The sequence below is a fragment of the Pinus tabuliformis genome, chromosome X (genome assembly GCF_031772625.1).
Source record: "Pinus tabuliformis cultivar Carrire ecotype Pingquan chromosome X, CPIR1, whole genome shotgun sequence".
NCBI lineage: Eukaryota > Viridiplantae > Streptophyta > Pinopsida > Pinales > Pinaceae > Pinus > Pinus tabuliformis.
Genome location: NC_142308.1, coordinates 272,677,619 through 272,821,797, shown reverse-complemented (window position 1 = coordinate 272,821,797; position 144,179 = coordinate 272,677,619). Strand labels below are relative to the sequence as shown.

The window sequence follows — 144,179 nt, the reverse complement described above, 5'->3', positions numbered from 1 at the left end:
AAGGCAATGGCTTCTGTGACAAACTCTATAAGCTTGGGATCATCTTTATGCATCTCTTGCATAACCTGTAATTGATTCTATTTTTCAACCAAACTGTTTTGATATCCCAATTGCATCCGTTGAAAATATTGCTGTAACTTTTCTGACTTCTCCTCTGCTTCCCAGTTGGCACTGGCTTGCTGTAGCTGTTGCTGCAAAATCTGTATTTGTTCCTCTTTATCTTTCAGTAATTGTTGTACCTCGAATACTTTATCAATGGTCGCAAAAGCATAAGCTCCTGCGATCTGAGATAATTTAGTGAGATTTTCAGTAGGGTCAGTGGTAGGATCTCGCCAAAGGACATCCAACTGCTCTACCTTAGGTGAGAGCATGTTGTCCAATTTCCTTTTCTTTCTTTTCCTTCTTACCACTGCCTTATGCTATGGACTATAAAATACATCTAGAGGAGGAATCTCCTCTATTTTGAGCATGATTTCAGAAGATGGGGTAGTGGGAATATGCTCCATTTCTGGAGCATTGCTGACTGTTCCAATGACCATATCATTAATTGTCTGTACATTATTCTCAGGTGTCTTCGTGCTCTGCTCCTCAGTATTAATTAACTCATTGAATGTCTCCCATTCTTTATCTAGCTCAATTCTTACTGGTGGTGGCTGGATGATGAGAGGGGGGAGATTTACCTCTGAAGTAGTTAAGACCTGTTGTTCTAGGTGCTGTTTAGATTGGGCAGTATCTCTTACTGACCCTTCGCTTTTACTATGGTCACTCTTGGACCTTTTAGAGCATTCTGGTGATTCTCTCCCAGATTTAGATCTGGATTTATCTGTGCCTAAACTTCCACTTAGACTGATACTGGGAGTTGGTTCCCTTATTGGTTCTAAGCGTAACTTATCCAAAGGGATGTTAGCTAGTCTCCTTTCTCTATATAATTTGAATTCTTGAAATTTTGCAGGGGAAAATTGAATTTGGGCAAAGTTCAGAACTTCTTTCAGTGTGCTTTTCTGTTGAAAGGTATCATCAAAAAGATCATCTTCTCTGGAAAATACTTTTATTTTAACAGTAGTAGTGAAATTCTTAACGATATCATAGGGGTTGAATTGTCTTCTTGGAAATTTGAACAGTTGTAGACATAACATATTGTCTACTTCTTTGAATGCATGTCCTAAATCAAATAGTGAAAAGGCCCCACAGGCCACAGGAAATTGCAGCCAAATGGCCTTCTTTTTGTCCTTCAGCTCTTTGCTCATACCTCCCACCCCGCAGGTCTGGTAGGCAATCTCTCGCGCTAATAATTTATCAGGGACATATAAGGGTAGGACATGAGGGGAAGCAATGCTTCCAAATACTCTGACATAGGTGAAAAGTTCTTCTCCAAACCATCTTGCGACAGGGAGAATATCAACTTCTGCTTCGGGGGAAAACCTTGGAGCATCCCTGTTATATAACATTTTGTGCAGAGGTAACATGACTCCATGAAAATTTTTGTAAAAATGTGGAATAAACTTGGAATCCCATAATTCCTTATGATAAATGTGAATGGGCAAAGGATTCTGAGTAGTCCACTTCCAACCCATTAAATGAAACTTAGAAACATAACAGATTGTATCCATAACATAAGTAGCTAAATAGAAAGGAGGATAAATCCTCTAAGTAGTAGTTCTTTTGGACTGGTAGTTCCAAATAGTTGTAGCTAAATTATCATATAATATCTTAGCCCTGTTACACAAAAATATCGTCACCATGATTATTTGCAGTCAGTATGGGTCTATCATCACTTGTACTGTCCTCCTAAGCAAGTCTCAAACCTCAGCTCTTGAAGTCAAGCTTTGAAAATGAGAGAAAGACATTGAAAATCAACAAAGCTCTGGTTCCACAGTTTCTCTCACTGTTGCCTGCGGTCCCGAACCCCCTGTTCACAAAAACTGTGGACCTGCCCACTCTGTCCCTAAAGGAGTGGGTGTGGACCCCTGTGAAAGTCAAAAAGGCGCAAGTTTATTCTAAAAAACTCACTTTGGGTTAATTCTAGATGATTCTAGAAGGAATTTTGACGTGGATTGGTCGCTCTTAGGTGGTTCATGCATCCCAAAAGAGGAGTTAATCCCTTGATGAGAGGAGCTATCCCTTTGAAGGAGGGCTTTATCCCTTTGAAGGAGGACCTAGTAACTTCCCTCCATTGCACTATAAATTAAGGCATTGGGCTGGTTGCTAGGGAGGTTAGAAGTTGAACATTTTTTAGGGTAAATGCTGGTGGAATTGAGACTTCCTAGTTAAGCTTGAGAGGAGAGATCACATACCTTTTTGGCTTCATTGGGAAGAGAGTGAAACTTGTCAAAGTAGAGGAGACTTCTTGTTGGACCATGGGAGGAGCTTGTAGAGCATCAAGGCACAGGTTGTAAAGTTCTTCTTTGATTTGAATTAATACAATCAGATTCATTTTTCTCAACAATTTGTCTTATGTCATTTGTTTCATGAATTCCTTGATCAGCATGTTAAGTATGCTTTACGATATTGGCTTTTCAGGTGCTATTTAATTTGTTTGCTTGTTTGTGTTTGCGGATTCGCAATAAGGGAGCTCATTTAGATCAAAGGAGCGAGGCTTCCACAAACTTGCATTGGACCCAAGGTAGGCCTAAACACTTGTTTGCCTTTGTTTATAAATGCATATTTAGAGAAAGATAGTTTTTTATTGGCTTGCTTGTCACTAGATATCGTTAGATTCTAGGAAGGTCTATCTTGTCCGCAAGATCGACACATTCCATGTGACAAAATGGCGACTCCGCTGGGGACTTGATTTTTTCCTTGTTTTTATTTTGACATGAGAAACTGTGTTTTTGTTTCTGTTTTTGGCTTGTTGTGTGTGGAATTGGGTAGATTTAGTAGATCTAGGATTATTTTTTGTTTTTCATAACTTTGGGAGAGGACCGCACCCTTGGATTGGGACACAGTGTGGACCTATCCGCACTTTTGATTTTAGCACAGAGCGGTACCACACCTGTGTTAACTGTGGGCCTGCGGACCCTATCAAAATTTTGGAAAACCTAAGATTTTCTTTGTTAGTCAGCTTAGTTTTTGTTTAGATATTATTATCCCCTACCCAGACCTGCATATAACTTGTCAAAAGCTTTTCTTAGGTTAATTCCATTGGTGTTAGGGTTTTAGGTGAAATTCCTAGAAGTTTTGATTGTTGGGTTTGGTTTTCATTTTGGTCTTGTAGTAGCTCTGAGCTTAGAAGCTGTAGAAACCTCAGATCACCTTGGTTTTTACTAGCCTTCTTATGAGTCTGACCATTTGCAAAATCTACCTTTGTTGAGGAATCCACCTTGTGTTTTCTCTTTACGAAACTTCGAAAAAGCTTGTGTTAAAAGTTTGGATTTCATTTTTAGAAAAGAAAACAAAAATTGGTTGTTTTTTGACTGATTTGTGATTCTGGACAAATTAGTCCTTAGTTTTCTTGTAGCTAAGTAAAACATCCTTGAAAAAGACATCTTGTAATCTTTGACTTCAAATAGGCTTTTATAGTTTATAGATCTCAAGATTATTTATTTCCATAGTTTTGAGTGTTTTGTAAAAAAATAAAAAATCTCTTTTGGAAAAAGTTTGTTTTTGTAGTGTTTGAGTGTTTTGAAAGAAAAGGGAAATTTTTGTGAAAATAACTAGTTGTCTCGTTTTGAGTGCATTGGAAAAGACAAAAAGCTCTTCTTTTAATTTGTTTGTTAAGAAATATTTGTGTTTACAAGTATTTGCAATCTCAAACTCTTTCCTAGCTAGAAGTTCATTGAAGGGAAAAGATTGCTTAATCATCTTAAGTGCATTTTTTTTAGTGATTTCGAGTCGAGTCTTCACACCATGAGTTTCATCTCCACACCTCTTGACTTAAACAAAAACCAATAAAAATAACGCTTAAAGTGAAATCTATCTAGTAATATTTTTGTTTCTGGGGCTCTGATACACCAACATAGCTTAGGCTAGTGTCTTGGAGTAGGGAGTAATTAACTCTCCAAGACAGTAAAAAAAACAAGTAGCTGTATTTTGTGGTAGAAGAGAAATCCAATTGTTGCATTTATGCTCTGGGAAAGCTCCTCTTAAAGGAGAAGCACGAGATCATGTCTGAACCAATGTGGGAATCAATCCCTCCTCATTGGGAACGATGCCAGATATTCACGTATTAAAAACGGTAAACCTCGGATTAACCATTGTCAAGGAGCCTGGGGTTACTTGTTGGTAAACCTTGGATTATGTCAAGGAGCCTTCAAGGGGATTGAGCTTGTTACTCTGCCCTTGCGTGTGTATCGGATCGTAGATTGTTCCCCCAGGTATATTTGTTTCCGTTGGTAACCTTAGTGACCATATTCTATAGGATTCTTCCTTAGGTGACAGTGGTGGGAAGATCCCACTGTACCTGGAGCAGACGTCGGCTAGACTCACTTGGATTTTCTGGGGGTTCTCTTCACCTGAGACGGTTTAGTGGAGGAACTTGTGCCATTCTATTCATTAAGCAGGTTGCCAGGGTAACTGTTTTAACCGCCATTTCTGTATTGAACTCTGCGATGTTGGGCTTCATCACCAACTAGTGTTTTCAGTACGGAAAGTTACTGTTTGTGTGTGGTTTGATCTCCTAGATTCTTTAGGCATGTGATTCAAGTTTGTTTGGTTCTTTAGAGGCTTTAGGTGGTTTTCATTGAGATTTTACTTTGTTTGCATGTGAAGTAGTTAAATTTTTTTAATCGTGGCTGAATTACCGAGGAAGTCTTGTAGAATTCGGGGCCAACCTCCTGAGTTTTCACCGAGCCAGCCTGAAGGGTTAAGAGCCCTCGTAACTCCTAGAGACAGTAGAGTTGGGTCACCTAAAGAAGGAGAGTCTTCTTTGGTGGTACATCCTGATTTTCAAGCTTTAGTAGCAAATTATAATCCACAATCAGTGTCTGTTTCCGAAGTTACTGGTAGCTTTTCATCTACTAGTGATATAGGTGAGGAACCTGAAATATCCAAACCTGAAAGTGAATTTGCTACTACTCCAACATCGGGGTTTACCTCTCCAACTTCTAGTGGTTCTGGTTTACCCAAGGTAGAAAGAATAATTACCCAAAATCTTCCTTCTGGACTTATAGCTATCGAAGAACTTGCTACTCCGGAAGAAGAAGTAGGCATCCCTATTCCTAAAAATCAACCTGTTATTGAACTTAGGGAGCATGAATCAATTTTTTACAGTCCACCTAGGAGCAGTGCTTGGTATCTTTCATTGACTAATTTTTTGGAAAACCCAGGGTTAAGTTTTTCACCACCTCGTGTTCCTTATCACCCAACACCTAGACCTGTTACTATCCTCCTTTAAATATGTCAAGACAGTCGTCCATGTTTACTCAATCACCAGAATCCTTTTTGTACAGCGGTCCTTCTATTCCCTCTAGGTATCAATCACTTTTTGGTACTTTTGCGGGACCATCTCCTCAACCCATTGAACAAGGGTTATTAACTGGAAACAATGGTACTAAGTCATTGAGTGTAGAAGATATTCTCAGATGTTAGGTACTATTCCTAATCCTCAACCTCAAGGTGGCTAGTTACCGCCTGGGGGGCAGCCTCAAAATCCTCAATTATCGCCTGGGGGGCAACCTCAAGGTACCCAATTCGCTCCTGGGGGGCAACCTCAAGGACAATACATACCTACGGGACAGTACGTTCCTCAAGGTCAACCCTAGACTCAATATGTACCTCAAGGTCAACCCCAGTATCAATATGTACCTCAAGGTCAACTCCAGTATCAATACGTGCCTCAAGGGTATCAACCACAAGGTCAGTACTCGAACCAAGGTTTCTAACCACCCTTCGGTCAATCATATGTTCAAGGAACGAGAAATGTACCTTTGAATTATCAACCCTACCCTCAACCTGGTTATGGTCCTCAATATTCTCAACCTGTTATGGGTCCATACCCCGGAATGAACTTAGTGTGGGATCCATCGCAAACTCAACAGGTCTTGCAACCGAATGTACAGTTGTCATCTCAAACTGGACAACCCTTAGTTTTTGGTTCACCCCAGCAACCTGTCCAGTCTACTATTCAAACTTTTGTACCTTCGGTAGTTTCTCAGCCTGGGCCTAGTATGCCTCGTACTCCACCTCAAACGGCTGCTGCAACTGCTGCAACATCTGTTCAATCTACCCCACCTACTTCTGGAGTATCGACAGCTCCGGTTTCTACTGTTCCTGTATCTACTCCTCAGACATCTTTACCTCAGTCTGGATCCACAATTCAAACTTCGGTTCAGATGCCTGTAGGACAACCTGGTTCAAGTACGGTTGTCACAAGTCAACCACAATTTACTTATCAACCGTACCAAGGACAGTACCAATTCGGTCCTGCTGTGCAGCAGCCAGTCTATCAGTATCAACCGTACCCTGGGTACACATATCAACAACCTCAACAACCCCAGTACGGTCCGGTTAATCCTGGTTTTCCAGGAGAATACAATATCCCAAATGCAATTCCTATTCCTAGTTATCCTGGATATCCTCCTCCTGGGGCTGGTCTCATGACCCAGAGTTTTAGGGACCCTAATTGTCAGTTACCGTTTATCGCAACTTTGGACTTGCCTGACTTGTTGCGCCTAACGAACGATCCCCTTAACTATCTTCCTTTTTGGCCGCCAATGCCGAATAAGATGCCTAGTGATATTCCTAAGTTTGAAGGCAAATCAGGAGAGGACCCGTCGAACCATGTGATGACTTATCACCTCTGGTGTGCGTCTAACTCCATTTCAGATGATTCAATCCATCTAAGGCTTTTCCAGCGCACTCTAATTGGTCTTGCGGCCAAGTGGTACATTGAGTTACCGCGGGCCACTTTTTATAACTTTAGTTAGTTAGATACCTCGTTTTTAACTCATTTTCAGTTGCCAGTCAGATATGACAATGGCACAAAATTACTAACTTCATTAAAGCAGTTGACGTCCACTTACATCTCAGATCACATTCATGAATGGAGACGCCGACGGCGTTTAGTGAAGGTTTTTATTCCGGATCAGATCTTAGCTGAATGGTTTGTAAAATCTTTATTGCCAAAGATCACTGAGGATGTAGGTAAGGCCAGAGTCGTTACTGAGGAGCAAGTAATTGCTCAAGCACAGTACCTTGACTTGGTTTATACTTAGTCAGGTACATTACACGAGAAAATCCCTGATCTTCCTACACAAAATCAAATCACTGCAGCTCCTTCAGGGTCTCATGCCGCTGATGGTATGATTGGTACGGTTAACATCAAAAGTAAGAAGAAGTCATCCAAGAATTCTTATCCAATCATAACCTTGCCAGATTCCCTGACAGGAGATTCTTCCGTGGAGATTTCCGCCGATATTCATGTTGTAGAGTCATCTACAGCCAAATCAAAATCCGGTGGTAAGAAGAAAGGGAAGAAGAAAGAGAAGAAGAAAAATAAAACAGATAAAAATTCAAAAGAGAAACCAGAAAAAGCAGAATCAAATGATGAGAAACGCAAACCTCGTTATCCTTGTCTCATTTGTGACGAAGAGCATTTTACAAGAGACTGCCCTCATCATGCAGAGGTTGCGAAGATTGTCAAAGGTTCCCAAACGCCTGCTGTTTGAAGGATCCTTTTCCAAGTCAAGACAGTAAGATGATAGGTTCTTCCTCGAGTGCCAATGAAGAACCCATACTGATGATGTCCCATGTTAGGATTGCGACTCGATCACAGGATTATGGTAGTAAAATTCCTGTTGATGGTAAAGAAGCAGAATCTTCTCATTCTAACCCATCAACCTCAGCTCCCGGTTCCGATCCACTATAGATCGAGAAACCTAATCCAGACTTAGTAATCAAACCGCCTGCCAAGGGTATACTTCGAAAGTTAGCTTTTAATTCACATGCGAGAGCTACTCAGGACTATAACATTGTTGAGGATTTAACTGTTTCACCTTCAGCAATGTCGGCTTTGGAAGTGCTACAATCATGTTCAGCATAGAGTAAATTACTTTTGTCGGCTATAGGAGCTGTTGACGTTCAGGACTCGAACCTAATAATTTTCAATCTAGAAAATAGTACACCACGCTTACCTCATCAAATGGATTTCGAAATCCCAGTGATAGTCAAAAATAGGCCTATTCATAGAACTGTGATTGATGAGGGAGCTTCAACGTGTATTATGTCAATACAGTGTTGGAGATCGCTTGGTTTTCCTTCACTAAATCAATCCCCGACGATTCTAAAGGCCTTTGATGGCCATGGGTTTCATCCTTTTGGCATTCTACAGGATTTACCTATAGGGGTTGAAGGAAAAACTGTTAATCTAGATGTGGAGGTGGTTGATGCCCCTCTAGATTACAACCTTCTCTTGGGTCGTAGTTGGTCTTACGCTATGACAACTGTCGTTTCATCGGTCTTTCGGGTTATAAAGTTTCCTCATAATGGAAAGATCGTAACAATAGACCAGCTGGCTTACTTTTTGTCTGACCCGGCCTTTTCTGAGAGCATTCAGCATGTCGGTAAAACGACTATCCCATATAAGGATGTTGGAGTAGGACTAGTTAAAGATGTCGGTTTACTGGGAACTTTTCCTTTTCCTCCGATCAACACATCATATTCTTTTGCAACCATTCATATGATTTTGTCAGACACCATTGTTTATCATGATCCTTGGATCATACCTTCTGAACCTGAGATAGACTCATTTGGTGATGTTATGCCTTTGAGTCCATATGAAATTGCGTATCAGGCCGTGCAGTAGTTTTCCGACCCATCTTCAACCAAAAATGACTTAATGAATGTGGTCCATGAGGAATCATTTTTCACATCAAACTCGGATTCAACAACGTTTTCCGAACTTGTTCATTCTGATGAGAAAATTCGTGAAATCCTATGTGTAGATGATTTACCATGGGAAGATCTCCATCATAGATCTTCGTTCTTACCCAAGAATGATCGTTTTGAAAATGATTTTTCATCAATTTTTACGACTGAATATGTCAAGGAACCTCAGAATCCAATGAAAAATCCTGATTCAGAGTTAAATTTGGGAAACATTTCTCGAACTATTCCTATTGACATTTTGGTTAAGCCTGGAATTGTTGAAAGCATTCATATAGGTGCCTCGTGTACAGAAGATGAAATTCAAATATATAAGGCCCTATTTCAAGAATTCCGCGATGTGTTTGCCTGGTCATATGAGGAAATACCGGGAATTGACTCTGCAATTGTTGTTCATGAAATCAAGACTTACCCGGATGCTAAATCCATTTGGAAACGTTTGCATCAGATTCACCCAAGAAACGTTGCTGCTATTAAAGCAGAAGTTGAAAATTTACTCAAAGCAGGTTTCATTTATCCGATTTCGTTAACGGATTGGGTATAGAATATTGTTCCGGTTAACAAAAAGCAAGGGACAATAATAATATGTATCGATTATAGGGACATTAATCGAGCCTGTCCAAAGGACAATTACCCAACTCCCTATATAGATCAAATCATTGATGATTGTGCTGGCAGCGAAATATTCTCCTTCATGGATGGTTTTTCCGGATACAATCAAATCAATATTCTACCTGCCGATCAACCAAAAACAACTTTCATTTGTCCATGGGGGACATTTGCTTATTGCAAATTACCTTTTGGGCTCAAGAATGTTGGGGCAACTTTTCAAAGGGCCATGTCTTATGCGTTTCATGACATCAAGCACATTGTGCAACCCTATCTCGATGATTTCCCTGCTCATTCATTACATCGAGCTGATCATCTCATCCATTTACGAGAAATCTTTATGAGGTGTAGGAATTATCGGATTAGGTTGAATCCACACAAGTGTGTTTTCTGTATAGAAATGGGTCGATTGCTGGGGTTTGTTGTTTCGAAATCCGACATTCACGTCGATCTCTCGAAGGTTGAAGCTATTGTCAAATTGCCTCCTCCTTTGAGTCTTCGCCAACTCCAAAGTTTGCAAGGCAAAGCAAACTTTTTACAGCGATTCATTCCTAACTACGCCGAGGTTACAAAGGGTTTTACCCGGTTGTTGAAGTAGAATACTCCATTCTATTGGGATGAGATAGCTCAGAAATCTTTTGATGCACTAAAACACGCGTTGACCCATGCATCGTTATTGCATCCTCCCAACTACAACCAGGACTACTTCTTGTATCTTGCCACCTCTCATTCCACCATTGGAATGGTCTTAGTTCAGGAAGATGAATTCGGTACTAAACATGTGATATATTACCTTAGTCGAACTTTAAATCCAACTGAGCTAAAATACTCACATGTGGAGAAATTGGCATTGGCAGCTGTTCAAGTTGTCCAACGTTTTCGTCACTACATTTTACTACGTAAAACTACAGTAATTTCTTATTGCAACCCTATGATCTACATTTTGACCAAGCAATTGCTAGGGGGAAAGTACTCCAAATGGATTGTGATCCTACAGGAATTCGACTTGGAATTTGAAAAATCTAAGTCTAAGAAATCTTTAGTTTTTGCGGAGTTAATGTGTGACTTCCCGCGTGCTGACACGGAAACTGTGGCGGAGGAGCCCATTGCGGACGAATCCTTGTTTCTAATCAGCACTTTAGATCCGTGGTATGGGGATATCATCGTTTATCTCCAGACCCAATCCTTTCGGCCCGAAATTTCAAGGTCAGAACGTCGAAAAATACGATTCCAATCCCAACAATTCCGAATTATTGGAGATACTCTTTATTGCCGTGGGGCGGACTCTGTTTTTCGACGTTTTTTAACTCACGAGGAAGCTGAAAGGGTTCTAAATGACTGTCACTCTGGAGCATGTGGCGGTCATATGTCTGGGTATGCCACAGCCCAAAAGATATTGCGCGCTGGCTACTTTTGGCCGTCTTTGTTTAAAGATTGTATTAACGCGGTCCGAAAATGCCACAACTGCCAGTTTTTTGATCGAAAGATGCGCGCTCCACCTGCTCCTCTCCACCCTATAATTGTTGTTGGTCCTTTTGCCAAATGGGGCATCGATTTTATTACATGTAACCCTCACTCAGCTGGGGGCATGCGTATATCATCCTTGCGGTAGATTATTTTACCAAGTGGGCCGAGGCGATGCCTACATTTGAGGCAGACAATAAAACAACTGCAATTTTCGTGTTCAATCATATAATTGCTAGGTTTGGTGTTCCACAAGTGATTATTACTGATCATGGGCGTCATTTTCGAAACGTTATGATGACCGAACTTACAAGCCAGCTTGGCTTGCATCACAATAGCTCAACTCCTTATTATCCACAAGCTAATGGTCTGGTTGAATCCATCAACAAAGTTTTAGTCATCATGATCTGATGAATCATTGGGATTCATCGGTCGAATTGGCATAACATGCTATTTTCAGCGCTTTGGGCATATCGAACCTCAGTAAAAACGTCAACAGGGTTCACTCCTTTCTAACTAGTTTATGGTCTGGAAGCTGTGTTACCCATTGAATGTGAAATCCCGTCATTGCAAATGGCTGTCGAGTTACTTCTAGCCACTTTCGAAGAGGAAAAACGTGTGTTATACTTGGCTCAATTAGATGAGAATCGACATGATGCTGCATTGGCAATCGAAACTCACGCAAAACGTTAAAGCTCAATATGATCGAAATGTGACCCCTCGAAACTTTTCAGAAGGAGATCTAGTCTTATTGTACGATCAAGCTAATGATAAATTAGGCACTGGAAAATAGGTTCCTATGTGGCATGGTCCCTATGTTGTCAAGCGAAAGCTAGCAAAAGGGGCCTATGAATTGGTAGACTTTGACGGGGACTCTTTAGGTAAACCCAGAAATGGTCTTTACCTGAAGAGGTGTTATGCTTAACGAATGGGTATGGAGATTTTTTAGTTAAGATAGTTTTCTTTCTAGCTGGTGTGTTTTTAGTTTAAAATGTGTGCTTAGCTTAGAGAGTGTTTTTCGTAATTATTCCTGCTTATCTTGGTTTTACTCTTGATATTGCAGATGTCAATGCCTCTCCAAACATACATTGGTTTCGCTGATGGTGCTTGTCGTAATACACGGAACATTTCTTCCGCAACTTGGGTTATCTATTCACCCTCTGACGAGTTGGTATCTATGCATGAGGTAAGCCTCGGTCAAACAACGAACAACATTGCCGAGTATAGTGCAGTGATTGAGTTGTTATCTGAATCTATTTCATTTGGGATTCGGAGTTTGATAGTGAGGTTAGATTCTGAACTCGTTGTATTACAGCTTAATAGAGTGTATGCCATTAGAAATCCAGTGTTACTTAGATTATTTTTGAGAGTGCGTCTCTTGGAACGTGAATTTGATTATATTGAATATCAGCATATTCCAAGATCTTTAAATACATTAGAAGAAGCAATTGCTTCTCAAATGTTAAGCAGACATTTGCAATAATCATACATGTAAATTTAAAAGCATTCCATAACATGATTTACAAGATAAGCTGGTAATAGTGATATATATATAGGAGTGTGTCAAAATATACATCGTCCTCGATCATAGGTTAAAAAACACCTTATGATCAGCAAAAATAATAAGTACAAAAAGCAAAAATGTCATATGTGTCTACAATAGGCGATCATCCTATCACTAGTGATGATCTCGATAAGAAACCACGGTACGGGCCACCTTACAAAGGAACCTCCTAAAAGGTCCTGGGACCCCAATCACATAGCGCTATAGTCGACGAGGAATGTCATCTATGTTGGTCTCTGGAATGTCCCCTGTCAAGCGCTCTAGATGACTCTCCAACTCGGCCAAGGTCTCTGCTGATTCATCCTGTGGGGCTGGTGCCGCTGCAGCTGGTTTTTTCCTCTCGTAAGGCCAGAGAGCGGCTGGTCGCTGTGGACTCACATCTGCATTGAAACTTTTACTATCAGTTTTGGGACGACATAAAAACAAAAAAGATTTAAATAGGAAAATGTTGAAAATGATTTTACCTTAATCATCCCATTGCTCTCTTGGTGGAAGAGCCATGTCTAGGTCACTGCGAAAATCTACCCCAGCATAAAGGAAGTCCTGAATAGCAAAAACCTAGTTTTCCAACCAATGGAAATATTCAGGTTTGAATCGAACGACCTATGTCCCCTTGTCAGGATGACAGGCCATAACTGCAACCCATCGCATCAGTTTGGGCTCTCGAGGAAGCCCAACTCCAAGAGTAAGGTGCTGCGGGACCAACATTGGGACCCTCTCCAGACCAAAGCTCACAACCAAAGCCCCATAACCAAAGGTCTTCAATTGTCCGTTCTTGGCTCTGGTCAGTTGGCCTTTTACATTAGCCAACACAACATCGCACCAGTTGAAGATGGTGCCTCGAAAGCAGTCAACTACCATCCGCATCTGGGATCCGGTGGCAATATGTAGTGCGGCACTCCCACAAATTCTGGTAACAGTAAACGTGATCACCATGAGTTCAGGACGGGATATGGTTTTAATGTCTCTCCCTTTGCCTCTAGCCTGGTTGTTGCAGAACTCTAGTCGGAGGCTATCGACAGACTGGCCACCTGGCCTAGTCCCGAATAGAGTCAAGTCTTCGCCTCTCTTAGGAAAACCAGTCAAAAAGTATATGTCTATCGGCTCAATTTCGAGCTGGTGGCCACCAATGAAGAAGCACTAGTCCTGTATGCTCCACCTGTCCACCAGCCACTGCAAGAAGTCCACCTAGGCCCTCATGCCACGTATGGCCTAGAAGTGTACAAGCCGCATGCCTTCAATGCATCAATCGAAGGTTAGTGATTTAACGCGACAAGATCTACATGCTCATGCTCCCGTTCTCACCAATCTAGCATGATGTACACTCTACATCCAACAAAAAGGCAAATTAGAATGCAAGAAATTAAATTGTTTGGGTCAATTTTGAGAATTTTTGGGTTAAAAACCCTTGCTCCGGGGGCCGCACCCTCTCTATTAGAGACAGTGCGTGGGTCCGCACCTTGCCTTCATGGAAGGTGCAGACCCCTGACTTTTTCCCCATTGAGAAAAATTCGGGGTCCGTGGGCTACCAGTGTTATGCCTGCGGGCCCCCGCGCGCGGGTTTCTAGCCTAAAAACCCTCTAAAAATGAAATAAAAACCTAAAACACAAATTGAAACAGTTGAAATTGAAGAGTAGGATGATGTGGATTACCTGGAGAAGACGGCGTTCGATTCCGATGAATGGATTTTCCGCAATCTTCACGGGAAGTTTCTGAACAAAAGCACTATTTTCTCACCCAAATCTTCAACGGTAAAAATGAATTGATGAAAGCCCTTTTTATAAGTTTTTTGAATAAATGAATTGTAAATTTGTTTATGTTTCACTTTAGAAAGGTAACTTTTGCAGCATTTTTATCCATCTCAAACAGGTATGAGTAATGTTTGCAATTTTTGTTCAGGATAACGGATTGTTCAGGCGAAATCGATCATTTTCGACGAAAAAAACATTTAGAGTCACCTTTAAGCTCTTTTCTGACTCCTAAAACATAAAAAGATCGCCGAGTTTTTCTTTTTAAACTCGTTAAAGCGGAACTAAAAATACGGTCCACTTACAGCGCTTTTCTGACCGTAAAAACATGAAAAGATTGCCGGATTTTTATCATTTCAAATCTGATATTAGTTATAAAACGACGTGTCGTTGATCACTTTTTTACTTTTTCGGATCAGGGGCACTAACTACGAAAAGTACTCCTTGGTCGTAAAGATCAAGCAGTTCTCTCAAGTATTATTTTATACTTTTTCGGGCTTCGGAGACACAAATTTACGAAAAAGGTCAACCCTGGAGTCTTCTTAAGTTTTTTCAGACTTTCAAAAATTGAAAAACGCCGAGTTTCTCCTATACTGGACTCGTTAAAATTCCACAGTAAAGGACCTGTTCAATTACAAACAGGAATGAACCACTCCTTCTTAGGGTTCGAATTTAAACTAAGTTGAACTCATCCGAAGGATGAGCTTATAATCAAGCAAATGTTATCCTCCTCAAGCTTGTCAAAAATAAAGAGGTACTTGCCAGAAATGGTGGGGGAAAAGAGAGAAAAATGAGCCTGTTTGTCATATTTTGTAACCACTCTTGAACATGACACTTTTATTCACCTGGGTTGGGAAATCCTTTGCCTAACAGTTGATCAAACCACATTGAAAGTCTTCAGCCAGTTTCTGGGTATTAACTTTGGGTCAATTGTCACCAAACCATCTGTTGTGTCGTTATGTGTTCAAGAGGTCACTGCCAATAAAGCCATTCATCTGCAAAATATTTGTCATCCATCTTGACCATCCCTGAGTCAGTCCTTGCAACTAAATTTCTTCAACTTGATCTATGATTTCGTGTTGTGGGCTTGCCTACGACGGATCGCTTTCTATCGACTTCAGCTCATTATCTAGAAAGATGATCTAGAAATCGCCAGTACCTTGGAATCTGCATGCCTTAGTGGCAGGTTTCTCACCTTTGACGACAGGTTGCATCATTGACCTTCGATCAAAGGATTCCATGACATGTTTGACATCAACACATCTATTCACATCTCATGGATTGTACTAGGTACTTTGAGAGCCATTGACATCACTGGTGGTTTCTCTCACACTTGTTAATAGTTTACATCATTGACTGGTAATCAAGTGGTTTCTACCATGTTCGACTTCAACACATTCATTCGCATAGATAGAATCGTACTGTTTCGGGAAGTAGAAATGAAGACCCTGGATCTAGTTTCCGCAATCCAGGCTGCGAGGAATTTTGTATTCATTATATTGTGGACTATTCATAAACAGATGGCTGCATCCATACTATGTCTACATGAGTCTATACTTGTGACGTATTACAAGATCATTCCTATATCAGAGCAGTAGTTAGTTTTCTAAGTCAGTTTTGATCTGAGTATGGGAATGCCTACCTCAACGATGATATGATCTCATATATATACCTTGCATTGAATGTTTTTACAGGTTCTGACCGGGCTCTTCACAAGATGATCCTTGAAATGATAAAGTACTTCACTCTTCCTAAATGATAAATGAAATCCTAATCTACTACAGACTTCGCACTTTAGGGGGCAATCTGTTACACAAAAATATCGTCACCATGATTATTTGCAGTCAGTATGGGTCTATCATCACTTGTACTGTCCTCCTAAGCAAGTCTTAGACCTCAGCTCTTCAAGTCAAGCTTTGAAAATGAGAGAAAGACATTGAAAATCAACAAAGCTTTGGTTCCGCACTTTCTCTCACTGTTGCCTGTGGTCCCGCACCCCCTGTTCACAAAAACTGCGGACCTGCCCACTCTGTCCCTAAAGGAGTGGGTGCGGACCACTGTGAAAGTCAAAAAGGCGCAAGTTTATTCTAAAAAACTCACTTTGGTTTAATTCTAGATGATTCTAGAAGGAATTTTGATGTGGATTGGTCGCTCTTAGGTGGTTCATGCATCCCAAAAGAGAAGGAGTTAATCCCTTGATGAGAGGAGCTATCCCTTTGAAGGAGGGCTTTATCCCTTTGAAGGAGGACCTAGTAACTTCCCTCCATTGCACTATAAATTAAGGCATTGGGCTGGTTGCTAGGGAGGTTAGAAGCTGAACATTTTTTAGGGTAAATGCTGGTGGAATTGAGACTTCCTAGTTAAGCTTGAGAGGAGAGATCACATACCTTTTTGGCTTCATTGGGAAGAGAGTGAAACTTGTCAAAGTAGAGGAGACTTCTTGTTGGACCCTGGGAGGAGCTTGTACAACATCAAGGAACAGGTTGTAAAGTTCTTCTTTGATTTGAATTAATACAATCAGATTCATTTTTCTCAACAAATTGTCTTATGTCATTTGTTTCATGAAATCCTTGATCATCATGTTAAGTATGCTTTACGATATTGGCCTTTCAGGTGTTATTTAATTTGTTTGCTTGTTTGTGTTTGCAGATTCGCAACAAGGGAGCTCATTTGGATCAAAGGAGCGAGGCTTCCACAAACTTGCATTGGACCCAAGGTAGGCCTAAACACTTGTTTGCCTTTGTTTATAAATGCATATTTAGAGAAAGATAGTTTTTGATTGGCTTGCTTGTCACTAGATATCATTAGATTCTAGGAAGGTCTATCTTGTCCGCAAGATCGACACATTCCGTGTGACAAGCCGAATCCACAATAATACCATTAGTGGCTGCATCTACCAGTGGTAGCCATTCAGATGAAAACTTGTTGACGTCGGGCTTTCCAAAAAGTCTACAGAGCATAGCAGTAGCAAAGCAATACGGTGAAGAGAGAGAACCAGTACTGTACATACCGTGTTTATCCTTTTTTAGTGGTTCTTCCCTTGCCGACCAGTCCTTGGTGCATTCCACCAAATTCTCATTTTCTTTAGCGAACTTCTCCATGAACTACTTATTGTAGGTTACCTGTGGCTCTGGTAGATGATACATGAGCCTCAAATCTTGTGCAGTAAATGACCCAATGAGTTCTTGGCTCTGAGTCTTGAATTGTCTGTCTGTTATATCAGCACTATCCAGCACCCATTTGATCATGTCCGTGTATGGAAGAATCTTGGGTCTCGCCGCTATCTGGTGCAAGAATGAACATGCAAGTTCTGTAATTGACGCCTCAGACGACCCGCGTGAGTCTGCAGTTGCTGTAACCTCCATTACTCTGGGATTTTCCTCTTCGAGTAAACTGTACATGCCTTCCCAAGTAGTGATGTTGGCATCTCTATTACAGGTGGTGTCTGTGTATAAGGGCGTGATTTCTTTGTCTTCAGAAATTGGAGCCTTTCCCTTCTTCCACATAACACTGCTACGTATACCTTTCTGCTTTCCACTCCTACAATTTAAAAACAAGGAAAGGGTAATGATAAGAAATAAGGTGACGAGAAAGCTTTAAATGCTGAAATCATATAAAATATACCACCTTACGTATTATAGACATTTTTCTGCACTACAACCCCAAGCATGAAATGTCCATAAACCAAGGGCTCCTAAGTCCCTAAAAGTGTTGTTCTAACCCCTAAAGGAACAAGGTCAACTGATTACAGCTTCTCCCAGAGGTTCTCCATGAAAAACTGCTTAGAACTGGTCAAAACAGGATCATTTCAGCTGCTCCATATGCAAAGTGCATTGCATCTCACCTAAATACAGTGTGTGGGTGCGTTGCATTTCAAAAAGCCCTTCTATGGGGTGCGATGAGCGAGAAGTGACAAATGGCAGTGTCATTCCGCGAGGTGGAGAGGCATGGAAACTTCCAGAAACTTCTCCTGTGACACTTGCCTCTCTGAATTCGACCAAGGATGAGTAAGATATCATCAATCTCCAAGTGGAAGCAAGAACTATCAGAGGGAAGACACTAATCAAATCACAAGCTGACTCATCTCCCTTACATATATCTATATATGGATCCCTCATCCCAGAGATCCAGAGGCTGGAATTTTGCATATTGTAAGGAATTGCTGTTGGTTTCTTGAGACAACATCAGATTATTGGGTGATCTAAGCTTTGTATGAGGTGAAAAGGGGCTTCCTTGCTGAGAGGATGATGCTGGGTCAGAACAACTGGTTGTAACTCCCTTGGCTCTTTCTTGTTTATCAATAAAAGCTATTCAAGTTTTCCTCCATACTTTGTTTGTTTCTAAGGTAGCTATCACACCTTAGTGGGATAAGCAGTTTTGCGTAGACACTTTTCCCTGTAACAAAATGGCGACTCCGCTGGGGATGAATTAGTTTGTTTGTTTATCTTCCTTGATTGTCTATTTTATAAACTTACAGACGGAGCGTGAAGTCGAGCCAGGTAGCTTTCAAACTACATTTTCTATACAAATACAAAGTAGATAAATGCCGCTTCAGTCAATCTCCGGGATTTGTTTATAAATTAAACAACTGATTTACAAACTCTCTGATTTCCCTTTGTGATAGATCTTAGATCCTCCTTTGGTCTACTCGTGATTGTTGCATTACTGATTACCATTTGTTCAGCCAAAACCCATGAACTGAACTGCAAACTGTGACCCGGAACCCAAGCAAAGTCTCGTCTCTGGCCTAGCGCAGGTACTGTTCTGTGAATCTGAAATTCAGCGCACTTCCCGAGTGTAGTAGGTGCGCTGCATTTCAAATTCCCTTTGTTACAGGTGCGCTGATCAGATTAAGCATTGTTTAGTTTTGGTTTTTGTGATTCATTCTTTCCAGTTCTATTCATGAATTTTGTTGCCTGTGATCAGTATATCTCTGTTTGAAACCCGTTTTCCTTGCTGTTATTCCACCTCCTTTGTACAAAAGAACTGTAAATGTTTTTGTGTATTTGTTGAGTCATTTTCAGTTCTCCTTTGTGAAAGTAACGTAATCGTACTGTCGTCCTTTGATTTGAAAGCGTCGCAAGTGTCGTTTTCAGTCATAGGAAAGAGTTTGGTTGCTATAGATAGTCGATTATCCTGTTACTATTGTATTGGGTCTGAATTTGTAATTTTTCTAGTGTCAAAAGCAAGTATTCATTTCCAAATCGTAAAGTGTTGTGATTGTCTCCATTTTTGATTTCGAAAAGAAAATTGTTGGTAATTGTCGCTTGAAAAGTAATTCAGATTTGTGCATTAGCTTTCTTTTCTCCATTCACATACTAAGAAAGCCGAAAACAAATACATGCATGTGCATTTGCATTTAGACTGTTCGATTGGTTTGATTTAGGAAAGTGCATTTAGAGTGTGCTCTTTGCTCTTTGTGAAAGAATATTGTCTCTCTTTCCTTAGTAGCTAGGATTTTCATTGCACAAAGAAGATAAAAGATTGTTTATCATCTTAGATTGCATTTTAGGAATTATACATCTACATCTTGCGGTGAACCTGAAAGACAAACTTCATAAACAAGATCAACTATAAAATAAATTCAATGAATCTAACAATGCTTTGGAACCTAATGCACAAAATTTAGAAGTCTAGGCTAGAGACGTATTCCGGCGTCGTAAAGCCTGGTAACTGTTGTTCTCACTGATGGTTGGGTGATTCCTCCACTTTGAGACGATAAGTGCCAGTACGGACTTGAGCTCCCACGTACCGTTGAGTATATTTTGGGAGACCACAATAGGCTTAATCCTTTATCCATAGGAAGCCGTGTCTGCCGCCCTATCGATCGCAATGCACTGAACACAGCATTTGGGAAGATTGACTGCAGTACCGTAAAAAGTATTCTGCAGTTTTTGCGATTGGTTTTGGTAATCCCTCTACCTAGATTTCCAGAGAAGTCCCTTTCCTTCCTTTTCAGAATCCTTAACGGAAAAGGTCCATCTGAGCACTTGTCACTTCAGGATCATTAAAAATTGAAGGCGACTAGAGTCATCTTTTGTTTTTTCTCGACTCTTAAAAATTCAAAAAAACAAGTTGTGTCAAAGCGTCTAAAATTTATTTTAAACGGAATAATCATCACCCTTTCCTACGTTGATCTTAGGCTGAGAAATTGGAACCCACCAACCAAGGAATTCCCCTTGGAGGAAATCCTAGTCCCTTCTCCTCTTGGGGAGATGTTGGTGCACCCCATATGACCACATTGTCGCTTCCAAGATTGACAATCGGCTTGCCCGTATGGCTCTTCTCAACCTCTGTCGTTCAGAACACCGCAATTCCTGAACAATCGAGTCAGCAACTAGATGAATCCAGAGTTACCCACCAACCTTCTACTTCCTCCAATTCTTCCTCTCCTCCTTCTTCTTCGTTTGATGGGGTTGGTAGAGCCAAAAATCAAGTACCTGAGAAGAAGAAGGAAAAGAAGAAGAAAGAGAAGAAGAAGAAGGAGCCAAAAGTGAAAGGGGGCAACCAAGCGTCATCTAGCGAAAATCCACACACTGCACCAACCAAGCCTAAATCACCATGTGTCATTTGCAAAGGAGACCACTATCATAGAGATTGTCCTTGCATCCCTCAGATCTTAAGGGACTAGTCTCCTCGTTTGCACAACCCGGTGTTGTCAACCTCTGATGATCATGTTGAAAGCACACCGTCGACTAGTGAAAGTGAAGCCCCAGGACAAAAAGAAAAATATAGATTTCCTTGTAAACTGTGCGAAGGCGACCATGCCGTCCACCGTTGTCCCTTCTTAGACGAGGCTAAAAGAGTTTTGGACGATCGTCCGGTCTCACCGTTACGACTTCCTCCTGGATATAAAAAACTCTTGCCGAGTCCGTCATTAGTTGAAAAGCTGGCTGACCTGCTCAGGTGGTCGGCCAAAGCATCTATCATTGAAGACAAACCATCTGAACCCATGCCAGACAAAAGTCAAAAGGCCGAGGCGGCAGTTGACCCGGTCTTGCCTTCAGTGGTTCCATCTTCAGATGATACAGTCACAGAAGAGAATAAGGATGACACCGTCCAAATTCTTTTCGTAAGCACAGACTCCGATGAACATGGGGGCAATATACCCATTCCTTTATCGCAAGAAGGAAGTTCGTCAGAGTCGTACCCAGACGTCTATTCGGTCCCACCTCCAAGCAACCTAGTTGTTTCTTTCAACTGGAATCAACTAGGCAGACTCCGTTTACCAACTAGTGTACCATTAAGAATTATTTCTCAAATATATAGAATGGTTATGGCTGGTACCATCATAGATGAAGGGGCTTCTGTGAGTATCCTTTCCTCGACTGCTTGGAAAGCGCTTGGTTCGCCATCACTTTTGCCTGAGATGAGAAATCTAACAGGCTTTGACAAAGGAACCAATCGACCGTTAGGGATCCTTCCCAATGTGCCCATAACATTGAGAGGGAAAACCGTTCACATGAACGTAATGGTCGTCCAAGGACCCTTGGATTAGAATCTACTCCTTGGACGAGACTATATTTATTGCATGGGAGCAATTGTCTCCTCACTCTTTAGAGTAATGTGTTTTCCGTACGAAGGAAGAGTGGTCAAGCTCGTAGACCAGCTTTCATTTCCCGGATCACACAGAGCAAATAGTCATATGCCATCCATAAATGGTCTTTTCACACAAGGAATGTCTCATCAATCCCCAGTCCATCCACCTGATGAGCGCGAGTGATTCAGGAGACATGACTGAAACCTAGGGGGCATGCACCCTGGTCTGCTTCGGCAGGAAAACTTCGGGTATAGGGTAGGTTTCCGCGAGAGATATATGACTGGTTTGTACTCCCATCCGTGATTGGAAGAGGGAGTTATTCTGGAACAAGATTCTCTTGTCAAAGTTACGTGAGTGGAGTAGCCTCCTCCACTCACCTTTGTCTATTTCGGTAGACATCGCTGAAGAAGTGTTTTGTTTGCGCTGTGAATGGAACAATATTTGGTAACCTGAAAGAGGTAAACCTTTCCTGATAAAAAAAATGTTTTGTTGGTGGTTTGAAAAGTAACCTTGAAACTCTGTTTTATACCTGAGGGCATGCAAACCTTTTGGAGTGCAAGCAAAGAGTGATCATTTATCTGTTTTTTGGATTGATCGTTTCCTAACTTGCATAAAGAAAGGATGTGGGGAAAAACTCTAAAAATTTCCATTTTAAATGGGACATTCTTATTATATGACTGGATTAATCGAGCAGTGTTACTGCAAGGTTCAAGCTCATTAAAAAATAAACCCGCATCGAGCAGTTTTAGCGCATAGTTCAAGCTCGTTAAAAAATAAACATAAGCCATGAGCAAATGTTTCCCCCCGCGTTTAATCTCATTAAAAAATGAACTATTTCCCGATAAATAACCATCGTGAATGTAGTACTTCAGCCTTTAAAAGCCTTGGTCGTGTTCTCATCATCACCTCCACTCTGTATTGGTCGATCATTCACCTCCATTTGATTGTTTACCCCTTTTGAGGAACAGCTGCGAAGAGTGATCTCACTAGCCATCCTTGTAACACTGCCGTGATTGGAACATTCCAAACCTTACCTGGAATCAGCTGCTACCCAATTTTATCTCTCGTTCCTCAAAAGAACGAGTCTCCTTTAAGCTCTTTTCAACTGACTCGTAAAATATGAAAAGATTGCCGAGCCATTGGCCTCTCCAGCTCGTTAAAAGGACCGAAAGTGCTATCCCTCCTCTAAATTTTAATCTTTTCAGACCCAAGGGATTATTACACAAAAAGATCGAGCGCTTGTTTTGTTCGGCTCATTAAACGGATCGAAAATTCATCCCTTATGTATTGTTTTATACTTTTTCGGACTTAAGGGATTAGATGACGAAAAAGGAATTTTGGAGTTTCCTTTACGTTCCTTTTTAGACTCTCTAAAATTGAAAAGGACCGAGTTATCTTTGTCGTTAAACTCGTTAAAACTTAATAGCGACAAACTTGTCCATAGCAGACAAGAACGAGTTTCACTATCACTAGGCTCGTTAAAACATAGCGGTGGGTTTGCCCGAAGGGCAAATTATAGAACAAGCATATGTTATCCTCCTCAAGCTTGACAAAAATAAAGAGGTATTGGTCAGCAATGACTGGGGAAAATTGGGAAGAAAGCTTGAAGAAACTTTGTTGGTAGCAAGTCGCTCTTGAACATGACACTTTCACTCCGCATCCAAGTCGGGTTGGGTTGTTTCATTCACCGGTCACATCACCATGGTCCCATCACACCATCCACATTTGGGGTAATGCTACCAATCCATCATGTCAGTGTCGCCGATATGTTCAAGAGAAGTCATTCAGAGAATTCACTTGTGTCTCACCCGCTACAATACATTTACACTCCATTCTTTCATGACCGCCACCCTGAACCATATGTCATCAGATCGTTTTCACCTCCATTAAAATCATTTGCTCCATTCCGTGTTGTTGATGTGGGATTCATTAAGGCCCTCCTGTGACGGATCGCTTCTTGTCGACATCAGCTCATTATCCAAGAAGTCGATCTAGGAACACCCCGTTCAGTACTTTGAAGCTTGCATGCCTCAATGACAAGTTTCTCACTTCCGACGACAGGTTTACATCAATGGCCTTCGACCGAAAGATTTTGCGTGGTGTTCGACGCCAAGTCCTTTATTCACACCATGTGAATTGTACTGCAGTACCTTGAGGGTCATTATCATTATCAGTGATTCCTCTCGCGCCTGTTAACAGCTTACATCATTGGCTGGTAATCAGGCGATGTCTTTCCATGTTCGACTCCAGAACATCTCTCAGATGGATAGACTTGTACTCTGAGTAAAGATCGAACGAGATTGAAGACCCCGGATCTAGTTTCATCCATCCGGGCTGCGATATATATTCAGGGAAATAAAGACATCAAATGTACATCATTGCTGCACAGATAATCATCCACTCAAAGGGATGATGGCTCTACCAGAATCATCAATCTACACTCAGACGATTGTCTGTCCTATGTACATGAAAATGAATTTATAAAGCTGAGCATGGGAATGCCCGCCTCAGCTAGATCATGAAAATATTATGAAGATAATGTATTGTATTGTATCTTATTACAGGTCTCCTCCCAGCTTGAAAGAACTTCGGATCCTCATAATAAAGCATTTCACCCGACATCAAAAGATTAACGACCTCATGCTTTAGGGGGCAACTGTTATTGACATTTTTGGGCACTACAACCCCAAGCATGAAATGTCCATAAACCAAGGGCTCCTAAGTCCCTAAAAGTGTTGTTCTAACCCCTAAAGGAACAAGGTCAATTGATTATAGCTTCTCCCAGAGGTTCTCCATGAAAAACTGCTCAAAACTGGTCAAAACAGGATCATTTCAGCTGCTCCATAGGCAAAGTGCGTTGCATCTCACCTAAATACAGTGTGTGGGTGCGTTGCATTTCAAAAATCCCTTCTATGGGGTGTGATGAGCGAGAAGTGACAAATGGCAGTGTCATTCTGCGAGGTGGAGAGGCATGGAAACTTCCAGAAACTTCTCCTGTGACACTTGCCTCTCTGAATTCGACCAAGGATGAGTAAGAGATCATCAATCTTTAAGTGGAAGCAAGAACTATCAAAGGGAAGACACTAATCAAATCACAAGCTGACTCATCTCCCTTACAAATATCTATATATGGATCCCTCATCCCAGAGATCCAGAGGCTGGAATTTTGCATATTGTAAGGAATTGCTGTTGGTTTCTTGAGACAACATCGGATTATTGGGTGATCTAAGCTTTGTATGAGGTGAAGAGGGGCTTCCTTGCTGAGAGGATGATGCTGGGTCAGAAAAACTGGTTGTAACTCCCTTGGCTCTTTCTTGTTTATCAATAAAAGCTATTCAAGTTTTCCAACATACTCTTGTGTAATATATGTTTTATGCATTTGTATTGTCAATTTACATCTGATCCTAGATTGTTTATGATTACAGATCCATGTTCTTGTATAGTGCTATGCTACTGTGATCTTACAGGTACTCTGTGAAGCTGGGCGTGCAAGGGAACAAGTAGCGAAAGACTATCAAGAGAGAGAGGAATCGAATTAGGGGATTAGCGCAAGACAGAGGTTGGTCTTCTTGGTTCTTCTCTCATCTATACTTCATAAAGGAAAAATGAAAGTAGCTTTACTTTGTTTGTTTTTAAGGTAGCTATCACACCTTAGTGGGATGAGCAGTTCTGTGTAGACACTTTTCCCTGTAACACTACATGAACTGATCTCTTGATGAGATCAAAACCTTATCTCATCAATGATCAACAACTAACTTATTAAGTTAACATTAATGCGCATAACTTGACATTGGATTATGAAAAACTTCTTGGACGATGTGTCTTGCAGATCTGCGATAAAGTGATTTTGCGATTTTCTTCACAATATCACTAATCCGTTGTGTTTTGACAATCATCCATTACCATGTGTTTCTGCAAAATGTGATTTGCGAGACGCGTTATCGCATATCGCGGTTTTTGAAGTATTTCACCTTAAGTGATATTTGAGGCATATGAAAACTGCGACACACGATGAGTTTCTTTGGTGTGCGATCTCGCATCGCGATTTCGCAATCTTAGGAGTTTGCTTATATGGTGTCATTCATTACCTTTTTGCGATGCGATGCTTTATCATTGAGAGAAAGATTTTGTTCGAACTCATCTTAAAACTTAAGTCCTTTTGGATTTTGCGGGTATTCTCCTAAGTTTATGATAGTAAGATTTATTTAAAAAGGGAATACAAGTTCTTATTTACTTTTGTTTTCTAGATGAAGGATCCCCACTTATTTAGTATTGGTATCAAAACTAAAATAAGAAGGGGGGTTGTTGCTGGCCATAACACCCCCATATCAGAGTCCTTTGTTGGGTCCCTATAATACTAGTGATTACCCCATTACTATTGTAGTTATACCCCTTATTTATATTGTTGTGCCCTTATTACCCCCATATTGTTATTTATGTGCTCCATAGAATCCCTCTATTGTTATTTTTGTGGCTTTATATTATTATTGTTAGGTCGGCTGGATTATATTGTGACTCCTTAGACTCCTATATATAGAAAGGAGGTTTTGTCATTTGAATCATCCAAGAATTGTTCATTTATGTAATGTAAAGGAGGTTGCCCGCTCGAAGAGGCTGAATTCTAAGGCGTTGATCTATCTTTTCTATCTTTTCTTGAGCTGGTTTCATAACATTTGGTATCAGAGCTTTGGATTCTAGGGTTTCGCTGCTCCAAACAGGTCATCGTGGCATTTTCACTATAACATTTTTTCTGTGACGTTTCAGAAGTCACAAAAAAAACCCATTTGAGAAGAAATCATGCTGAACCTTGGGTCCGAATTTCAGAGATTTTTGCGCGATATTTGCGGAGATATGATCTGAGGAAGTTGGTCTTTTTGCAGACTCCTGAATTACATTCAAAACAGGTGACCTGGGGAAAATGTCATAACTTTCTCTCTGGGGATCGGATTGAAATTTCGTAAGAAGCTACAAAAAGAGGACGAACTGTAGTTTCTTGTATGCGTGTTTCAGATCCAAAGGTTGAAACAGTGACTCGTGGCACGTCATACAAGTTCGCTCTACTGAACTAGTCTAAAAGCAAGTCACTGTGGGAGATTTCACATAACTCTTCCTTGGAGAATCCAATTTGGGTCAGACTTGTGGCATTGGAAGGAAAGACGACACAGAGGGCTACTACAGGTCACAAATTTAGAACTAGATGATTGGAAAGTACAGAGATACATCAGAGGCAATATCGAGCTCCTACAAAGTGAAAAAAGGTGTGTAGATTTTCTTAAATTTTTGCTTAAGCTTGGTTTGAAAATTTATTTTGAAGGAATTCAAAGGGCATAGTAGAGCATTATTATCGGTAACTGATGCCCTGAGGAAAGAAAATGCAAACACCTAGTAAGGAACCTGAAAGCTCTAGCATGACTCATGAAGAAGAGGAAGAAATGCAACATGATATATCAAAATTACAAGACCAAGTGCAACAACTGTCCCTTGCACAAAAAGGAACAGAATCTAAGATGGATGGTTTAAAGAAAGATGTAGAAGCTAAGATGGATGGTTAAAGAAAGGTGTAGAAGCTAAGATGGACTGTTTAAAGAAAGGCGTAGAAGCTAAGATGATTGACGTGGAAGCTAAGATGGATGATTTGAAGATAGATTTGAAGACAGACATGGACAAATTGAAGATAAATATGAATAAGTTGCTACAAGAAATGGTCCCTAAGGGTGAAAGGGTACTAAAGGAAACTCATGATGAGAACAAAAGAAATGTTAATCATGATTCCATAGACGCTAATGTTGGATCGAAGAATCACCATATTCCAAAAATCGATATGAGGAAGTTTGATGGCAAGGATCCCGCCACATGGATATTACAGATGGAGCAATTCTTCGATCTCAATAATGTGCAAAACACACAAAAGGTACGTATGGAAACTGTATATTTGGAACCAAATCAGTTTGTATGGTATCAATGGCTTTGTTCTCGTAAACAATTTATCACTTGGGCAATTTTTACGGAAGAATTGATAGCACATTATGAGGATACAAAAAGCAACACTTTTTTTAGCCAATTGATAAGTCTCAAACAAAAGGGTTCAATAATGGAGCACATTGAGGAGTTCCAAAAATTGAACATAAGGGTAAAAGATATTCCAGAGGAGCATAGGATTGATGTGTTCATAGGGTCTTTAAAGGATAATATCCAACATGATGTCGCCTTTGGGAACCTGATTCATTAGAGAAGGCATTCAGGTTAGCAAGAAAAATGGAAAGCAAAATTATGGCAACTAGGAAGCATACCACTCACAACTATAAAGACGGAAGTGTTGTTGCCCCTAGTCTTCCACAACCTACAAGGTTGACACCACAACAATTGGAAGAAAAAAGAGCAAAAGGGCTTTGTTACAGTTGTGATAGCAAATACACAAAAGGTCATAAGTGTGCTGAGAAGAAATTATTCTACATAGATTGTGAAGAGGAAGAAGAAAAGGAGCAAGAAAGGTCAAAAGAAGAGGATATACTCCAGGAACAAAGCCTAGATGAAGAACAAATAAATCCGACCATATCTTGTAATGCATTGGCGGGAATTACCACTCCTCAAACCATCAAGATAGAAGGACAAATCAAGAAGAAAAAGGTAATAGTGTTGATTGATTCAGGAAGCACCCACAATTTTATTCATTGTAGGGTAGCAAAAGAATTGAATTGCTTCCTATATCCAGCACCAGAGTGTCAAGTGATGATTGCAAATGGAGGAACAATAAATTGCTCTGGAAAGTGCCATAATATCAAGCTATCCATGGGAGAATATGTATTGACTAGCCCAATGCTTTCCATTCCAATGGGAGGTGCTGATGTTGTACTAGGAGTCCAATGGCTACAATCCTTGGGTACAATAGCTTTTAATTTTCAAGAACTTTTCATCAAATTTTCTACGGAAGGAAAGGAAGTTGAATTAAGGGGTATTGCAGGGAAACCAGGAAAGATAATCAGCTCTAATGGCATGACAAAGCTTCTAAAAAAGGAGCAAAGAGGTGTAATTGCACAATTATGTTCGCTAGATGTTTCCACATTGGAATCATCTATTTCTCCAGATCTCCAAAAAGTCTTGGACAATCATTCCAAGGTATTTGAGACTCCCAAAGGTCTCCCACCTATGCGTGATCATGATCATGCTATTCATCTGATTCCAGGAAGTGTTCCTCCAAACATCAGGCCGTACAGATATCCCTATGTCCAAAAAGTGAAATTGAACGTATGGTTGCAGAAATGCTAGAGGCTGGTATAATTCAACCGAGTCAAAGTTCTTTCTCAGCTCCAGTAGTATTGGTGCACAAGAAGGATGGATCATGGCGCATGTGTCCAGATTATAGGGAGCTCAACAAGCTCACTATTAAAGATAAGTTCCCCATTCCTGTCATTGATGAATTACTGGATGAATTGCATGGATCAATTTACTTCACCAAGTTGGATCTTCGTTCGGGATATCATCAAATCAGAATGAAGATTGAAGACATTCCGAAAACGACATTTAGAACTCATGAGGGTCATTATGAATTTTTGGTCATGCCTTTTGGCCTTACCAATGCACCTTCAACATTTCAAGGTTTGATGAATTCAATTTTCAAACCATTCCTTAGAAAATTTGTGTTAGTATTTTTTGATGATATACTAATCTACAGCAAGTCTTGGAAGGATCATGTTGAACATGTTGACAGGGTGCTACAACTATTGGAGGAGAAACAATTATATGCAAAAAGATCCAAATGTTTCTTTGGAGTCCAGGAGGTGGAATATTTGGGTCATATTGTATCTCATGAAGGAGTTAAGGTAGACCCTAGCAAAATTAAAGCCATTAAGGAATGGAAAATCCCCACATCCATAAAGCATCTGCGAGGATTTCTTGGGTTGACAGGGTATTATCGCAAGTTTGTTAAGAATTATGGGAGAATAGCAGCACCTCTAACAACATTATTGAAGAAAGATTCATTTTCATGGACTCCGGAAGCAACAAAGGCCTTTGAACATCTTAAAGAGGCAATGTGCCAAGCACCGGTCTTAGCTACACCGGACTTCACAAAAACCTTTATTGTGGAATGTGATGCTTCAGGAAATGGAATTGGTGCTGTTCTAATGCAAGATGAAAGACCCATTGCTTTTGAAAGTCGTCCAATCAAGGGAAAGTTTTTAAGCAAAGCTATTTATGAGAAGGAAATGTTGGCAATACTCCATGCACTTAAGAAATGGCGACCCTACCTAATGGGAAGACACTTCAAGGTAAAAACGGATCATGATAGCCTTAAATACTTTTTAGAACAAAGATTATCCTCTGAAGAGCAACAAAAGTGGGTCACAAAGATGTTGGGTTATGACTTTGAAATCATCTACAAAAAAGGGAAGCAAAATGTGGTGGCAGATGCACTCTCAAGAAAGGATGAGGATGTGGAAGCATTGTTGTGTGCCATTTCTATTATCCAACCAGATTGGATAAACGAAGCAAGGGAGGAATGGAAGAATGACGAAGAAGTGTGGGCACTTATTCGAAAGCTACAACAAGATTCCAGTACTTCTGATACATTTAGCTGGCAAAATGATTCGTTATGGTACAAAGATCGCTTATACCTCTGTAAGAATTCCCAGCTAAAACAAAAGATTCTTATGGAATTGCACACTTCTCCCTTAGGAGGGCACTCAGGATTTTTAAAAACTTACCACAGGGTTAAGAAGGAATTTTTTTGGGATGGCCTTAAATCAGATATTCAAAAGTTTGTGGCGGAATGTTTGGTTTGCCAACAAAATAAAGTTGAAACAATTAAGACACCAGGTCTATTACAACCTTTATCCATTCCAAGCCAACGTTGGGAGGAGGTTTCAATGGATTTTATCACAGGTTTACCCAAGTCTGAGGGAAAGAGTGTCATCATGGTGGTAGTTGACAGACTTACCAAGTATGCACACTTTTGTGCATTATCACATCCATTTAAAGCCAGTACAGTTTCTACTGCATTTATGGAAACAGTTCAAAAGCTACATGGAAACCCAAAGATTATTGTAAGTGACAGAGATCCCATTTTCACTGGAAATTTTTGGACAGAATTATTTTCTTGTCTTGGTACTCAGTTAGCTCATAGCTCATCTTATCATCCTCAATCTGATGGGCAAACTGAGATAGTAAACAAATGTTTGGAAGGATATCTTCGTTGCTTTGTATCTGATAAACAGACACAATGGGTCAAATGGTTGCCTCTGGCTGAATGGTGGTATAACACTTCCTTCCATACAGCAACAAAAATGACCCCATTTATGGCACTTTATGGGTATCAACCACCATCCATCACATCATATTTAAGAGAAAATTCTAAGGTTCAGGCAGTGGAACATCACATCGAACATCAACAACAAGTCCTCCAACTCTTAAAGGATAACCTCGTGTTGGCACAAAATAGAATGAAACAACAGGCAGATCAACATCGCAGTGAAAGAAGTTTTGATGTAGGTGATTGGGTATTCCTACGGCTACAACCATATAAGCAAATGTCCCTAAAGCAAGCTAAGAAGGATAATAAATTATCACCAAAGTATTATGGTCCGTACAAGGTGTTGCAAAAGATTGGTACTATGGCATACAAATTGGAGCTTCCTGCAGCTTCTCGATTGCACCCAGTTTTCCATGTTTCATGTTTAAAGAAGGTTATAGGCGACAAGCTCCCAATTCAAACAATATTGCCAGAACTTGACGAGGAAGGAAAAATTATATTGGAACCGGAAGCAGTCACAGAAACAAGAACTCGACAGCTACGAAATCGATCAATTTCAGAGTATCTTATCAAGTGGAAGAACTTATCCGCTGAAGATTCCACATGGGAGGATGAGAATTTTATGCAGAAGTATCCAGAACTACTCAAGCGTTGAGGACAACACTTTTTTGAAGGAGAGGGGCATGTTGGGTCCCTATAATACTAGTGATTACCCCATTACTATTGTAGTTATACCCCTTATTTATATTGTTGTGCCCCTATTACCCCCATATTGTTATTTCTGTGCCCCATAGAATCCCTCTATTGTTATTTTTGTGGCTTTATATTATTATTGTTAGGTCGGCTGGATTATATTGTGACTCCTTAGACTCCTATATATAGAAAGGAGGTTTTGTCATTTGAATCATCCAAGAATTGTTCATTTATGTAATGTAAAGGAGGTTGCCCCCTCGAAGAGGCTGAATTCTAAGGCGTTGATCTATCTTTTCTATCTTTTCTTGAGCTGGTTTCATAACATCCTTCAATTAGAGTTTTCACTTTGATGCAAAATACACCTCAATGTCTAATCGTTGATCTCCCATATGTAACACCATCATTGCCACATGTTGCCCTTTTTTAGCCTATTATCAGCCTTGAAACTATTGAACCCGCCTGCCACGAGTCAACCTTGTTGGCATGTTGTGATGATGTCAACCTCGACGTGTCACTTGTCGCAACGAATTGCTGGCTGCAACGCGTCCCTTAAGACATCTAGTTGCTGTTTTCTGTGTGTCTCTTATCAGAGCTAGTCTTTTTTCTGCCACCCCTCCCTTTGGGAGGAGAGAGAAAAGGCTCGAGATTCTTTGGTTTTGCAGAAAAATCCTTTGTTAATTTTTTATCATTCATCCTGACACTTTAACACTAGCGAACCATTGTAGGCGATTTCATTGCATATCACAACTCACAATATCGACACTTTTAAGATGTTGCCCATTCTCAGAAATTTCCACTTGAGAGCAGATGCAATGTTCTATTGAATTATTTTTCATACCTCTAGAGGGTCCAGATATCGAAACGAATAGCAATCTCCGAATGCAGAGGTTGAAACTTGAAAAAACGAGGCATTTAGAGGCTGACAAGGATCGCTAGATATTTAAAACAGATAATGAAGTGACACCTCGGACTTTTGGGACATTCCTATTGGTCTATTGGTTGGAAAAACCTCTTTATAATAGAGTTATATCAGACTAATAACATCGCAAAAATTCTTTTCAAAATTTCTGATACATGTAGCATTGGTCCTGTATAATAATAAACAAATATCTAAATTTCGAATCTCTGAATTGTGCTATGGACCTCCAACCACTAATATGTAGCCCCGATTGTTCTATCATACCAAACTAAAATGTGAAATCGCATCTGCCCCTTATTGTATCTTTTGGAATATGACCTCCGATAAGATCCACTGTCTATGCACATATCTTGCTCTCACTGTCTATTTTATTCATTAATTACTGCTGGTTAGCCGACTATGTGCATTTACTGTCGTTTTATTCTCCCTCGTATGAAGATCGTATGTTTTACGCCCTTGTACAGAGGAAAATTAATATGATCGATCGACCTTTTTTTTCCACATATTTCCAAAATATTTCTCTGGTGTCAAGGTTTCAATGCCTGAAAACTTTGATATATATTTAATCAATATGCCACATTTTTTTAATGATTGCAACTTAAAACCTCTACACGCATCTTGGTCTTGGTGGCTACTCTATTCATTAATCTAATTAATGGACCGACCATGTGCATTTATTTTCGCTTTATTCTCACTTGCACGAAATTGATATGTTTTATGTCCTGGACACTTTATTATATGTGTTTATTCAAATGAGCCACATTGATATGCTGGATCAGACTTTCGACTTGCAAGATTTCGAAAAGGATTCTTCTCATGTCAAAGTTTCAAAATCCCGAAAATTCATGTATATTTAATCAATATGTCACATTTTCCTTTGATTAAGGTTTGAAACTTATCCACACATCTTGATGTCGAGAACTATTCTATTCAATAATCTAATTAATGGCCTGCCTATGTGCATTTATTCTCACTTTACTCTCACTTGGATGAGCATCTCTATCATTGTCTCTGTCATTGGTAACCCCACGACCTTTGCCACATGTCTTGACTCTGATTTATTGCTCCTCTACTTAGTTGGTAGATGGGCATGTGCTCTATTTAGGCTCTTCACATCGCACTATTCTGCTGATTTTTCGAGTTGCATTTTCCATTGCTATTATTGTTCTGTTGCTGGTCTCTTGCTATTTCTACTGCACGTCGTGCTACTGCCTTCAACTGAATAACTGCCTCGAAATTTCAATAACAAACAGGTGAGAATCGAGAACCTGCTAACCATATCATCTTCTGCACTCAAATGACAAGTATCAATGTTTTCATACTGCGTATATAGCTTAGAATACTATGTGCATTGTCATGACATACAACACACCCACATGTAGAGTTTCTGAAACACCATATATAGACAACCAACTTTCTATGCTTAAATATTTCAATTTTCCTTTCCCCTTACCTTTGACTATTGGAAAAAATCTAAATTGTAAATCGTTCTTCTTTCATTTGGCTCCAAGTATACCAATCCTGTGAAAAATTGTTCCCACTGCTTTATTTTCTCTTCTCTTCCAATATTGACAACATTTTACGAGCTTTCACCTTTTAGGACACCTCCTTTGTCATCATGGAATTCACCTTGACAATGAATGCCATCACTTTTTTACTTGTTGGCTCTACAACGATCCAACCATTGCTCCAAATCATTGAACTCGACCTTCTTTCTTCCACAAATACATCATCCCAACATTATCGCATTTCATTCTATGACGATACGTCTCAGCACATAAATTTTATTTTGTCTGCTTACAATGGCCATGTCATCTCTGGTGCCCTCCAGTTGGGCTCGATTATCATTCTCAAAGAAGTCAGTTGCACTTTTTTGCAAAACTATGCATATGTTCACTCTTCATGTTTTTTTTCCTTCCTTCTCTCGGCCACTCTCACTCTAACTAATTTCGTGTTGCTTTTCTCTTTATTTCCTTATTTTTAGGACTTTGCAAATTATTGAAATGGAAGTTCTTAAACGTCATGCAACTTTGATTAGGGACCTGAACCTTCTTCAAATTGTACAAACATCGACATACCAACTGGGTTCTTCAATGTCACATGCCCCTGCCTCGTCTACTACTACTTCGACACAAGATTTTGTGTCATCATCAACTCAGTTGTCCTCCACTCTACCTACTGCCATTCCATTCATGACACTAAGCCCCTATCGTAAACAATGGTCGATCCAGGGTAGGGTGCTTGGAAAAACATCCGTTCGCTCCTACAACAATGCTCGAGGCTCTGGAAAGGTCTTTGGATTTGACCTCGTTGATTCTACTAATGATACAATCTGTCTCTCTGCCTTCGGTGATCTAGAAGATTCCTTATATATCCTTTTCCAAATTGGGAAGCTTTACATGGTTTCAAATGGCACTGTGAAACCAACAACCACAAATTAAAACCATCTGGATAGAAAATGGGAAGTCTCCCTTTCTGAAACTTCCATTGTTGAACCTTCCTTAGATGATGTTTTGAAAATTCCTTTCCACCATTTCCTTTTAAATCTATATATGAAATAAGATATGCAAACCTTGGCTCAATTGTCGACATTATTGGCATTTTCAGGTCCACTTCTTCAGCTTCCACCATTCATCGAAGAGATAACTCTAAAACACCTAGGAAAAATCTCAGCTTGGAAGACATGTCTGGCTATAGTATCGACATCACCCTATGGGGGGATAATTGCCACACCTTGGGCAAGAAACTCATTGAACTCGCCTCTTCTAGTGCTTCGACCGTGCTTGCAATCAAAGGGGGTCGCATAACTGAATTTAATGGAAGAATTGTTGGGACTATCTCGACCACCAACCTCGTGCTAGATCCCACCATTCTAGAGACTGAGCAGCTCCAATCATGGTTTCATCAAAGAGACCGCTTGGCCTCTTCACCATCGTTAAGTAGAAAATTCTCGGGGCCTTCCAAGCGGGGCCACCCACAACGTACAATTGTCGACCTCATAGACTTGCATCCCACTGGAAAACCAACATGGTTCTTTGTTCGTGGAACCATCACCTCTATTGACATGCAATATTTCTACTTCCTTGCATGCCCTCTCTCATCTGATGGCATGCAATGCATGAAAAAAGTTGTCAACCACCTAAATGGAATGTGGGACTGCAAAAAATGTGGTGGGGTCTTCCCCGAATTTGACTATCGGTATGTGCTAAATTTTGAAATGCATGAACACACAGGCGTAATGGAAAATGTCATCGCATTTGATAATGTTGCAACTGAAATCACGGTTGTCCACGCAAAAGACTTGTTCATACTCTCCAGTGATCTTAGTACTATCCACGAGCTTCGTGCAAGCGTTTCACGCCATCCTTTCCTCTTCACAATCTCCATGAAAACAAATATCTTCAATGGTGTGAACCATTTGAAGTTTGTACTAATCAATTTAGAAGAAATCATCTATAGCTCTGCATGTTCCTTTCTCCTCCAGGAAATTGAAAAAATGCCTACTGCTTTAGTTGTTTGGCATCTTTGAAAGTCAATTTCTTTTCCCCTTGCCATCTTGAAGTGTAAACAATAACTTCTATATTCTTTTCCGTTCATTTTTGTTTCATCCCTTGCCACCCCCCTTCTTTTTGTTCACTTCATCATTGTACTTCTCTTCTTTATGTATATACACCTATGATACATGTTTCAACTTCCACCTTTGCATAATTCTCCATCTTTTACTTTTACATATAGTATATATGTTTTTTTTCTTCTTCTAAATAAAATAGAATATTTACATCCTTTTATATTGTTCTTTGTGCACCTAAATACAAACATTGGCTTCTTACAAAGGGTTGTCGTTTGGTTTCCTTAAATCTACTTGGTAAATGAATGATAGATAGTTATCGATCACCACAAAAATACTTCACTGAAATAAGATTGATTCTAATCTCATTCTACGCTCCAAAGATAGCTTTGACAAAGTTCCAACAACAAAATTTGAATCGCACGACATTAGTACATAATATCAAAGAAACATAAACTTTATTATAAAAAGGTTTCTCTAACCAATAAACTTCAACTACTTTGTCAAAAGACACATCTACTTTATAAGCTAGAAGGCACTATTTCAAAAATATACCCACTAATGAAGTTCTTGCTTTTGGGGGCTATGTACTCTATCTTTGCGCTTAAGACAACTCTTTCTCATCTCTTATATTCACTTGAACTTGTGTCCCCATGTTTGTATCAGGATGGACATGCCAACGTCTTCTGCAAACCCCTCAAGAAATGCTCAGAAGAGACTCCTTTATGCACAAAATAAATATGCCTCCAACAAACAAATACAACTCAAATATAAAGCTGATTTAAACACCCAAAACTTTCCAGCTATACCCTTGTCTAATGTTTCTCTTCCCCAACATCCTGAAGCTTCACTTGCAAACCCATCTCCTTCAACATTCCCCACTCTGACTGTACCTACCCTTCAACTTCCTCCATTCATTTTCACTTCTTTCCCATATACATCACACACCCCACCATCGACTCATCCTCCTTCACCTTCTCATCCACATATTTTGGTCAACCCTGCCCTTAACCATGCACACCACCAATTTTGTGAAAGGATAGATGACCTTTCTCCCTTTGATATCTTCTCCATATGAAAAGAATCATACCCAAATATGAAAACAAAATTCTTACATGGTAACCTTTGTTGCTCCCGATGTGCAACTACAAAATCCACTCACCACTTCTCCCTTACGAACAACATGGACCTTGGTAACCAATTGTTTGCCCTTGTTTCTCTAACACAAATAGAAGAAATGTTGATATCACGTGTCAGCCCAATCTTGCAAGTCACCCATGCATGAGGTGGATAGTACAAATACATTGGTCATACTATTTGTTTCCCACAAGACATCACTGCCATTGCCAACATTTTACCACGCTTGGTTTCCGAATTGGACATCGTCGTTGTTACTAGGCATGGCTCTGACCACAAAACATATGATTTCATTGTTAGCGGGACACATGTTCTTGTAGCTTTAGAGTACAAACTAGCCCATGATCCCTACTACAAGGATGTCCAACTAGACCAAGCTGCAATATCTTCCTTGTTGACTCACCCTACTTATATGTCTTCTCTCGTCCGTCGCATCTCCCCCTCCTTTCCTGAACCACGACATGAATTCCCTAGTTTCGATGATAACAACACTTCCTAATTCCCATACTGAACTTGAAGAAATATGCAACTACCTGCACTCTCCCCATCCTAATTCCGCTACTTCACCTTCATGGCCCTATATTTCCCCCTCCACTATCAATGAATATACCAGAAAAGGTCTCTTTTCTACGGCATTCCCCACACTCTTCCCTGTGGGGGCTACCATGATTAGTCAACCACGTCATAAAACATATAATTAATACCCATATAAAAATTTACTAAATTTTATTAATAAACATATTATTATTATTATTATTATTATTGAGTATGTATGTAGATTTTATTAATAAACATTTTATCAAAAATATTATTATTATTGAGTATGTATGCCTTCATAGACTTACGAGTCAAATGGCTGCCACCTCTCATACACCAATTTGGTGTGTGGCTTGGCCGTGACCTTAAAATTGGATAATTATTATTATTATTTTGCGATATAAATTAAAATAATAATTCATATTTATAATTATTATATTTCACATTTTTTTTTCTAAATTTAAAAACTTAATAATTACAACATGCCTAATCTAACTAAGAGAAAAAAAAAAAGACCATTTTCAAATTATTATTTTTATCACTTTTCTCCAAATTTTGGGAGATATTTTCAGATAAACTTGAACCCTTTATCTTGGCTATTAAAATTATTCCATGAATATTCCATAACATTAAATTAAGCTTTTATTCACACACACACACACACACACACACACACACACACATATATATATATATTACATAGTTTAATAGCTAAATTATGTATTTGCCAATTAAAGAATTGTATTACCTTGTGATCAATCCTTTACATGTTCATAGAGAATTTGGCTTGGTCAATTCCACCGGAATAAAAACCTAAGCCAATATCAAGAGACAAGCTAAGATGAATTTACATGAAAACTGATTAACCTATGATTGATAATGTCAATACTTTTACTACTTTCTTCGTAAAAGAAACTGATTAACCTATGATTGATAATGTCAATACTTTTACTACCTTCTTGGTAAAAGAAGCCGAGTATGATTGTGGATTTATGGAGGGTGCTTTTATCTTTTGTACATCAATCCATTTTAAGGAATTACTAGGGATAGGTGTAGCGGAGACAATAATTGCATTTCCTTGGTCTAACTCCAAATGAGGTCTTGGTCTAATTCCAAATGAGGTTCTACTACTTTAATTTCTTCTTTATCACTATTTGATTAATTTGATTTACGAAAGTGTTTATGGCCACTCATTGATGAATCCAAAACCATAGTTGTATCTTGTGTGTCTCCATTTGATGGATGGATCTTGAATTCTACATGATGAATTGTCGTTGCATGTGGTCTAGCGAAGGTTAGAGAACTCATTTTAACTATAGAAGGTTTTCATTGTTGCATATTTTCTAGCTTATGAGCTAAAGAAGTCTTAACTCCATTTGGAGATTTTGGATCTTTCCATCCTCATGACTTATTCCATCTAAAGGAGTAGAGATCCCCTGGGTAAAGGAACATATATTCTAGAGATGGTTGGGTTGTTTCCTATAGCATAATGTTTTATTTTTGTAGTCCACTCGTTGCGAATAGATAATTTCATTCCACTAAAGGAGAATTTCGTGTGGCAACCCTTTCTTGAGATCAATTTCATCACAAACTTGACCAAATGTCACAATACCCTTTTCAATCCTTTCTATGTCTAATTTAATGAAATGATCGAGTGATTTTCCCATATTAGCTAAGATCTCCAGATGGAGTAGATGAAGGGGAAAATTTGGGAATCTTACCCAAACTGGAGATATTGTAGTTGGCATACAAAGAGGGTTAAAACTAGTAAACCAAGTTGTGAAAAAGAAACCCAGAATGACCCCAAAACCAAGGTCCTTCATCAAAAGCGTTTCAATAATCCTTCAAATCTTTAAAATACACCACAAAAGAACTTCCTTCATATCTTTAAAATACACCACAAAATTTTTCCTTCAAATATTTAAAATACACAAGAAAAAAACTCCCTTTAGATCTTTAGAATACACCATTATTTTTTTTGAGAAGGAAAACAAAACTGTATTTGGTATTTGTGGACCCAGTCTAATGCACCCATTCTTGGAGTGCAAATGTTGTAGGCCATAACCCATTAAGTCAGAAGATAATGACATGCGTCGAAAATCTATGTAAGCACCTTCAGTTTGAAGATGATACACTTTAATAGTGGGGATATTTTCTACGAGATCCACAGTGAAGGTTGTCCATGAGATCTCATTGGGAATATTTTGTGCGAGCCTTGACTTGAGGGTATCCTTGATAGATTTGGGTTGGGAGGAATATGATGCACCCAAGCCTTTGGCTCAACATCTTAGTCTTAACATAAATGAATAGAGGCATCATTGGTTAAGCCATACTTGCTGACCAATTTTAGATTTTGAAGTTTCCTACCTCCATGTAGGAGTTGAATGATGCCATATGGGATTCCCATCCAATCTTGTATCTTGGCTATGAGTGAGGCAACGATATCTATGGCTTTGAATTGTATGCAGAAAGATCACCCTGAGAGTGGTCCCACAAAGATAATGAAAATGAAAATATTCAAATATGGGGTAATAACCTCCTCATGGTTGCAGTAGGAACCCTTCACTAAAAAAAATTTCCTTTGTTTTATTGGATTCTATTTTACCATACCTTAAGGCAAATGTGATTTTTGGTCAATTATTTCCACAAAACGAATGCCATTATCCCAGTACAACTTCCTTCTCAAGATTCCTTGGGAGGAATAAGTTCCACCCAACGTTTGAATCCACATCTTAGTCTTAACATTAAATGAGTAGAGGCATCCTTGTTTATGCCACTCTCTAGGTGATTTTAGATCTTGAAGATGTCTACCTCCATGTAGGAGTTGAATGATGCCATATGAGATTCCCATCGAATCTTGCATTCTCTCTATGAGTGAGACAACGATATTTTTGGCTTTACTTGCATGTAAAAGGATACCCCTGAGAGTGGTCTCAAAAAGACAGTGAAAATCTTCAAATCTGGGGTAATAACCTCATCATGGTTGAAGGAGGAACCAATATTTCCTTTGTTTTATTAGATTTTGTTTTACTCGATCTTGAGGCAAATATGACTTCTGGTCAAATATTGCCATAGAGCCATTGCCATTATCCAAGTATAACTCCCTTCTCAAGATTCCTACCTTTCTGCTTAAGACAAAGCTTTCTTGAGTGATGATCTCCCTCCTAGTTGCATATATATTTTTTTTTCTAGCCGTGAGACAATTTGAAACCTCGGTGACCACTATAATCTCTCCCTTGACCTCCATGAGATGACCAAACTTGTGAAAGGCATTTTCTGACCTCCTATGGAGGTGCTCCATGGAAGGCCTCTAATAAAACAACGAATGAGACCCTGGACACTGTAGAGGACCTTCAACGTCAACTCCAACGCAAAAACGACCATCTTCATGCCCTAGAGACTTGGGTGGAACACATAGATTATCATACACATGAACCTACTGCTTTCTTTGTTGCACCTCCTGCGTTCCCCAAACCCCCCCTCCTTAATGTGTATTTACGAGATATGTATTTTTACTCTTTTGATGCTAGCAATAACCAAGGACACCGACATTCTTGACTCCTCCCTAGGCTCCTTACTATTTAAAGCAAGGTCTGTGCTAGCTCTTAAGCCCGTGACATTGTTTTTTAGTACAATGATGATGTATTATGTTGACATTTATGCTATAATAATAAAATACATTTTTTTGACCAACAAAAGAAATGTAAATATTGAAACAATAATATATTTAAAATACATTTTTTTTACCAATAAAAAAAAGGTAAATATTGAAACAATAATATATTTAAAGTACATTTTTTTGACCAACAAAAAAAATGTAAATATTGAAACAATAATATATTTACATTGAAGTTTTCTCTAAAAAAGGTTAGGATGGACACACTATTCATACCAACTAATCATAGAGCATTATTTTTAATCTACCTCCCTCTAATTAAAAATTCACACGTCAAAGAATTCACAAAGAAGTGCGCTCTGTGAAATGGCATTGGAAAGATCCCGCGTGAATCGTTGGTGCACAAAGACATTTGCACTCGCATGCAGTGTTCAAATTTGAACACATCATAGCCCTTCCCAAGCCCTCTAGCACGTCAGAGAAGTGTTCAGCGAAATTTACTAGTCAAAAGAAATTTAAATTTTGATTTTTACAAGTTTTAAAAAAAATTAAAATAATATTATAAAATGTCGTATGAAGGGTTGCCTATCCGTAGGACATTTCAAAAAATTCCAGTTCTCTGACTGATGTAACACTCTAAAGTCTGCAGGAGGTTTTGCCAACACTCCAGAAAGTGTAATGGGATGTAATGGAGGTTGTTCATCCATTCCCAGGTCATTAGTCATAATGGCAACATTGATAGAGTTAGCAGTCATGATATGAGGTTTATGTTCCCATTCGTTGATAACAAAGGTTTCTTTTTGCATTCATTGATAGCAGATGAGAAGTATCTATGTATTGGTATCCATGAATAGGGCATATTTTGAAGGTATCAGAGATTTAGAAGAAACAAAAGACAAAAGATAGAATTAATGATGACTGAGGTAGATTATTCTGAGCCTGTGAATCTTGCATGCATTGATTTTTCCAATCCCAACCTTACGGCCAGTGCAGCACAAGTTCGCAAAGTATTTTTAACTCTCAGTTTTAATTTTCAACTTTCATTTCCTTGGCCTTTCATTCAGTTCATTGATTTAGGTGGAACCCATTAAAATTATTATATATGGAATGGTTGATTGATCTTTATATAGTCATATGTAGACTCTAGATTTTTTTATATATCATCCATCATGTCATCAATGAATATTTTTTGGATTAAGTCTTTGAACAAATTCAAAGGCTTTTTGCCCTTCCTAAGGAGGAAACGATGAAATTGGTGTGGAATGAGAGCCATCAAGGTAACACTCCATATCAAACAAAATCTCTTAATATTTCCATTCAACCCGAAGGCTTGATGTGGATTTATGTCTCCTTATATTTATTTCTGCTTGTAATTACATATTTCTCTGCTCAAATCTGAAAAATCAATCCATTGAAGTATTTCACTTCATATTTTTTCATATATTCGTTTTTCCAGGGGATTGGAAGGTGAGTTATGAAGCTTCTTAAGCGTTGATAATGGCAAGTGATTTCACGGTCCCAATCAATGGCCTTCAACAGGTATGCAGTTCAACGTTTGAAACGATATTTTTCATATTTGTCCAGCACTTAAAAATAGATTAAAGTGACAATATTGACATTTTCACATCATAACCACATACTACATTTTCTATGGTATCTCCATTTTCCTTAATTTGTAAAATTTTATTATTTCTTCTCAACCCACTATTAATACAAGATTGTTCAATTATGAGATTACCCCATTAGATGGTGATAACTATGCTTAATGATTCACAAACCTCTTTTTTTGATCTTGTAAATAACTACTACCATCTACTACATCTTTGAGGATGTCGAATATATTCGAGTATTGATCATGCCGAATATATTCGAGTATTGATCATCCTACTGCTATGAAAACATCTTCCATCCTACCTTTATGAGGACATATTCATGACATTACTTTGATGTTCCACATAGATATCTTGACATAGTATAATAAGGCCGATAGGGTTCCTTACATTTTCCATGAAGACATCATTACTTTGAAACTCTCGTGTTCCACATGGAAATCTTGAGAGAACATAATAAGACCGATAGGGTTCTTTATTTAGGGTTTCTTTTTAGAAAACATCGGTATATACACAGAGTAATATCTTTATTAATTTGAATTCTTATTTTATCGTAATAAATTAATACATTCTCATTTTATAGTAATAAATGAATAATTTTTCATTTTATAATAATAAATGAAATAAATTAGTTAAAGATGTAATTTTATCATGTTTAAAAATAGATTAAAGTGATAATATTGATGGTTTTACATCATAACCACATTTTCTATTGTATCTTCATTTTCTTTCCTAATTTGCAAAATTTTCTTTCTTTCTTGTCAACCAACCATTCAGACAAGATTGTTCAATTATGAAATTACCCATTAGATGGTGGCAACTACACTTAGTGATTCTAACATTTTTTATATTCTTGTAAATAACTACTACCATCTCTTTTCTATTTTTAGATTATTCCGTGACTGACAACCATAATGCTTACAAAATCTTAACATTGTTGTCATTTGAACTCACTATGATCAAGCTTACTATTAAGCCTAGCATCTGTAAAATCAAACTTTATTTGAAACCTCGTATTTCTTTTGTTATCTTAAAAATCCTTTTTCTTTATTAACTCTCCAGTTTTTGAAAACATAGAAATTAATGCTATAAAAAATATTTGAGAAATAATAAGTGTGCTTCCCATAAAATTATGTAGAGTTTTGAACCAGGGAGAAGTGTTAAAATGAAAATCTAAGACTCTATTAATAACCACGCAACTAAAGATTGGTCTGCCTACAAGGCTACAACTTAATTTTCTTTTTCCCGTTGGTCTTCCCAAAAGATATAGAATGCCAATAGCTATCCATACAACTACTATTGTGTCTCCCGCTTCATTCTCTCCATTCGGCATCTAGGAAATAAGTTGTGTGTGTGTGGGTGGGTGTCCAAGTAGCTACTATGAAGGGTTTTTAAGGAGATGTTGAAATCATAGGAAAAAGGGTTTTTAAGGAGATGTTGAAATCATAGAAAAATTAAACGACATTGTTAATGAAAAGAAACCATATTATTAGAAAAAGACATCAACGAAAAGAAACCACATTATTAGAAAAAGATATCAACCAAACTTGAATTCATTGTAAGGACCAAATTTGAAAACCATTCTTAAACAAAACAAAAAGTGATAAACCAAGCCATACCACAACAACACTGCATATGTGTATTACATATTACAATATTTCCCTATTAGATATGGAAAAATTTCCTTTTCATTACATAAATTTTTGAATCTATAAAGCTTGAGGTTTTTAATGGAGATGTAAGTCTATTGATAGTGTTCTTTGATTGAGCAATGTTAAGAGAAAAGTTCAAATCCCTTGGTTGTTGAAGGTATATATTTATTTTTTTGGTTTGCTTTACATTGTTTCAAGTTGAACAAAACATATAGTATAAATTAGAAACAAATCAAAACTAAAAAAACTTTTTTCATTGTACAAATAGATTTATATTTTCAATGAAAAATTCAAATACTTTTGAAGATTATCTAATCAATAGAAGAAACATATGTTTACCTTTTTTTAATAGAATTTGAGAAAAATGTTATTTACTAAATTCTATTGAGATTTTATAGTTTTTTAATGTAGCCACTTTTTAAATTTTAATGATTTAGAAGGACCCCATTTCATTTTGGCATTTTTTTTATAAAGCTTTTATTTAATATACACTTGTTAATAGAAGTACAATTTTTTTTTATAGCTCTTCGTCTTTGAAGGGTTAGATAAATATATGCCCTTCCAAATAAAATTAAGACCAACTCTTCAAATTTGATCACTGCTCGCATGGCGTAGAACTACTAGTCTTTGGAAGGACCAATAAAGGAATGTACAAATTCTCGCTATTTAGTTGCGTTAGCACTTCGTCGTAGCTCTTACGTCATTTTTGGAACGTTGTCTTAATTTTGATAATGGATCAATCCAACAAATTGGAATTCAAGAGGCCAAAGGATGACATCACTATCAGTGTGGCAATTTGTTGATGCCTAAAGTTTAAAGAAACAATATAACATCATGGTATTAATAAATTTGACTAACAAGAAACTAATGCTAGATGAAAAATGACAGGTATATCTTATACATAAAGAACCATAGGTTTTGCAGGGGATGCATGCAATATGATCAAGAGATAAACAGTTTTAAAATACCCAATTTGGTAAGATTTTGAAAAAATTTAATTTTTTTTGTAAATCTAAATTATAGTTATAAAATTTTAAGGTGTTTTAGAGTTTTCATTTTTATGGTCAAAAATAGGATTCAAATAATTTTATTGTCAGATTTTTTTTTTTTAAATTGTCACTTTCAACAATTTTTGGTTTACAATACTCCAAATTTGAATGTATAATTTAACATTCTATTTTATCAAATTTAATACTTTGTATTAAATTTTGTAATTTCAATTAAAAAATATTAATAAATTTATAGTTGTAAATTTAAATTTAGGAAATATTCAAAATATAATAGTAGTTTTAGTGTGATGTTTTGGAGTCTCTAGTAATTGTTTGGTGAAACTCTGTTAACAAATTTATGGCGAAAGCTTGATTTGTGTTGTTTAAATTATTTTTTTTCACTGCATATATAAATTCAGCATCCTCAAAAACTAGTAAAACGCTTCTATTGTGAAAAATTTCCAAAAAATAACACTTGAAAAAATATTTGAATATATATAAAACAATTATTCATATATATGACAATTATTCAGGGTTTAAAATTGAATTTGGATTTAGAAAAACAATCATTCCTAACCTCAATTAACAAAAACATTTATTTCTTTGCTATTAAATAAGTAAATATTTATCAATTATCCCTATAAACATTTTATTTTAAATAAAATTGAATAAATTCTTATAAAACAGGTTACCTGCACATGGGAATAAACGCCAAGTTAATTGTGGCAAAATTTTACACATTTTCAATTAAACGAGAGCAAAGGTGAATTTGCTCTCCATAAATGGGATTGTTGGATACTGAAAATCATGGTTACCAAATTCGGCCGTACTGCCGAAAAAAATTCGGAAATTTGTTGGTTTGATTCGATTTGCGAATTAATTCGAAAATTCGGGTTTGATCTGAATATTATGTTCACAGACTAAGAATCCACGCCTCTGACGGGAATGGGAAAGTCGAGGAATTACCGCTGACATTGCTTTTGAGAAAAGAAAACATTATACTCTTAAGACTGGTTCTTAGCCCACACTTTCATAACTTCGTGAAAGGCCTTGTCAAAAGAACTTTTTATATGCAATCAATGAGTGGTTTAATGAGTTAATGTTATTGTATATTTCTAATCGAGATTCTAGTTGGATTTAAAGTTCAAAACCTTTTTCAGATTTAGGAAATAGCATAAGAATATGGTTACTAAATGATAATGTTACCTATCAGTGTATGCAATAAGAAATTTACCGTAAATTTAGCAAGTTTTTAATAAAATATGTATAATTTTTACAAAAAAATATATGATATATATAATTTGTAAATTTGTAGATTTATCAAATTTAAACAAATATATTTTTAAAATAGAAATATGCATGAATTATATTAGTAAAAAGCAGAAATACAGCCTAAATTATATTAGTAAATGGATTTTCTTAATTAAGATTTTGAGTAAGTATTAAAGTATACATATTAACATTTTTTTATTATTTTGAGTAAGTATTCAGTATTAAATTATACATATTAACATTTTGTATTTTACTAAATAATAGATGTTGTTACTATACCTTATAAATTAGAGGTGAGTTTGGTTTGAAAAATAAATAATTAGCAATTGATAATATTAGCATATATTTTTAAACACTGTTTGCACACACTTAATATACCATTTCATTATGAACATAAAATACTTAATAATGTGGAATTTATGTGGTTCATTGTAATATATTATTTCTTGAAAATTCACTCTATATTAAATGTCATAATTTGTGGTGCAAGTGGGTGAATGAATCAATACAAAAATTCTTAAAACTTACTATTTTACTTGCTATTTTAAATATAAAACTAAGCTAACTGGTTCAATATATAATTTTATCTGCAATATTTATAATTGAAACAATTTTAAAAGAGTTTTTGTTGTTTTCAATGTTATAATTGTATATTTAAATTATTTAAAATATTGGAATAAGAAGTATACTACACTGCCGAATTTTTACCGTATTGAATTTTAAGTAACTGATTTTTTTTCTGTACCGAATCGAATTCGAATTTGGTAACTATACTGAAAATCTCATCTCCACCATGATGGTTGGCGACCGCACATTGCAAATCAATAGAAATCGAACTACACATCATTGATATTATTTCAAAAATTCATAAAAGCTAATATTGAATTCAGGAGCTCAATTCCAGGAACATGCGAGCCATGGGATGGTTGGCGTTGGAGAGCTGGTCCGGTTTCAGAGTCTCCACAATCTGTCCCTCCACCAACATAAACACGACATCGGCTATTCTCTGAATTTGTTTGACGCTATGCGACACAATGATAATGGTCATTTCCTTGCTCCTCCTCAGCTTCCCGATCGACTCCTCGATGTGCTCAGTGGAGATTGGATCCAGGGCGCTCGTCGGTTCGTCCAACAGCAGCACCTAATTCGCCCACAAAGACAACCAAATTTAGTGAAAATAAGGAAGTGACAAAATTCTTCCCCTCCCACACAAACAATTAGTCCCGATTCCCACCAGCATAACTAAATTTAGAGAAAGCAAGAGTGACCTCAGGCTCGTTGGCGAGAGTCCTGGCCAAGGCCACCCGCTGGGCCTGCCCAACAGAAAGACCGCTCACGGATCTGGAAGCCAGCGACAAGTCTAAGTCCGCCAAGCCCAGATACTTACCCACCTCCTCGTCCGACAATTTCTCCCCCCGGAGTGTGGGCCCGTACCTTATGTTATCTGCAACGCTTCCTGTGTATAAACAAAATTATCCCCACACAAGTCATAACTTCTTTGGCTGCAAGTGCTAGTTTGAGGAATAGATGTATTTGTGTGAAAATTTATGTATAAAGTTGACCACCGACCTTGGAAGAGCGCCGGCGTCTGGAAGAGCATACCGACCCGCCGTCGGAGGGCCAGCACGTCAAGCTGGGTGATGTCTTTGTAGTCTAGGAACACAGAGTCGGCAGGCGGTTCCCAGAGCCTGTTCAACGCCCTCAAGAATGTCGATTTTCCGCTGCCGCTCGGTCCAATCACACCCACCACCGTTCCCTTCCATATGTCCACTGACACTCCCGACAGAAGGTTCGTCCCCTCCTCGTTCTTCCTCCACAGATCTCGCACTCGTATTTTCGGATGCAGATGGCCATTGCCCACAGCTTCCGCGTCACCCGCCTTGTCGTCGTCGATGTGCAGAAGCAATTCCTCTCGCAATCCCTCATTTTCTGAAAAAGCCCGTGATTCATGTCACAACAATAATAATTCCGGAAAGAAATATATGATGCCAAAAACATAAAAACTTTAAATGCATACCTTTGAATTCCATTGTTCAACAAACTCAAGCATTTAAAGTCCGATAAAATAGAGGAAATAATTAATTCGGCCGTTTGTGAGCCAGACCCTAACTTCTGAGCGTGCTCTGAGATGGATTTATATTTGAGAATCCACATAGCTTTACCCAGCTGTGCGGTATCCCTAGTTGTACCTGCACTGCACAATTACCAGTAGTGTCTGATCCCTGGTTCGGCTTACCGCCGCTACCAATAGTGTGTGACTCCAGCTCTACCTGCACAGCAAAGGCACCTTCCAGCTCTACCTGCACAGCCAAGGTGCCATCTCCTCCGCGATGGCCGAGATTAGTTTAACTGAACGCATCAACTTGGAATACTTAAACATTCTTATCCCGGTCCCTTCAAATCGACAAATTCAATTCAAATGGGTTGTTGTTTTATTTTTATTAATAAAAATATAAACTATTTTTTTAATAAAAATCATATTATATATAAATTTTAAATAATAATAATTTATATGTCTAATTTATATTAAAACATTTAAAATAAATTGAAATAATAATATTTAAAATAAATTAAAATAATAATATTTTTTTTTACGGTGGGAAAATCTATTAATAAACTTATTATTATTATTATTATTATAATAAGTATTATTATTGATGAGTATGTATGTAAATTTTATTAAAAATATTAATATTAATATTATTATTATTATAATTATTATTATGATTATTGAGTATCTATGCCTTTCAAGACTTAAGAGTCAAATGGCTGCCACCTCTCATACCTCAATTTGGTTAAACTGCCACTTCCCATACACCAATTTGATCAATTTGGTGTCTGGCTCGGCCATGACCTTAAAATTGGATAATAATAATAATAATAATTATTATTATTATTATTTTACAATATAAATTAAAATAATAATTCATATTTATAATTATTATATTTCATATTTTTTATTTAAATTTAAAAACTTAATAATTACAACATGACTAATCTAACTAAGAAAAAAAAAGAGACCATTTTCAAATTATTATTTTTATCAAATTTCTCCAAAATTTGGGAGATATTTTTAGATAAACTTGAACTCTTTATCCTCGCTACTAAAATTATTCCATGAATATTCCATAACATTAAATCAATGTTTTAATCATATATATATATATATATATATATTGGGCCTGGAGTATGCCCTAAAACTGCTTCTGCTTGGCTAAGAGCTCGTCTTCCTCGGACGTAAGGAAACAGGTTAACGGCCCAAGACCCAGAGGCATCTGGCAGGAGTGAAAGCCTGCTCCCTTACGGACCACCAGCGGGTTATTTCAGGTGGCGTGGTTTTCCTTGATAACAGTGATGTGTCAACTGACATTCGCGGATAGCAGCCAGAGATGGCTATCCTCACTGTTAGTTTGACAAACTGAGTTTGATAGGTTTTTCCACCTTTTGAAAAAAAAAAAAATATATATATATATATAGCTAAACTATGTTTTTGCGAATTAAAGAATTCTATTACCTTGTGATCAATCCCTTACATGTTCATAGAGAATTTGGCTTTTTCAATTCCACTGGAATAAAAACCTAAGCCTATATCAAGAGACAAGCTAACGTGAATTTACATGAAATCTGATTAACTTATGATTGATAATGTCAATACTTTTACTACTTTCTTGGTAAAATAACCCCAATATGATTGTGGATTTTATGGAGGGTCCTTTTATCTTTGGTACATCAATCCATTTTAAGGAATTACTAGGAATAGGTGTAGAGGAGACAATAATTTCATTTCCTTGGTCTAATTCCAAATGAGGTTCTATTACTTTAATTGCTTCTTTATCACTATTTGATGAATTTGATTTACGAAAGTGTTTATGGCTACTCATTGACGAATCCAAAACCATAGTTGTATCTTGTGTGTCTCCATTTGATGGATGGATCTCGACTTCTGCATGATGAGGTGTCATTGCATGTGGTCTAGCGAAGGTTAGAGAACTCATTTTAGCTATAGAAGGTTTTCGTGGTTGCATATTTTCTAGCTTATGAGCTAAAGAAGTCTTAGCTCCTTTTGGAGATTTTGGATCTTGCCATCCTCATTATTTATTCCATCTAAAGGAGTAGAGATCCCTTGGGTAAAGGAGCATAAATTCTAGAGATGATTGTGTTGTTCAAAGATGCTATAGCAGAATGTTTTATTTTTGTAGTCCACTCGCTGCGAATAGATAGTGTCATTCCACTCGAGGAGAATTTCGTAGGGCAACCCTTTGTTGAGATCGATTTCATCACAGACTTGACCAAAGGTCACAATACCCTTTTCAACCCTTTCTATGTCTAATTTAATTAAACAATCGAGTGATTTTCCCATATTAGCTAAGATCTCGAGTTGCAGTAGATGAAGGCGAAAATTTGGGAATCTTACCCAAACAGGAGATATCGTAATTGGCATACAAAGAGGGTTAAAACTAGAAAACCAAGTTTTGAAAAAGAAACCCAAAATGACCCCAAAACCAAGGTACTCCATCAGAAGCATTTTAATAATCCTTCATATCTTTAAAATACACCACAAAATAACTTCCTTCGGATATTTAAAATACACCACAAAAAAAACTTCCTTTAGATCTTTAAAATACACCACAACTTTTTTTTTTGAGTAGGAAAAAACACAGTATTTGGGGACCCGGTCTGATGCACCCATTCTCAGAGTGCAAATTTTGTAGGCCATAACCCATTAAATTAGAAGATAATGACATGCGTCGAATAATCTATGTAAGCACCTTCAATTTGAAGATGATACACTTTAATAGTGGGGATATTTTCTACGTGATCCACAGTGAATGTTGTCCCTGAGATCTCATTGGGAATCGTTTGTGCGAGCCTTGGCTTGAGGGTATCCTTGATAGATTTGGGTTGGGAGGAATAGGATGCACTCGAGCCTTTTGCTCAACATCTTAGTCTTAACATAAATGACTAGAGGCATCATTGGTTAAGCCATACTTGTTGAGTGATTTTAGATCTTGAAGTTTCCTACCTCCATGTAGGAGTTGAATGATGCCATATGGGATTCCCATCTAATCTTGTATTTTGGCTATGAGTGAGGTAACGAGATATGTGGCTTTGACTTGCATGCAAAAGGATCCCCTTGAGAGTGGTCCCACAAAGATAATGAAAATATTCAAATATGGGGTAATAAACTCCTAATCGTTGTAGTAGGAACCCTTCCCTAAAAAAGATTTCCTTTCTTTTATCAGTTTCTATTTTACCAGATCTTAAGGCAAATCTGGTTTCCGATCAATTATTTCCACAAAACCAATGTCATTATCCCAGTATAACTTCCTTCTCAAGATTCCTTGGAAGGAATAAGTTTGAGCGAGCGTTTGGATCCACACCTTAGTCTTGACATTAAATGAATAGAGGCATCCTTGTTTATGCCATACTCTCTGAGTGATTTTAGATCTTGAAGTTGCCTATCTCCACCTAGGAGTGTATGATGCCATATGGGATTCCCATCGAATCTTGTATCCTCGCTATGAGTGAGACAACGATGTCTGTGGCTTTACTTGCATGTAAAAGGATCCCCTGATAGTGGTCTCACAAAGACAATGAAAATCTTCAAATCTGGGGTAATAACCTCATCATGGTTGAAGGAGGAATTGTTCCCTAAAAAATATTTCCTTTATTTTATTAGATTTTGTTTTACTAGATGTTGAGACAAATCTGGTTTCTGGTTAACTATTGCCATAGAGCCATTGCCATTATCCTAGTATAACTCCCTTCTCAAGATTCCTACCTTTCTGCTTAAGATGGAGCTTTCTTGAATGATGACCTCCCTCTTAATTGCATATATATTTTTTTTTTAGAGTCATGAGACAATTTGAAATCCCAATGATCACTATAATCTGTGCGTTGACCTCCATGATATGACTAAACTTATGAAAAGCATTTTCCAAAGTCATGTAGGAGGTGCTCCATGAAAGGCCTCTAATAAAACAACGATAATCCAGAGCGTCCGACATGGCTCGATATTATCCAATAAATTTTGATAAACTAAACTATGTATTTGACCTATTTGGATATTTATTCTTTTGATTTAGAATATTTTTTTGAATAAATAAATAAATTTAGTATGTTTAGATTTTGGGCATTAAAATGATACATATTACATAGCTCAAATTTATAATTTTAACAATTTCCAATTGAATTTAAGTGAAAAGCAAAATGTTAAAATGTAAAAAAATCAATTTAAGATCAAGTGGGTTAGTCCACGTCATCGAGTCACTAAAGGGAATGTAGAAGTCTGATATATTTAATATTAATTTCTTCTCCCTTTATTAAAACACGTCTCTGGATTCAAGTGGCAGTGCGTATTATTTTTAGGAAACGAGCCCTCCATGGAACAACAGGCTAAGCTTTTTACCCACGACCTCCGCGTCACGCACCTCGATGTCGTCGATATGCAGAAGCCCTTATTTTCTTCAGAAGCACGTAATTCATGTCATAACTATAATAATTCCTGAAAGAAATATATGATGCCAAAAACATTAAAATGTTAAATGCATACCTTTGAATTTCGGCCAAGTGTGATACCAGACCCTAACTTATCGGCGTGCTCTGATACATTGAGATGGATTTATGTTTGGGGAGGCACATGGGTTTACCCAGCTGTGTCATATCCCTAGTTGTACCTGCACTGCACAATTACCAGTTGTGTCTGATACCTAGTTCGACCTACGCCGCTACCAGTCGTGTCTGGCTCCAGCTCTACCTGCACAGAAAAGGCACCTTCCAGCTCTACCTAGACATGGAAGGTGCCGTCTCCTTCTACTCTAACTGAACGCATCAAATTGGAGCACTTAATATTCTCATGTTGGCAGGTTAGTTTTCGTAAATAGATCGGTAAATTCCATCATAATTTCAATACTCAGAATTGACATTGCGATACTCAGTAACGACCTTTACCCATAAATTACATAGTTTAGTTACTGAACCATGGATTTTAACTATGCAGATAATTATTTTTTTTATATAAAATATATTTTTGAATGAATAAATAAATAAATTTAATTTTCTATATACTAAAAAATTAATATATTTCAAATACTATACTTAAATTTACAATTACAATATTCTTTTGTCAAATAAATTAATATATTTCAAATACTATACTTAAATTTACAATTACAATATTCTTTTGTCAAATAAATTAATTTTGTCTTATATAGATAAAACATTAAATCTATTTATATATTAAAAAATCACTTTAAATAATAAAAAAAGTTACAATCACACTCAAACTTATATAACTATATTATATAAAAATATCAAACACTTTAAATCTAATATAACCATTTAAACAATGATCTATTAAAAATCAGTCATAGAGCTTATCAGGATACTACCATATATCAGCGTATCAATGAGGGTTTGGAACTTAGACTTAATTTAAATTTTGGGATATGATGGTTTCCCACTTTTGAGATTCTGGACTTTGGATTTTGCAAATAAGTAATCGACGTTGCACGTTTTTGCTCGGTAAGCCACTCGATGTTGATGATTGATGGGAAGCCCATTTCTTGGGCGGGGCCAGAGTGGAGATTTAAAATATTTTTAGTAATGTATTAAATATAACTATATAATTAATATATATAATCATCATCTATAAACACATTCTTTATATTATTAGTCTTTTTATCTTATAAACTATTTAAAACTATATATATATTTTTACCAAAAAAAATACCAAAAACTATGAAAGTACATAGACCATGAAAAAAAAACCAAATACATACTATAAACAATATCTTCAACCTTCCCAGAATTGCATGCCGTTTGAATCCAAAAAAATATTGTATCGTTGCTCTGAAAAGGGCAGGTTTGGGTCTAAATTCTTCCTGTCCCACCCGGTGTTAGTTATTTCGACTTTAATGCGCGTAGCACCTTGGGCATGCAATGAGAAAGAGAAGCTTCCAAAGGTTTTTTTGTGAAGATATAAAATAAGGTGACACAACACCTTGGAACACGTGCTCATGAAAGCTTATCCCAATTTCTCATTTTCTATTTTTTTTTTTTTTTTTTTCCGAAGGTGGTAAAACCTATCAACTCAGGTGTCAAACCAACAGTGAGGACAGCCATCTCTGGCTGCTATCCGCGAATGCTGGGTTTGACTCATCACTGTTAAATAGGAAAACCACGCCCCCTGGCATAACCCTGCTGGTGGTCCAGGCTCTCACTCGTGCCAGATGCCTCTGGGTCTTGGGGTAATCGGGAGCAGGCTCTCACTCCTGCCAGATGCCTCTGGGTCTTGGGCCGTTAACCTGTTTCCTTACGTCCGAGGAAGACGAGCTCTTAGCCAAGCAGAAGCAGTTTTACGGCATACTCCAGGGCGAATTCTCATTTTCTACTTGCTAAGTACAGTGTAAGCTGCACTTTATATATCAAATATATTTAGCGAAAATAATGAGAATATTTAGATTATAAATGTTTAAATAATTTGAGAATTTTTTATATATTAAAGTAAGTTTAAGTTAATGATAATCACTTATGACATGTTAATTACAATATAAATATTTAAAAATAATAATTTATTAATTTGCAAAAATGATTAGAGATATTTATTAAATGAATTTAAAGCTAGTGTAAAGAAATGAATTAACTTTTGTAATATATAATTTTTATTTATATAAATCAGGTTGATTTATTTGAATTTTGAATTTTCTTAACACTGGTATATTATTATGTTATTTGCCGTCTTTGTATAGTGTCACTTTTGTATAGCTAAATGATGTAATCTTGTTTTAAAAATTCATAAAGATGTAGAGGACCGAATGTTCTTGTACACACATAAGAAAGTTATAATATCCTTGAAATTATAAGGCTTTTTATTAGAGCAACCTAAAAGAGTTAACTTTAACCAAGATGTGCTTTTTTTAAAGATCAAAATGTTCTTCAATGAAGAATATAATTTGTATTTTCAAATAATTACAGTCAAAATAGTTCTAGTGGAAATAAACTAGGGGTGTATTTTTAAATTTTGATACATGTCTAAAGAAAATTTTATTAAAAATAGTGAGCATTGTTAAATTTTTATTAAGTATATATATACTTAATAAAAAAATATATTTTATGTATCTGATGTCCAAACCACTAGGTTTGAGATTCCAAATCTATATCTTGTAAGCTTGTTGGGACTACATCTTTATCATGTCCAATATATCATCCTGATTGGGGCAAGGAATTGAACTGATGACTTCACATCAAGGAGTGTCTTAACAAAGCACTTGATCAACATTTAATGAAGACCCCATGGACTGAAGCAATCAACTCATCATGTACATAAGCTTTCTGTTAGGCAAAAAAATAAATGCCAGAAACCATGTGTGCATTCCTAACACTAAGAACCTGCATGCATTTCTATTGATAGGAATGTGTATGCATTCATACCATTAGTAACACACAATAAAGGGTTAAACAGACAAAAAGTGAAAGGAGAGAAGGGGGTGAGGTGGGGAATAATGAGTAGGAAAGTGAGGGGCAAAGAGGGGGAGAGAGTGAGAGTGAGTAAGAGTTGAATAGTCAAATAAATAAGGAAAGATGATGGGGAACTTTGTGAAAGAGAGAGAGAGAGTGAGAGAGTGGGGAAAGAGATATTTATGAGAGACAAATGGAAGAAAAGAGAGACGAAGTTGGTGTTGGGTGTGTGTTATATTCTTTCCATGACGAGTCGCACACGCCGGGGTTGATAGTCCCCCTTGTTCATTGCATTAGGCACAACAGTGGGGTGACAGGGGGGACGTAGCCCCCCTTGTCAGGGGGTTTCAAGGGGGGTGGTAGGCCCCCTGCAAGGGGTCTAGGGTAGCGCCTTGGGAAAAAAAATTTGGACCCTATATTAGGTGGGTGGACCTACCTATGGTTTTGTGCATGGGTTTTGCACATGGTTTTGGGCATGATGGTTTTCTTCCTATGGTATTTTGTAGATCTAGTTAAGGGAACTACGGTTATGTTCTAATCAAGGATTAATGGATTGGCATTTATGAATGTTTTGGGATGTATATATTTGTATTGTGACATTGAAAGGAACATAATGAAAAATCAATTTGGTAGTCCCGATTTTGGAGTTAAGGGGAAAATCTCTATGTATTTGTTTTACATTCTCATCATTGTTTATTTTATGTTTTTGGAATTCGTTTGCAGGTAATTTATGTACAAGGTTAAAACCTGCATTTGGTATTAGAGCCATTTCAACTTCAAGGGGATGCCTTTGCTGCTGAGGGGTTTTTCTCGAGCCCATGGTAGAATATGGTTAGTGGAAGATCTGTGGGATCAATTCTTGCAGTGAAAGAAGTATGTCGAGACAATAATTCAGAGGTTTAATATGTAGGATATTAAAACCATCAAGGTTCCTATTCCTGTAGGTGTAAATTTATTTACTGAACATTGTTCCAAGATACAAGAAGAGGAAGAGGACATGTCCCTTGTTCCACACACAAGTGCAGTTGGTAGCTTGATGTATGCAATGGTCTGTACTAAACCAGACATTGCACATGCAGTGGGAGTCTTGATCAGGTTTATGTCAAAATTAGGGAAAGAAAATTGGACAACAGCGAAGTGGGTTTTCAGGTATTTTCGTGGCACTAGTGATTATGGTTTGTGCTACCAAGGAAGACCAGAATTGGACAGAGTTTTGGACATCCATGGCTTTGTTGATGCACACTGGGTTAGAGATTTGGATTTGATAAGATCTACAAGTGGGTATGTGTTTAACCTATTTGGAGGTGCACTTAGTTGGATGAGCAAGAGACAATTTGTAGTGGCACTTTTAACTACAGAGGTAGAATACATGGCAGCCACTCATGCAAGCAAGGAAGCAATTTGGTTGCAGAGATTGTGTTCAAGTATGGGGTTATTACAACGAGCTATAAGGATAGACTGTGACAGCCAAAGTGCAATTTTCTTAGCAAAGAACCCTGCTTATCATTCAAAGACAAAGCACATTTATGTTCAATATCACTTTGTTAGGGATATGGTTGAGGACAAAAAGGTGTTGGTGGTAAAGGTGGGCACTTTGAAGAATGTTGCAGATGCATTGAAAAAGTTTGTGAGCATTGAGAATTTTTCTTGGTGTAGAGAAAAAATGGGCGTTGCAGGGTTGTACCAATGAATAAGCTCTCTTGTGACCCCCTGTGTGGAAAATAAAAAAGTGGGAGAATGTTGGGTGTGTGTTCTACTCTTTCCACGGCTAGTAGCACATGCGAAAATTATTTTGGACCCTATATAATGTGGGCTGACCTACCTGTGCTTTTGTGCATGGGTTTTGCACATGGTTTTGGGCTTGATGATTTTTTCCCATGGTATTTTGTAGATCTAGTCAAGGGAACTACGATTATGTTCTAATCCAGGGTTAATGGATTGGGGTTTATGAATGCTTCAACACGTATATATATGTTTTGTAACATTGAAAGAAACATAATGAAAAATCAATCTGGTAGTCCCGATTTTGGGATCTAGGGGAAAATATTTGTGTATTTGTTTTATATTCTCATCGTTGCTTGTATTCTATTTTTAGAATTCATTTGAGGGTTCTGTACAAGGTTAACCCCTACAGTTGGAGGGGTTTTTTTTGGTCAAGTAGGGATTGAGTGATGATGGGAGGTAGGGATAAATAAAAGGGGAGGGTGGAGAGGGAGAGAGAGGGGGGGGTGTGAAAGATAGAGAGAAGTTGGTGTAGGGGGCAAAGAGAATGAGAGAGGAAGGGGGATGGATACATAGCTATAGGGTATAGAGGGGGGGTTGAGGGAGAGAAAGGCAGAGAGATAGAAGGTGGGAGGGAGAGATGAGTGGAGAGAGAGAGAGAGAGGTAACTTTGAAAGAGGAAGGGATAGAGAAATAGTAAAAGGGAAAGAGAGGAGGGATAGAGGGATCAAGGGGGAAAGAGAGAGTGAGAAGGATAGAGGGATGAATATTGAAATAGAGCTAGAATGGGGGGAGGATGTGTGTGTGTGAAAGAGAGAGACTTGAAGGGGGAAGAGATAGGGGAGAAGAGAGAGATATAGAGAGGCAGAAAGAGTGGTGGGGGAGAAAGAGAACATGAGGGATAGAGGGAGAGAGAAGGATATAAGAAGGGAGATAGAGATAACAATGGAGAGAGGGGGGGGGGGGGATAAATGGAGAAGAAGAGACAAAGTATGTGAGAGAGGGAGAGAGAGAGAAAGAGAGAGGGAGATAGAGGGAAGAAAAGAGATATGTAGAGAGAGATGGAGGGTGGAGAGAGAGAAAGAGAGAAGGGGAGAGAGAGAGGGATGGAGGAGGGAGAGAAAGAGAGAAGGAGAGAGAGAGGGAGGAGAGAGAAAGAGAGAAGAAGAGAAGGGTGAGGTGTGTCAGAGAGAGAGAGATGGAACTAGAGGGAGAGAGTGGGAAGAAGAGAGAGATGGAGAGGGAATAAGAGAGATATAGAGAGAGAGTGGGGGAAAGAGGAGAGATGGAGTGTGTCAATGAGAGATGGGGAAAGAGAGAGGGAGAGAAGGGGGTGAGAAAAAGAGAAAGAGAGATGTATAGAAAGAATGAGAGGAAGAGGGAGGGAAATTGAGATAAATAAACATGGAGAGAGATTGTGAGCAGGTGAGATAGAGAGATGGATAAGGGAGGAAGATATAGACAAATATGGGTGGGAAGAGAGAGAGAGAGAGAGATAGAGAGAGAGAGAGAGAGAGAGAGAGAGAGAAGGAGAGGAGAGAGGGAGAAAGGAGAGAGAGAAGGACAAGAGAAAAGAGAGAGGAGAGAAAGAATACTAAGGAGGAGAGAGAGAGATAGAGGAGGGGAACAATAATTAGAGAGGGGGAGGGAGTGAGCGAGAGTGAGAGATAAGGATAGAGGGAGGTAGATACAGATAGAGAAGAAGGGTGGGGAGAGAGAGGGGGGGAGAGAGAGCGCAGGAGAGAGATGTAACAATCCCATATCAAACCTAAATATTTCTATAAATAATTATGAGATTATCATTATAGAGATCTTTAAATGTCATCATGGTAACAAACCAAACTAAATAAGTTTAAAAATATGTATGTGTAAATATTTCATTGATAATTAAAAATTCTAAGAACCCAACTAGGAATTTGAGAACCATTATAAATTATGATATCATGAGTGGGAACTAATGAGGGGGTTATGGGGGAGATTAACCATTCCTACTATCTCTAGAAAATCCTCACCTAGTGATCTAGGCAAAAATTTGAATTCAAAATTTTATTACCTTTATTTCCCCCAACCCATAATTCATTAAATGAACTGATGTGTAGATGAAGAAACCACCTACCACATTTATGGAAGATGAGTGGCGGTTTTGGAGTACAAGCATAATTCATTAGGTAGCATGGGAAAGTATCCATCTTGAAATTTTAGGGTTGAACCATGAATGGTGTGGGAAAATAGGGAATACCATGTGGATGAAACATCCATCAATCCATTAAGACCATATCTAGGGATGATATGATATGGAGCATATTATTAATGTTGTGCTAATTCCCCATTCAGAATAAAACCTAAGATGCTTATCATTTGCTTATCAAGTGCTTAAGGATTCAATACTTTTGCTTAATTAAATGATTCCCATGAGAGTTTCTTATGAAATGTTATAAACAATTTAACATAAAAACATATGTTGAACAAAAACAAAATAACAACAAAGAACATCTAAACACAACACACATCACAAAGATTTGATGAGGAGTTCCACCCTCCTGGGCTGTGTCTCCTTGGTCTAGCTTCCAATGCTTGGGCCTCTCTATTATGCCCGAAATTACAATAAAAGTGTGTTTACAATGCTCATATGCTTCTGAAACCTGTCTCAATGAGCTCAGAATTGCAAAAACTACTAGAGTTCACTCTTTTTGTAACCAAATTTTATAAGAATTGAAGAAGTTATGACTTCTCCATTTCTCCCACTATTTGTTCCACAAATTGCTCCAAAAGTGACATAAAACCACATTTTCACTCCCAAATCTGCTAATTGAGCGAGATTTTTTCCGCGTCGCTCGCCATAACCTGTCGACTGACTCGGGAATCACAATTGGCAATGTCTGGCTGTAATAAACTGTGGGCTTGTTCTCTATGTTATTGCAATATGCGATTGCGGTTTCTCGCATCACAAACCGGGTTGATATCGCATCGCAACCTGGGTCGATATTGCATCACAACGTTTGGGGACCAATTCTTATTGCCACTGTGATTACGATATGCGTTCACATCACATCGCTACTCCCAACCTTGCCGAGGTCGATTACCTTAACTCCTCCTTGCCTCCGATATCGCAAATCGCAATCGGCATTGCCCGGGGGTTGATGCTTAACCCGATCCACCTATTTCCTGTGATATGTGAGAGCCAATGGAGGCCTGCCACTTGGTGCCTCCTCATTCGCTGAATAGTTTTGCCACGTCATCCAATCCTGCCATATAGACAAGTCAAACTTGAATTTTGACTTGCTCTAACTTCTGCATATGAACTCGGATTTGAGTGTCATTCGCATTATTGGATTCAGAATGAAGATCTCTTTGATATGAAGCTAAAATTATCAAGTTTATGACACTTTGATTTTTGAACATAATTTTGAGCACCTGATCACTCCTCCCCACTGGAAGCCTTTTGGACCCCAAAAGGATCACTTTCAGTTATTAAACAGATGAGGGTATTGTTCCCTCACCTTCTCCTCTTCAATCCATTTGGCATTTGATGGATTTGTACCTTCGAGACCTACTCGAAGATAATCAATATTTCCCCTCTTTGATGACCTCATTCTTCTGTCAAGTATGGTGTCTTGCTAAATATCATCAAGAAATTCTGGAGAAAAATATTCAATTGATGGAATCTCTAAACTTTGTCCTTGATATTCAATCAAAGGAGGCTCATACAATCTCAAATTTTCAACATTAACAACAAAAATAAATTTGCATATATGAAGGCAAATCAAGCTTGAAATCATTATTACCAATCTTTTCCAGAATTTTAAATGGACGATAACAAATTGGTATTAGATTTTTACCTTCACCTTGAAGCCTTTCCTTGCTAATGTAGAGTCAAGTGTCATCACCTACTTGAAACTGATGATCCACATGATGCTTATCATGCCTTGCCTTATACTTGCCTTGACTCTTTTCTAGTTGTTCTTGAATTGTTTGGTGAATCAACTGAATTTGCTCAATGAATTTCTTTGATTTTTCTATGTTTCTATGTCCATCTACAACTGCATATTTCACAAAGATGAAATCCAAAGGCGATTTAGTAAAATAAGTAAGACATGCCTCAAAAGGTGAAGTTAGAGTAGAAGAGTGTTTTAATCAATTATAAGCATGTTGAATATAATGCAACTGTTCATCCCACAACTTAGGATGTTTGATGCAATATCCTCTTAGCAGATGAATAACTATCCTGTTAACCACTTCAGTTTGACCATCTGTTTGCAGATGGAAGGTTGTACTTTTCTTCAACTTGGTGTCCATCAAGTTCCATAAACTTGACCAAAAATTCCCAACAAATTGGGAATCATGATCACTTATAACAGAAGTAGGTAATCCAAAATGAACCCATACATTTTGAAAGAAAAGTTGAGCTATTTGTTCAGTTGTAATTTTATTTTTTCAAGACACTAGTATGCACATCTTGTTGAACCTATCCACACCTACATACAAATAATCATGACCTTTTCTTGATAAAGGAAGACCTCCCACAAAATCCATAGAAACACTCTCCCATGGATGTGAAGGCACTGGAAGTGGTGTGTACAATCTTAGTTTCCTATTACTAGGCTTACTGACTGCACACAATGAACAACCTCTGATAAAACGTGACACACTTTCAAGCATACGAGGCCAATAAAAATACCTCTGCAGATTTGCCACTGTTTTACTTACACCGAAATGTCCAGTAATAAGAGAAGTATGTGCTTCCCTTGTGACATTTACTCTCTCTCCCTATGGAACATAAAGTTTTCCAAAATGATACACTAGATTATCATGAACATGGTAGTCTAATTCCTCAACTTGGTGACCTTGACTCAAGCTTGAATATACCTCTTGAAAGTCAACATTGTGTGCGTATTGTTCAACATAAATTTTAGGGAAAACAAATTATTCTGGAGTAAAATGGCTACATTAACAACCGGTCTAGAAAGCATATCAGTGACTCTGTTATAAATATCTTTCTTGTACCTGATTACCAAGTGGAATTGTTGTAAGAATCCCATCCAAAGAGACTGCCTTGATCGCTGTAATTTTGTTTGAGATTGCAGATATTGCAAAGGTTGATGATCGGTATGAATAATGGTTTCTTTTCCCATCAAGTAATGCTTCCATTTCTTCACACTTTGCACCAATGTGTAAAGCTATTTATCATATGTAGGATAATTAATAACAGCACCATTAAAAATCTCAGAATGAAATGAAATGGGTTTACCATGTTGTAAAAAGACTGCACCCATGGCGTAGTCACTTGCATCTTTTTTAATTTCAAATGGTTGTTTCAAATCCGGTAATGCTAAACTGGGGCTAAACTGATCTTTTGTTTTAAAGCATTGAATATTTTTTGTTGTTTTCCTCCCCACTAGAAGACAACCTTCACGTTGGTCAAAGCATGTAGTGGAGCTGCTATGAAAGAGAAATTGGAAATGAAATTTCTCCAATACTGCGCTGCCCCCAGGAAAATCCTTACTTTTGTGACTGATTTGGGTATTGGCCAATTCACAATGACGGAAAATTTAGAGGGGTAAATATTCAGCTCACCTCCTCCAACTATGTGGCCTAAATACACTAAGGAATTTTTCCTAAATTAACATATAGACATCTTCAGAAATGACTGTTCTTTTATCAAGGCATCCAACACTTTCCTCACATGTTTGACATGCTCTTCTCGTGGTTTGTTGAATATCAAAATATCATCTAAATAGGCAATTACAAACTCATTAAGAAAGGATATTAAAACATCATTCATAACTCTCATGAATGTAGTTGGAGTGTTGCAAAGACCGAAAGGCATAACAAGTCACTCAAACAATCCCTATTTGGTCCTAAAATAAATCTTCCAAATATCCTCCTCGGCTATTCTAACTTGATGATATCCACTTCTCAAGTCTAACTTAGTGGAATATTTTTCATTTTTCAACTGATCTAGCAAATCATCTATTTTTGGTAGTGGGTATCAATTCTTTATGGTAATTTTATTCAAAGCTCGATAATCTACACACATGCACCAGGTTCCATCTTTCTTGGGTACCAAAATAATTGGTGAACCACATGGCGAAGTAGAGGGGCGAAATACTCCTTTATCTAACAATTCATGGATTTGTTTTCTAATTTCTAAACTTTCCAAAATTGACATTCGATACATACCAATGTTCAGGAGTGGATAATCTTGATGTAGTTGTATTTCATGCTGAATTCTGCTTTCGATGGCAATCCTTTGGTTCTTGGAACATGTCTCCTTATTGATTGATCACATCAACTAGTTCAACTTTCATCTTTACATCACAACCTACAAAGGATTCCTGCTCCATGTCATTCTTCTACTTGATCATAAGGAGCACAAGACTCTTGCTGGAATTGATTAGTTGTTTCATTTGCCCTGTGCTCGCCAAAGATAGATTAATATTTTTTGATGGTCTCTCACAATATACTCCACTTCGTCTTTGAAAAAATGATATTTGTTCTCAAATCTATAGAAAGCGGCTTTTCGATCATACAAATATGGGCTTCCCAACACAATTCCAGAAATATCCAATGGCACCACATCTAATTCGACTTCATCAATGAAATTTCCAGTAATTGCAAACCGTAAAACACATTTCCGTGTTACCTGCAAATTGACATCCTTGGTTATCCATCCCAACAGATATGGTTTATGATGAGGCATAGTTTCTAGATTTAATTTCTTGACCAAGTCTATAGAAATTAAATTTTTCTGGGATCCATTGTCAAACAACGTATCAATATTGGTGTGTTTGGAAATAACTCTAATATGGAACAACTCAATTCTGTTTTCTTCATTTGAAGCGTTGTTGGATTTTTTTGCTATGCTGGTGCTTGCCACGACTTCCTCTTTGCTTGTTTTTGCCACGACTTTTCCCTTAGTGACTGTGGCTTCAATTTTTTGATTCATCACCTAAGTTGGAACCCAAGTCTTATTGTACAACAACGTTTGTCCTCTCTTTCCCTTTATTGTTGGATTTATTTGGTCTTAATTTAGGATGAAGCTGCCAGCAATGCGCTTCATCATGACCCTCTTTGGAACAATTCCTGCACACAGGTTTCTCCCCTTCTTTCTTAGTAGAAGCATTTTTCTTCTGCTTTCCTTTAAATTTCTTCCCTTTTTCATGACTCTGGAATGGATTATTCTACCTTCTTCTTGTACTTTTTTCCCTCTTTCTTTGAGGGGTGTAGCTTGAACATAGACTTCATCAAGATTCGTGGGACTAAACATAAGAATGGTGTGTCAAAGATAGCTATGCAACCCTCCTATGTATTTCAACAAGGTATCTTGTGACTGTAAGTCTACTCTTAGCATACAAGCTCTTCTCCTAAACTCTTGAGTATACTCTTGCACATTTTGACCTTTTAACTATTTGAAATTTTGCCAATTCATGATATCTTTTTGCATATGAGCCAAAGGGTAGATTGTCTTTTTATAGCAGCAATGAAATCAAACCAAGTAATAGAGATCTTACCATGTCTTTTGATCTCGTCTTGAGTCCTTGATTCCCACCAAATGAGTGTTGCACCCTCCATTATCAATAAAGCCAACTGAATTTTGATATCATCCTCTTGAAGGTTCTGAATTCTACAATACACCTCCTAATGACGAATCGAGTCATCGAGCTTCTATGCATTCTCTTAACCATTGTATATAGGTAACTTGAATTTAACGTCAAGCTTTAGAAAAGGTGATTTACCAGTTCCTTTTGAAGAATGATGGTGAGTATAAGTATGGGTTGTATTAGTGGTAGAGTGTGAAGATGCTTGTGAAGAAGACGAAGAAGAAGATGGTGGAGAGGGTGGATGCTTATCTCCATTCTCATTACCTCCTTTTCCATTACCTCCTACCGAAGAGCCTTCTCCTTTAGGAGGTTTGGAACTTTCTCCTTGAAATCTCATTTTCCTCTCTTCATAGAGGACCTTCACCATCTCTGTCATATCAAAGAAATCCTTTCTGAAGGTCTTCTGATCTTCTGTCATGATCGACTCCCCTTCATGAGACATGGTCTCTAAAGAATCAACTACAACTTCTGCAACTTGAGGATGTACTGGTGTAGAAGACTTTGGCAACTTTGCTCTTCTTTCCCTTGACCCAACTTCAGGGCTTTCAACCAGCTTCACTTCTCCTCTTTTGAGTTTTAACCTTGTTAGCATGACACAAACTTGCAAACCATTAAATCCTTTTTTCACAAAGAAAATCTAGTAAGTGGAAACTTTGCTTTGATACCAAATTGATCTTATATGGAGCATATTAGTAACGTTTTTCTAATTCCCCATTCAGAATAAAACCCAAGATGGTTATCATTTTCTTATCAAGTGTTTAAGGATTCAATACTTTTTCTTAATTAATTGATTCCCATGAGAGTTTCTTATGAAATGTTATAAACAGTTTAACATAAAAGAATATGCTGAACAAAAAAAATGACATCAAAGAACATTTAAATACAACACACAACATAGAGATTTGATGAGGAGTTCACCCCTCCTGGGCTACGTCTTCTTGGTCCAGCTTTCAATGCTTGGGCCTCTCTATTATGCTCAAAATTACAACAAAAGTGTGTTTACAATGCTCAGGTGCCTTTGAAACCTATTTCAATGAGTTCATCATTGCCATAACTACTAGAATTCACTCTGTTTGCAACCATATTGGATAAGAACTGAAGAAGTTATGACTTCTCCTAGTTCTCCCACTATTTGTTCCACAAATTACTCCAAAATCGACGGAAAACCACATTTTCACTCCAAAATTCGCTAACCAAGCGAGATTTTTTCCACGTCACAGGCCATAACCTGTCAGCCGGCTCGCGAATCGCAATCAACGATGTTTGGTGGTAATGAAATGCAGGCTTTTTCTCTATTCGATTACGATATGTGATTGTGGTTTCTTGCATCGCAATCCGGGCCGATATCGCATGGAAACCTGGGCCGATATCGCATCACAACATCTAGGGGCAATTCTTATTTCCATTGTGATTGCGATATGCGATCGCATCGCATCGCTACTCCCAACCTTGCCGGGGCTGATTAACTTAACTCCTCCGTACCTGCGATTGTGATATGTGATATCACAAATCACAATCGACACTACCTGGGGGCCGATTCTTAACCCGATCTGCCTGTTTCCTAATATATGTGATATGCAAGGGCTAATGGAGGCCTGCCACTTGGCATCTCTTCATTCGCTGAAGGGTTTTGCCACATCATCCAATCCTGCCATATAGACAAGTCAAACTTAAACTTTGACTTGCTCTAACTTTGGCATACGAACTCGGATTTGATTTTGGTTTGCACCGTTGGATTCAAAATGATGAGATCTTTGATTTGAAGCTAAAATTATCAAGATTTTGACACTTTATTTTTGAGCACTTGATTAAGGGAGATCAAAGAAATGCAAGGTGTCTAGAGTGGTGATTTTATGAGAAGAGAGCTATCATTTTCGAGTGGAAGGCCAATTTATTTATTATGAGTAGTTATACAAAATTTTGGGTGCCCAAATACACCCAAAAAAGTACTAGTCATAGCTTAAATTTATGGTGTCTTTCAGGATCTCTAAATTTTTTTTTTACATGTCCGTTACTCACCAGAGATATTTGGACCTTAGTTGAGAAATGAGGGTTGTGTATTTATGCATGTTGGGCCTATATAATAAGCAACGGACAAGGAAATCATTGATGAGGTATAGAGTAATGGAGGGATTTCTATCTTTGCATGTTGGCTAGTTGAGAGGAATGTAAGACTTTGTGGATACCCTGTAAGTAGAGGAGCTCTTTGATACTTTTCTTCTTTTGAAGAAGTGTTACCCTCACCCATCCTAATTCTAAATGTGTTGATTCCCCTTGTGGTATCATAGCATTGTTATGAGGGGGCGATTTGTAGAAAGTATTGGTTTAACTAAGCCTACAATTGGGTGAAAAAGGCTCCTTTCCAAGTCAATGTTTTTATTCCTATTATTATTGTTCATTTTCTATATGGAATTTGTTGGAAAAATTAGAGATCGAAAAAGTGTGTATTCTCTTGTTTGGAATTTAGAATGTGGTACGTGTTAAATTATCCTACAAAAAGTTTACAAGTCTATCACTAGATGTCTCCCTTGTTTTCCACAGTTATATAGGGATAAGATTTTTGTTTAGTATAATATAAACCATCATGCATGCATGACAAGTAAACCTCACTTGCGATGAATCTTAATAAAATCCATAGAAGTGTGAGTAGTCATATATTAATCCATGACTCAAATATCCACTATATACCAAGGATAGTATAATTAATGGTGGTCTGATAAATTTGTTAGAAAACTTGGTTATTATGGGAGGAGATTAAAAGTTGAAATTTCTAATTTCTAATAATGAAATTAATATATATATATATATATATATATATATATATATATATATATATATATATATATATATATATATATATACTTGTTGAGAGTAATTACATAATCCTCTTACTTTCATAATTTTTAGGGTTAAAATTTGGTGAGAAATGTGGGTTACTTAAGTGAATGTGATAAATTATGGTGATAGTATGTTTTATGAAAAAGAATTCCTTTAATGTATTTCGTATATAAAAATATTTACATAGATATAATCACTTATATTCATGAATTTTAGATATATGAAAGGGAAAGAATTTTTACCCAATCTACAACTATATGAGTTCAATGCTAATAATAAAAGCTTGCATAATTTACTCCATTACTGATTGAGAGAATAAGTAGAGGTGTGACTCCTTAAAAATGTTAATTAATAACCCAAAGATTATAATGAATGTTAATTAATAATCCAAACATTATAATGAATTTTTCCACATTATTTTTTTCCAAAAGCCAACAATACTATTACGAGTAAATTTATCTTCTCCCAAAAGTATATCCATTTTTATTTTTTGAGATTTAACAAGGTTGCTTACTAGTTGACACATTAAATTCAATCAATGACCAAGAATCCATAGGAGTTCATCATAATTGTTATTGAAGGTTGATGAGTTAGGAGTTTGATTCCATAACGTCCAAATGTTTTGGATTAGTGAATTTTGGATTTCGCTCATAGTCGATGAAGCCTTTAACACTTTTGAATGGTGTATATAGCTAATTTATTAACTTAATGATTGAGTTAATTAAATGCGTCATATTTATTATTTTTATTTATTAACTTAATGATTGAGTTAATTAAATGTGTCATATTTATTAATTTTATTAAGATCAATAGTATTATAGGAACACATATTAAATTGTTAATTAAAGTTTAACTCAATCAAATATAATGTGATTAACTCTTGGGATAGTAGATGACATGGTAAGGTAAAGTGGCCATGTTGTGACATGGCATAACCGCTGACATAAAGCATGGACTAAGGGTACCATGTTATCTACCACATGACAAGATGAAAAATGATAGGTATAACTTATAGATAAAGAACCATAGGTTTTGCAGGAAATGTATACAATAGGATCAAGAGATAAACAGGTTTAAAATGCTTAATTTGGTAATATTTTTCAAAAAATCAACCATTTCTTTTGTAAATCTAGTTATAAAATTTTAAAACTTTAGGTTTCTCAGGATTTTTATTTTTATTGTCAAAAATAAGAATCTTATTGCCAGATTTTTTTAAGAAAAAATTATCGCTTCCAATAACTTTTGGTTTACTAGACTCCAAATCAATAGAAATCGAACTACACATTGTTGATATTATTTCAAAAATTCATAATCGCTAATATTGAATTCAGGAACTCAATTCCAGGAACATGCGAGCCATTGGATGGTTGGCATTGGAGAGCTGATCCGGTTTCAGAGTCTCCACAATCTGTCCCTCCACCAACATAAACACGACATCGGCTATTCTCTGAATTTGTTTGACGCTATGCGACACAATGATAATGGTCATCCCGTTGCTCCTCCTCAGCTTCCCGATCGACTCCTCGATGTGCTCAGTCGAGATTGGATCCAGGGCGCTCGTCGGTTCGTCCAACAGCAGCACCTAATTCGCCCACAAACACAACCAAATTTAGAGAAAATAAGGAAGTGACAAAATTCTTCTCCTCCCACACAAATAATTAGTCCCGATTCCCATCAGCATAACTAAATTTAGAGAAAGCAAGACTGAGCTCAGGCTCGTTGGCGAGAGTCCTGGCCAAGGCCACCCGCTGGGCCTGCCCCACAGAAAGACCGCTCACGGAAGCCAGCGACGAGTCTAAGTCCGCCAAGCCCAGATACTTACCCACCTCCTCGTCCGACAATTTCTCCCCGCGGAGTGTTATCTGCAACGCTTCCTGTGTATAAACAAAATTATGCCCACACAAGTCATGACATCTACAGATGCAAGTGTTAGTTTGATTGATAGATGCTGCATTTGTGTGAAAATTTATGTATAAATTTGACCACCGACCTTGGAAGAGCGCCAGCGTCTGGAAGAGCATCCCGACCCCGCCGTCGCAGGGCCAGCACGTCAAGCTGGGTGATGCCATTGTAGTTTAGCAACACAGAGTCGGCAGGCGGTTCCCAGAGCCTGTTCAACGCTCTCAAGAATGTCGATTTTCCGCTGCCGCTCGGTCCTATCACACCCACCACCGTTCCCTTCCATATGTCCACTGACACTCCCGACAGAAGGTCCGCCCCTTCCGTCTTCCTCCTCAGATCTCGCACTCGTATTTTTGGATGCAGATCGCCATTGCCAACAACTTCCGCGTCACCCGCCTTGTCGTCATCGATGTGCAGAAGCAATTCCTCTCGCAAGCCCTCATGTTCTGAAAAAGCCCGTGATTCATGTCACAACAATAATAATTCCGGAAAGAAATATATGATGCCAAAAACATAGAAACGTTAAATGCATTCCTTTGAATTCCATTGTTCAACAAACTCAAGCATTCAAAGTCCGATAAAGTAGAAGAAATAATTAATTCGGCCGTTTGTGAGCCCAGACCCTAACTTCTGAGCGTGCTCTGAGATGGATTTATGTTTGGGAATCCACATAGCTTTACCCAGCTGTGCGGTATACTTAATTGTACCTGCACTGCACAATTACCAGTTGTGTCTGATCCCTGGTTTGGCTTATCCCCGCTACCAATAGTGTGTGACTCCAGCTCTACCTGCACAGCAAAGGCACCTTCCAGCGCTACCTGCACAGCAAAGGTGCCATCTCCTCCGCGATGGCCGAGTTTAGTTTAACTCAACGCATCAAAATGGAATACTTGAACATTCTTATGCCGGGCTGTTCAAATCGATAAATTCAATCCAAATGGGTTGTTATTTTATTTTTATTAATAAAAATATAAACTATTTTTTAATAAAAAAACCATCTTATATATATATCACATTAAAATAAATTTAAATAATAATAATCTATACATTAAAATAAATTTAAATAATAATAATCTATACATTAAAATAAATTTAAATAATAATAATCTATATGTATAAAGATAATATATTAAAATATTTAAAATAAATTTAAATAATAATGATTTTTTTTCACAGGTAGGAAAATCTATTATAACTCAGTTGGACAATCATTTCTGGTTGTTAATCACGAATGCACGCTGACTCATCACCCTTAATCAAAGAAAACTACACCACCTGAAATAACCAGCTAGTGGCCCATAAGTGATCATATAAATAATAATAATTTATATGAATAACCATAATATATTAAGACATATAATTAATACCAATATAAAAATTTAATAAATTTTATTAATAAACATATTATTATTATTGAGTATGTATGTAAATTTTATTAATGAACATATTATTAAAATTATTATTATTATTATTATTGAGTTTGGTCAGGCTGCCACTTCCCATACACCAATTTGGTCAATTTGGTGTCTCGCTTGGCCATGACCTTAAAATCGGATAATAATAATAATTACTATTATTATTTTACGATATAAATTAAAATAATAATTCATATTTATAATTATTATATTTCATATTTTCTTATTTAAATTTAAAAACTTAATAATTACAACATGCCTATTCTAACTAAGAGGAAAAAAAAAAAAGCATTTTCAAATTAAAATTATTCCATGAATATTCCATAACATTAAATCAAGGTTTTAATCCTCTCTCTCTCTCTCTCTCTCTCTCTCTCTCTCTCTCTCTCTATATATATATATATATATAGATATATATATAGGTATATTATGTATTTGCCAATTAAAGAATTATATTACCTTGTGATTAATCCTTTACATGGTCATAGAGAATTTGGCTTGGTCAATTCTACGACAATAAAAACCTAAGACAATATCAAGAGACAAGCTAACATGAATTTACATGAAAACTGATTAAGCTATGATTGATAATGTCAATACCTTTACTACTTTCTTCGTAAAAGAACCCCAGTATGATTGTGGATTTTATGGAGGGTCCTTTTATCTTTGGTACATCAATCCATTTTAAGGAATTACTAGGGATAGGTGTAGAGGAGACAATAATTGCATTTCCTTGGTCTAACTCGAAATGCGGTCTTGGTCTAATTCCAAATGAGGTTCTACTACTTTAACTGCTTTTTTATCACTATTTGATTAATTTGATTTACAAAAGTGTTTATGGCCACTCATTGACAAATCCAAAACCATAGTTGTATCTTATGTGTCTCCATTTGATGGATGTATCTCGACTTTTGCATGATGAGGTGTCATTGCATGTGGCCTAGGGAAGGTTAGAGAACTCATTCTAACTATAGAAGGTTTTCGTTGTTGCATATTTTCTAGCTTATGAGCTAAAGAAGTCTTAGCTCCTTTTGGAGATTTTGGATCTTGCCATCCACATGACTTATTCCATCTAAAGGAGTAGAGATTCGTTGGGTAAAGGAACATATATTCTAGATATGATTGGGTTGTTGACAGATCCTATAGCAAAATGTTTTATTTTTGTAGTCTAGTGGTTGCGAATAGATAATGTCATTCCACTCAAGGATAATTTTGTGTGGCAACCCTTTGTTGAGATCAATTTCATCACAAACTTGACCAAAGGTCACAATACCCTTTTCAATCCTTTCTATGTCTAATTTAATGAAATGATTGAGTGATTTTTCCATATTAGCTAAGATCTCCAGATGGAGTAGATGAAGGGGAAAATTTGGGAATCTTACCCAAACTGGATATATTGTAGTTGGCATACAAAGAGGGTTACAACTAGTAAACCAAGCTGTGAAAACGAAACCCAGAACGACCCTAAAACCAAGGTCCTTCATCAAAAGCGTTTCAATAATCCTTCAGATCTTTAAAATACACCACAAAAGAACTTCCTTCATATCTTTAAAATACACCACACAAAAAAACTTCCTTCAGATCTTTAAAATACACCACAAAAAAACTCCCTTTAGATCTTTAAAATACACCACTATTTTTTTTTTGAGAAGGAAAACAAAATTGTATTTGGTATCTGGGGACCCAATCTGATGCACCCATTCTTGGAGTGCAAATGTTGTAGGCCATAACCCATTAAGTCAGAAGATAATGACATGCGTCGAATAATCTATGTAAGCACCTTCAGTTTGAAGATGATACACTTTAATAGTGGGGATATTTTCTACATGATCCATAATGAAGGTTGTCCATGAGATCTCATTGGGAATCATCTGTGTGAGCCTTGACTTGAGGGTATATTTGATAGATTTGGGTTGGGAGGAATAGGATGCACCTAAGCCTTTGGCTCAACATCTTAGTCTTGACATAAATGAATAGAGGCATCATTGGTTAAGCCATACTTGTTGAGCGATTTTAGATTTTGAAGTTTCCTACCTCCATGTAGGAGTTGAATGATGCCATATGAGTTTCCCATCCAATCTTGTATCTTGGCTATGAGTGAGGCAACAATATCTGTGGCTTTGAATTGCATGCAGAAAGATCCCCCTGAGAGTGGTCCCACAAAGACAATGAAAATATTCAAATATGGGGTAATGACCTCCTCATGGTTGAAATAGGAACCCTTCACTAAAAAAGATTTCCTTTGTTTTATCGGACTCTATTTTACCAGATCTTAAGGCAAATCTGATTTTCGGTCAATTATTTCCACAAAACCAATGCCATTATCCCGTTACAACTTCCTTCTCAAGATTCCTTGGGAGGAATAAGTTCCACCCAATGTTTGGATCCACATCTTAGTCTTGACATTAAATGAATAGAGGCATCCTTGTTTATGCCACTCTTTGAGTGATTTTAGATCTTGAAGATGCCTACCTTCATGTAGGAGTTGAATGATACCATATGAGCTTCCCATCGAATCTTGCATTCTCGTTATGAGTGAGACAACGCTATTTGTGGCTTTACTTGCATGTAAAAATATCCCCCTGAGAATGGTCTCAAAAAGGCAGTGAAAATCTTCAAATTTGGGGTAATAACCTCATCATGGTTGAAGGAGGAACCAATATTTCCTTTGTTTTATTAGATTTTGTTTTACTCGATCTTGAGGCAAATATGATTTCTAGTCAACTATTGCCATAGAGCCATTGCCATTATCCTAGTATAACTCCCTTCTCAAGATTCCTACCTTTCTGCTTAAGAAAAAGCTTTCTTGAGTGATGACCTCCCTCCTAGTTGCATATATATTTTTTCCAGTTGTGAGACAATTTGAAACCCCAATGACCACTATAATCTCACCCTTGACATGAGATGACCAAACTTATGAAAGGCATTTTTTGAGCTCCTGTAGGAGGTGCTCCATGGAAGGCCTCTAATAAAACAACGATAATCTAGAGTGTCTGACATAGCCTAATATTATTGAGAAACAGTAATCGCATATGCACAAAGCTCTAAATTCCAACTAATTTTGATAGACTAAACTATGTATTTTAACTATTTAGATATTTATTTTTTAATTTAAAATATTGTTTTGATAAATTTAGCATCCTAAAACTTTTGGGCATGAGAATGATCCATATTATATAGTTCAAATTTATAATTTTAACAATTTCATGTTAAATTTAAATGAAAAAAAGGTTAAAATTTAAAATAATTAATTTACATAATTTAAATTTATAATTCCAACCATTCTTTAATAAATTAAATTTGAAATATATACATTGTACATTAAATTTGAATTATATACATTATACACTCTAAGTGTTGTAAGATTTGTTTAAAGCTGTAAATTTATTTATATATTTGCATTTTATATAATAGAATATCATAATCACATCCAAAATTAAATTATATTACTAGATTCCTCAAAAATAACAAACACTTTGAATGTAATACAAATATTGAAACAATGATATATTTACTTTGAAGGGTTCTCTATAAGAGGTTAGGATAGACACACTATTTATATAACATCATTTTTACTCTATCTCCCTAAGATTAACAAACATTTTGAATGTAATATAAATATTAAAACAATACTCTGATGTGTGTTGAGATAGTTGGGTTTGTTGGGTGAAACCTATGAGGTTAGGGTTCAAATCACATTGAGTATATTGCATTGCTATGGTGTGTCACTCAAGGATTAGGCCCTCCAACGTGAGTCTCGGCTCTTGCCAAAATCATAAGAAGGCTCTCGTGGGTCTTGGATGTGCTCTTGGTGTTCGTGATTAGCCCCTAGCGTGAGTCTCGACTCTTGCAAAAATCATAAGAAGGCTCTTGTGGGTCTTGGATGTACTCTTGGTGTCCCTGGTTAGGCCTCGGCTCTTGCCAAAATCATAAGAAGGTTCTCGTGGGTGTTGGATGTACTCTTGGTGTTCCTAGTTAGACCCCTAGCGTGAGTCTCGGCTCTTGCCAAAATCATAAGAAGGCTCTCGTGGGTCTTGGATGTACTCTTGGCGTCCCTGGTTAGGCCTTGACTCTTACCAAAATCATAAGAAGGTTCTTGTGGGTCTTGGATATATGCCAAAATCATAAGAAGGTTCTCGTGGGTCTTCGATGTACTCTTGGTATTCGTAGTTAGGCGCCAAAATTATAAGAAGGCTCTCGTGGGTCTTGGATGTACTCTTGGTGTCCCTGATTGTTGGATATATTTTTGGTGGATGTACTCGATCTTCCTTAGATTAGATCTCGCAGTTACCAATTCACCATATTGTTAAATATATATATATATAAATATTGAATGAGTGATATATTTAGAAACACTATTCATACCAACTAATTGTAGAGCAACCATTTTAGTCTACCTCCCTCCAATTAAAAATTCACACGTCAAGGAACTGCAAAGAAGTGCACTCTGTGAAAATAGCATTGGAAAGATCCGGCGTGAGTCGTTGGTGCACAAAGGCATTTGTACTCGCATGGCGCAGAACTACTACTCTTTGGAAGGGCCAACAGAGGAATGTACAGATTCTCGCTATTTAATTGCGTCAGCACTTCGTCAGCTCTTACGACGTTTTTGGCACGATCTGTTAATTTTGAGAATAGATCAATTCAACCAATTGGAATTATGAGGCCAAAGGATGACATCACTATCATTGTCGCAATCTGCTCATGCCGAAAGTTTAAAGAAACAAGACAACACAATGGTATTAAAAAATTGGTGACTTGCAAGAAACTAATGCTACATGAAAAATGATAGGTATAACTTACAGATAAAGATTCATTGGGTTAGTCCACGTTATCGATTCACTAAGGGGAATGTAAAAGTACAATATATTTAATGTCATTTTCTTTTCCCTTTAATTGAAACACGTCTCTGGATTCAAGTGGCAGTCAGTATTATTTTTAGGAAACAAGCCCTCCATGGAACAACAGCCTAAGCTAATTATCATTTTGGCAATGTGTGAACCCAGACCCTAACTTATCGGCGCGCTCTGATACATTGATATCGTTTTATGTTTGGAAAGCCACATGGCTTGGAAAGAGCTAACCAGCCATATATTACGTATTTAATGTCGAAATATATGCGCACAAGTTAGCCCGATAACACGGGAGCGGACAAATATTATTTAATGCCGAAATTGCCCGCTCCCATATTATTGCGTTAACTTGTGTGTATATATTTCGGCATTAAATACCCAATATATGGCTAGTTAACTCTTTCGGCTTTACCCAGCTGTGCCATATCCCTAGTTGTACCTGAACTGCGCAATGACCAGTTGTATCTGATCCCTAGTTCGACCTACGCCGCTACCAGTCGTGTGTGACTCCAGCTCTACCTGCACAGAAAAGACACCTTCCAGCTGTACCTGCACAGAAAAAGTGCCGTCTCCTTCTAGTCTAACTGAACGCATCAAATTGGAGCAGTTAATACTCTTATGGTGGGAGGTTAGTTTTCGTAAATAGATCGGTAAATTCCATCCTAATTTCAACAATAATCAAAATTGAAATTGTGATATTCAGGAACTACTTTTACATACCCATAAATTACAGAGTTTAATTACTAAATCAAGTATTTTAACTATTTAGATATTTATTATTTTTATTTAAAATATGTTTTTAATAAATAAATAAATTTAGTTTTTTAAGGATCCGCGTAATAGTTAAGAATATGTGTTTCCTCCTAAAAATATTTATGTTTTAGTAGACTTAACAATTAAACGAAAAGATCTCTTACACCAATTTGATTTTTGTAGTCACCTTAAAATTAAATAACAATAATAATATTAATATAACTTTGAATATGAATTTATAATTTTAACAATTTTTATAATCTTATTAAAAAAAAAACACAGTCCACAAAAAAAAATTAAATACTTAAATACACAACATAAATTTACAATTCCAACCATTCTTTCTTAAATAAATTAATTTTATATTATGCACTCTAAATCTTACCAAAATTATTTAAAAAATTAAATTTATTTATATATTAAGGAAATCAAATTAAATAATAAAAATTTACAACGAAAATCAAAATTATATAACCGTCTCCCTAAAAAGAAATATCAAACACTTTAAATATAATATAAACATTCAAACTATGATATATTAATATAAACATTTAAATAATGTTATATTAAAAAACATTCAAACAGTGATTTATTAATATAAACGTTTAAACAATGATATATTAAAAATCAGTGATAGAGCTTTTCATGATACTACTATATATCAGCGTATCAATGACGGTTTGGCACTTATACTAGCAATTGTCCCAAAAGGTACAAAGAGAGGTCGATAGGAATATTAAATTGGAATTGTTGAATTTTTATAGAAGAGTTAATTGGTTTGTCGAAAACCTTGTTTTCTTGGACTGGATCATTGTGCAATAACTTTTCTTTAGATGTTTTGTTTATATCTATATTACAAAGAACACATTGAATGTCTTTTTTCATTTTAGAGTAAGTTAATTACCCAAAATCAAGAGGTTAAATTAATTACCCAAAATCAAGAAACCTTTATAGATGGCCAAGCATATACAAAGCTTGCTAGTGACGAAGGCAATAACCACCATGACTATCCCGTAGAAAGTCAAAACATAATATTAGAAAACATGTTGATATGTTGTTATTAAAAAGTTAATTCCATTAGAAACCATGATATTATTATTATATTTTGTAAAGAATAATATACATATATAGAATGATACTACATTGAAAGCCATAATTGTATAGTGCGATTAGAAAGTCAAAATATAATATTCTTAAACCAATACTTATTGTATTCATATGTGATTTTTAATAAAATACAATTAAATTTGTGATGTATAATTAATTTTATTTAATAATAATAATAATAATAATATAACTAAAATAATAATTAATAATAATATAATTGAAATGATAAAATATAAAGATTCATAGGAATGACCAAAACAACCCAATTTGCAAATTGACAATTGGACATCTTAATAGTAAAGGCATTTTAAGAATAAGCATAACTTTGAAAGAAAGTTGTAGTTGATTTGATCATGTCAAACCTTGTTTTTACCTATGCAAAAAGTTAACGAACAGTCTTGGACATATGTAAAAAGTTGTTGAGGAGAGGATGAGATTGAAAATATATAATCATTATGGGGCGTATGTGGTGGGTGAGAAAGTAAAGGTTGAAGTTGAATTAATTTTTCATGATTATAATTATGATATTATGGGATAAAAGATTAAGAAATATAAAATGCCAAAGTTAAAGTTGTTCCAATTAAATTTACTTTATTATAAAAGAACGTTGTATCTCTGTGCATATTGTTCTGTATCTACATACCTATTTGAAAATGGAAAAACACCCAGTTTAAATTCAAATTATACTCCTCTATTAACTAGAAATACTTTATGAATATGAAATCATATACCATATACCTGTCATAACTATATCCACTTTATTAATGTGGATCCATGCGCTGGATGACACTTGTGGATCGAGCATTTAAATAATATTTTTGAATTTTTAATATTTAAAAATGGTATATTTACTCTGCATCAAAAGATACCTTTAATGGCAGAGAAGGGAAGTTGCCTTGCTTTTATAATTTCTAACTTCAAAAAGCAGGAAGCTGCCTTTACTTTTATAATTTCGAAAAACAATGTGATAGAATTGAGTAAAATATCATAGACTGAAATGAACAAAAATGTAATAAAATATAATATAATAGACTGGAATGAATAAAATTAAAATAAAATATTGAACAAAGAAAGTAGTAATCTTTCCATACAAGTAAAATTTAGTAGCTAATATTGCAGAGGGAAATCCCATCATATTACAGAATGAAAACCCATTTCCAGCCGAAGATCTCTCATTTTCTCATGTCTCTACCAGCATGCTTACTACCACAAACAATATTTCGAACATTAACTGATTCCAGACTAAGCAAGGGAAAAATGGTCATCTGGATCCTCCAAGGCACTATTTCTGACTTCAAATTAAATGTATAGTCATGGTTCACTCCCTCAACATAGAACTTCTATGTAATACCATTGTATATGATGTTGGCAGTTGTTGTTCACACTGATGCTGCATTTTTGTGATAATCTGGACGGGAAAAAATAGTATTGTTGCATGATATTTTCCATTAGGAAAAGCAAATTGTAAATGATCTACATTCATACCTCCTACCTCCTGGGTTCTCTTATATTTCTGAATCATATGATAAGGCAATGTTTGGGGGCTTAATGCTTTCCACTGTACAGTCTGGCACAAGAAAGAGAAATAGGAAAGGTGACAATCTCATCAAGCTGCATATAAGAACTATTATCCAAAGTCTACTGTAGTCATCTTTTTGGACATGAAGCCACTAGAGTAGAAGTGCGCTAAACCAAGAACCAGATGTATTCCCAAAGTTAGACACTGACATCAGGAAAGGAAAGACAGTGTCTTCGATGCCATTGGGACAAAGTCGGGCAGATAACACAAGCATGGACATTAACTTAAGCTGTGTCTCTTAAAACAAAAAATCGATCTGGAATATGCATCCAAAAATTCACCCTTGAAACAGGTATAATGTCAAGGAGCCCAATAAATGAAGATGCGACTTTTGTATGGATTTCTTGGGCTAGATTTCCATTTATGATGTCGATGCAGGAGCTGGAGGATTGCAATGATTTTGCATGGCATCACTCACACAAATTCAGTATCGTAAAACCCCAAAAAAGACTAAAATCTCGTATTCCCAATTGAATTATGATGCAACCAGACGTGTTTGTATCCATGGAATTCATTTCTTTGGTATTGTGGTTGTAGGGATCTCCATGCCTAAACTTCACTGGGGCTGCATCCAAAGTAACAGCCTGAAGAATAGCTGGCCCGTCTTCACATAGATATGGTTGCACAACTAATCCAATGGTTGTTAATTGAGTGCCATCCAGAAATGGCTTGTACTCCTCCCTTGATAGCACACATATATGTAGAAACATATTATTTTGGAGAACCCCAATCTATCATTGTCCAAGGAAGGTTGGGTCATTTGACAAAAATGGTACTAAGTCCTGATACTCTGTAATGTTGGGCCTATTCTTTATGCAACAATATGCATATGTCTTGGAAATCGCATGAGTTGCAAGAAGTCTTCCTTTCACCTTACATCCAATCCATTGTGCACATCAAGGGTAATAGAGGCCTCCAAATGTTAACATTGATGATGCAACCCAGGTTTGGATCTGCCCTTTCCAGCATACAGAGGAAGCCAACTATCCATCGACAACATATACCTCTTTACCATTAACTGGGTCTACATGGTTAAACTTGTACGATGCCACTGGTATTGGAATAGATTTATGATAGACAAATACCTCATTTGACTCTGAACCAATAGCAACAGAAAGCCCCACAAGGCTCCTTTCATATCTATGCCCAGAATATGTCAGAACAGGGTTGCAAAGTACACTTCTTGTGCTTGTTGTCGGGTTCCAAGGCTTGATTATGCCATCAATTGAAACTGAGGTAGTTTTCCTATGATGTGCAAGCAATATATTTACAGGATCTTGCCATTGAAGAGACACAACAATAGTCAAAAGTTGAGGACTACAAGTAACTAAGGTTTCATGTTGAAGTGTTTGGAAGCTCCCTATATGGCCTTTCTGCTCAAAGCATGCAAGAAACATGTAGAAAGCAAAATTCAAAGTCTGACTCAGTTATCTCCACTTTCCCACGTAATACCATAGCCTCAAGATCACAATATTTTTCAATAACTGAATATGCTTGATAACTTCTTTTGGAAAATTGAAAATGCTTTCAATTTCCAAATAAATACCTCGAATTCAAGCCTTCAATTGATGTTGGTCAGAGTAAATGTGGCTATTTGAATTCAAGCCCTTTGATATGAAAGGTAATTATGTTGGCTTATTATTAGTCATCCACCCTGTTAGGACTTCCCTTCCAAGCATCTGCACTACGTCAAACGAGCCAGCCACAGGATCCCGAGTTCCATGAACTATAATTCCTTTGGTACGCGTATTGATAAAATGTGAATTTCCATTAATTCATGGAGACTGGGAGCATCACCATGCCAATCTTGTAACTGTTTTTGGTGAGCAACAAACCAGACATGGTAATCATGGTATTAGGCAAGGCACTTCACTTTTGTAAGCATCTCTCTGACATGCTTAATTTACATTTATTTAGAAGGATTTTGGTGATCTAACTCATTATATGGATCATTCACTAGGCCACATACTCCATGCCTAAAAATTTCTTCCTTTGCATGTTCCAGGTCCTATTTAATTGAAGGAATTTTTCATTTCAAACTTTATCAGATAAGGATTGTCATTTAACCATTGCTTCCCCTGCTCTGGTTCTTTGGCACTGATCCATTGTGTGGAGTAACATGGAAGGAAAGCTTCTTTTATATGATGTTCTAACAGTCCTCTCACATGCTCCTGAACCTTGTTTTCCATGGAACAAAGAGAAATTGGCTAGTCTCTAGCATGGTTCACGGGAGCATCAATCCACTCACTTTTCCTTCCTAACATCTTCCCCGAGATTCCTAAACTGAATCGAGAAATGTATATCTCATGTGCAACATAATACGATGCATTGGGGGACTAAATTCTAGCTGCAGATGATATTTGATAATATTCTTTATTACCTTTTTTCTGAAGGGAATTTTTTGTCTGCAATCCTTCTTGATGTGCTACTATTACATTTTTATTTAGTTGAATCTCCACATTACCACACATTGCAACAACCCTAGTAAATTCATTAAATGGTTGAGGCAAGATACAAATAACAGAATTACCTCTCCTTTTAGCAACAATCCCATGTGTAAGGATAGCAATGTCCTCAGCAAACATGGTATTGGGGTTTAGAGTGTGGAAGATTAGTTTCATTAGAGAATGTTCCTTGTTGTCTTCAGCTGTAGCATCCACTAGGAAGTCAATTTCTTCTTGGAGCATGTTCCTTGTAACATCATTGCAAATGTCTAGTGGCCTTACAAAGACTCCAGTAAACTGATCCATATTTTAATGTCGAAATTTACTTATATTGAATACATCTTGAGTGGGATCTTATCCCCTGCAAATGAGAATGATGCCATCAAGATGCTTCAGATTGTCTTCACAAGATTTGTGTCCATATTTTGCTGAGCCTTTGACATGAACAATACCTTCAATCATGACACTGCCAGACTTAGTGGGTAACTGAACCTTTTCATGGGACAAACTTTTCAGGGTCTTTCCAACTAAGAATTCAAATGAAAATGGTCCATATATTTCTTCTAAGCCTGGTTTGGAAACCTCTTTATTTGCAACATGAATTAATACCTTTTTCCTACCACCATTTGGATTAACACTTACCCTTTGGCTCGCTTCAGATGTATTTCACAAGGCTTCAACTGTATCTTCAACTAAATGTACTGAATCTTCATTTATGCTTATATCTTCGTCTTCAGATTTGTAATTGCTTTCCCCTTTCTTTGCCATCTTTAATGACAACCATGTTTCCAATTGTTCTAACATGTTTGTGAAATCTTGGTTGTAATCTTCAAATTTTTGACTTGGAAGCTTTTTATCTTTAAACTTCCATTCTGACCCTCAAATTCTTCTCCTTGATATCACCCACAGCTGGCCAGAGTTATGCTCTAATCACCATGCCATTTTTTGGGCAGGGCCGGACTAGAGATTTAATAAAATGCAAAATGCACTGGTTTTTTTTAACATTGTCTATGTGATTACCATGCGCGGAAGATTTTATTACGAATTATATACTCTTTTTGATTTGGGAATTTTAATAAATAATTATGTTAATAGATATATTTATTTTCGAATAAAGTTTTTAAAATCTTAATATGATTATTAATAATAATTAAATAGATGGTAAAATTTTCACTTTATAAAATATTTTTAATAGTATACAAAAAAAACTACGCTGATAGGTTTTTTGTGGTGAGGTTTCTCGTCACGATATTGTTAGCAGATTCGTTGGCTTTCAAAGAATATATTATTTCGATGGTGTGATTGACCGTGGGCTTCCGATCTCTGATTTGCTCCGCTTGAGGTTTTTTGACTCTTAATAACCACCCGTCAACAACATGGTGGTGTATGACATCATGACTGTGGAAAGGACGTTAAGCCATAAAGTCAGTGAGCGGTGCCTTCCGGGGCTAAGCTGGTTAGCTTGGAACAAGACATTGATTCTTTAGAAAAATGCGCTACAAATTGTTCCAATGTGTAATGCATGTGACCACATCACACGTGCCTAGGTCTTTATAATATCATAGAATCACAATCAACGATTTCACAATGTAGTGTTTGGTTGCAGTCCCAAAACTCACGATCTTTGATGAGTGACGTGACCTGATCTACGTGGAGAGGAAATGAGTGAAGCCCATCTGCTTGAAATTTTATCATATAAAAACTATGTTAACCCTTCTCGCCCAACTTTACATGAAGACCTTTATTAACCTATGTCCACCCAACTTCATAATTTAGATGAACAAAACAAATATTTAAACTGCCGCCACCCTTTCGATACACTGATAATCCTTGATTCCTTGGAACTCTTTGTGAAAGTGGCGCTAACCCTCAAATCAGAGCCCTCTCTATCAACGATTTACAATCAGAGGTGTAAGCTTGGTGCATGACATGTCAATTCGCTGATTATCAATTATCAATCATCTTCTACGTTTTGGCCTTGGTCATGTGGCTCTTCACGTGACCGCAGTCTATTCCCGTATCAGAGCCCTTCAATCAGAGGTTTCACTTTGATGCAAAATATTCCTCAACCTACGATCACTGATCTCCCATACGTGACGCCATCACTGCCACATATCTGCCACGTGTCACCTTTTGAATAATGCCACATTTTACCCTTGATTCCTTTGAACTCTTTGTGACCGTGGAGCTAGCCCCCAAATGTTAGGGCCCTATAATACTAGTGATTCCTCCATTACTATTGTCATTGTATCCCTTCTTGTTATTATTGTGCCCCATAGAATCTCACTATTGTTATTTTTGTGCCTTTATATTATTATTGTTAGGTCGGCTTGGTTATATTGTGACCCCTTAGACTCCTATATATAGAAAGGAGGTTTTGTCATTTGAATCATCCAAGAATTATTCATTTGTGTAATGTAAAGGAGGTTGCCTCCTCGAAGAGGATTATTTCTAAGGCGTTCATCTATCTTTTCTATCTTTTTGTGAGTTAGTTTCATAACATTTGGTATCAGAGCTTTGGATTCTAGGTTTCGCTGCTCCAAACAGGTCATCGTGGAATTTTCGCTATAAATTTTTTTTGCGACATTTCAAAAGCGAAAAAAACCCATTTGAGAGAAAATATTGTTGAACCTTGGGTCTGAATTCCATATCTTTTCTCGCTATATTTTTGGAGATATGATCTAAGGAAGTTAGGGTTTTTGCAAGCTCCATAATTTCATCTAAAATAGGCCATCGTAGAATTTTCGCTATAATGCTTTCACTATGAAGTTTCATAATCTAAAAAAAACCCATTTGTGAAGAAATCGTTTTGAACCTCGGTTCCGAATTTTAGATCGTGTCTCACTATATGTTAGGAGATATAATCTGAGGAAGTTAGGATTTTTGTAGACCCTCGAATTACATGCCAAACAGGTCACCTTGGGAAAATTGTCATAACCTTCTCTTAGAACATCAAAGTGAATTTTCGTAATAAGTTACAGAAAGAGGACAGACTGTAGTTTTTGGGGTACCATTTGCAGAACATAAGGTTGAAACAGGGACCCGTGACACGTTGTACGAGTTCGCTCTACTGAATAAGTCTATACTCAAGTCATCGTGGGATATTTGACATAACTCTTCATTGGAGAATCCAATCTTCATCAGACTTACGGAGTTAGAAATATTACTTAGAGGGTTACCGCAGGAAGAAATTTCAGACCTTGAAGATCTAATATTACCGAAATACGTCATATTCAACATCAAGCTCCTACAAAGTGGGAAGAAGAAAAAAGGTGTGTAGTTTTTTTTTAAATTTTTGGATAAGCTTAGTTTGAAAATTTAGTTTGAAGGAATTCAAAGGGCATAGTGAAGAATTATTATCAGTAATTGATGCCCCGAAGAAAGAAAATGGAAACACCTAGTAAGCAACCTGAAAGCTCTAGCATGACTCATGAAGAAGAGGAAGAAATTCAACATGATATATCAATATTATGAGACCAAGTGTAACAAATGTCACTCGCACAAAAAGTAACAGAATCTAAGATGGATGGTTTAAAGAAAAGCATGGAAGCTAATATGGATGGTTTAAAGAAAGGCGTAGAAGCTAAGATGGATACTAAGATGGATGTCGTGGAAGCTAAGATGGATGATTTGAAGATAGATTTGAAGACAGGCATGGAATATTTGAAGACAGATTCGACAAAGTTTCTACAAGAAATTCTTAGTAATGGCGAAAGGGTAGTAAAGGAAACTCATGATGAGAACAAAATAAATGTTAATCATGATTTAATAGACTCTGATGTTGGATCGAAGAACCACCATGTTCCAAAGATCGATATGAGGAAGTTTGATGGCAAGGATCCCCGAACATGGATACTACAGATGGAGCAATTTTTCGATCTCCATAATGTGCAAAACACACAAAAGGTACGCATTGCAACTCTATATTTGGAACCAAATCAGTTTGTATGGTATCGATGGCTTTGCTCTCGTAAAACAATTGTCACTTGGGCTATTTTTATGGATGAAATGATAGCACATTATGAGGATACAAAAAGCAACACTTTTTTTAGCCAATTGATAAATCTCAAACAAAAGGCTTCAATGATAGAGCACATTGAGGACTTCCAAAACTTGAATATAAGGGTAAAATATATTCCAGAGGAGCATAGGATTGATGTGTTCATGGGGAATTTAAAAGATAACATCCAACATGAGATTCACCTTTGGGAATCAGATTCATTAGAGAAGGCATTTAGGTTGACAAGAAAAATGGAAAGTAAAATTATGGCAACAAGGAAGCCTATTACTCACAATCATAAAGATGGAAGTGTTGCTGCCCCTAGCCATCCACAACCTACAAGGTTGAAACCACAACAATTGGAAGAAAAAAGAGAAAATGGGCTTTGTTATAGTTGTGATAGCAAATACACTAAAGGTCATAAGTGTGCCAAGAAGAAATTGTTTTACATAGATTGTGAAGAGGAGGAAGAAAAGGAACAAGAAATGTCAAAAGAAGAGGATATACACGAGGAAAAAACCCTAGAAAAAGAAGAAATAAATCCGACCATATCTTGTAATGCATTGGCTGGAATTACCACTCCTCAAACTATCAAGATAGAAGGGCATATCAAGAAGAAAAAGGTAATAGTGTTGATTGATTCGGGAGGTACCCATAATTTTATTCATTGTAAGATAGCCAAGGAATTGAATTGCTTCCTATATCCAGCACAAGAGTGTCAAGTGATGGTTGCAAGTGGAGGAGCCATAAATTGCTCAGGAAAGTGCCATAATATCAAGCTATCCATGGGAGAATATGTATTGAATAGCCCAATGCTTTCCATTCCAATGGGTGGTGCTGATGTTGTACTAGGAGTCTAATGGCTACAATCCTTGGGTACAATAGCTTTTAATTTTCAAGAACTTTTCATGAAATTCTCTTCAGAAGGAAAGGAAGTTGAATTAAGAGGTATCGCAGGGAAACCGGGAAAGATAATTAGCTCTAACAGAATGACAAAGCTTCTAAAGAAAGAACAACGAGGCATAATTGCACAATTATGTTCACTAGAGGTTCCCACATCGAAATCATCCATTTCTCCAGATCTCTAAAAAGTCTTGGACAATCATTCCAAGGTATTTGAGACTCCCAAAGGCCTCCCACCTATTCGTGATCATGATCATGCTATCAATTTGATTCCATGAAGTGTTTCTCCAAACATCAGGCCTTCAGATATCCCTATTTCCAAAAGAGTGAAATTGAACGTATGGTTGCAGAAATTCTAGAGGCTGGTATAATTCAACCTAGTCAAAGTTCTTTCTTTGCTCCAGTAGTATTGGTTCACAAGAAGGATGGATCATGGTGCATGTGTCCGGATTATAGGGAGCTCAACAAGCTCATTATTAAAGATAAATTTCCCATTCTTGTCATTGATGAATTATTGGATGAATTGCATGGATCAATTTACTTCACCAAGTTGGATCTGCATTCAGGATATCATCAAATCAGAATGAAGACTAAAGACATTCCAGAAACAACATTTAGAACTCACGAGGGTCATTATGAATTTTTGGTCGTGCCTTTTGGCATTACTAATGCACCTTCTACGTTTAAAGGTTTTATTGAATTCCATTTTCAAACCCTTCCTTAGAAAATTTCTGTTAGTATTTTTTGATGATATACTAATCTACAACAAGTCTTGGAAGGATCATGTCCAACATGTTGACATGGTGCTCAAACTATTGGAGGAGAAACAATTATATGAAAAAATATCCAAATGTTTCTTTGGAGTACAAGAGGTGGAATATCTGGGTCATATTGTATCTCATGAAGGTGTTAAGGTAGACCTTAGCAAAATTAAAACCATTAAGGAATGGAAAATCCCCACATCCATAAAGCATCTATGAGGATTTCTCGGGTTGACAGGGTATTATCGCATGTTTGTTAAGAATTATGGGAGAATAGAAACACCTCTAACAACATTATTGATGAAAGATGCATTCTCATGGACTCTATAAGCAACGAAGGCCTTTGAACATCTTAAAGAGGTAATGTGCCAAGCACCAATCTTAGCTACACCGGACTTCACAGAAACCTTTATTGTGGAATGTGATGCCTTGGGAAATGGAATTGGTGCAGTTTTGATGCAAGAAGAAAGACCCATTGCTTTTGAAAGTTTTCCAGTCAAAGGAAGGTATTTACACAAAGCTATTTAAGAGAAGGAAATGATGGCAATACTACATGCACTTAAGAAATGACGACCCTACCTAATGGGAAGACACTTCAAGGTAAAAACAGATCATGATAGTCTTAAATACTTTTTAGAACAAAGATTATCTTCAGAAGAGTAGAAAAAATGGGTCACAAAGATGTTGGGCTATGACTTTGAAATCATCTACAAAAAAGGGAAGCAAAATGTTGTGGCAGATGCACTCTCCAGAAAAGATGAGGATGTGGAAGAATTCCTTTGCGCCATTTCTATTATCCAACTAGATTGGATAAATGAAGTACGAGATGAATGGAAGAATGACGAGGAAGTGTGGGAACTCATTTAAAAGATACAACAAGATCCCAATACATCTGATACATTTAGCTAGAAAAATGATTCGTTGTGGTACAAGGATTGGTTATACCTATGTAAGAATTCCCAACTCAAACAAAATATTCTTAGGGAATTGCACGCCTCTCCCTTAAGAGGGTACTCAGGATTTCTAAAAACCTACCAGAGGGTTAAGAAGGATTTTTTTTGGGATGGCCTTAAATCGGATATTCAAAAGTTTATCGTGGAATTTTTGGTTTGCCAACGAAATAAAGTTGAAACAATTAAGACCCCAGGACTATTACAACCTTTATCCATTCCAAGCCAACATTGGCAGGAGGTTTCAATGGATTTTATCACAGGTTTACCCAAGTCTGAAGGAAAGAGTGTTATCATGGTGGTAGTTGACAAACTTACCAAGTATGCACACTTTTGTGCATTATCTCATCCATTTAAAGCGAGTACAGTTTCTATTGCATTTATGGAAACAATTCAAAAGCTACATGGAAACCCAAAGATTATTGTAAGCGACAAAGATCCCATTTTCACTGGAAATTTTTGGACAAAATTATTTTCTTTTCTTGATACTCAGTTAGCTCATAGCTAATCTTATCATCCTCAATATGATAGGCAAACTGAGATAGTAAACAAATGTTTGGAAGGATATCTTCGTTGCTTTGTATTGATAAACAGACACAATGGGTCAAATGGTTGCCTCTGGCTGAATGATGGTATAACACTTCCTTCCATACTGCAACAAAAATGACCCCATTTATGGCACTTTATGGATATTTTCCACCATCCATCACATCATATTTAAGAGAAAATTCTAAGGTTCAAGCAGTGGCATATTACATTGAGCATCAACAACAAGTTCTCTAACTCTTAAAGGATAACCTCACCTTGGCGCAGAATAGAATGAAACAACAGGAAAATCAACATCGCAACAAAAGAATTTTTGATGTAGGTGATTGGGTATTCCTACTGTCGCACAGAATGAGTCGATCTTGCAGACAAGATAGACCTTCCTAGAATCTAAAGAAGACCTAATGACAAGCAAACCAACCAGACACTATATTTCTCTAAATATGCTTCAATAAACAATAGCAAACAAGTGTTTTTAGGGCCTACCTTTGGTCCAATGCAAGCTTGTGGATGCCCTCGCTCCTTTGATCCAAATGAGCTCCTTTTCGTGAATCTGCAAACAAAAACAAGGCAAACAAATTAAATAGCACCTGAAAAACCAATTGCATAAAACATATTTAACATGAAAGTCAAGGAGTCCATGAAACAAATAGCATAAGATACTTGTTGAGAAAAATGAGTTTGATTGTATTAATTCAAAAGAAGAAGAACTTTACAACCTTTGCCTTGACGCTGTACAAGCTCCTCCCAGGGTCCAACAAGAAGTCTCCTCTACTTTGACAAGTTTCACTCACTCCCCAATGAACAAAAAAGGTATGTGATCTCTCCTCTTAAGCTCAACTAGGAAGTCTTAATTTCACCAGCATTTACCCTCAAAATGTTCAGCTTCTAACCTCCTTAGTCCTCACCCCAATGCCTGTATTTATAGTGCAATGGAGGGAATTTACTAGGTCCTCCTTCAAAGGGATAAATCCCTCCTTCAAAGGGATAGCTCCTTTAGTCAATGGATTAGTTCCTTCTCTTTTGGGATGCATGAACCACCTCAGAGCGAACAATCCACGTCAAAATTTCTTCTAGAAAACTCTAGAATTAACCCAAAGTGAGTTTTTTAAGATAAAACTTGCGCCTTTTGACTTTCACAGGGGTCCGCACCTACACCGTTAGGGACAAAACGGGTAGGTATGCAGCTTTTGTACACAGAAGGTGCGGGACCGCAAGTGACCATGAGAGAAAGTGCGGAACTAGAGTTACATTGATTTTTAATGTCTTTCTCCCATTTCCAAAGCTTGATTTGAAAAGTTGAGGTCTTAGACTTGTTTAGGAGGACAGTACAAGTGATGATAGACCCATACTGACTGTAAATAATCATAGTGACGATATTTTTGTGTAACAGATTGCCCCCTAAAGTGCGAAGTCTGTAGTAGATGAGGATTTCATTTATCATATAGGAAGAGTGAAGTACTTTATCATTTCGAGGATCATCTTGTGGAGAGCCTGGTCGGAACCTGTAAAAACATTCAATGCAAGATATATATATGAGATCATATCATCGCTGAGGTAGGCATTCCCATACTCAGATCAAAACTAACTAGAAAACTATCTACTGCTCTGATATAGGAATGATCTTGTAAAACATCACAAGTATAGACTCATGTGAACACAGTATGGACGCAGCCATCTGTTTATGAATAGTCCACAATATAATGAATACAAAATTCCTCGCAGCCTGGATGGTGGAAACTAGATCCAGGGTCTTCATTTCTACTTCCCGAAATAGTACGATTCTATCCATGCGAATAAATGTGTTGATGTTGAACATGGTAGAAACCACTTGATTACCAGTCAATGATGTAAACTGTTAACAAGTGTGAGAGAAACCACCAGTGATGTCAATGGCTCTCAAAGTACCCAGTACAATCCATGAGACGTGAATAAATGTGTTGACGTCAAACATATCACGGAATCCTTCGATCGAAAGTCAATGATGTAAACTGTCGTCAAAGGCGAGAAACCTGCCATTGAGGCATGCAGATCTCAAGGTACTGACAATTCCTAGATCATCTTTCTAGATAATGAGCTGATGTCGATAGAAAGCGATCCGTCGTAGGCAAGCCCACAACACGAAATCATAGATCAAGTTGAAGAAATTTAGTTGCAAGGACTGACTCAGGGATGGTCAAGATGGATGACAGATATTTTACATATGAATGGCTTATTGGCAGTGACCTCTTGAACACATAACAACACGGCAGATGGCTTGGTGACGATTGACCCAAAGTTAATACCCAGAAACCGGCTGAAGACTTTCAATGTGGTTTGATCAACTGTTAGGCAAAGGATTTCCCAACCCAGGTGAATAAAAGTGTCGTGTTCAGGAGTGGTTACAAAGTATGACAAACAGACTCATTTTTCTCTCTTTTCCCCCACCATTTCTGGCAAGTACCTCTTTATTTTTGACAAGCTTGAGGAGGATAACATTTGCTTGATTATAAGCTCATCCTTCGGACGAGTCCAACTTAGTTTAAATTCGAACCCTGAGAAGGAGTGGTTCGTTCCTATTTGTAATTGAACAGGTCCTTTACTGTGAAATTTTAACGAGTCCAGTATAGGAGAAACTCGGCGTTTTTCAATTTTAGAGAGTCTGAAAAAACTTAAGAAGACTCCAGGGTTGACCTTTTTCGTAAATTTGTGTCTCCCAAGCCCGAAAAAGTATAAAATAATACTTGAGAGAACCGCTTGATCTTTTATGACCAAGGAGTACTTTTCGTTATTAGTGCCCTTGACCCGAAAAAGTAAAAAAGCGATCAATGGCACGTCATTTTATAACCAATATCGAATTCGAAACGACAAAAATCCGGCAATCTTTTCATGTTTTTACGGTCGGAAAAGAGCTGTAAGTGGACCGTCTTTTAATTCCATTTTAATGAGTTTAAAAGAAACACTCGGCAATCTTTTCATGTTTTAGGAGTCAGAAAAGAGCTTAAAGATGACTCTACATGTTTTTCTGTCGAAAATGATAGATTTCGCCTGAATAATCCTTTATTCTGCACAAAAACACAAACATTACTCATACCTGTTTGAAATGGATAAAAGCATCACAAAATACCTTTTCAAAGTGAAACATAAACAAATTTGCGATTTATTTACTCAAAAAACTTATAAAAAGGGCCTTTGTCGATTCACTTTTACCGTTTGAGTTTGGGTGAGAAAATAGTGCTTTTGCTTAGAAAACTTCCCGTGAAGATTGTGGAAAATCCAATCGTCGGAATCGAGCGCCGTCTTCTCCAGGTAATCCACATCATCCTAATCTTCATTTTCAACCATTTAGTTTTTTGATTTAGTCCTTCATTTCATTTTTTGGGAGGGTTTTTAGGCGCAAAACCCACGCGCAGGGGTCCGCAGGTTTACCATTGCGGACCCGCGGACCCCGACTTTTTCTCCATTGGGAAAAAGCTCGGTGTCCGCACCTCCCGTGTAGACAAAGTGCGGACCCACGCACTGTGTATAACTCGGAGGGTGCGTACCCCGCCGCAAGGGTTTTGAACCCAAAAATTCTCAAAAATGGACCAATCAAAAATGTTTTCTAGCAATTTAATTAATCTTTATACTTGATGTAGAGAGTACATCATGCTAGATTGGCGCGAACGAGAGCATAAGGACGTGGATGCTGCCGCATGGAATCATCAGCCTTCACTTGATGCTTTGAGGGCGTGCGGACTGTACAAATTCTGGACCATTCCTGGCATGAGGGCTCAGGTGGATTTCTTACAGTGGCTGGTTGACAGATGGAGCATACAGGACCAGTGCTTTTTCATTGGCGGCCACCGGCGCGAAATCGAGCCGGCGGACATTTATTTCTTGACTGGTTTGCCTAAGAGAGGTGAAGACTTGACTCTGCACGGGACTAGGCCAGGTGGCCAGTCTGTCGATAGCCTCTGGCTGTTGGAAATAATACTGAGAGGGGGGGTGAATCAGTATTATCAAGCAATTTACCAAATCTTCCTTATTTGATCTTTTGAATTATTCTTGCATATCAGTACCATAAAATAATGAGCATGAATAAAGAAAATAGACAGTCACACCAAAGAACACAAGATGTAAGGTGGAAACCCAATGCGGGAGAAAACCACCTGCTGCAATATGTCTCTATCTTCTTTCAAGAAATTCTTTTTACAATGATTTTGTACTGGTGCAGTCCTTTACCAGCACGCAGGCTGCAACCTGCAGAGAGCTACAACTCTCTCTCGTTTTCCAGTCTCTCCTGGAAGGGAGCTACAACCCCCTACTTATTTTCATGAAGAATCAAATGATCAACAAGTATACAACAGATACAGTCCACTACAGATATCAGATCAGTAATTACAGAAATAACCCAGAACACCTTATGAACAGAAATATACAGTCAACAGATCATCTTAAGACAGGGACGCATATTTTCTTTCTGTGACCTGCGACTGGACGCAGTCTACCTTCCACTGATCTGCGTGCCGACACACTGTTCCTCTATGCTTTGCTGCGACCGGCGCACCAAGAAACACTATCGCGCCGCGTCTTTTGCTTCAGAGACGCACCCAATAACACAGTCGCGCCGCGTCCTTTGCCTCAGAGACGCACCTGCGCCTTTACTGTACTGCGTCCCGGCGCACTTTCCCTTCACTGAACCTGCGTCCCTTCAGATATAAAAGATATGAGGACTTCAGAACCAACCCAAACACTCAGATCCACAGATCTGATCATGCGCCATAGAGATCACAGTCCATTAGAAGATTCGCCTTCATAGATCTGGACTAGATCTCACCAAAAGATATTCAACCAAGATGATGCTTAATCCAAATGAACTCCTTTCCTTTATATAGGCAAGCTTCTCCCCAAAACATGGAACAATACCACAAGCCGACACCATAGAAACACAAAACCGTCGGCTAGATACCACGCAAGAAACCCCCACGTGCTTTTCTCTGCCTTGAAATGTGTGCACTGGGCGGACGCACCTCCTGAACGGCTGGCCGGCGTCCATGGACGCGGTTTCTGTATGGTATACCTGCGGGGACGCACTTGCTGAACATATTTCCTGCGTCCTTCTTGATTTATCACCTGAATGGGTTTGCCATCAAGGATAACACCTGAATCATAATGCCAACACTGGCTAGAGTACTGCAACAGCCAGGCTAGAGATAAAGGGATAGACATAAAGACCATATCCCGTCCTGAGCTCATGGTGATTGCGTTTACTGTCACCAGACATTTGCAGAGGTGCCGCATTACATATTGCCACCGGATCCCAGATGCGTATGGCAGTTGATTGCTTTCGAGGCACCATCTTCAACTGGTGCAATGCTGTGCTGGCCAATGTGAAAGGCCAACTGACTAGGGCCAAGAGCGGACGACTAAAGACCTTTGGTTATGGGGCTTTGGTCATGAGTTTTGGCCTAGAGAGGGTTCCTATGCTGATCCCACAGCACCTTACTGTTGGAGCTGGGCTTCCTCGAGAGCCCAAACTGATGCGATGGGTCGCAGTCATGGCCCGTCACCCAGACGAGAGGACAGAGGTTGCTCGGTTCAAACCTGAGTATTTCCAATGGTTGGAAAACCAGGTCTTTTCCATTCAGGACTTCCATTACGCTGGGATAGATTTCCGTGGACATGGCTCTTCCACCAGGAGAGCAGTGGGATGACTCAGGTAAAATCCTTTTCAACATTTCCTATTTTAATTTCTTTTATTTTTCCATCGTGTCAAAATTGATAGTAAAAATTTCAAATGCAGATGTGGGTCCACAGTGACCAGCCACTCTCCGACGTTTCGAGAGGAGGCAACCAGTTGCACCCGTGCCAGCCCCACAGGACGAATCAACAGAGGTTTTGGCTGAGTTGGAGGGTCATCTTGAGCGTTTGACAGGGGATATTCCTGAGACCACTATAGACGACATTCCTCGTCGACTTCAGCGCTATGTGATTGGAGTCCCGGGACCTTTTAGGAGGTTCCTTTGCAAGGTGGCCCGGGCAGTGGTTTCTTATAGAGATCATCACCAGTGACAGGATGATCGCCTATTGTGGGCACATGTGACATTTTTGTTTTTTGTACTTATCATTTTTGTCGATCATAAGGTGTTTTTCAACCTATGATCGAAGACGATGTATTTTTTGACACACTCCTATATATATATCACTATTACCGACTTATCTTGTAAATCATGTTATGGAATGGTTTTAAATTTACATGTATGATTATTGCAAATGTCTATTTAACATTCGAGAAACAATTGCATCTGCTAATGTATTTAAAGACCTTGGAATATGCTGATATTCAATGTAATCAAACTCACGTTCCAAGAGACGCACTCTAAAAAATAATCTTAATAACACTGGATTTCTAATGGCATACACTCTATTAAGCTGTAATACAACGAGTTCAGAATCTAACCTCACTATCAAACTCCGAATCCCAAATGAAATAGATTCAGACAATAACTCAATCACTGCACTATACTCTGCAATGTTGTTTGTTGTTTGACCGAGGCTTACCCCATGCATAGAAATTAACTCGTCAGAGGGCGAATAGATAACCCAAGCTGCGGAAGAGATGTTCCGTGTATTACGACAAGCACCATCAGCAAATCCAATGTATGTTTGGAGAGGCATCGACATCTGCAATATCAAGCGTAAAACCAAGATAAGCAGGAATAATGAAGGAAAAACACTCTCTAAGCTAAGCACAATTTTTAAACTAAAACACACAAGCTAAAAAGAAAAACTATCCTAACTAAAAATCTCCATACCCCATTCTTTTAAGCATAATACCTCTTCAAGTAAAGGCCATTTCTGGGTTTACCCAAAGAGTCCCCATCAAAGTCTACCAATTCATAAGCCCCTTTGGCTAGCTTTCGCTTGACAACATAGGGACCATGCCACATAGGAACGAATTTTCCAGCGCCTAATTTATCACTAGCTTGATCATAAACTAAGACTAGATCCCCTTCCGAAAAATTTCAAGGGGTCACATTTCGATCATACTGAGCTTTCATTCGTTTTGCATGAGTCTCGATCGCCAATGCAGCATCACGTCGATTCTCATCTAATTGAGCCAAGTATAACAAACGCTTTTCCTCTTCGGAAGTGGCTGGAAATAACTCGATGGCCATTTGCAGTGACAGGATTTCGCATTCAATGGGTAACACGGCTTCCAAACCATAGACTAGTTGGAAAGGAGTGAACCCTGTTGATGTTTTTACTGAGGTTCGGTATGCCCAAAGTGCTGAAAATAGCATGTTGTGCCAATTCGACCGATGAATCCCAATGATTCGTCGGATCATGATAACTAAAACTTTGTTGATGGATTCAACCAGACCATTCGCTTGTGGATAATAAGGGGTTGAACTATCGTGACGTAAACCAAGCTGGCCTGTAAGTTCGGTCATCATAACGTTTCGAAAATGACGCCCATGATCAGTGATTATCACTTGTGGGACACCAAACCTAGCAATTATATGATTGAACACAAAAATTGCAGCTGTTTTGCCGTCTGCCTCGAATGTAGGCATCACCTTGGCCCACTTAGTAAAATAATCTACCGCAAGGATGATATACGCATGCCCCCCAGCCGAGTGAGGGTTACATGTAATAAAATCGATACCCCATTTGGCAAAAGGACCAACGACAATTATAGGGTGGAGAGGAGCAGGTGGAGCGCGCATCTTACGATAAAAAATCTGGCAGTTGTGGCATTTTCGGACCGCCGTAATACAATCTTTAAACAAGGACGGCCAGAAATAGCCAGCGCGCAATATCTTTTGGGCTGTGGCATACCCAAACATATGACCGCCACATGCTCCAGAGTGACAGTCATTTAGAACCCTTTCAGCTTCTTCGTGAGTTAAGCAACGTCGAAAAATAGAGTCCGCCCCACGGCGATAAAGAGTATCTCCAATAATTTTGAATTGTTGGGACTGGAATCGAATTTTTCGACGTTCCGACCTTGAAATTTCTGGCTGAAAGGATTGGGTCTGGAGATAGACGATGATATCCCCATACCACGGATCTAAAGTGCTGATTAGAAACAAAGATTCGTCTGCAATGGGCTCCTCTGCCACAGTTTCTATGTCAGCATGCGGGAAGTCACACATTAACTCTGCAAAAACTAAAGATTTCTTAGACTTAGATTTCTCAAACTCCAAGTCGAACTCCTGCAGGATAACGATCCATTTAGAGTACTTGCCCCCTAGCAATTGTTTGGTCAAAATGTAGATCATAGGGTTGCAATCCGAAATTACTGTATTTTTACGTAGTAAAATGTAGTGACGAAAACGTTGGACAGCTTGAATGGCTGCCAATGCCAATTTCTCCACATGTGAGTATTTTAGCTCAGTTGGATTTAACGTTCGACTAAGGTAATATATCACATGTTCCGTTCCGAATTCATCTTCCTGAACTAAGACCATTCCAATGGTGGAATGGGAGGCGACGAGATATAAGAAGTAGTCCTGGTTGTAGTTGGGAGGATGCAACAACGGTGCATGGGTCAACGCGTGTTTGAGTGCATCAAAAGATTTCTGAGCTATCTCATCCCAAGAGAATTGAGTGTTTTTCTTCAACAACCGGGTAAAACCCTTTGTAACCTCGGCGTAGTTAGGAATGAATCATCGTAAAAAGTTTGCTTTCCCCTGCAAACTTTGGAGTTGGCGAAGACTCGAAGGAGGAGGCAATTTGATGATAGCTTCGACCTTTGAGGGATCAACGCGAATGCTGGCTTTCGAAACTACAAATCCCAGCAATCGACCCGTTTCTATACAGAAGACACATTTGTGTGGATTCAACCGAATACGATAATGCCTACACCTCATAAAGATTGCTCGTAAATGGACGAGGTGATCAGCTCGATGTAATGAATGAGCAGGCAAATCATCGAGATACGGTTGCACAATGTGTTTGATGTCATGAAACGCATAAGACATCGCCCTTTGAAAAGTTGCTCCGACATTCTTAAGCCCACATATTCTTATTGTTCCCTGTTTTTTGTTAATCGGAACAATATTCGATACCCAATCCGTTAACGGGATCAGATAAATGAAACCTGCTTTCAACAGTTTTCAACTTCTGCTTTAATTGCAGCAGCTTTTCGTGGGTGAATCTGACGCAAACGTTGCCGGACGGGTTTAGCGTCCGGGTAAGTCTTGATCTCATGAACAACAATCGCGGGATCAATTCCTGGCATTTCCTCATAGGACCAGGCAAACACGTCGCGGAATTCTTGAAATAGGGCCTTATATAATTGAATTTCGTCATCTGTACACGAGGCACCTATATGAATGTTTTCAACAATTCCGGGCTTAACCGAAATGTCAATAGGAATAGTTCGAGAAATGTTTCCCAAATTTAACTCTGAATCAGGATGTTTCATTGGATTCTGAGGTTCCTTGACATATTCAGTCGTAAAAATTGATGAGAAATCATTTTCAAAACGATCATTCTCAGGTAAAAACGAAGATCTGTGATGGAGATCTTCCCATGGTAAATCATCTACACATAGGATTTCACGAATTTGCTCATCAGAGTGAACAAGTTCAAAAAACGTAGTTAAATCTGAGGTTGATGTGAAAAATGATTCCTCACGGACCACATTCATTAAGTCAATTTCGGTTGAACACAGGTCGGCAAAAGACTGCACGGCTTCATAGGCCATTTCATATGGACTCAAAGGCATGGAATTACCAAATGAGTCTATCTCAGATTCAGAAGGGATGATCCAAGGATCATCATAAATAATGGTGTCTGATGTAATCATATGAATAGTTGCAAATGAAGATGATGCGTTGATTGGAGGAAAAGGAAAAGTTCCCAGTAAACCGACATCTTTAACTAATCCTACTCCAACATCCTTATATGGGATATTCGTTTTACCAACATGTTGAATACTCTCCGAAGAGGCTGGGTCGGATGAAAAGTAAGCCAGCTGGTCTATTGTTACGATCTTTCCATTATGTGGAAACTTTATTACTCGAAAGACCGATGAAACGACCGCTGTCATAGCGTAAGACCAACTTAGACCCAAGAGAAGGTTGTAGTCTAGAGGGGCATCAACCACCTCCACATCTAGACTAACAGTTTTTCCTTCAACCCCTATAGGAAAATCCTGTAGAATGCCAAAAGGATGAAACCCATGGCCATCAAAGGCCTTAAGAATTGTCGGGGATTGATTTAGTGAAGGAGAACCAAGCGATCTCCAACACTGTATCGAAATAATGCACGTTGGGGCTCCCTCATCAATTACAGTCCGATGAATAGGCCTGTTTTTGAGTATCACTGGGATCTGGAAAGCCATTTGATGAGGGAGACGTGGTGTACTATTTTCTAGATCGAAAATTATTAGGTTCGGGTCCTGAACGTCAACAGCTCCTATCGCCGACAAAAGTAATTTACGCTGTGCTTGACATGCTTGCAGCACTTCCAAAGCTGACATTGCTAAGGGTGAAACAGGCAAATCCTCAACAATGTTATAGTTCTGAGCCGCTCTCGCATGTGGATTGAAAGCTGACTTTCGAAGTATACCCTTAGCGGGCGGTTTGATTACCAAGTCTGGATTAGGTTTCTCGATCTGTAGTGGATCGGAACCGGGAGCTGAGGTTGATGGATTAGAATGAGAAGATTCTGCTTCTTTACCATCAACAGGACTTTTACTGCCATAATCTTGCGATCGAGTCGCAATCCTTACATGGGACATCATCAATATGGGTTCTTCATTGGCACTCGAGGAAGAACCTATCATCTTGCTGTCTTGACTTGGAAATGGATCCTTCAAAACAACAGGAGTTTGGGAACCTTTGACGATCTTCGCAACCTCTGCACAATGAGGGCAGTCTCTTGTAAAATGTTCTTCGTCACAAATGAGACATGGATAACGAGGTTTGTGCTTTTCATCATTGGATTCCGCCTTTTCAGATTTCTCCTTTGAACTTTTGTCCGTTTTATTCTTCTTCTTTCCTTTCTTCTTCCCACCGGATTTTGATTTAGCTGTAGATGACTCTACAACGTGAATATCAGCGGAAATCTCTGCAGAAGAATCTCCTGTTGGGGAATCAGGCAAGGTTATAATAGGAGAAGAATTCTTGGAGGATTTCTTCTTACCTTTAGTGTTAACCGTGCCAATCATACCGTCAGCGGCATGAGATCCCGAAGGAGCTGCAGCGATTTGATTTGACTTGGGAAGATCGGGGATCTTTTCGTGTAACGTACCTGACTGAGTATAAACCAAGTCAAGGTACTATGCTTGAGCAATGACTTGCTCCTCAGTAACCACTCCGACTTTAGCAACATCTTCAGTGATCTTTGGCAACAAAGATTTTACAAACCACTCAGCCAAGATTTGATCCGGAATAAATACCTTCACTAAACAACGTCGACATCTCCACTCATGAATATGATCTGAAATGTACGTGGATGTTGACTGTTTTAGCGAAGTTAACAATTCCGTGCCATTGTCATATTGGACTGGCAACTGGAAATGAGTTAAAAACGAGGTAGCTAACTGACTAAAATTATAAAAAGTGCCTCGCGGTAACTCAATGTACCACTTGGCTGCGAGACCAATTAGAGTGCGCTGGAAAAGTCTAAGACGGATCGAATCATCTGTGATGGAGTTAGACGCACACCAGAGGTGGTAAGTCATCACATGGTTCGACGAGTCCTCTCCTGATTTACCTTCGAACTTGGGAATGTCACTGGGCAACTTATTCGGCATTGGCGGCCAAAACGGAAGATAATTAATCGGATCGTTCGTTAGGCGCGACAAGTCTGGTAAGTCCAAAGTTGCGATAAACGGTAACTGCCGATTAGGATCCCTAAAACTCTAGGTCATGAGACCAGCCCCAGGAGGAGGATATCCGGGATAACTAGGAATAGGAATCGCGTTCGGGATATTGTATCCTCCCGGAAAACCAAGATTAACCAGACCGTACTAGGGTTGTTGAGGTTGTTGATAAGTGTACCCAAGATACGGTTGATACTGATAAACTGGCTGCTGGACAGCAGGACCGAATTGGTACTGTCCCTGGTATGGTTGATAGGTGAATTGTGGTTGACTTGTGACAACCGTACTTAAACCAGGTTGTCCTACAGGCATCTGAACCGTAGTTTGAATCGTGGATCCATACGGTGGTAAAGATGTCTGAGGAGTAGATACAGGAACAGTAGAAACCGGAGCTGTCGATACTCCAGAAGTAGGTGGGATAGATTGAACAGATGTTGCAGCAGTTGCAGCAGTCGTTTGAGATGGAGTACGAGGCGCAGTAGGCCCAGACTGAGAAACTACCGAAGGTACAAAAGTTTGAATATTAGACTGGACTGGTTGCTGGGGTGTACCAGAAACTAAGGGTTGTCCAGTTTGAGATGACAACTGTACACTTGGCTGCAACACCTGTCGGGTTTGCGATGGATCCCACACTATGTTCATTCCGGGGTACTGACCCATAACAGGTTGAGAATATTGAGGGCCATAACCGGGTTGAGGGTAGGATTGATAATTGAAAGGTACATTTCCCGTTCCTTGAACATAAGATTGACCTTGGGGTATAAATTGATACTGGGGTTGACCTTGAGGAACGTATTGTATCGTAGGTACGTACTGTCCTTGAGGTTGCCCCCCAGATGCAAATTGTGTACCTTGAGGTTTCCCCCCAGGTGTTAATTGAGGCTGTCCCCCAGGCGGTAACTGGCCACCTTGAGGTTGAGAATTGGGAATAGAACCTGACATCATAAGAATGTCTTCTACGCTCAACGGCTTTGTACTATTATTTCTAGTTAATAACCCTTGCTCAATGGGTTGAGGAGATGCTCCCGAAAAAGTACCAGAAAGTGACTGATACCCAGAGGGAACAGAAGGACCGCTGTACAAAAAAGATTCAGGTGATTGAGTAAACATGGACAACTGACCTGACATATTTACGGGAGTATAAAAACCTCTAGGATGATAAGGAGCACGAGGTGGTGAAAAACTTAACCCTGGGTTTTCCAAATAATTAGTCAAGAAAAATACCAAGTAGTACTCCTAGGCGGACTGTAAAAGATTGATTCACGCTCCCTTAGATCAAGAACAGGTTGATTTTCAGGGATAGGGATGCCTACTTCTTCTTCCGGAGCAAGTTCTTCAATAGCAATAAGTCCAGAAGGAAGATCTTGGGTAATTACTCTTTCTACCCTAGGTGAATCAGGACCACTAGAAGTTGGAGAGACAAACCCCGATGTTGGAGTAACAGGTTCAGATATCTCAGGTTCTTCACCTATATCACTAGTAGATGAAAAGCTACCAGCAAGTTCGGAAACTAAAATCGATTGCGGATCGTAACCTGTTACTAGAGTTTGGTAATCAGGATGTACAACCAATGAAGACTCTCCTTCTTCAGGTGACGCAACCTTACTACCACTAGGAGTTACGAGGACTTTCAAGCCTTCAAGCTGGCTCGGGACTTCTTCAGGAGGTTGGCCCCGAAGTCTACGGGGCTTCCTCAATAAATCAGCCACGGTTACAAACTCAGGAGACTGGCCCCGAAGTCTACAGGACTGTCTTGGTAATTCAGCCACAGTTAAAAACTTTTAACTACTTCACACGCAAACAAAGTAAAATCTCAATGAAAAACACTTAAAGCCTCTAAGAACCAAACAAATTTGAATCACACGCCTAAAGAATCTAGAGATCAAACACACACAAACAGTAACTTTCCGGACCGAAAACACTAGTTGGTGATGAAATCCAACATCGCAGAATTCAGTACAGAAATGGCGGTTGGAACAGTTACCCTGGCAACCTGCTTAATGAATAGATTGGACCAAGTTCCTCCACTTAACCGTCTCGAGTGAAGTGAACCCCCCAGAAAATCCAAGTGAGTCTAGCCGACGTCTGCTCCAGGTACAGTGGGATCTTCCCACCACTGTCACCTTAGGAAGAATCCTAAAGAATATGGCCACTAAGGTTACCAACTGAGACAAATACACCTGGGGGAACAGTCTACGATCCGATATGCACGCAAGGGCAGAGTAGCAAGCTCAATCCCCTTGAAGGCTCCTTGACATAATCCAAGGTTTACCAACAAGTGACCCCAGGCTCCTCGACAATGGTTAATCCGAGGTTTACCGTTTTTAATACGTGAATATCTGGCATCGTTCCCAATGAGGAAGGATTGATTCTCACACTGGTTCGGACACGATCTCGTGCTTCTACTTTAAGAGGAGCTTTCCCAGAGCATAAATGCAACAATTGGATTTCTTCCTACCACAAGATACAACTACTTGTTTGTTTTTACTGTCTTGGAGAGTTAATTACTCTCCTACTCCAAGACACTAGCCTAAGCTAAGTTGGTGTATAAGAGCCCTAGAAATAAAATTTTACTAGGTGAATTTTACTTTAAGCGTTAATTTTAGTGGTTGTTGTTTAAGTCAAGAGGTGGCGGAGATGAAACTCGTGGTGTAAAGACTCGACTCGAAATCACTAAAAAGATGCACCTAAGATGATTTAAACAATCTTTTCTCTTCGATGAACTTATACACTAAGAAAGAGTTTGAGAATCCAAATACTTTGTAAAGACAAATCTTTCTCAATTAAACAAATTTAAAGAAGAGCTTTTTCCTTTCCAAAGCACTCAAAACGAGACAACTAGTTATTTCACAAAAATTTCCCTTTTCTTTTCAAAGCACTCAACCACTACAAAAACAAACTTTTTCCCAAAGAGATTTTTTTTTATATTTTGTAAATAAAACACTCAAAACTAATGAAAATGACTAACTTTGGGAGCTACAAACTATAGAAAGCTACTTGAAGTCAAAGCCTACTAAAAGTCTTTTTGAGGATGTTTTACTTAGCTAAATGTGAGCTAAGGACTAATTTATGCAGAATCACAATTAGTCAAAAAACAATCAATCTTTCGTTTTTCTTTTAAAAAAAATGAAAATTCCAACTTTCAAATACAAGTTTTTCGAACTTTTGAAATGAGAAAACACAAAGCGGATTCCTCAACAAGGGGAGATTTCATAAATGGTCAGACTCATAAGAAGACTGGTAGACACCAGGGTAATCTGAGGTCCCTACGGCTTCTAAGCTCAGAGCCACTACACAACCAAAAACGAAAAACAAACCCAACAAGCAAAATTCCTAGGAATTCCACCTAAAACCCTAACACTAATGAAATTAAACCAAGGAAAGTTTTTGACAGGGAACAAGCAGGTCTGGGCAATGGCTAAAACCTATAAACAAATTCTAAACTGATAAAAAAGAGAAAAATTTAAAATTTTTCAAATTTTTGACAGGGTACGCAGGCAACCTGTTTACACAGGTGCGTTCACGCTCTGTGTACAAAGGAAAAGTGCGTACAGGTACGCACTGTGCTTAACTCAGAGGGTGCGTACCTCTCCCAAAACTATGAAAAATAAAAACTGACTCAAAATTAACTAAATTCACCCAATCCCACAATCATCAAGTCAAAAACAGAAACAGAAAATACAGTTTCTCAGGTCAAAGTATAAACAAGGAAAACAATCAAGTTCCCTAGTGGAGTCGCCATTTTTTCGCACGGAATGAGTCGATCTTGCGGACAATATAGACCTTCCTAGAATCTAAAGAAGACCTAATGACAAGCAAACCAACCAAACACTATCTTTCTCTAAATATGCTTCAATAAACAATAGCAAACAAGTGTTTTTAGGGCCTACCTTTGGTCCAACGCAAGCTTGTGGATGCCCTCGCTCCTTTGATCCAAATGAGCTCCTTTTCGCGAATCTGCAAACACAAACAAGGCAAACAAATTAAATAGCACCTGAAAAACCAATTGCATAAAACATATTTAACATGAAAGTCAAGGAGTCCATGAAACAAATAGCATAAGATACTTGTTGAGAAAAATGAGTTTGATTGTATTAATTCAAAAGAAGAACTTTACAACCTTTGCCTTGATGCTGTACAAGCTCCTCCCAGGGTCCAACAAGAAGCCTCCTCTACTTTGACAAGTTTCACTCACTCCCCAATGAACAAGAAAGGTATGTGATCTCTCCTCTTAAGCTCAACTAGGAAGTCTTAATTTCACCAGCATTTACCCTCAAAATGTTCATCTTCTAACCTCCTTAGTCCTCACCCCAATGCCTGTATTTATAGTGCAATGGAGGGAAGTTACTAGGTCCTCCTTCAAAGGGATAGCTCCTTTAGTCAAGGGATTAGTTCCTTCTCTTTTGGATGCATGAACCACCTTAGAGTGAACAATCCACGTCAAAATTCCTTCTAGAAAACTCTAGAATTAACCCAAAGTGAGTTTTTTAAGATAAAACTTGCGCCTTTTGACTTTCATAGGGGTCCGCACCTACACCGTTAGGGACAGAGCGGGTAGGTACGCAGCTTTTGTACACAGAAGGTGCGGGACCGCAGGTGACCATGAGAGAAAGTGTGGAACCAGAGTTACATTGATTTTTAATGTCTTTCTCCCATTTCCAAAGCTTGATTTGAAGAGCTGAGGTCTTAGACTTGCTTAGGAGGACAGTGCAAGTGATGATAGACCCATACTGACTGTAAATAATCATAGTGACGATATTTTTGTGTAACACCTACGACTACAACCATATAAACAAATGTCCCTTAAGAAAGCTAAGAAGGATGATAAATTATCACCAAAGTATTATGGTCCGTATAAGGTGTTGCAAAAGATAGGTACTATGGCATACAAATTGGGGCTTCCTGCAACTTCCCGAGTGCACCTAGTTTTCCATGTTTCATGCTTAAAGAAGGTTATAGGTGACAAGATTCCAGTTCAAACAATATTTCCAGAACTTGATGAGGAAGGAAAAATCATATTGGAACCTGAAGCAGTCAAAGAAACAAGAACTCAACATCTACGCAATTTATTAATTTCAGAGTTTCTCATCAAGTGGAAGAACTGACCCACTGAAGATTCAAGCGTTGAGGACAACACTTTTTCGAAGGAGAGGGGCATGTTAGTGCCCTATAATACTATTGATTCCCCCATTACTATTGTCATTGTATCCCTTATTGTTATTGTTATGCCCCTATTGTCCCCATATTGTTATTGTTGTGCCCCATAGAATCCCACTATTGTTATTTTTGTGCCTTTATATTATTATTGTTAGGTCGGCTTGGTTATATTGTGACCACTTAGACTCCTATATATAGAAAGAAGGTTTTGTCATTTGAATCATCCAAGAATTGTTCATTTTTGTAATGTAAAGGGGGTTTCCCCCTCGAAGAGGCTTATTTCTAATGTGTTCATTTATATTTTCTATATTTTTGTGAGCTGGTTTCATAACACCAAATCAGATCCCTCTCTATCAGAAATTTCCAATCAGAGGTGTAACCATGGTGCACGACATGTTAATTCGCCAATTGACAATCGTCAATCACCTTATGCATTTGGGTCTTCGTCCGATGGCTCTTCATGTGACCACAGTCTAGTCCCCGTATCAGGGCCCTTCAATCAGAGGTTACCAATCAAAGGTTTCACTTTGATGCACAATATGCCTCAAACCATGATCATTGATCTCCTATACGTGACACCATCATTGCCACGTATTTGCCACGTGTCACCTTTTGAATAATTCGATGTGTCATCCTTGATTCCTTTGAGATCTTTGTGACCGTGGTGCTAGCACCCAAATCATAGCCCTCTCTACTAACGATTTCCTGTCAGAGGTATAACCTTGGTGCACGACATGTCAATTCGTCAATTGCTGATTGAAAATCATCTCCTATGTTTGGGGCTTGGTCCTGTCGCTATTCATGTAACTGCAATCTAGCCCCCGTATCAGAGCCCTTCAATCAGAGGTTATCAATCGAAGGTTTCACTTCAATGCACAATACACCTCAGCGCCTAATCACTGATCTCCCATACGTGACACCATCACTGCCATGTATCTTCCATGTGTCACCTTATGAATAATGCCACATGTCGTCCTTGAGTCCTTTGAACCCATTGTGATCGTGGTGCTAACAACCAAATCAGAGCCCTATTTATCGGTGATTTCAAGTCGGAGGTGTAACCTTGGTGCACGACATGCCAATTCATCGATTTCCAATCAATGATCACCTTCTATGTTTGGGGCTTGGTCCTGTGGCTCTTCACGTGACTGTAATCTAGCCCCCGTATCAAAGCCCTTCAATCAAAGGTTATCAATCAGAGGTTTCACTTCGATGCACAATACGCCTCAACCTCCGATCACTGATCTCCCATACGTGACACCATCACTGCCACATATCTGCCACATGTCACCTTTTGAATAATGCCACGTGCTGCCCTTTTTTGGCCTATTGTGAGCATTGAAACTATTGAATCCGCATGCCACGTGTCTACGCTATTGGCATGTCGTTATGACGTCAACGTCCCTGTGTCACTTGTCGCAACCAATTGCTGGCTGCAACATGTCCCTTAAGGAAAAGAGTTGTTGTTTGCCATGTGTCTCTTATTGGATCCAGTATTTTTGCTACCACACATCCCTTTGGGAGGAGAGAGAAAAGCCTCGAGCTTCTTTTGTTTTGCAGACAATTCCTTTGTTAATTTGTTATCGTCCATCCCGACACTTTAACACTAGTGACCCATTGTCGTTGGTTTCATCACGTATCGCAACTTGAAATATCGACACTTTTAAGATGTGGCCCATTCTTAGAAAGTTCCTCTTGAGAGCAAATGCAATGTTCTATTGAAATATTTTTCATACCTTTGGACAGTCTAGATATCAAAATGAATGGCAATCTCCGAAGTTGGAAGTCGGAACTTGAAAAAACAGGGCATTTGGAGGCCGAAAAGGATCACTAGATATCTGAAATAGATAAGGTAATGACACCTAAGACCTATGGGACATTCCTGTTGGTATATTGGTTGGACAAGCCTCTTTATAATAGAGTTATATCAGACTAATAACATCACGGAAATTCTTTTCGAAATTTCTGATACATGTGGCATTGGTCCTATATAATAATAAACAAATATCTAAATTTCGAATCTCTGAGTTGTGCTATGGACCTCCAACCACTAATATGAAACCTCGATTGTTTTATCATACAAAACTTAAATGTGAAATCACATCTGCCCCTTATCGTAGCTTTTGGAATACGACCTCTGATAAGATCCACTGTCTATGCACGTATCTTGCTCTTGCTGTCTATTTTATTCATTAATTACTGCTGGCTAGCCGAATATGTACATTTACTGTCGTTTTATTCTCCCTCTATGAAGATCGTATGTTTTATGCCCTTTGTACAGAGGCAAATTAATATGATTGATTGACCTTTTTTTTCCACAAATTTCCAAAATATTTCTTTTGGTTTCAAGGTTTCAATGCCGAAAAACTTCGATATATATTTAATCAATCTATCACATTTTTTTAACATTTGCAACTTAAAACCTCTACACGCATCTTGGTCTTGGCGACTACTCTATTCATTAATCTAATTAATGGACTAACCATGTGCATTTATTTTCACTTTATTCTCGCTTACACGGAATAGATATCTTTTATGCCTTGGACACTTTATTATATGTGTTTATTCAAACGAGCCACATTGATATGTTGGATTAAACTTTCGACTTACAAGATTCCTAAATGATTCTTCTCATGTCAAATTTTCAAAATCCCAAAACTCCCATGTATTCTTAATCAATATGTCACATTTTCCTTTGATTAAGGTTTGAAACTTATCCTCACATCCTGACGTCAATGACTGTTCTATTCAATAATCTAATTAATGGCCTACCTATGTGCACTTATTCTCACTTTACTCTTGCTCGGACGACCATCTATGTCATTGTCTTTGTCATTGGTAACCCCGTGACCTCTGCCACGTGTGCTAACTTTGATTTATTTCTCCCTCTGCTTAGCTGGTAGATGGCTGTATGCTCTATTTATGCTCTTCACGTCACACTATTCTGTTAATTTTTCGAGTTGCATTTTCTGTTGCTATTGTTGTGCTATTGTTGGTCGCTTGTTGTTGCTACTGCACGTCGTGCTACTAGCTTCAACTAGATAAGTGCCCTAGAATTTCTATAACAAACATGTGAGAGTCAAGAACCTGCTAACCATATCGTCTTCTGCACTCAAATGGCAAGTATCTATGTTTTCATACTACGTATATAGCTTAGAATACTGTGTGCATTGTCACGACATACAACACACCCGCATGTAGAGTTTTTGAAATGCCATATATAGACGACCAAATTTCTATGCTTAAACATTTCAATTTTCGTTTCGCCTTACCTTTGACTATTGGCAACGATCTAAATTGTAAATTCTTCTTTTTTTATTTGGCTCCAAGTATGCCAATCTTGTGAATGACTGTGCTCACTTCTTTATTTCCACTTCTATTCCAATGTTGAAAACATTTTATGGGCTTTCACCTTTTAGGACACCTCCTTTTCTCATCATCATGGAAGTTTCCTTGACAACAAATGCCATCACTTTGTTGCTCGCTAGCTCTACAATGATCCAACCGTCGCTCCAAATCATTGAACTCGACCTTCTTTCTTCCACAAAGACATTGTCCCAACGCTACCACATTTCCCTCTCCAACAGTACATCTCAGCACAGAACTTTGATTTTTCCTGCTTATAATGGCCATGTCGTCTCTGGTGCCCTCTAGTTGTGCTCGATTATCATTCTCAAAGAAGTTAGTTGCACTTGTTTGCAAAACTATGCATATGTTCACTCTTCACCATATTATTTATGTTTTTTTGTTCCTTCCCTCTCTCCACCACTGTCACTCTGACTAATGTCATGTTTCTTTTCTCTTTATTTCCTACTTTTTAGGACTCTTCAAATAATTCAAATGGAAGTTCTCAAATGTCATGTAAATTTGATTGGGGACCTAGACCATCTTCAAACTGTACAATCATCGACATACCAAATGGGCTCTTCATTGTCACATGCCCCTGTCTCGTCTACTGCTGATTCGACACAAGATTCTTCGTTATCATCAACTTAGTTGTCCTTTTCTCTTCCTGTTGCCATTTCATTCATGGTGCTGAGCCCCTATTATAAGCATGGTTGATCTAGGGTAGGGTGCTTGGAAAAACATCCGCTCTCTCCTACAACAATTCTCGAGGCTCTAGAAAGGTCTTTGGATTTGACATTGTTGATTCTGCCAATGATAAAATCCATCTCTCACCTTCGGTGATATGGAAGATTTCTTGCATTACCTTGTACAAATTCGAAAGCTTTACATAGTTTCAAATAGCACTGTGAAACCAAAAAACACAAATTATAACCATCTGGATAGAAAATGGGAAGTATCCCTCTCTGAAACTTCCACTGTTGAACCTTCCTTAGATGATGTTCCAACAATTCCTTTCCACCGTTTACATTTTAAATCTATAGATGAAATCAAATCTGCAAACCTCAGAATTGTCGACATCATTGGAATTGTCAGGTCCACTTCTCCAACTCCCACCATTTGTCAAAGGGATGACTCTGAAACACCTAGAAAAAATATCAGCTTGGAAAACATGTCTAGCTATAGTATCGGCATCACCCTATGGGGGCGAGCATTGCCACACCTTTGGCAAGAAACTCATTGAACTCACCTCTTCTGGAACTTCGACCGTGATTGCAATTAAAGGGGGTCGCATAGCAAAATTTAATGGAAGAACTGTTGGGACTATATCGAACACCGGCCTCATGCTAGATCCTACCATTCCAAAGAATGAGAAGCTCTAATCATATTTTCATCAAAGAGACCACTTGGCCTCCTCACCATCATTAAGTAGAAAATTATTGGGGCCTTCCAAATGGGGACACCCACAACGTACAATTGTCGACCTCATCGAATCGCATCCTGCCAGAAAACCAACATGGTTCTCTGTTCATGGAACCATCACCTCTATTGACATGGAATATTTCTACTTCCTTGTATGCCCTCTCTCATTTGATGGCATGCAATGCATGAAAAAGGTTTTTAACCACTCAAATGGAATGTGGCACTGCATAAAATGTGGTAGGGCCTTCCCAGAATGTGACTATTGGTATGTGCTGAAATTTGAAATGCATGACCACACAAGCATACTGGAAAATGTCATCGCATTTGATAATGCTACAACTGAACTCATGGGTGTCCAAGAAAAAGACTTGTTCATACTCTCCAGTGATCCTGGTGCTATCCACAAGCTTCATGCAAGGGTTTCATTCCATCCTTTCCTCTTCATAATGTCCGTGAAAACAAATATCTTCAATGGTGTGGACCATTTGAATTTTGTAATAATCAATCTGGAGAAAATCACCTATAGCTCTCCATGTTCCATTCTCCTCCAGGAAATCAAAGAAATTTCTACTACTTCAGTTGTTCAACGTCTTTGAAAGTCGATTTATTTTCTCCATGCCACCCTGAAGTGTAAACAGTAACTTCTATATGCTTTTCTGTTCATTTTCATTTCATCCCTTGTCTCCCCCCTTATTTTTGCTCACTTCATCATTGTACTTATCTTCTTTATGTATATACACCTATGATACATGTTTCAGCTTCCACCTTTGCATAATTCTCCATCTATTACTTTACATATAGTATATATGTTTTTTTGATTCTTCCTTCTAAACAAAATAGAATATTTACATCCTTTTATATTGTTCTTTGTGCACCTAAATACAAACACTTGCTTCTTACAAAGGGTTGTCGTTTGGTTGCCTAAAATCTACTCGGAAAATGAATGATAGATAGTTATTGATCACCACAAAACTACTTCACTGAAATAAGATTTATTCTAATCTCATTCTATGCTCCAAAGATAGCTTTGACGAAGTTTCGACAAAAGAATTTGAATTTCACGACATTATTACATAATATCAAAGAAAAATAAACTCTATTATAAAAAGGTTTCTTTGATGAGTAAATTTCAACTACTTTGTCAAAAGACACATCTACTTTATATGCTAGAAGGTACTATTTCGAAAATATACCCACTAATGACGTTCTTAATTTTTGGGGCTAAGTACTCTATCTTTGCGCTTAAGACAACTCTTTCTCATCTCCTACATTCACTTGAACTTGTGTCCCCATGTTTGTATCAAGATGGACATGCCAACGTCTTCAGAAAACTCCTTAAGAAATGCTTGGAAGAGACTCCTTTATGCACAAAATAAATACACCTCCAACAAACAAATACAACTTAAATATAAAGCTAATTTAAACAACCAAACCTTTCCAGCTATAAACCTGTCTAATGTTTCTCTTCCCCAACATCCTGAAGCTTCACTTGCAAGCCCATCTTCTTCAACATTCCCTTCTTTGACTATACCTACCTGTCAACTTTCTCCATCCAATACCACTTCTTTCCCATATACATCAAACACCCCACCATTGAATCATTATCCTTCACTCACTCATCCCCATATTTTGGTCAACCCAGCCCTTAACCATGCACACAACCGATTTCATGAAAGGATAGATGACCTCTCTCCCTTGCACATCTGATCCATATGAAAAGAATCATACCCAAATATGAAAAAAAAATTCTTACATGGTAACCTTTGTTTCTCCCAATGTGAAACTACAAAATCCACCCACCACTTCTCCCTTGCGAACAACATGGACCCTGGCAACCAACTGTTTTTTCGTGCTGCTATAACACAAATAGAAGAAATTCTCATATCACATGTCAGCCCAATCTTGCAAGTCACCCATGCACGTCTTGGATAGTACAAATACATTCACTACAAAAAAACAGGTAATTTGCGCTAGATTTAGCACCATATTTTAGTGCATTTTTTTCTCAATTGGGATGAGCAGCCTGGCGCTAAATCTGGCTCTATTGTACAATTTTTAAAGCGTCCTTTTTTGCACCAAATTTTGCATCTTTTTTTATGCCAAATTTTCCATCATTTTTTGCATCATATTTTGCACCAAGATTTTCATTTGGTTTTACAATAGGTTTTTCTTCTAGTTTGGTGCCATTTTTTGCATTTATTTTTGCATCATTTTTTTATTCCTCTTTTGTGGCATTATTTGCTTCTAGTTTTGTGTTGTAATTTGCATCGAGTTTTACACCATCTTTGGCATCTGATTTAGTGCCTTTTTTTACATCCAGTTTGTGCCAATTTTTGCATCTAGTCTTATGCCATTTTTTGCTTCTAATTTTGTACTTATTTTTACATCTATATTTGCGCCAGTTTTTCTGCCTTTTTTACACCATTTTTTCCATCCAATTTTGCACCATATGTTGAATCCGATTTAGTGCCAAATTTTGCATGCATTTTCACACCATTTTTTGCATCTAATTTTGCACCATATTTTTCATCTAATTTTTCATCATTTGTTGCATCCAATTTAGCATCATTTTTAACACCATTTCTTGCATCCAATTTTGCATCCTTTTGAGCATCTAAATTTGCATCCTATGTTGAACCATGTGTTGCATCCACCTTTGCATCCCATTTTGTGTCTATTGTTACATTCAATTTTGAGCCATTTTTTTCGTCTACTTTTGCATTTGTTTTTGCACCAAGTTTTGAATGATTTGTTGCATCTCATTTTACATCCGTTGTTGCATCTCAATTTGCATCCAAATTTGAGCCATTTTTATGCCCATTGTTGCACAATTTTTTCTTCTTCTGTGTCCAATTTTGTACCATTTTTTATGTCCAAATTTGCATCCTTGTTGGTATCTAATTTTTCATCCATTTTGGCATCCAAATTTGCATCCTTTTCTTCTACCACATTTTGTGTCCACATTTGCATCTCATTTTGCACCTAGATTTTAGTTTGAATTTTCATCTAGTTATGCATCATTTTTGACATCCTTAGTTTCACTGTTTTTTAGTCCCATTTTGCATCTTTTTTGTGTCTTTTCCTACATCCTTTTTGCACCCAATTTTGCATCCTAATTTTACACCATTCTTTGCATCCTTGTTTGCGCCCAATTTGGTATCCTTTCATATGCCCTATTTTGTTCCCTTCTTTGTGTCTAGTGTTGCACCCTTTTTTAATTTTACTTTAAAACCCTTTTTGTGTCATTGTTTGCATCTTGTTTTGATGGCTAGTTTAACATCCAATTCTACTCCCAATTTTGCATCCATGGTTACATCCACTTTTGGCTTCTTGTTTAGAGTTTTACTTTTATTTCCATTTATGACCCCCTCTATGGGTTCATTTTACTAATTTCATTTACATAGTGAAATATATTAAAGTTTCTAAATATCATTTTGTTGTAGGATTTAATGCACGGTTAGAAGAACATAAAACCCTCCCATTTTATCCCGGAAACCTAGGATAGACCAATTAAGAGAAAGGTTGTTCTAAGGATTGGGGTTCTTAGTAGATCAAGATGTAGAGTATAGATTAAGAAAAAGAGAAGGAATTCTTGTGAGTCCTCGCATGCAGGTCTTCTTGGAGTTTTTATTATAGCAAGGAAGTGCTCCTATCTAGCTCCAAAGCTTGTTCCTACACATAAGAGAGAGAATAAAACAACCTTCACAACGTAATATATTGATAATCGAAACTATAAAAAACATATAAATATTATTCAATAAATAAATATAAACCAAAATCCCATACATTCATTAGTTAAATAGAATAACTAAAGAATGAATAGAAACATATGGAAGGAGGAACAACTGATCTATATTAATAAAGGAGTTGGAGGAAAGTTACAACAATCAGATGTAGTTGCAGCAGCACCTCCCCCAACTCCTAGCTCCAAAACTCTCCCTCTCAAGATAGATCTGAGCAGCGTGACAATACAAGAATTCCCATCATTTTCTCAATGGCCAAGCCTCCAATATATAAGAAAGTGAAGGCTATGAATATTTCCCAAATTCCTCATTAGTTCAATTTGGGAAAAATCTTTTGGGTGAATAATGTTTCCTCATATAAAAATGGCATTTTCCACTTTTTAGATGCTTTTGTGCTTAGGAAAAAGCTTTCCCATGCTTTATGGCTCTTTCTCGCTTTTGTATGCATTTATTTTTTAGGAAAAAGCTAAAGATGAGGATAAACAGATCACATTCCACGATATGAGTTTCCGAAAGTGAACAAGAGTGTCAAATTCAAATTCTAGTTTGCTTATGTTTTAGTTTTTTTTTAATATATATTTAGTTGTAGTATTTTTTTATTTTCTAAAAAAATATATTTAGTTTTTGGTATTTTTTTTTTTCTATAAGAAAAATTATATTATTTTTTTATAAAAATGGATTTTAAACATTCCATTCATGCTAAATTTGTGATTTTATGATAGGAGTTCAAATTATATATAAAAAAGTAACTTAATGCCATGTGTTGTGTCGCTGAGATGGGTATTATACATCTCTTCCTTGCTAAGTTATAGAATGTGCTTGGGTTTTCTTAATGCAAAAAAATAAATTATGTTCTTCATTATATCTTGAAATGTTCATCTTGAACCTAATAAAACAATAAATTTAAAATAGGTTTGCCTTGATCCTTTGTAGATATTTGTCCCCATTAATCTTGGTCTTAATAGATTAATTGTCTTATGATGGCTTTGAGTGGTCACTTTCATTAGTTGCATGCTTTATAGTTTTCTGTTAGTGACATTTTTAGGCTTGATAATATGTTATTTAATTTATCAAAATGTGATATTGTCCATATTATTGTTAAATATTAATATTAAATATGTTGGTTTTTTAGCATGGTTTAGCAAAATGTTCCCAAAAGGTTTATAAATTGTATTTTATAAGGCAATGATTCATTGGTTGATGAAATTGTTTTGGATATTTTTTTTAATGATTCATTGATTGATGAAATTGTTATGGATATTTTTTTTAGTATATTAAATTGTATGTGATAAAGTCAAAAGTCACCTCTCTTTTAGATTTTCATTGGTCAATTTCCCTTGAGGCCATCATGTTCACCATTCAGTCCCAGGTAAAGGAAATATAGGATTCATGAAGTGGAATTGTCCAAGCACTTAAATCTTGAGACATGTTTTTTTTTAAGTCACATTATACTTCCTTTCTGTGTAAATTCTCGATGAAAATAGTCTCATGGAACATGGGGGGCCTCAATAGTAAAGGAAAACAAAGACTCCTAAAAGAAAAATGGTACACAAAGCACCCATCAATAATGTTGATATAAGAAACAAAAACATTAAGTGAGGTTCTACCTCCTATAATTAGCAAATGGGGGAGGAATTTCCAAGTAGTATTGATTGACGCTTAGAGATACTTGGGTGGAATGGTTATTATTTGAAATGATCAGGACATCAAGGTTACCAATATGTTTACCTATTTTCGCATTATGACAATGCAATTTTACTTAATTGACATCGAGAAATACTACCATGTATCTAATGTCTGTGACTCCAATATTGCAAATGGAAAACCTCTATTTCTCAATTCTATTTCTATCACAAGTAATTTATACTGCCCATCTCCATGGATTATTGGGAGTGACTTCAATATTATCAAGTCTCTCTAGGAAAAGAAAGGATGAATCACAATGTTTAACAAGATATTTTGTAAGCTATACCATTAAAGCCATAAAATAGTCTCCATTAAAGTTGTCAAGCAATGAGTCTCCAACCCACACATGTGGATCAATGAGATGTAATACATGTGTGTGTGGTGACTAACTTAATACACTTTTCTAATAACTCCACAAACTTATGTATTTCACTCCATCACATAAAATTATAGTAGTGTGACATACGTAAACCAAGAGTAGACATTAAACCCTTAAGCAACAAACATTCCCTAGATCCTCAATTATGTGCTTAAATGATGAAGTGAAAATGCAAGGGGAAAGAGGATTTCATGATTTAACCATCACAAACATGTGATCAAGTATGACTAGGAGTGTATATATTCATATATTTTCCAAAGAGGGAGTGAATACATGAGTTACCATTCATTGGGACTTATTTTTCTTTCTTTTTCTTTTTCTTATATATAGGACTTAGGGAATAAGGTTTTCATAAGTTTGGCACAACTCATAGATATAACATTTACATGAATTTTCAATTCAGCCTTAGAGTTTAGACTTAGATAAATCATTATAGTGTATCTTTAATGATTTTGGCTTTCACTTTTTGATTTTATTTCATCACAAATGACAAAAGGGGAAATATTTTGCCACAAATCTATGAATTCTTAATCATAAAGGCGTCATATGATGAAAACAAATTAATGATGTTATTCTCTATGAAAATGATGGGTATTCTTGAGAAAATCTTATGCTTGTGGATGTCTCCTCTTTGGTTGAGAGGGAGTGAGGGTAGACACCATATTATCCATGTGTCATGTACTATGGCTAGGACTAACAGTCGTAAGCCTAGTAAAGACACCAGTAGGGAGAATGGTGGATTGGATAAACATCTAGGACCAATATTCTTTGAGAATTTGTACTTCGACTAGGACTAGCCACCATAAGTCAAGTACATTAATCCAAGATAATAATAGTCATGAGGATTGACATTTCTTGGTGTCAAATATTATGATAGTGGATTAGGAAATGATCATGTGATGACATACCTGGTGAACATCCTGGTGGGGTAAGTGCCTAGAGAGGCAGTGGTGTCCAAATTTATGCCTCCCACCATTGTGCTATGATCTAATGGAGAGATAAACTGGTTAGTCAAGGCCTTGATATTTTGACAATGTTGACCATGATGATGTAAATCATCATTGATGCTTATCAATCCAGATCCCTTCTTATATGAATATTTCAACTTGAGAGTACTTTTTGTCTCATTATGAATACCTCCCTAGTATAGAGGGAGGGTCATCATCTTCATTATAACCATCATCACCACCATCATCGTCATCATTATTGTCATCATTTCATTATCATCACAATATCCATTCATTTCATCATCATCATCATCATGATTATGGACATTGTCGTCAATTGTTCATAATTATAGGTATCGTAAGAAATATCATCAAACAAAAAGATGTTACGAGTGCTGGAAAAGGGTTGTTAGGACACATGATATATGCAAGAGAAATAACAACTTTATATTTTAGAGATGATCGATGATGATGATCATCAGTACCATTATCATCGTCATTATAATTGTCATCATCCCCATCATCATAACTAATATAATTTTTGTCATAATTGTTGTCATCTTCATCATGAACTTCATAATAATCATTCATGTCATCATTGTTGTTGATGATGACCAAGATGAAAATAATGATAATGATGATCAAATGATGATGACTTGAAAGATGACACCAAAGATAATTATTATGATTATGCCCATGACAACATTTAAAAATTGGGAAGAATGGCCAAGGTCATTAGCATCGTCATCATCATTGTCATTGTAACCCCCATCATCTTTATCATCATTTTCATTATAATAAAAGTCGAAATTCATGTCATCGTCGTCATATTCATTATCATCATCATCATAATTATTGACATTGTCATCAGTTGTTCATAATTTTCAATGTCATAAGAAATATCATCAATGCAAAAAATATGATGTGTGTTGGAAAATGGATGCAAAAGTGAACAAAAAAATGGGGGTAAAAATAGACATAAAATTGGATGAAGAGTGGACACAACATAAGTAGATGCAAAAAAAGATAGAAAAATTGACACAAGTGGATGAAAAACTATATGCAATAGTTGATGCAAACTTGAACACAAAATGGGATTCAAACATGGATGAAAAAGTGGAAGAAAGCATGGGAACAATAGTAGGCATAAAACTTAGCATGAATTGTGGTGAAACAAATGTGGATACAACAATGAATGTAAAAAAAAAGACACAAACTTGAATGCAAAAAGGAGGAAAATTTGGATGCAAAAATGGATGTAAACATGGGCCAAACATGGGTGCAATAGTGGACACAAAATTAGTTGCAAAATTGGACGAATCAAAAGTGGATGTAAAAGTAGATTCAAAATGGGATGCAAAAAACATAAACAATATTTGATGCAATCTTGGACACAAAAGAGGATGCAAATGTGGATGAAATAGTGGAAGAAAATGTGGGTTTCAACGATAGGCATAAGATATGGCACAAACCATAGCACAACAAAAGTGGATGAGAAAGTGGATGTAATAATAGGCACACAAAAAATATGAAAACTTAGATGCAAGACAAGATGCTATAAGGGATGTAAAAGTGGATGCAAACACGAGTGCAATAGGAGAAACAAAATTGGATGCAAAATATGGATGCAATGGAAGTACATGCAAAAGAAGATACAAAATGAGATGAAAAACCCAACACAAAAGTGGATGCAAAAATAGATGCAATATTTTATGCAAAAGAGGATGTGAAGATGGATGCAAAATTGGAAGCAAACGTGGGTACAACAGTAAGTACAAAACATGGCACAAATTGTGTCACAACAAAAGTGGATGTAATGATAGATGAAAAAAAAGAAGCAAATGAAGATGCAAAATAAGATGCAAAAAGGGATGTAAAAGTGGGTGTAAACATGGGTGCAACAATGGATGTAAAATAGGATGCAAAAGTTGATGCAACAAAATTCGAGGCAAAAGTAGATGCAATATGAGACACAAAACCTTATGCAAATATTGATGCAAAAGTGGATATAAAAAGGGATGCAAAAATAGATGTAAAAGTCGATGAAAACCTACATGTATATGAGGACGCAATCATGGATGCAAATTTAGAAACAAAAAATGGTGCAAAGGGAGGTGTCAAACTAGGTGCAAACTATGGCACAAGAAAAATGGATGCAGTAGTGGACACAATAACATATGAAAAATAGGATGTAAATATGGATGCAAAACAAGATGTAAAAGTCAATGCAACAAAAGTAGATGCAAAATTAGATGCAAAACTAGACACAAACCTTGATGCAAAACTTGGCACAAAGAGGATGCAAAAAATATGCAAAAAAGGATGCAAAAAATGATGCAAAAGAGGATGCAAGAGATGATGCAAAAGAGGATGCAAGAGATGATGCAAAAGTTTATGCAAGTGTAGGTGCAAAAATTGGATGCAATAGAGGATGAAAAAGTTTGTGATACATAATTAGGTGCCAAACTTGATGTAAAACATGGTGCAAAGGATGGCACAAAACTTGTCATAAAACATGGCGTAAAACTTGGTATAAAATCTGGTGCAAAACCTATTACAATACCTGGTGCTAAACTTGATGTAAGATTTGGTGCAAAACTCGGTGCAAACTTTGCATCAATTTTTGCACCATATTTGATAAATGGACACAAATAGCACCAAAAATGGGCTCTAGATGCAAAAAAGGAAGAAAAAAGGGATGCTAATCACAGGGTTTTGTTGTAGTGATTGGTCATACTATTTGTTTCCCACAAGACATCACTGCCATTGACAACATTTTACCATGCTTGATTTCCGAATTAGACATTGTCGTTGTTACTAGGCATGGCTCTAACCAAAAAACATATGATTTCATTGTCAGTGGGAGACATGTTCTTGTAGCTTCAGAGTACAAACTAGCCCATTATCCCTACTTCAAGAATGTCCAACTGGACCAAGCTGAAATATCTGCCTTGCCGACTCATCCTACTGATATGTCTTCACTCGTCCGTCGCATCTCCCCCTCCTCTCCTGAACCATGACATGACTTCCCTATTGATCTAGAGATAAAAAATTTGCTAAAAATTCAAATTTTTCAGATTGGTGTTGAACCTGAATGACTGCACAGTGCTTGTTGTTCTAAATCTGGCGCAACTTGTTTCGTATGAAACAAATTTCGTATGCTCCCGGAAACGAGTTCTGTTCATTTTCCAAAACAAGTGAATTTGGAAAAAAAATGCAGCACTGCACATTAAATAGTCTATATTGCTGATATGGAAGGTTGACTGGGATACCTACGTGGCATGTTGACTATGCAAGGTTGACTGGGCTTCATTTGGTCCAATGATAGCTTGCCACATGGCAGGCGTTGGTGGCACTGACTAGGTTGAGTTAGTGTTTTTGAATGGTTGATTGGTTAGACATGTGGACCAACCGGAGGTTGCCACATGGCCCAGCAAGAGGCTGCCACGTGACACCTCGGTGGCCAATAAAATTTGTTTAATTTTGGAGTAGTATTGCGGGGATTTGAACTTGAGACCTCCACTACACTAATCGTGATATTCACTGTTAGACCACACATGTTACTTCTTAAAGATAATTGAAAAATTATAATTAAGGTGAATGGGCACATAGTTGGGCGAAAGGGCCGGGCTAGGGCATAGCCCCTAGCCACCCCAGGGCCACGAGACCATAGGCAAGGGGCCAAGGGCTAGGCCCTAGCCCAGCCCACGTGACTTAACTACCATATGTAATGGGAATGTGAGCCATGTGAACACGCCACATATGTGGCCCTAACTGCTTGCAATCACTACCAGCCTAACTACCAGCAAAGACTACACCATGTGCCTAGTTCGATGGTCCGCTAACCTTAGCCGTCGAGCGGAGGAGTTAAGGGGCCAACACCAGGATGTGTGGCGACAATGTGGTCATGATTTTTGGAGTTAACTACTTAGAGGCCAGTTAAATGCTCCGACAATTTCGACCTAAGTTTGGCTGAATCAACGCTCTGTTAGTGGATTTTGGGGCAAAATTGTAGGACCGGTCCCAACTTTTGGGGAAATTATAGAGCAACTAGTAGAAAGGCTAGGGAAGCTCATATCTTCTTTAGTTTTTGGTCTTTTCATGAGCAGGAAGAGGCTAGACATGCATTTTTGGGTCTTTTGAAGCCAATGGAATAGGTTTCAGAGCTATTGGAGAAATTTTGTAGAGACTTTTTGGAGTTTTGAGTCTATGGGTGCTAGGATCAACCAATGGGTTGAATAGGTTTTTGAAGGCTTTTGAGAATGGAGAGGACTTTGTAGGATTTTTCTAACCTTCATATGTTTCTGCAGCAGCTAATAAATCTATGGTGTAGCTCATGTTTCTCTTTTCTCATTATGTCTTTGAGGAAAGTTCTCTTCTATTACTTGAAGTGAATTGTTGTACTTATTATGCTAATTTTCAGATGGAGTATGGGGTCTTGATTTGAGAACCCTTTTCTTGTTGATTTTTCTAGGACCGACTGTAGGTTGTCATGGTTTTAGAGTGAGATTTCTTTGGAGGAGAATGTTTCCTTGAAGTGGAAACTAGCCACTCTTTTGGTCAACACACTTTATGTAGTCTTTATCACTGCAGTATTTTGAGCATAATGAGATTGCATTAAGCCATTGGAATATGGACCAAGGAGACATAGTTCAGGAGGGGTGGACTTCTTTATCAATTTCTGAGTGTATTATTGTTATGATAATGTTCAATGTTTTTTTAATTCATGTTTTAAGCTCATGAATTACATATAAAGACATAAAAACTCATGGTTAACTTGCAATTTGCCTTATAATCCTCAAGCACTTTGTTTACTATTCTGAATTGGAATTTAGCATAAGAAACACTACCTTTCCCATTGACAATATTCCTGCACATGCCACTCCAACAAACCTCCAACCATCCTCTTTCGTATCAGCATTCCCTCGTTCCCATACCGAGCTTGAAGAAATATGCAACTACCTACACTCTCCCATCTTACTTCCACCACTTCACTTTCTTGTCCCTCTGTTCCCCCCTCTCCTCTCAATGAATATACCACATAAGGCCTCTTTTCTATGGAGTTCCCCACACTCTTCCCCACACGGGCTTCCATTATTGGTAAACCACATCTTAAAAAAGTTGAACTGCAAGAATATGTTGTTCCCCTCATAGGCTACTATGATAACCGTTTTTCCTAGCATTCAAGATTTTGGTATTGCTTGTACAATCTTATGTTGTGGAATCATAGTCAAACAACTGCTTCTATTTTCATGAAGAGAAACCTTGAAGAGGGATTTCCAATGATCGTTGCAGACCTTCATGCACGTCTCCATGACATGTCTGATTCCATGCTTCCTGACTAGATTATGTACTTTAGATCAGGTCTTCAAGGGACACGCTCATTCTGGAACAAACACAGAGGTGAACTCACTGATATGATCATATAAATAGGTATCCCTAATTTATTTTTAACTCTAAGTGCAGCTGACACCAAATGGCATGACATGCACATGGTCATGCCTGGTAGCCCCCCCCCAGATTCATCCGAGTTGTCTCGATGGAAATTCAAGAATATAATCAACCATACACATCTTGTAGCATAGTACATGCATTGCCAATTCACAATATTCCTCGAAGAGGTATTTCAAAAAGGTTTACATACAAAGGAATTATGGTGCAGGTTTTTCCCTGACCATCCTTCTCCTTTTTATTTCTTTGTATGGATGTATAGTCACCTCACAAAATTTCCTTTTTCATATTTTTAGGTATGAGTGGCAACATAGGGGCTCCACACACATACATGGTTTCCTTTGGCTCGAAAACGCACCCGATATGGACAATCTTGATTGCGATGACCAGGTCATGATGGATAGAGCCAAGTCCTTTTTTGATGAACACATTTCTGCTTGGAATCCTCACCCTCCTGAACAACGTGGACCTTATGTACACATCTCTATAGATAATGACCCATGCATCCTTCCATCACCATTGATATTTGTATCCTCTCACCTTCAGGACTATGATAATCTTCTTAGTTGCTTTCAATGACATACAAAATGCCACCCCTCTTCATATCTTCGCAAAAAAGGTCCTACTCTTGTTTGCCGGTATGGAGTTCCATGGGATTTGAATCCCACCTCCTCTTTGATCATTGATGACATTGGACGAAAAAAATATGTCCCCACTCGTAATGATGACATATTAAATGTACACAACTCTGACATGCTATACATATGGAGAGCAAACATTGATTGCCAACCGGTTTTGTCTTGGCATGTTGTTCTCTGCTACATCACAAAATATGCATCAAAACTAGAAACAAAATCATAAAGTTATCGGAAAATGTTGTCATGTGTCTCCCAGGATGTCCACCCTGAAGCACCTATTGTTAATGTTGTCTAAAAATTTTTAACAGAAAAAATTGCTGATAGGGACATCGGTGCAGAGGAAACATGCCACATGCTACAAAATTTGTCCCTTTGACTTTGTAGTTGCTCATTTATTTCCCTCAATGTTACTCAAACTTTTTTTAACGTGTTTCTCATGGTCTAGGTTCCGCCTTCCCAACACCACCCTTCATTGTAGCATACATGAATATACCTCCTTCGCTTGAAACACAAACTCTTCTTGAAGCTGCACATTCCTAGTCCTTATTTTCTCACCAAAAGCATAACCAATGGAAACAAATAAATACTTGCAATATTGTTCATGTCCTCCCTTCCTGTTCCTTGATCCCTTCTCCTGTTGATGCTTGCTGTGCTTCTTTCTGCTGGAGTGCACTACTTCTATACTTCCCTTTCTGCACACTCCCATCAGACATAGGCTCCACTGATGAAGCAAGCATTTCACATTTGGAACAAAAAAGATATGTGTATGTTCCATGGCATGTTCATCAAGCCACTAAAAACCCCATTTCTCCTTTCTCTGATGACACCTGCACGAATGATATGTTGAACTCCCCTAAATCTGTAGACATCGATGAATGGCAATTCCTTTCTCAGCTACACCTTGGAAATAACATGGAAATTGATTACATTGATATGCTTGGACATCACCACTTTGAATCTAACCACAATTGGCCCATACATCCCTCTCGCTTTGCAAGAGACAACCATATGTTTCATAGAATTTAGTTGCTCATCCACCCAAATCTATTCTAGCTCGTCTCCAGTGCCCCAATCGCTCACCTCACTATCGCCCACCTAGCAAGTTGCTTTCATTATTTTCCTCACCCACTTTAGGTGCAATTCTTCCATTCCTCCACTTAGAATGCTCATCCAAGGTACTGCTAGAACAGGGAAGTCTCATTTATTTGATTTCCTAAAAGATACATTTCTTGTTGAATCTCTTCCCAATTCAAGTCCATTAATCCTACTCACTCCAATAGGTGTTGCAATGTTTAACATAAAGGTGCTTACAATCCATTCTTCCCTTTTCATTCCTTTAGTGTCAATGCATCCTCTTGAGGGCCAAAAACTTCTGCATCTGCAAGAAAAAAATCATCACGTCAAATATATTTTAATCGATGAAATGAGCTTTATTGGCCCTAAACTTCTTTTACACATAGACGATCGCTTAAGGGAGGTATTTCATTCGTATCAGAATGTGCCTTTTAGAAATTGATCTATCATACTTTTTGGTGATCTTGGGAAACTACCTCCTATGAAGGAAATTCCCATGTATGTCAGCACATCATGTGGAAGTTCCCTTTGGCACACCTTTGACATAGTCATCACACTATCCACCATGTTTCATCAACAAGGGACAAACCCTCTTCAAATTGCATTGCTACAATTGCTCACGAATATAAAAAAATGCAACACAAACAATCGAAGAATGGAACATTCTCATGTCAGGAACAAATTCCTTTTTGTCAAAGGATGAGCAGCAGGAAATTGACAATGCAATCCATTTATATCCAACCAACCCAGCTGTCGAATTGCATAACAAACAAATGCTCAAAAAATTGAAATGACAATTGCATGATGCTACACATAGAAAAGGAACCACCATGCTATTTTTGCACACGAAGAATATGAACAATTGGATGCAAAAGTTCTTATTTGCAATGAACAATAGGTTTTCCTCACATGTAACTTATGGGTTAAAGTAGGTCTTATAAACATAGCACTTGGAAAAGTAATTTCCATTTTTTATGCAGCTGGATCAAAACCCCCTCAATTACAATCCTTTGTAGTTGTTTACTTCTTCCAGAACATAAGGCCACCATGGGACGCCTTAAACCCATCTTATGTTCCAGTTCCCCCAATATAATGAGGGTTTCACAAGAAAATTCCCCTTCAAATGGCATGGGGCTTGAAAATACATAAATTACAAGGAATGACATTACCAAAGGCGACAATGGACATTGACAACATAGACTGACAAGGATTAACATTCACTTCTATCACTGGAGTTCGGACATTGGCTGATATTTGCATCTATCCACCATTTTCCTTTAGCTGCTACTCTTGCATGCAAGGCAATGCTTACATCAAGCATAGGCAACAAGATGAATCCATACTAGCATCAAAGTATTTACAACCACCCGTAATATGATTGCTGCATCTAACCCCTTTTGATTCCCTTTCAGTACGCATAATTTTCATTCAATTTCACAATAGTTGCTTTCTTTAACAAATAGTTGTTGCGAAACTTAGTTAAAATTCCATAAATTTTCCCCTTTCTACAAAAAAAATAATGTGTGCATTCGTCTTTATAAAAAAAAGAAGAAGACAAACTTTACAAGTTCGCATTTCACTAATTGATATGAGCATACTTTTACAACTCTTCTTCAAATCAAATACTTTCAAAAATGCTTGATAGGGAAATAGAAACTAAAATATCTGTTCTCACTTAATGCCAAATCTCTTTTTAGCTCTCCAAGAAGTGACATTTTTTTTTTTTTTTTCCGAAGAAAAAATAGTAACTTTTTATTAAAAAGATAATGAAAAGTTACATCTGCATATGCACTAAAGCATACTGAGAACTGCCACAAGGGCTCTACGCAACGTTAGAAAACTAACGTGCAAAAAGAAATGAGAGAAAAGAAAGAGGGAGAAGAGTATGAAAAGAGGCAGAAAAACTAAAAAATAGTTCAAGTTTTCCGCCCCTTTTTCTTTTCGACCTTACGCCACTCTCCTTGGGTGGGCTCGGTCGGTGCAATGATCAACTGTGTTTCTATATTCTGTGAACCAATTTCTTTGTCTGAGTCTGAAGTATCTGAGTGGTGATGTCGCTTGATGCCTCCTGTGCTGTGGTCCACAGTTGTCATCTCTACCTTGTTGTCTGTTGTGTTTCCTCTCTGTTTCTCCATTTCTTGAGCTACCTCGGTCTTCTCTGCAGGGATCTCTTCCTCCTCTGCTTCTGATTCTTCGTCATCTGAAGCTGGTGGTGAGAATTGCCATCCTTTCCTCTGCTTCCCTTTCTGCTTCCTTTTACTCTTGGCTTCTGGGCATGTGTTTTGTAAGTGGCCTGTCTGCCTACAGAGTCTACATCTGAAAGCAGTGTTTTCATAGTCTAGCACTTGCAGCCAGTTTGTTGTTTGTAGATCAGCCTTATACTGTCCGGCAGCCCTTTGCTTAAATCTACTTCCACATAGATACGTGCGTAAGTGTAGATCCTTTCATCAATCCTATCCAGATCTGTTTTGATATATTTCCCAATGCTGTTCCCAATGCCTTCCAGAACTCGTTCATTCCAAAAATGCAGAGGTAGATTATATAGTCTAACCCAGACCGACATTTTGGTTACAGTCATTTTGTTTGGATCGAAATCTGGGAACCATGGGGTCATAAACAGCCCCGATGTTCCCCAGAACTAGGGTCCTGCACTAATAACTGTGTCTCTGACTTCCTTGGATGAAAATCTAACTATAAAAAACCCCTTTGAGCAGAGATGGATATCGCATTCCATGGTCCAGCTGGTGAAGATCCAATGAAATAGATCCAGGGGTTTGGGCCAAAAACTGTTGAAACGGCAAATGAGGGCTTGCGTTTCATAGGACTTTACGAAATCATCCAGCCCAGAAGAATCTAAATTTAAAGCTGGGGTTTGCTCTGCCTGATCTACTATATATGGCCTGGGTATATGGCCGCCTTGATCTGGAGAGGACCCTGAATCTCTGCTGCCCTGTAAAATGTTTTTATAGGATAACCCTCCCTTGGGTTGGTGCTGAGGTGCAGTTTTTTTTCCCTTTTCTCCGCTTTGCTGTCCCTTAGACGTAGCCCCTCCTCTCAATCTGAGGTTTAAAGAGATGATTGACCCTGGCCCAATCTCATAGCTTTCCATCGATCTGCAGTCTTGTAAAGACCATCTTCCACTAACAAGATGTTGGATCTGGACTGGGTATCCCATTTCTACCCATATTTGTTGTTTCAGTTGAATGGATGTACTTCCTGCATGAACCCATACTAACCTAGTTTTCCCTTGTGGGAGTTTAATCAAAATCTGAAAACAGTTTTTTGTTACCTGCTCTGGCTGTAGGCCAAAACCCAGATCTGGCCCTGATTTTATTCGTTTTTCCTTTTGCATGTCAAGATCTGCGTGATCTCTACCCGGTCTATGGATGGTGTCTTCGATCTGCGTGATCTCTACCCGGTCTATGGATGGTGTCTTCGATCTGCTGTTTGGGATCAATCTGTGCTCGTGCGGAGGCTAGATCAAGTAGATCTGAGCCGAGACCACTCTGATTTGGTCCGCGTGTTGTAAAAAGGTGCGGATCTGCACCAGGCAATCCCCATCTACAATATTTGGGTCTCAGATCTGGTAGATCCGACCCAGATCTGCCAAGATTGGGCCTTACGGTTTTGAGGTGGGTCGGACCTGCAGCCCGCAGTCCCCCAACCTTACTTGCAGAAATCGTGAGGAGGTTTACAGTATTGGCGGATCCAAACCCTGACATTTTTTCGCCTCCATGGGGGGTTCTGGAACTTGAAACATTCTTTGCATGCGGCTCATACCTCTTCAGGAGCTTTCCTTCCGTATCGATCTTTGTTATCTTTGGCCCGTCACGCAGATAGTGTTTTGTGCGAGGGTCTTCTGCAACGCCAGGATCTTCAAAAGTTTTCCAGGCTCTGGGCCTCGTAGCCATACCCGTGCCTGCAGTTTTGAAGTTGCCATGATGCGTTTCCTTCTGACCGGTCCAGTGGAGTGGAATGGCTGTGGCTGCCCCAGCAACGCCTCCTCCAGCAGCCGCAGAACCTGTAGTTTCGATACCAGAATAGGGGAAAACCCTCGCACAAGCCATCGCAAAAAAAAATCTCTCAGGGATGCCCTTCCAACCTTCCAATCAATGTGTTGTCCTCCAAGAAGTGACTTACCACAAAATTTCAAAGCGATTTTTCCAAACAAAAAAGGGACTCAAAACCTACTCTGAACAAACTTTCCAAACTGTTGTGGTAAAATATACAACACTCCCAACTTGAATTTTTTTTTTATCATATTGGTAATGGTGACCCCTATGTATTTGCAACTACCTTTTGGATAATTTGTTATTTCACTTTTTCTTATACTGTCGTCCTGCTTTACTTTTTAGTTTGACTTAATCTTATTTTTAAAGATTCTTTTTTATTATTCATTAATTAGAATAAATGAAACAAATAGCCCTGAGTCCAACACTTGTATTGTCGTGCGACTTTAACCCTTTTATATTGAACTAGCCCCTTCCGATTTCATTTCAGTAAGCATATATTTGATTCAATTTTAAAATAGTTACTTTCTTTAACGAATATTTCTTGTGAAACTCAGCTAAAATTCCAAATTTTTTCCCCTTTCTAAAAAAAATATAATGTTCACTTGTGTTTAGAAAAATAATGGACAAATTTTACAAGTTTGCATTTCAGTGATTGATGTGATCATGGTTTTACAACTCTAATTCAAATCATATACCTTCAAAATGCTTGACAAAAAAAAAAATAATCTGCTCTCACTTACTCACAAATATCTTTTCATCCTTAAATGTGTCTGTTCCAATATGCGATTACCTCTGACCTTCGATATTGGAGAAGCTGCGAGATTAGCATATCGCAATATTGTAGTGCAACCCTTTATCGCATATCGGAGAGCCAACATTTTGGATCATGTCACATAACAAAAATGCCAATAGGGAATCTTCGATTTCCTAAAGCGGTGTATAATATGTCATGTGGGTTCCTCCGATAGTGCTTATTATAATATGCTGAAATTTTTTAAAAGGGCTATCACTTATGTGTTTTAGAGTTTAGATATTTTCTTATTATTATAAATAACTAATGTTATATGTATTGGAGATTTAGTTCAGATATTTCTTAAATAATTCTTCCAGTGTCATAACTTTGATATAACTCTATTATCAAAAGGTTCCTCCCACCAATAGACTACAACCACTCTATGGATTTTCTGCCACATCATTTCGACCTATCACGTGAGGGGAAATCTAGTACCATCAATCAAAAGCCTCCCTTGACTAGGGTTTTGACAATCCAAAGGATAAGGTTATCCAAAGATTTCCGTTAAGTTCATAGCCTCACTCCTATGCACCACAACAAGGACTTCCCTCTGATTCTTGTCATGAATCGGCCAAGGGACCTCGAATTTTCATCGCGTAGTGTCTTAGATGAAGAAATCTATAACCTCCCCGATTATAAGCTCTGTTGTTGCAAAGGCTTCTTCGACCTAGTCTTGCCGACTATGTCTCTATGTCAGGAATCTTGTAGATTCCTAGACGTGCTTCACGGTTTGATGATGATACCTTTGGTTACGTAGGATGATCTACAATGTTATCCCTCTTGAGCTTGGGTGATACATTCTCCAATGGATTCCTAGCTGGTGAGTCTTCCCTTTCCACTGGGAGGTAATCCTACCCAAGGTGACATAGGCGCTCCTGTCTCACTTACCTAGCACGGGTTTGGTGTGGACTCCTAAGAAATTCCTACCTCACCTGCCACACACCGACGATACTAGACCCTATGTTGAGCTTGCAAGCAGCTCCATGGTGCTTGACGAAACCTTCGGGTGCCTCGACACCCATCCTAAGACACCAATAATAGGTATCCAACCTGCTGAGAAGGTCAGGTTGAAGGTCATTTAGGAAAAGCTGGTGAATCGTTTGATCCCAAGGGAAAACTCCTCTTGACATTAATACAATGCTTACCATGCAACACAACAACTTCTAACTTGGAAAACAAAAGGCATGCAAGTGGATAAAGACTCTACTATCTAGCGGGTCTTCCATGTAATCTTCATATTAAAAAAAGGGTCTCAAAACCCACTATCTTTCAAGTTTGATCCAACCTCTCATGGCTTGACCATGACATGTATTGAGTTCTGTTTCTTCCTTAAGAATTTACTAATCTTTGTTAGCATGTGGTTTGCTATAGCATGTGATTTTTTATGCCTCTTAAGCATCAAACATTCTATGTTTACATTTAGAAGTCCTTACACACATCTTTGCCTTCAGATTTCACACACACACACACATATATAACTCATCCCCACAGGGATGTACCACATATGAAAACATAATCAACATAATCCAGTCCTTCAATCCAAAACCAGTAGTGGAATCAGAGGTTTACTCATCGCAACATTAAAAATGAGACAACACAAAACATTTGTGATATGGGTACCTCTGATGTGGAATGGATGTGATAACAGAATTAGCTCATTTGGGTCCATAATATCAGAGGCTTTTATATCGGAAATAATTCAAACATGCCACAGTGTGCAAACTTGCGCTATAATAAAGCTTTGATATGGTGGACACGAAATTACAATTAAACTCGTTTTAATATCAACATTGTGTCCATATTGTCAGCCATTTTAGATGATGGCACATAACGAAATTTCCAATAAATGGATGTGATCTTAGATTAAATCCAATCTTATAATTATACTGGGTCCACAAGTGAATCAATGATTGGTGATTTGATATCGGAGGTTTCATTCAAAAGTCTCGATATCAAGGCGGACGCGAAATTCTTATTAATCAACGTTAATACACCATATTAGGTCTGGATATCGATGATCGGAGAAAATATGAGGTCGAAGATTATCGCATATCACACCACACACCTTCAAGAATATCGGCAAGATATGGATATTGAAGGAAGTCCTCTATCACAAGTCATAGATGGGGGGGTTTCAAGTGCTAACATATAACAAAAACACCGAATCATCAACTGCATAGATATGATATCATTGTTCATATGTATACTTAAAAGATTTCGATTAAAACACATCAATTTTGATATTGATATAATCACATGCAATAACATATATGACAAACTTGAATTAAAATAAACTTATATTAAAACAATACTTCAGATAAAAAACATAGCATCAACGTAAAGACAATAATACCTGATACACGTTCACTCTACTCATAAGTAAAATCAGTGTGGTTCTTCTTTCTATTAAGACCTGTTTACAACTATAGTAGTAAAAACCAAAATACTTCTCACAAAATTTCAAAACCCCCTTTCTTCATAACAATGAATGGGATTTAAAGTTTAAAATCAAAACTCAAATATAGAAAAGTCCATAAAAGGTTGCACTGGTCCAAACAAACCACACTTAAAATAAAAATACAAACTAATAATATAGTCCTCTTATAACAAGTTGATCAAGACTTGGACGAAGATTGCCTTTCTAATCACTGTAGAAGTTCACATATATTTATCATCGACTTCAATTCAGGTTGATGTTCAGACTTAATGTGCATTCGTGTAGTGAATAATGCATCGCTGAGTGTTGGTAGCACCTAACTGGTTGTATTTAGAAGACACCTCAGCATCAACCATTTCCCATGTGGTTTGACTAGGAAATGGCAATCACATTCCAAGTCAATGTTTGATAGAGATTTTATCCACTCAACCTTATTCTTTGATGGTTCTTGCCAATATTTTGTCAATATTTTAACATCGGACAACGTATCTTTTGGACACCCCAAGATTAAATTTTCCTGCAACAGACTATCATTGATTGATTCAATCATGTTGCTATATATGTCCATAGCAATATAGATTTCCATCTACGCATTTTAAAGCCTTATCTCCCATTCTTGGAAGACAATATCTTTATGATATTCTTCTACTTTGGGTAGATTTTCTAATCAACCCTTAGATTTTTTCTACCAGTCAATGAAATAAGAGATTTTCTCTTCAACTTCCTTGCTATATGTCCTCAAATCAGACAATTTATTCACAAGTGTGTTAGCTGATTGGCACATCTCTTCGATAATGGCCAACTTTTGGCAAAATAGAACCTGCTGAAGAGAAAGTAGGTTATTCAACTCCCCTACTTCTTTGATGAATTTTTCCATCTCAGGATTAGCCTTCAGTTGCTCAATCCTAAGCTTTAGCTCCTATATATGGGCATCGTGGCTCTTTATTTCAGATTCATATTGAATATTCAACACATCAAAACTGGTTTTCAATTGTGCAAATTGAGCTTGTCATTGTTGGATGATTCCTTTCTTTTGATTTTCTAAATTTTGTTCAAGGTGTCTTATTCTATAATCTTTCTCAATTAGGAGTTGTTTCACTTCTTTGGCTTTGTCAATTGTTGCATGAGCATAAGCTCCTGCATCTTGTGATAGTCTCCCAAGGTCTTCAGAAAGGGTCACTTGGGAATATTTCAATAGTACTTGAAAGGAGGTATTTGCAGGGACCAAAGCCTACCTTTGTTCAATCCTTCTCCTCTTTCTCTGCCTACTAACTACTGCTCTGTGTTTGGGACTGTAAAATACGTCTAGAGGAGGAATCTCCTCAATATTGAGAATGACCTCAGAGGTCAGAAAAACTGGGATGATTTCCAGATCATCAATGTCCATAGTTTCTTTAGAAGCCTCAATAGTGAAAGAGGTCTTCTAAGTGATTACATGAATCTAAGCAACCTGTGATTGTGATGAAGTTTGTTGTTTTTTAGGGCCAGTCCCTTCAAGAAATTGATCCCAAATCATATCTAGGCTTTCTTCTGTCATTACCTTCTCTGCGTTTGATTCGCTAGATACTGATGCTTCAGTTACATGAAATCCATCTTGACTCTGAGATGTGCTCGTTCTTATTTCTTTTTTGTGTTCTACTAATTTAGATTTAGACTTTCATTGGGCAAATGAGAAATTGGTTTAAACCTGTATTGTTGAAATTGCACTAATTCCTCGGGTCTGAGCCGTGATGTTTCTTCTTCTTCAACCTTTGCATAATTTGAGGCCGATTCAAAGAAATCATCAAATTTATTAGGATCATTTGTGAACTGCTTGATCTTTGCCTGTGTTGTAATATTTTTGGCAGTATCAATCATATCATACTACCGATTTGGAATGGTTGGACAACTCATTAGTTGGATTTCATCCATCTCCTTAGTGGCATGTTTAAAATTATCTAAACAAAAGAATCCACAATGAAATGAAAAAGCATGCCACATTGTCTCCTTGCTTTCTTTCATGACCTTAGATAGGCCATTTCCCACAGCCTGGTAGGCTATTTCCTGGGTTAGGAGCTTATCGGGGATGTATAGGGGCAACACATGAGGTTATGCAAGGATGGAAAAAACTGGAACATAGGTAAATGATTCCTTCCTAAACCATCTTCCAATTGATAAGATGTCAATGTTACCTTCAATAGAGATTCTATGGAACTTCTCATTGAAAACAAACTGGTAAATAGGAAGGACGACATCATGACTAATATTGAAAAAATGGGGTCAATATTTTGACTCCCACAGAATATTATGGTAAATTTGAATAGGAAGAGGGTCTTCAATAGTCCATTTCCATCCCATGTATGGAAAATTTGAATTGAAACAAATATAATCCATAATGTAGGCACTCATGTAGAATGGGACAACAATAGTTTTAGAAAAAATATGCCTTTTCCTATATTTTAGGATTTTGTTGCTTAAGTTATTTGATAGAATAGTTCCATAGTCCATGACATAACTATTAGAGGCAACTTCAATCAGTGGTACCCATTGGTTTGAAAACTTCTAGGTATTGGCATAGCCAAACAATCTACACATCATTGCAATAACATAACAATAGGGTGCATTAATAGAGGCTATAACATACATACCCTTTTCCTCTTGCTTATGCTTGCTTGGGTCTCTTCTCTATCCTAGAATGTCCTCAGATTGGTGTTCATTTTCTTGCATGAACTCATCAATGATGCCTTTATCATATTTCTTCTGAGCTGGTGGGAGGTGGTACATTGCAAACAAATCTTTTCCAGTGAAAGAGCCGATGACTATATGTCTCTTGGTCATGAAGTTCCTATCTATGTTGTTCATATCATCAATGGCCCATATGATCATATCCATATAAGGCAATATGCTTGGAAGTGCACCAATTCTATGGAGAAATGAATTGACCACATCATTGTATTTAGTTTCTGAAATAGGAACCCTATCCTCTACTGGTTACTATTCTTCGTGAGAATTTTGGTCCTTCATATTCAAAAATCTTATACATGGCCTCCCAGCTAGCAACCCCAACACCAGGGGTGCATGTCATGTTGGAAAATAGCCCAGGAATTTCTGTGACCTCAGGAGGAGGAGCAACTGACAGTTGTTGAATAAGAATTTTCCTTCTAGGTTTAGTCAGTTGAGACATTTCTAGTGAATTCTGTTTATCGGGACTAGCCTATGAGGAAAAAACACAAGAATGACTAGTGCGTACACTTAGATAAAATGATGAACTATGCATGGATCCAACACTTTTATGAGTGAAATGTTCAAGAATCGTTAGTATTAATGAAATAATTTAGAATAGAAAGCCATAAATTCACTGCATTTCACCATTAATTGACAGAACATGCATTCACATGGCCTTCGATACATGTTAGCTTTACTTGATATTTTTATTGGAGAAATTAGATGGTTGTCCTACCAAAACTTGCGATCTCATCTATCTCAAGACATGATTAATTTTATTAGAACATTTTTAATATAAAATCGCATCCGCCCTTCATCACAACTTTTGGAATGAAACCTTCACTTATATCTTCTGATTTGCAATTGTGATATGTCTTACGCCCCCCATTACCTTTATTATAACGACTTTAATGTAATGTTGTACATGTTAGATTTACTGGAGATTTTTATCGGAGAAATCAGATGATTTTCCTAGGAAAACTTGCGATCTCATCTATCTCTGGACCCAATTAATTTTATCAAAACATATTTAATATAAAATCACATCTGCGCTTGATCACAACCATTGGAATGAAACCTTTGCTTACATCCACCGATGTCTGATTACGATATGACAATAGCCCTTGATTCGTTTGAACTCTTTGTGACCTTCGTGTTAGCCCCAAAATCAGATCCCTCTCTATAGGCCATTTCCAATCGAACGTATAACCTTGGTGCACGACATGTCAATTCTTCAATTGCCGATCGCCGATCACCTTTTGCGTTTGGCACTTGGTCATGTATCTCTTCACGTGACTGCAATCTAGCCCTCGTATTAGAGCCCTTCAATTGGAGGTTATCAATAAGAGGTTTCACTTCAATTCACAATACGCCTCAACCTATGATCGGTGATCTCCCATACGTGATGCCATCGCTGCCACGTATATGCCACCTGTCACCTTATGAGTAATGCCATGTGTTACCCTTTTTTGGCCTATTGTGAGCCTTAACATTGTTGAATATTCTTGCCACATATCAATTGTGTTGGCATGCCATGATGACGTGAACCTCCACATGTCACTTCTCGTAACCAATTACTAGTTTCCATGCGTCCCTTAACACATCCAGTCACTATTTTCACGCGCCTCTTATCGGATCCAGTCTTTTTCTACCACACTTCCCTTTGGGAGGAGAGAGAAAAGGCTTATGCTTCTATGGTTTTATAGAAAAATCCTTTGTTAATTTGTTATTTCCCATCCCGACACATTAACACTAGCGGCCCATTCTCGGAAATTTCATCACATATCGCAACTTGCATATCAACATTTTTGAAATGTGGTCACTTTGCCTCAATTCCAAAGATAAAGTACATAGCTTGGACCCCTGATTGTCGATTTCTGATATCATAGGCCCTTTGACTGCTGATATCGACTTTCATATAGTGTCACCTCTAATAATCGTCGATCATCGATATCATATGCAGATGTGATTCATTATTTTATAACATTTTTGTGTGATTTTACCTCCGTTCTGTTGCAACATTCCAATATCACATATTTGTGGTGACTGTCATGTTAAAACCTCTGATACCTAATAAGCTCTCTTTTTGTCTCAAATAGAGATGAACTGAGGATTCACATATCTTATCGGTGTTTCTTTGTGTCTCTTAGTGCAAATTCTATTTATGTTAATGATTAAAACATGATATACCTAATTATCACCTTGTTGAAGCCTCACAAATTATTGGTTACAACATGCAGGAAAACCTCTCAGTCCGGACCTTGGTTGGAAGCTCCTTTTTTGTTTGGTGTAGCGGCTTCGACTAGGGATAATCAGACCAATTTCCCAATATAATTTATGATAGTGCTGATGGGGTGATATATGATAGTTCGGAGGAATGTTGAAGGTAAAATTAATCTAATATAAACTAATAATCACATGCATATATCCTAATTTAAAAACTATCTAGCTATGACTATACCCATGAATAAAATTGAAACATGCGATCTACAATAATGTCCTAAAGCAATTGGTACTAAAGATCAGTCAACTGCAATAAGAAGTGAAATCGTTTTAACAATAGTTGTTTCGGATAAATAGTTAGCCGAAGCGATTGTGAAAAATATATCACAAAAGAAATTATTCATACATTCTGCATAAAATTTAGGCCATCATCATACAAACGTGAAATAATGCTAACCAAGCTTTAAACTTTCATACATAAACAATTTGAAGAAAAATTATTGCTTAATATCGACCCACTTTTAATCAATGCAACATCATCTAAGAGTACACAAGTGAAATTTTAGTAGAATATGCAAGATAAAATGAAAATAAATCTTGTTCCATTCATTTCACCAGAACTTCCTCAAAGGGACAGAAGTGCATGTTTTGAAGATTGTTTCTGATAAAATTTCTGGACCCCCCTCTAAATGCATGAGAGGGGTTTAAATACTAAATTATAAATTCTAAGAATAGATTATTACAAAGTTGAGGAGGTTTAAATGACCTTCCTAAAATTATGCAAAACAAAACAAAAATAGAAACATAACATGGTGACTAACTCCTTTGCATTTGATCTTTGAGATTGAAGATGTACGTCATTAGTTTGAGCTGTATCGGTCGAATAATTGCATATTTCAACTGCCTAGTGAACACGGCATCGGTCAGTGCTGGCACCATTTTCTGCGTGGAAGATGTTAGGAATCACAGGGTCATCCATTGCCTGTAAGGTTTAACTAAATATTGCCAGTATGCTTCCTAGTTTAACCTGGTCATTTGCCTAATTGCTTCCTCTTTTTCCCCTATTGCCTACCTCCATTGTTGTTCAAGCTGTTTGACATTTGGAAGAAAACCTGGTACAGACTCTGCCACTAGGTTTGTGCTGTGTAAATTTTCATTGATGTTTTCGATAACACTGTTTGCTGTTGCTGCTACTGCGACCACTGTTTCCTTTTCTGCTTGTCTAAGCTGAGAATCCTATTCGACAAATAAAATTTCTTTATGTGACTCTTCCAGTATAGGCAAATCGGCCTTCCTCCCATCCTCTAAATTCTACCAGGTGATGAAGTCAGAAACTCTTTTCAAGACTTCATCATATTTGAGTCTCATGTCAATGACTTGACTTATCTGTTATTTCTTGTATCTGCACTTCATTTTCTGCTAAACTGGCTTGATGTCTTATTTGCATCTGCTCGAATTCTTGCTGGAGCTTGGCTATTGGCAGTTCCGCTTGTTGGTTAGATATTTCTTGCTCTAACTATTGTTTGAACAACAGAATTTTATTTTCCTTTCCTCTGAGAAACATTTGTACCTTTGTTTCTTTATCAATAGTCGTTGTAGCATAGGCTCCTACAAACTAAGAAAGTATAGTAAGGTTTTCAGATGGGTCGATGGGTGAGTCTTTCCAGACAATATCCATCGGTTCATTATCGGGGGTAGTAGCAACTATAGCATCCAACTTCCTCTTCCTTCTCTGCCTCTTGACGATAGCTTTGTGGGTTTGGCTATAGAATACATCTAAAGGAGGAATCTCCTCAATTCTCAAAACAATTTCAGAGGTAGGAGTGGTAGGAATGGGTTCTACCTCTTGAGTACTTACAGTTTTCTCTACTGTAATTTCTTGAGTTGCTTTGTGTTGTGGAGTTTGCAGCTCAAGTGCTTGTCCCTCTATATGGAGATTTTTATTAAAATTATCCCATTCTTTCTCTAAATAAATCAGTGGGGGTTTTGTTGACTCGGTGGAGGTGGAGTGAATTTCAACTTGTTTTTTAGCTGAGGTTTTCTCAGCTGTCTTTTCTATAGATTGGGTTGTATCCTTTTCTGACTCCTTACTTTTTCTTCCCCCATTTTGTGACTATTTCTCTGATTTCTCTGACTCCCTGGTAGACTTCTCTTGGGACTCTGCTTCAGAATCATCTTTAGAATTTTCTCTAGAGCTCTCTTCTAGGCTTATGCTGGGAGTTGGATCTCTTATTGGCTAAATCAGTAATTGGTCGAATGGGACCTTTAACAACCTCCTTTCTATGTGTATTCATGAAAGGCTTCAATCTCTTCTGGGTCAACAAGTAGTGGTGCCATCTGCTTAACCTCTGTCAATGTATCTTTCTGTAGGAAGACGTCATCAAATGTGTCTTCCTCATGACATGATACCTTCACTTTCACCATGGTAGTGAAGGCCTTGGAAGTGCCATTTGGTTCATAATGCCTTCTTGGGAATTTAGGTAATTTTAGAGATTGCATGATCTCTTCTTATTTGAATGCATGCCCAAGATCATGTAGTGAAAATGCTCCACATTGCAATGGAAATGTAGGTCAAATGGCCTTTTTTTCTTCCTTTAATCCTTTGCTCAGCCCACCCTCACTCACTATTTGATAGCCTATCTCTCTAGCCATCAATTTTTCTGGAAAATAGTATGGGAGGACATGTAGTGAGGCAATTCTCCCAAATACTCTGATATATGTGAATGTTTCCTCTCCAAACCATCTGGTTACTGGGAGGATATCTACCTCGACTTCCTTAGAAAACATAGGGGCATCTCGGTTGTAAACCTGTTTATGGATAGGCAACATGATGCCATGACAAATTTTGTAAAAATGTAGGTGAAACTAAGACTCCCACATGTCCTTATGATATATATGAATGGGAAGTGGATCCTTCACTGTCCACTTCCATCGCATGATAGGAAATTTTGAACCAAAACGTATTGCATCCATCACACAGGCACTCATAAAAAATGGAGGGTAAACCCTCAAAGAAATACTCCTTTTCCTCCTATAATCGATTATCTCCTTTGATAAATTACCGGGCAAAATTTGGGCTCAATTCATTATGGGTGCATTTACGACTACATATATTAATGGCAGCCATTCTAGAGAAAATTTAGTGCTATCAGGCTTTCCAAATATCCTACATAGCATGGTTGCTACAAAACTATGCGGAGGAGAAATAGATGCAGTGGAGTACATACCCTCTTTGTCCTTTTTGATCTTGCCCTCATTATTCAACCACAGCTAGGTGACATCTACTAGTCCTCATTTTCTTTAGCAAACCTCTCAAGGAACTATTTGTTGTAGATCCTTTGTGGCTCTGGTAGGTGGTACATAAGTCGTCGGTTGTCTGGCGAAAAGGATCCCATAACCTCTTGGATTATTTTCTTAAATTCTTTGTCTGAGATATCAGCTTGATCAATAATCCACTTGACCATATGTGTATAAGGGATTATCTTTGGGCACGCGGCTATGTGATGTAGAAATGAGCATGCCATCTAAAAAATGGCGGCATTTGAGCAAACACGAATGTCAGTTGTGACCTTTGTTTCCAGAGGTCTTGGTTCTTCTTCTTCTAATATATCATACATGTTTTCCCATGTAGAGGTCCCTCCTTCTCTGCTACATGTACTATCTGTGAATAAAGGAGTCATTTCTGATTTCTCAGATGCAACTACCTTGCCCTTCTTTGCCATTGCTCCTAAAGACTCCTTCTGTGGATTTTTCCTGAAAATGGAGAAAAAAAATAGCTATCGGATATACAAAGATAAGAATGAATGTAAGATGGAATAATACAGATGACTTGAAAAGGTGATAAGAAAGGAGTTTTATTTGAATGCAAGTGAGAAGATATCATATCACGTTGAATGACTTTTCACACATAAATGCCATTAAACTTTACTAAATTCCCACTAATGGTTCGTTACCTCTTAGTTTTAATTCTCATTAATGTCTCTATCGTAAGTCGGGAAGAAAGCTTCCAGAGTGGCGAGCCTTTAAATTTTGAAAACACTGATTTTGTGATATGCAAAACAATATCGTAGATCACATTATGGAATTATGTTTGTACGCTTTCCTTATCATTTCTATTGTTTCTGTGAGGTGCGAGATGTGGGTTGCTTACTATTGTTTCCAAAACATAGCTAATTTGTCAGGTTTTTTGTGTAAAGCCCCTTTTATTAAGTAGCGGACCTAAAGACTCGTTTTTATTGTATCTCGGGATTGGGTTCGGGTCTCAATCACATTTCACAATCTTGATGGATGGTATGTTTGTGTGTTCTTTTAAATTTCTGAAATGCGATGCGATAAGGGAAATGTTGTCATCACAATTTCACATCTCGCACATTTTAAGGTAACTCATTAAGGTGCACCTTCTAAAAATAATGATATGCGACGCGAGCCTTAGTTTTAATAAGAAATGCCTTAGGACTTAGTTTATATAAGAAACGTACTAGTTTTGAAGTGTTATAGTGTGGAGTCCTCTTTTGATCGCTTTTCGCTAGATTTGGTGGATTAGCAAGGCTTTCAATCACGCTTGATCATGCGATATGTGGGAAAGGCAGACATTTACTAGTTTTTGAAAAGGTGTTTGATTGATATCTTGTTTTATTCCAAAATTTAATAAGGAAAATGCCTAAATGCTAAACTTATTTTTGGAAGGATTTTTTAAAGGGTCCCCATTTATTAATGTAATATTGACTACTACTATTAACAAATGGGGGGTTTTTGAATAGCACAACAATTGGTGATTCACTTGGAAGAACCAATTATCTCTGAGAGTTTTTTGAAATTTCTAAAAACTTCCAAAATAAAGATGGTTTAGAAAATAAAAATTACATGAAATATAAGGTAAGTAATATAGCTCTTTGAATAATAAAAAAACATCCACTTAACTATCATTCTTTTGATTATCCTCTTCTCATAAGAAAGTCACATGGTTTACATCAGTCATTAATTGGTTTTAAAGATAAAAACATGGAGGCTCTTCATAGATCGGTTTTTGGTATACTCAGTTGTCATAGGTAGAGCCTTTGCTGTCAACAAGCATTCATAGCCTCGACAGGGTTACCTTTTAACCAACAATGATTCAGTATCCCACCTAGGTTAGAATACAATTTTTAAAGATAAGCTCAGATTTTTATACTTATTGCCTTTTATTTTATGAAATAATTCTGTTTCTTCAAATCTTCATCTTTTATCCCTTAAAGGACAATGTCTTGGTTTGGTGACCAAAATTGACAATGCCATTCACTTGATTATAACTTAACTGAACAAGTTGGCTCTTAATGAGACCCCTTGTCTTTTGATCAATGAAATCTCAAGCCATTACCTTGTTTTGATATGCAGTATTGGTAATGTCAATTAGTTATAACCTTATGATCATGGTAAGCCGGCTCTTGATGAGACCTCTTATCCTTTAAGTTTAAGTATATTTTAGAATTACGCTCTAAAAATGTAAATTGAATAGATGGGGAGAATCATTGGTTCCTTAAGAGCTTCTGGATGACAATTGTAGAGTTTAAAGGTACTTTTCTGTAGAGAATTTTCTTTGGTATTGATACTTTTCTTGACTGATGTAGAGGCAAGGTTCATTTCTAAAGTTAAGTTTCATCAAAGATCAAATAATTTTGGCAAAGAACAAGAAATTTTAGAGCAACAGAACTTAACCCTATATTTTATGTGTGAAAGTCATTTTCATAATAATCTTTACTTATACAAGCGAAAAGTCAAAAATAAAAAGAGACTTTTATTTGTAAATCTAAAAGTAAATGTTCTTCAACTTGTATTATTCTTTCTAGAAAAAAAATGAAATAGAGGAAATAATATACAGTGAATAAAAGAGATCATCTTCTATGGAAAATATTTCTTTAAGATCTACCCATTATCAGGTAGAGATTCTCTATTGCCTAATTGCAATAAAAAGGTTGATGGGCCTATTTGTTCCACAATTTGAAACGGGCCAAGCCACATTTGTTGGAACTTGGTATGCTTACCTTTTTCCTCATGGGCTTTATCCCATTTCAATACTAGGTCTCCGAGTTGAAAAGATTTTGAACTTACAAAATTTGAATCAAAGGAAGCTTTGACTAACTATTGATGATGTGCGTGTGTGATTCTGGCCTTTTCCCTTTCCTCTTCGAGCTTAAGGATTTGTAACTGTCTAACTTGCATAGAAGAGGAAGGAGTTTCTTCAATGAACTGAACTAGGGCTAGAGAGGGAATAGCTACATTTGTAGGTAGGACAACTTCTTTCCCATAGACCAAATTAAAAGGAGAAGTGCCAATGGAGGCCTTCTGAGTTATTCGATCTACCCATAGAGCAAATATTAAAGACTTATGCCAGTTCTTCTGATTTTGGTCAACAGTTCGTTTAATAATCCTTATGAGATTTTTTTTTGTAGATTCAACTAACCCATTTCCCTGTGGATAATAGTTAGCAGAGTATTTAAGCTTAAAACCTCTTTTAAGAGAAAATTTTGTCATAGCATTGCCTGAAAAATAAGATGCATTATCAAACATCAGG

General features: G+C 37.7%; 1 protein-coding gene and 1 pseudogene across 1 annotated transcript; both read right to left on the bottom strand.

Annotated features, from left to right (window-relative positions):
• Nucleotides 1–47,871: 47,871 nt before the first annotated feature.
• Nucleotides 47,872–49,836, bottom strand: LOC149139439 (ABC transporter I family member 17-like). Its single transcript, XM_089450719.1, has 5 exons — nt 49,771–49,836; nt 49,192–49,255; nt 48,555–48,914; nt 48,254–48,441; nt 47,872–48,126 (listed from the first exon to the last, which is right to left on the bottom strand). The coding sequence occupies exons 1-5, from the start codon at nt 49,834–49,836 to the stop codon at nt 47,872–47,874; spliced, it is 933 nt and encodes a 310-aa protein (XP_089306845.1).
• A 20,096-nt stretch (nt 49,837–69,932) lies between these two features.
• LOC149139438 (ABC transporter I family member 17-like) lies at nt 69,933–128,812 on the bottom strand (annotated as a pseudogene).
• Between the last annotated feature and the right edge of the window lie 15,367 nt (nt 128,813–144,179).

Bases quoted from the DNA above. Each gene is read 5' to 3' on its own strand.
- LOC149139439 (XM_089450719.1), bottom strand. From the start codon at position 49,836: ATGGCCGAGCCAGACACCAAATTGATCAAATTGGTGTATGGGAAGTGG. The intron at 48,442-48,554 runs GTCGGTGGTCAA...GTTTATACACAG, and splicing joins GACGCCGGCGCTCTTCCAAG to GAAGCGTTGCAGATAACATA. The intron at 48,127-48,253 runs GTCACTCTTGCT...TGGGCGAATTAG, and splicing joins CTCTCGCCAACGAGCCTGAG to GTGCTGCTGTTGGACGAACC.